The sequence below is a fragment of the Hakea prostrata genome, chromosome 7 (assembly GCF_041222555.1).
Source record: "Hakea prostrata isolate BN-2017 chromosome 7, UWA_Hpros_2, whole genome shotgun sequence".
Lineage (NCBI taxonomy): Eukaryota > Viridiplantae > Streptophyta > Magnoliopsida > Proteales > Proteaceae > Hakea > Hakea prostrata.
The window spans coordinates 69,453,960-69,589,011 of NC_142606.1; the positions used below are offsets into that span (position 1 = coordinate 69,453,960).

Here is a 135,052-nt window from a genome sequence, read left to right on the forward strand (position 1 = left end):
AAAGCTTTTTCGCTTCATCAATGTCACCATGCCTGATGAAACCATCAATCAGAGTGGTATATACAAATGCATCAGGCAGTATCTTTTGCTCAAGCATCTCTTCAAGCAGCTGTTTTGTAGCAGGAAACATCCCTTTCTTGCAAAGTCCATTCATAAGAACATTGTAAATAACTAAGTCAGGAAATACTCCCCTCTCAAGCATTTTTTCTCGAATCGTCAATGCCATATTAACTTCACCTGCCAAAACAAGCCCATGAACTAGACCACCATAAGTTACCAAGTCAGGCTTATGCCCTGCTTCCATCATTTCAATGATCAAGTTTAAGGCCTTGTCCACCTCCCCCTGCCTGCAATACCCATGCACGAGAGGAGTATAAGTATACTTATTTGGCATTAACCCCCTCTTCATTGCTTGCCTCAGAAGATCACTGGCCTCGTGAACCTTTCCCTCCTTACAAGAACCACAAATCATTGTATTGTACGTTATAATATCAGGTTCACAACCATTTCTGACCATCTTCTTAAAAGTCTCCATTGCTTGTAAGACGGTTCCATGCTTGCATTGAGCATCAATGATGTTATTGTAAATCTGTACATTGACACTCAATCCTCTTGTTTTTATTTCTGATAGAAGCTGATCAACTGCCTTGAAATTAAGTTGCTTGCACAGTCCAGCAATCAAAGCCCCGTAAGAAAACACCGTTGGCAAAAATCCTTTCATTTTCATTTCTCTGAAAACCTCGTGAGCACGCCTAACATCACCTTTCTTGCAGTACCCATCAATGAGGGTATTGTAGAAGACAACATTTGGAATACAACCAGTTCCCCACCTATCCTCAATCAACTTTCTTGCCTCTTCCACCTGTCCTTTCCTACACAAACCTTTCACCATAATACAAGTACTGTAGTTATCGGCAGAACAGTGTTCATCAGTGTTTCTCTGAAGCATTTCATCGTATATCTGACGAGCAATGTCAATTCGAGAGTGTTTCACGAGAATATTAAGCAAAGTATTACAGGCAAAAACATTGGGGTAGGAAAAGTGTCTCTTAACCAAAACATCGTAAAATTCAAGAGCTTTATCAACGAACCCTGAATCTGCATAAACTCTGATTAGGACGTTGAGAGTTTCATGGGTAGGCAACTGGTCTTCGTTTCTCATAGTTTCCAGTACGGTTTCGATCTCGGAAAACACTTTGGAATGAGCTAACACTCTTAGAAGAGAAGAATAACAGCGAGGGTCCGGCGAACTCCATGGTCTTCGAGAAACCCAATCAAAGAACTTCAGACCCAACTCGGCATTTCGAATTCGATCGAGAACTAAGGGAGCAGCATCAGAGACAAGAACGTCCTCTTCGGAGAATCGGGTTTCTAGGCTTTCGTCATATTGGTCTTGGGTTCTAAGGATTTCTGAGACATCGTCAACAAGCCTGTTGATCTGGGTTTCATAAAAAGAGCTCAGATGAGAACGTCTGGACTTGTGGGAAGGTTTGATACGAGAGAGAAGAGTTTTCGACATGAAAGAGGCTGAGAGTAGAGCAGATAAGAGGAAATGGTCTCTTCATTAGTGAGCTTCACTCGAAGGGGCCTCCTCCCAACTCCCAAGTGGTTAGGGATTGGATATTATGCGGCTAATGCCAGAATACCGATTTGAAACTTGAAAGAATGGAGGGAAACAGAAACCAAAATAGGGTTTAAGACTTTGAGGGAAGGACACTGGGAGAGGGAGAGGGAGAGGGAGAGGCAGCAACTTAGCTGGTTTAGCTGTCCAACTAAGGAGGTGATGACATTATAACGTTTATGGAAATAATAAACGATTGAAGGAAAAATTGTCTGCTAAGGCTGAGGCTTTGATGGAGCAAACATCGATTCCCTTCTGTTGTGCACCGTTCTGTATGGTTTTACCAAAAAAAAAAAAAAATTCTGTATTGTTTGGACACAATGGTATCATATATACCAAATAAAAAATTGAGAAAACAAAGAAATTAGAAGGCTATTTTGGACTAAATTAAGAATTAAACTTTTAATCTCAGCCTTTTATTTAGTATAAAGAATGCACATAAGAAGAATTTTTTTCCCCCTTTCATAATGTCATTTTTGCCTCTCCTCTATCCTCAATTAGGTTTCAATTTTCAACTAGAGTGGATTATCAACGAGTTGAGGAAATTTTTTAAGATGCTAAAATCAAGGGCCCAATTTATTGTTCATATGATAGAAACACATGATATTTTCCCTTTTTTTTCTTTTTTTTTTTTTTTGGGTACACTAAACGGGGTCAATGACCCAAGAAGAGCACTAAGAACGACAAGAAATATGATCCATGCCATGAGGATCTCCTCCAAATATGAGGGAGCATTCTGAATGAACATCGAAGAACACTCAGGACTAAGTGTCACTTTAGACATCCAATCGGCAATCTTATTTGTGTCACGTCCCATGTGACAACACCTAATGCAATCCAAACCATCAAACATCCAGACCAATCTCATCAATTAGCCTATTGAATCTACCCCGATCCACGAATCCGGGGTCCAAAAGATTCACAACTTTTAAGGAGTCCGACTCCAAATGAAGAGGTATGAAGCTCATTTCCTTAGCTACACACATGCCAACCCAAATAGCTCTTAACTCCAACTCAAGATAATTATCAAGAACCTCCCTCCGACTTGACAAACTTTGCCACTACCTCCCATTTCAATTTATTAGGGATCTATTGAACTGTAACCTACTCAAGATTGCATCCTATACCCAACCAAAAATAAATAGAGGTGCCATCACCCAAAATATAACTGTAGTTTGAAACAACCAACAAAGCCACCTTATAAACTGCTCTCCACAAAGGGGAATCCAAGGCCAAAACTGTAAAAACTCTCTTCCTTTTGAGGATCCATACTTAGCTTTAAGAACACACCCCCAAAACGAGTTTTGTTTTAAAAAAAAACCCAAGCCACCTTCCTCATGAAAGCATCATTTACTAGTGTCAGTTTTCTAAATCCTAATCCACCCTTCAACTTGGGTTGGCTAATCACATCCCAACTAACCAAGTGAGCCTTTTTAACATACCCATACTCTCCCCAAATAAAACCACGAATAACTCTCTCCCCTTCATTAAAATACCTCCAAGGATCAAACATGACTACATAGTGTAAAAAGGGATTAATCATCAAGATTGACCTGACTAATGCCACACACCCCACTAGAGAAAGGCAGCTAGTCTTCCAGCCTGTCAATCTCGCTTTCACCTTGGATACAATTGAAGCATAATCCCTCCTCTTAATTCTTCCACTCCATATAGGAACACCTTGATATTTTTCAATCTCCTTAGTCTGCACTCCTTTAATCTTCTTTATGACCTTATCCTCCTTCACCTCGCTGATACGAGGCTCAAGAATAATTATACAATCTGGCTTAAGATCAAACATATAGTGTTTTAAGGTGGTGTGAAAATTTTTACTTCTAGCACCCCTACAGTTCCAACAAAAACCTTCATGAAGAAAAAATGAGAGGAAGAAGTTTGACTCCATATCCACCCCTCCATCCTGCAACATAGCATGTCTTGTTAATTGTTCATTCGTAGTAGAATTTGGCATACACAATGTCAAGATGCCCCGATCAAGAGGATCATCCTAGGCCATAGGACAGGTTTGCATGCCATCGTGATTAAAAGCTTCTGGCCTTCCACCTAAACCCAAATCCAAATTGCGCCTCACATCTATCCAACGTCCTTGATCTGTAAGGGTGGGACCTTCTATGTGTGTCATGCTTACATCACCCCTCATATCTTCCCTAATTTGTTGCAAACCTTCAAGCAAATCATATGTAATTCTAATATTTACTTCCATGTTTTGCACCCTTTCCACTTCATTGTTGTCAATAAAGTTTTTCTCATGATCAACTAGTTCCTTATTAAGATCCATACGTGAGTTGACTCTCCTATTATGCCCCCCATTAAAAATTCAATTACATTTGTTGCCATACTTTCCTCATGATTGAAAACCGGATTTTGCACTACTATATTTAAATCCTCACATCGAGATCTGTGCTTCTTAAGGCCGTAAATCTAGATCCCATATTGATTACCTTCTTGGTCAGCATCCAATCTGCAATTTCCAAAGTTGGCACCATCCCTTCTACCGCTAGCAACCCCGCCACCACCAAGGTTCACAAGGTGCCGGTTATCCTTCTTACACTTTGGTTTGTGGGCTATCATCCAAGGTTCGTATGTATTTTCCAAAGCTGCACTCTGATTGGACCAAAATCACATGATCTTTAGCGTTAGCACTTGAGACTCCCCCTTCAACACCTGCAGCTTCACTTCTTATTGTCATACATTGCTCTCTATGATGCCCAAACCTTCCATAGGCAAAACACAAGAGACTAAGGGATTCATAATGTATTTGATACACCTTATTTTGCAGTAGAAACTGGGATAAAAGAGGTTTCAATAGATCAATCTCAATACAAAACCTCGCGAACTTCCCCTAAAGCACTCGCTCTGTATTGTAGTCCACCTTTAATACCCTTCCAACTCTACTTCCTAACTTCATCAAGAAGCAAGTGTTCAAGTATTCAATGGAGATCCCTAGGAAATGTACCCCATACCACAAGCTTTTCTCATATCAGCCATCTCAGGGTCAAAGTTTGGCTCCCACCTTCTTAGCGAAAGGTAGTGATCAACTATGATCCAAGGTCCTTCCCATCAACACTCGCTCAAAATCTTCATGAACTCTATTGGTGAAACCTAGAGGGGGGTGATTAGGTTGTACCACGTGGTTTATACCAAATTCTTGGTTTGATTGCAATTTCAAAATGAATTAACGATTTAGAATGAAATCTAATGAAAACAGCAATCACAACACAGAATTTATAGTGATTTGACTCTACAAGTCTACGTCCACTCCTCTCTTAGCCTCAAGAGAGTTTTCCACTAATGAATCTCTTTCAATACAATGGGTAGAGAGTCAAACCCTTACAATCTTTGTTATGGGGCAAGAGTACCTTTACAATCTTTGTTCACGGGCAAGAGTATCCAATACAACAAATTATAATCAACCTAGACTAGAATTAAATAACCAATTCAAAATACAAGAAGTGTTAGATATTACCTAACAAGGAGAGTGACACTTTACCCCTTGTGTGCGAGTGATGTAATGAATGAATCAAGAATAGCAAGCATCAATAGACTTCATTGGCTTTAAATAACTCCAAGCTTTGCTTCAGTAAACTTGCTTATTAACTTTGGAATATCCCTCAAAGTTAAATGGAGTTGGGAGGACAGTAATGATGCTAAAACACCAAAGATTTGATATTTCACTTGTGAGTGAGTATGTGCTTGATGGGGGAGACGAATAATTCTCAAATGAGGGTAGTTGGGCTTTTATAGACCTTAATTCAAAGCCCTCCCCCATTTCCCCAACGGATATAAAATCTCAGCGAGATTTTTCTCCAGATGGACGTCCGTCTGCCCAGACGGTCAGCCGTCTCAAAAGTATTTGTTGAAACACAGCTGTTGAGAATATTCATTTAAAACTAGCCGTTATAGTCAAATAAGGGCCAGACGGACGACCGTCTGCCAAACGAAAATTTCGTCTCGCCTTCTATTGTTCTAAGACACAGAATTGCCAAACTAGACGGTCGACCGTCTAAGCTCTGTTTTGCTGAACAGTTTTGGGGCTGGGACATGGCTTGGGTTTTTGGACTTTTTGGTCAACCCTAAGCATTGTATACCTTACTAACATATCTTAGGTCACTCTAGTAACATGAATTACATATAATGGATGCATTTACATGTATGTGTATGCGAGAGTGTCCTAAGCCCTAATTCAGCCTTAGTCTTGATCTTTGACTTGGTCTTTGACTTGATCTTGATCAACGGTCTTGATACTCATCTTGACTTTGGTTCTTTGTCTAAGATGATTTGAGTTGGTCTTGAGCTTGACTCTCCGTTAATTATTTTATCCAGTTATCTTGCATCGAGATTCACTGTAGTGATGAGCTGGACAAAACATATCTACATGAAATCATTAGTATAGTGTTTGTCATTATCAAAACTGATTGGAGACCGATGTGGTAAATGCTGACTTGGCATTTCCCAACAAACTCCATAGTGAGCAATGTAGAAAGCATATCCGATATCTATCATATCCATGGCCCCTCTTGGCCTCCAAAGAGAGTCTAGCCGTTTGGACAAAAGGGTGTAACTCACATTCTTCCCCACTAGCTTGATAATCAAGACTGCCTCCAGAGCCTTCTCAACCTATCCATTTCCTCCTTTGACAAAGGAACAGAGGGACAAAACTGGTTCTCCTCCTACCTTTCCTTCGTCAAAATCCTCTTCTAACGTATATTCTTCTAAAGAAACACCTTTGTACAACATACCATTACTTCCCACCTCCCCATCTCCTTCCAGGAGTCTATTGAGAAAATCCCTCTCTATACCATGCATAACAATATCTACATATGACCGATTCGGAGGAGAACCTTCTTCCACCTCGCATCCTCTTGTACCACCCCACTTCACTTTCTTGGTGCTTGGCTGTCGCTGGTCATCCTCCTCTGCAGAGATTTTAGGTTGTGCATCTTCTCCCCTACCAACATTCGCCATAGCTCTTCGCTGAGAGATTAAAAACACGCAATATTTCACTTGATGACTAAAACCATCATCAGTCTAATAGGGGAAAGTTTCCTCCTTGCTAGTAGGGGGTAAAGTGGAATTATTAAGATTCTCATTTCCCCTCTTCAAAGTGCCTTTATCCTTGGTCAGGAGATCTCAGACAACATTATCATTGCACAATAAATCTTCCATTATCTTCAAGAATAGAAGAATGGGAAACATGATTTTGCTGCCATTAAACTTATTTAAGGTGTAAGATAAGGTTGAATAGCCCTTTCTATTAGCCCTTTTGTTAAAACGATCTGAGTGGATCACGAAAATCTAAGGAAGGCTATTAAGAAAAAATAATTTGCATTTCCTCCTTATGATGCAAAAATCTTGGGGAATTGGAAGTTGTTTACAGAATCTTTAAAAAAAAATTGAAATCAACCTTGAGAGGTTGCTCAATTGGCAAAAGACCAAGCTCCAGTATGAGACCAAGAGTTCAAATACCCTTTAGGCCGGAAGCAAAACTCTACATACGCTTCCCAATTTCAAAAAGAGAGAAAATATTAGAGTTACCGATAAACAATCATTCCACCCAAAATTTATAGGGATAAATTTCCTCCTCACCAATATTTTATCTAAGACATTTATGCAATTCAGTCACCAGGACCTAAGAACTTCTGCAAGAGACGAACTCTATAGAATCTAGGTTTATGCTGTTGAGAGTGAAGTAATAGATTGACCCCTCTGGGAACGGAAGCTATTTTATCTCTCAATGGCTGCTTGTTCTTGGGTTCTTTAATTTTTTTCCACCGTATGGGAAAGCATGAGCAGACTTATTAAGAGCTTGAGATGTGGATAGAAGCTGCTATTTCTCCTCAAATATGAAATTATTCAGGTGAATTCAGTGAATAGTAAGTTCTTTTGTGAATTTGAAAACATTAAATGAAGTTTTGTAAAATAAAAAAAATACATATTTCCCTTCACCACCTCACCCCATGAGCAAAATGGTATTTCAAAGTTAAAGTTAACAGAAAACTAACTTAGATTTTTTGTAATATTTCAAGTTCACCAAATTGGGTAAACCAAATGGTCAATTAAAGTTCACAAAAAAGAGTTTGGGCTCAACTTAAGTGGGCACTGGACAAAATAAAACTCAAAATGATATCAAATGCTACTTGTGCAGCCATTTGACACATTGGGCACACTAGCATGACAAAGAAGATCCATATCCAACCATCAATGATCTACTTTAGTAACAAAGCAATAAAACAAAAATGAAAAACAAGAGTCTGGGTTGATCATTCTGATATGGATGACTCTCCCAAATGGTATTATATATTATCTCCAGCCCCTACATGTATAAAGATGCCCTTGCATAAAAAAAAACACCAAAAATGAAAAAACAGGAGAAAGCTCGCACAGACACTACTTATGATTTATGTGGTTCATTGAAAGGCTACAGTTAACCATCAAACCATGTGATTGTTTTCTTCATGAAAGAGAGGTTACCTCCATAGATGAGTCACATCCACGGCAAACCTATTTAATGGTTTTCACCATGAAAAAGATAAAATGCAATATAGCCCCAAGTTGATTTCTACCTCGTCAAATAAAAAAAATGGAATCAAATTTTCAAATCAGAAAATGACTTAAAAACACCATTGACCACCACTTAACACTAAGGATAGGCTGTTTCAAACATCTCAAGGTACCCTGCATAACATATTTTCCTTACTTTTTGCCATTCAGATGCACTAATAACCCCAAAACTACCCAGAGAGAATTCTGATTTATTAGAAATTAGACTTCACCGTACAAGAAACAAACCAGATTTTTATATCATTCCTACTGCAGAACAACTGAAACTTTGGTTTCAATTGCAGCATCTAACATTGAAAACTTTCGTGTCCTGTAATTCAGAAAACACTTGTTCCACAAGGGAAGAAAAAGATACAATTACCTTGCACCCTCTGTACAGAGTAAGATGACACATGAATAAACAGGCATAGTTCATAATACCAATGAAATCTGACGATGCACCTTCTATCATGTCAAGAGAACAAAACGAGCAAGAATGCAAACACCACATCCAACAGCCATGGAAATGGTATGTTTCATCCTCAGGAAATTTACAGAGCCTGTCGACTTGATGCACAGATTAGGAGTACATGTGTTGTAAAATTGTCAGTAATAGATGGCCAAAATAAATCTATATATAACTCGCATTTAATATTTCTATTCTTCACGATTCAGTGGGACAACTATTGGATAGCTGATGTCATAGATGAAATGGCACTGGATCTTTCTCTGCGTATCATCTTTTTCTTTTTTTTTTTTTTTTTGGGGGGGGGGGGGGGCCTAGAACTCTATTAACATTTATTTATATGATGACACTATGTAACAGAATAATTTACTTATGCAAGAAAATAATGGTGCTTGAAGCACTTTCAAAGAAGCCCTTTAACATGCTATTGGAGAAAAGATATTAAATAAATAAAAATAAATGTTAAAAAGGAAAGCTATAAATTACAGTTTTCTTTGAGAATTTTATCTCACTGTGACCGTTTTTGTGCAACTACAAGGCCAAATTATTCCTTCTGGACAAAGGAGAGAACAAGATCTGAATGTACAGAGAAAAGTTGTGTGTCCACAAAATGCTGCACCACAAAAATGGAGGGTGTGTGAACTAATAAATCAGTTATCATCCAACAACAAAGCAGTAAAAAGTAAATAAATAAATAACATGGATGCGATGGGGCTTCCAACAAAACATGAAATAAAAAAGAGAAGAACGTATCAAAGCAGAATCACATGTACGGTTCCTGCAATATAATGACTATGATCCTGTTTCACTTATGCACCTCATATAAAGATCTACAGCGAAACAGGAATCGTGCTTTTGTCCCTTCTACAGAGGATGATTTCTAACTTACTTCCGCTCATCTTCAAGAATTTAAATGTACTTGGAACAGATTTTGTTCGAGGAAAGGAACGATCAGAATGATGGAACTAGTGGAGAAGGAAATCGTCAAAGTACTATGTATTGGTTTATTTCGTATTCTTCTTCTAAGAGGAAAATCTTAAATCACTATTATTTTCATGCAGAGTGACCTCACTGCTCCACCATGGTAGGAGAATTCACAAGACCTCGCTAGATACCTCTCTTTTTCCATTCAGTGAGATGAGGCAAGAGAACGTGCTTAGCGCATAATGTCTCGAGTCTCATTCACGAGTTGTAACTTTGATGATTGGATTATTATTTGAACCTTCTAGCTTGAACTATGAATATGTCCAATTTACTAGACTTGTCTGAATCTTGAACTCTGAGCCTTAATGTATGACAGTATGATTTGTACAATAGGACATTTTAAAGTTTCACCTCAGCATATTGTGGTTTCCAACTTGGGTTCTGAAGCAGAACTCACATTTAGACTATTTTAAAAAATAAATCTGAGGTCAACATTGTGTTTAGAAGGGCTGAAATGGGCTGGACGGCAAATTTCAGCCCCAAATGACCCCTAACACTCCTCAAGTTGGAAAAAGATATTCTTCAAGCTTGGTGAGATATTGCTACGCAAGTCAATTAGTAGGATCTAAACTATTATGGTCAGTTGTGTTACTCACGATGTTTTCTGTGCATCTATTATTTCTAGAATTTCACCATTAAGTCTAAAGAATTTTGCAGCATTTCTGCATATCTTGACTATTTCTGCAGAAATGTTAAAATTCAATATGGTAGGAATAACAGCAAAAATAAAAATTTTAAATGCGTCAAAGAGCATACCTTCATAAATGACCGGTCACGGCTTGGGAATGAATCAATGAAACTATCTTTTAGAAGTAAAGATACCTAATGATGCAAAGCAAGAACTACAGTCAGATTCCTAGCAGAATCATACAGATAGCTATAAAAAGACAGAAAATTAAGTCTGCTTCCCCAATCTATTTAAATAAATATTATAATATATAAAATAACAGTTAAATAACAAATTGAAACAAATTTATTGAATTCTTTACTTCCATTACCAGCATGGGATTGTACTTTTGAAATTTTATCATGATTTAAGGAGCAATCTTGCTCTGTGTGCTCAATAAAGAAAAATTCATACAAGGAGGATTTTGGTTTCTATTCCAGCTTTTTTCCCTCTTTCAAATTTTCATTTTGGTGGAGTAGCATTCCCAACCAACTTCTTTGTGCAGAGCATGTGTACAACTACTAGGATTTACTCATGAATGCGAATCTATGGTACAGCATGTATCTCTAGTTAACTTTAGTTAGTATAGGTTATAATATTGCATGCCAATGCAGACATATCTTCAATTACAGTTGCTGTAACTGTGTAGTTTTCTCTCATTGTGATATTAGAGTTTTTAATGCTGTCAAGGTCATGTAATACTAAATTGACATCAGCTGAACTAGGAGCCAATAAACCAGGATCATGAAAGAACCAGCCTAGTTTGACTAGGTCGGTCCACATAAAGGTGATGTGAACAGGGAAGTGACCGAAACCCTAAAGTGGGCCCATCTACGGCTGGCCGAACCCAAAGAGGGTATTCTGATCAAAACTAGCCTTAAATAATTGCTGATTTTAAATTCCTGATTTTTCTTTCTATTTTTCAGCATGTGTCTATAGTTGATTAAGTTTTAATTTCAGCATGTGAGTCTTCAGATTTTAATTAGCATGTGTCAATTACAGTCCATTAGATCCTTTATTTGGTCAGTTGTGATTAATGTAATGGGATCCTAATCTATAAAGGAATCCCACTTAGGTTTAAAGTCTATTAGTAGGCTATAAATAGCCTACTTTTTCTTTGTAATGCTTCAAGTCTGATTATTGAATAAGAATGTTGAGTTTGAGGACCATGGTTCCTGTTTGAGGGGACCACGGCGGATTTTGAGTCAAGTTTTCTTCTTCAAAGATCAGCAACTCTGTCTAGCACTCTTCTTCAGAATTTCCAGCAAGTGTTCAACAAGTTCCAAGTACAGCAAGCCCTAACCCTTTTCCCTTCTCCCATACCATCACAAGGCTCCCCCACCCCTTTCCCTCCTAGTTGGATTCCATGTAGCCCCTAATCCCATCCCTACCCTTGGTTCCATCTAAAGCCTAAAACCCTAACACTTCTAAAATTCCTGTTCATCTTTTTCCTGTGCAATTCATCTTCAGCCTCCAGACCTAAACCCTAGTTCAACATAAACCTTCAACCACACCCCAAAGCCACTTAGAATTAGCATCTCTTACACCTACTCTACTCCCCCCTTCCAAATCCTAACCCTAGTTGACTGACTTCCCTAAAAGTCCCACTCCAAGAAGGAACTTCTCCAACTAAACCTAAACCCATTAGGTTCACATTTAAAATTACAAAATATCAACAGCAGCCCCATTCCTAACTAACCAAAACCAAAACCCTAGTTTCCAAACCCTAATTGTTAAATCCAGATCTGAAGTTAGTATTACACCAAGCTTTCAAGTTCAAAATCCTCTCCCCCTTTACCCTAAGCCTGGCTGAATCCTTCTAGATCCCTACCAAACCATTGTGAACTCTGAAACCCATCCTAAACATCCTGTAGTACTAGATTTCTTTGCCGGAAGATTCTGGGCAGCCCTTAATTTTAGGGAAATCATCACAGAACCCTAACCCTAAAATTGGGTGTCATATCACAAGGGTTACGCTTTGGCGGTATGGTTATAACCAGCAAGTGATGGGGAGTCCAGTCAAGATCAGTTGTGGACAAGTGTTTGAATAATGAATTTGAGGTCTCAGCAAAATAAGGGATTTTCTAGGCTCTGAAAACATGAAAAGATGAAATTCTAGGATTTTTGCCAAGTACATTACAATTAAATCCAAACATAGATGGTACAGGAAGAATGTCAATATAATATGTCTATATGGCGGGATAAAGAGTACTTTGGTTATTATGGAATCAACAAGTTAGGGGTAAATTTGGAAGTTTCAAGGCTTCTACTGGTTAGATGTGGTTAAGATTTTGATCGAAGGTCAAGGGGCTGGAGGGAGTAACATTTTGATGTCTGGATGAATAGGAGTTGCAAAATAATGAGGAAGAAACTTAGGGATGAAATTAAAAACTAAGGAATTTTCATAGTAAGATGGGCCAGCAGTATGGTTGTGTTTTGCTGGATGTTGGGGGTTGCTGTTGCTGATGATTGAATTCCAGTATGGAGATGTTAGAATGACCTGGCGTTTGTGCAAAACAAAAATCATAGAGGGAGATGCAGGGTTTAGGGGATTGAAGAATTAGAAAAACTGGGGACAAGAAGGATTCAACTTACAGTTAAGAACATGTTAAATGACGCACACATCTCGATAAAGTCCAGCAACAAGAAAGAGCTTCAACAAAATTTCAGGCAAGGCATACTAAGGGAAGCTTTGTGAGCTGGGGAGGTGACTACTTCGATAGGTAGCAATGATCAAAAGCATAAGAACTGCCTAGTGCGGTTGGTCAGCTGTGGTGCTCCTGCCCATGGTCATCGGTATGCCTTGACTTCAAGTCTCTTGGTTGTTTACTACCCTAGCTATATAGACAAAAGTGAGGTAGAAATGAAGATGCTAAGATGGATCAGTGGCAAACTAAGAAGGATAAGATAATGAATGGTCATATTAGAGCTGGTCTGGGAGTAGCTTCAATAAGTTATAAGCTACGAGAAAGTCGTTTGAGCTGGCATGGCCACGTTCAACAAAGGCCCGTAAATTCCCCCGTATGGAGAAGTGATATAATCAAGATTGAATGAATTAGAAAAGCTAGGAGTAGACCTAAGATAATTTTAAGAGAAGTGAGAAAGGATATGCATAGTTTAAGCCATGTATCTGGCATCACCTTAAACAAAGCTGAATGGAAGGCAGGAATCCATGTAGCCGACCCCATTTAGTTGGGACAAGGTCTTGTTTTCCGGGGGATGGTGGGAGTGAGAAGGAGAAAAAAATGAAATATTGTATTCAAAAAGTCAAAGGATGCTCCTTGGGAGCTGTTACATGTATATAACCTTATGTGGCTGTACAAAGGAAATATGAACTTAAACATCTCGTTAGGTTTCCAAAACTGAAATAAGGACTCGATCACTAGGACTTCTAAGACACAGTCAAGTTCTAACCAAATTAGAACTATGAAATAAAAGATTATATAAGAATTTAAATACTTAAACCTATGCTACAAGAGTTCTAGTGGTTTGATAAGTTTATTTTATGCATATTATTTTGAATAATTAATTAGTTACATTTTCATGTATTCACACTCGTTTTGTATCACTTTACCCTAATATCGCATGCAAATGAGCATAAGATGCATTCTTCCCAAATTTAAGTAATTTTAATAATTTATATTTATCCTGATAAACACTAATTCAAATTTATCTATGTTTGTTGAGAATCATTTTAGTACTTGAACTCCTTCAACAACAAGGGTTTGCTTGAGGCAATTAGTGGAGTGAAGGTTGATCAAAGAAGGAAAAAAGATAAAAAAGAATCCTATTCAGAGAAGTAAAAAGGAAGAATCCCGTTTTTGGGTGTGCTCTGTCCAGTTTCAATCAAGTCCTTCATCAAATGGTCATCCAGCGTCTGATCGAGCTGATTTTTGGAGGGGAGCTTCACGACTTCTTGATCTTTAAATCCAACGGTGAGATTGTGCATTTGAGGTCTCGAAATCAATGCGATTTGTACACCATCTAGACAAACGAATTTCTTGGTTGATTCAGATTAGGAACTCAGAGTTTGTTTCAAAATGTGTCAAAAATCATATCCCATGTAATCTAGGAAATCACTCTATAAAAGGGGAGCATACTCCAACAATAGAAAACGTTTTTGGAGCTTTGGAGAAGCGTGGAGGACGAAATTGAAGAGTTGCTGCTGGAGTGCTACTTTGGGGGTAAATTTTGAAGAGTTGTTGCTAGGAGTCTCTCTTCTTCTTCTCTCATAATGTTCTAAACTCTTATTGCTAAAGTGTAGATGGATCCTTACATGAATTAATTTATTGAGTTCTCTCTTTCATGCAATACAATCCTCTACTTTTCGCTTTCTTCAATTTTGTTCTTAATGTGTGAACGCTTAATGAACATTCATGAATTTCGTGGTATGTTTTCATATATGTGATAGTGGAGAATGCATACTAGACCAGGTTAGACGGTTTATTGGACATTGTTTAGGGATTTTGTGCTTCATGCAATGCATTGAATTGATCTTCTAAGTGTAACTAGTAGGGGGTTTAATGTGTTAGGGACCCTCAAGCATAACAGATGGGGTGATCTAATTTAGTAATTCTGTTGGCAAGGGTAGAAAGTAAATTGATTGTATGAATGGGAGGGATTGATAATTTATGACATGTTTGGTGAAATCGAAACTAGTATTTTTCGTTAATTGATTTGCTTAGTATTTTTGTTTATGATTTTGTTAGTATAATCAGTAGTTAATTCTCAGTTTTTATCACTAGATAATTATAAGTGTTTTTTAAGTTGGTACGTAATTTGACTCTTTTCGATCCTCATGCGATTGATATCCCTCTTACTCTATATTACTTGCGCGACATCGTGCACTTGTGAGTACAAACGCCACATGGCTGTGCTGGAACTTGGAAGGCTTCCTACACCTACTCGACAATTAATATTGCCGGTGTAGGGTCTCAATACATGAGGCATTTTCAAGCAGATGAAATTATGCAGTTCTTTAGTTATCCATGAGGAGTACTAACACTTTTAAACATCATATCTCATATTTAGGGTTCGTTTTTGCAGCAACTTCATTAATGAGAAGGAAGAAGGAGAATAGAATGGGAGAAAGGCGGAGAGAGTTTGCATGAACATCTCCTCCATAAAAAGCTTTATTTATGATCAAGTAAAACTATCTCAGTTTAGGCTTACTTTCCTAAACTGAGTTTCACCCAAAGGGGGGGGGGGGTATTGCATTGAATCTATCCAAAGGAAAGTAGATATTACACTATCCAATTAGAAGGAAACTATACCTAGCAATGAAGTTATACGTCAACCAAGCAACAAGGGGAGGGGGTAAAACAGTAAAAAAGACCTCCATCATTAGACAATTACCAGTGTGTGCATGATACAAGAGTACCAAACAGTACCTTGGTCCTGTACCAAGTACAATAGTTAACAAGTTTGTTATAAATTTTATTAACAAACTAGAGTCCTTATTAGAAAGATCGGATTCCTAATGAAATGGCTGTAGCAGTGGCTTGCTGGAAATGTCAGGCAATTTAGAGTCCAGAGATAGTTTAGAACTAACAGTTTATTATCCCATGGACATTTCCATTCTAATACTCCATCTGAAACGATTGGATAGATGAAAAGAACTGGAATTATTTTAAGAAAAGGTGACAGCTCTACCACTGAATTACAGAAGAATAATCTAGATCTCATGAAGTTCAATTCCCATCCTCAACCAACGATCAAAGCTTCCTTCTCACTCCCACTACTTTATAGTTGCTCCATTCTATCCTAATCTAATAAGAAATCTCAAAGTGGCTCTATTCATTATATTATATCCATATACCAATTCCATTAATTTATTTCCCCTTTGGTGACATTGACATAAGAGCATAATCTTCATGACATCCAGGCGAGCAAGGCATCTGGATGGCAAGGCAGCACCTAGGATACTGTGTAACAACTATGCATCACAGATATCAAGAGACTGAAGTTCAGATGTTTTCTTTCTATTTTTTACCCATGACCACTCCCTTTGATTGTGTAAATGGATTATCTTGGGTTAATTTAGGCTCTCTTTGGCATGGTTTACACTTATGTTTATGACCTATATATAAAAAATCAACTGTGATAATAAATGCACACTTATGTTTATGACCTGTATATAAATAATCAACTGTGATAGTAAATTATGGGTTACAAAGAATAGCCATATGGTTACTACTTACACCAAATACAATATACTATATAATGAAAAAAAGGTTTGGTATAGTTGGGTGAATAACATATATTTATTATTGGTTTTCGAGTTTGGATTGACTTCGGATTACCCTGTAAATGTATCATTACTTATGGTTTTGGGTTTATTGGTTTGCCTACTTTTGATCATGGTGCAAATTTCAGTCGAAACAGGCAAACACTGAAATTTCAGTTGAAACTTGGTACCCTTTTTCTTTTTTTTTTATTATTATTATTATTTTTTTAAAATTTTATTAATTTTTTTTTTTAAAGTTTCAACCCTAGGTTTCGGGCCTTATATGACCTTCATTTCATCTGAATTTTAGCCTCCTACCTATTTAAACCATAATAAACATAGTAGAACGAGTATTTTGCCAAAAAAACCTACTGGAAAATTATCATCAAGTATACTAAAAAATGACTGGTTCCGACAAGTACAAATTGTATGGCATACAATCATAGAATCATCAGCATACAAGAATTGTTTGATAGAATGGTTACATATACAACAAGCCAACAAAATACAATGACCAACTAGATCAAGTGATGGGGTCTCACATATATTAAGTTGAAGCCCATATATCATGTATAAATATGTATTTTGAAAAAATAGATAATTTAAAAAATAATTTTTAATATTAAAAAAAAAAAAAAAAAAAGCAAATTAAGAAATGAAAAGTTTAACAACAAACAATCATAAATCATAGTCCTAAACTAAACATATATTACTTCAAGGCAACAAAAGATCATTTAAGGCATGAACAAAACAAAAATAAATAAATAAATGGAAGTTTGGAACTGTTGGGTATGGCTCATGCTTTACATTCTATTGCCACAAGAATTTCTTTTGTAGTTATTGTGGCTTAAGAGGTGTTTGGAGGCAAAAGAGGTGTTTGAAGGCAAATGAGCTGTGGAAATTATGTGAAAATGGGATAGTAGTCAACAAAAACCAAGTTGGAGTGTCGAAACTTGCAAAATTTGGTTGAAACCTATGATTTCAACGAAATCTTGAAGGTTTCGTTTTGATTTCTAAAAATGCAGTGATTTCGGTTGAAAGTTCAACCGTTTCAATCCAAATTTATTCCATGGTTTTGATATCCCTAAATATTATAAAAAAGAAGACATGAGCAAGGTGGAGATCAAAAAGAGAGAAAAGTAAGGGATTGTTCTATCTTTTTAAATACAACCATAGGGTTTGTTCTAATTCTTTTAAATATAACCACCTTATTACCCCTACTAAAGTAGCAATCTTGAACATGTTCAATGAAGGTACCTACATAAACACAAATTAACAATTTTGGTGATAATATCAACCCTAGGTCAACTTAAGAATTTATGCTTAAGTCAAATTATTTTAATAAATCATATCAAACACATGTTTATGTTTATACGTCGAGTAATCATGTATAGAAATTGTACCAAAGAAAGCCTTAGTAATAGCTCAAGTGTCTCTTCTCTCTTTGCTCTTTATAAAGGGGCGTACCCAGTGCCAAAGCTCCCACACTGTGGGGTCTAGGGAAGGGACTTTCTAGGTAGCCTTACCCCTGCTTTGTAGAGAGGCTGATTCGAACCCGCGACCTCCAGCGACACTTCTCTTCTCTCTTTGCTCTTTATCGGGTAAGAAAATATCTGTTCACCTTCTCTTCTCTCCTTCGCAGCTGCAAATTTTCTCTTTCTTTCTTTTGTTATCCTCTCTTCCAATTTCCACTTATTTTTTCTCAGACTTCTGTGGACAAGCTAATGTAATCTGAAACTAAACAGAATTATTGCATTGCTAAGAGTAGAAATCATATCAACCTAAGGAGAGGATAGAGGACAAAGAGATGAGACTGATTTCCTACATATGAAGAAAAGAGTCAACCTGCAGAAGAAGAGAAAACAAGCAAGGTTTGGGACACAGTAGTCAAAGCATCTAGGCGAGCAAGGCATCCAAGGTCAAGAAAGAATCAAGTGATATCTGGACATCTAGACACCATCAAAGTGCCTGGACACTGCACTGAGCCTAGGCAACGCCTTGACAACTATGAAATCAACAATCAGACCAACTGAATGTGTATGGCATCTGCAATAAGAAGTTTCTCTTTGAAATAGTAGCTTAGAAATACAAATTAAATTGGATAACTCAATGGGTCAACTGATACATTCTCTCCCAAAAGCCGACCTTCACCAATGAGTTGTGTTGTCTCATCCCCATCATTGGTGCCTTGTTTGCCGTCTATTCCACCCTTCACTCAATGACACTGATCAATTAGTCACAAAGTGCGTCCATAACTTTCTATTTTTTAAATTATTTTAATATTAAAAAAATACTAATTAATATCTGTTTAATTTAAAAATAGGAGATTATTATTAGAAACATGCATGTAATTTTTGGAGCATATTGTGGAGCTTTTTAAGATACTTAGTGTGTATTTCTTATATCATGCCCTCTCTTTCAAAGATGTTAGACATAGCTTGGCAACACAGGAGGCCACTGACAGCTGATAGGAAAAAGACGGAGTGTAATTATGCCAAGAAACAAATATGAGAAGGTGGGGCCACTAGATTGAAGGTTCATATAGCTAGGGGAGATAAAAATGTCACAGGATACACCACGGTGCCCTCAGATATCAAGAAGGCAATGGCATAGTATTTGGCTAGTGGAAAACAAAAAAGGAAAGATAAGAGAACAAAGAGGGAGAGGTTCAAGGATGCTTGTCTAGATGACCTCCCATATCTAAGAGAGCAGGACTTTGATCCAGATGAGCCTAGAGAGTATGGAACCGACCCTGACCCAAAGGCAACACAAATGAGGAGAGCAATGATGATGAGTAGGGAGCAAGTGAGGATTGATGATATGAAGAGGCAACATAGGGCTATTGGTTGGAGGTCCTCTAGAGAGCCAATACGTATGGGAAGCACATGCAGCTCCCAAGTCCCTATAAAGAGTCAAGAGTGTGAGGGAGGAGATTCCTATCCCACGAGCCCCAACACGGGGTTGAGCTTCATCAACAACTGCTACGGATCCGGATCTTGAGATTCTTCATAATGATATGGCTCTATTTAGGAGGCCAGGGCAAAAGCAAAGAAAGTTCACGCACTTGTGGGGGAGTGTGAAGGAGAAAGTGGAGATGGCTTTTTCCAAATGGACTATGTACCATAGCATTCCAGCACATACAATCCAAGGCCCTACTATAAGGATATGATTAAGAAGATAGCCAAGGTTGGGAGTGGTGTACAGGGGCACACCCCACATGAGATATATAATGTGTATCTCCCTAGGCATAAACATGACTTCCATGAGTACACTGATGGATTGAAGCCTATATGGGCCCATTATAGAGTGACAGTTATGTGTGATGGTTGGACTAGTCCCACTAAACAGTCAATCATCAATTTCATGTTGAACTGTGATAGGGAACAATGTTCCTCAAGTCATTAAATGCATCCAGTGAGAAGAAGGATGCAAAATACATCTATAAATTGTTGAAGGAGGTTGAAGAGAAGAATGTGGTCCAAATTATGACTGATAATGGCTCCAACAACAAAAAGTTGGGTTGAAGATGATGGAGAACCCTAAGTATCAAAACATGCTTCTACTTCTAGTACTAATTTTGTTTTGAATACATATTACATATATACTTTATGACTTTATGTTGATGACTTGACGGTTCATTAAATCATTACTAAGTTGGACATTCTTATCTAGACAGATATAAGCTCTTTTGGACTCCATGTGCGGTTCACTGCATTGACCTTTTTTTTTTTTTTTTTTTTTTTTTTTCCTTTTTGGTAGAGTTCACTGCATTGACCTACCGCTAAAGGACATGGGTTACGTCAGGATTATGAAGAAGACCGTGGAGCAAGCCCAACAAGTTAGCACCTTCATTTATAACCACATCTACACACTAAATATGATGAGGGACTAGTGTCAAGGTGACTTAGTGAGGCCAAGCATAACCAGATTTGCTACCACTTGGATTGCACATCAGAGCTTTGAGAGTAAGACGATTGGCCTTAGGAGCATGTTTGCATCAGAGCAGTGCTTTAACTGGTAGGGTTCTTCAAATATAGGAGGAAAGAGAGCCCAATTGACTATAATCAGTGACACCTTCTAGAGTAATGTGAGGATTGTTGTGAAGATGTTTGAGCCTGTGGTGCATGTATTGAGGATGATAGATCACCAAAGAAGACCTATTCTACAACAAATATGGACCATAATAGAAAAGATGAAGGCACAGGTTGCTCGTGTCTACCCACGGGGCAACCAAAAACCTCCAAATCATCCAAACAAAATGGAAGAAGCAGCTGTACCATCCACTACATAAGGCTAGTGAGTTGTTAAGTGTAATAATCCATTTAATTTTCATTATACTATCACATCATTCCCTCTTATTTTTGCTTTTTGTTACACAACATACTATCTAAATCTCAAGTACCACTATAAAGATATGCTTGGGATGAGGCAAGATTTGATAGATGCTGTCCAAACTGTTTTGGAGAGGATGGAACTGGATCCATCTAAACAAGCAGACATCCTTATGAAGGTGAAATTGTGATTTGATATTCACAATTCATAGTTTTATATTAAGTTATTAAGTAATAACCGAGTTATTTTTTTTTACTTATATATAAAATTAAGGCATTTAGGGATGCTACTGGGAGTTTTGTTCATTCCGTCCCCATATCAGGATAGGAATCCTCCCCTAGGAGTAAGTTAATTCATTATATACTTAATTAATTACATTCTATCTTTATGTTAGTTACTTAGGTATTAAATGACTTGGAGTCTATGTTTATTGCAGCTAAATGGTGGTTGCAATTTATCCATGACTCATCCCACTTCGAATACAAATGCATATAGAGTTCTCTCACAAAGATGTTATGCTATGTGAGCGAAATTGGAGCACTTTCAGCCTCATCCATTCAAAGAGGCGCAACCAATTGGGTGTGAAGTGTCTAGAAGACCTTGTCTACACACACTATGATATGAGAGTGAGGGAGAATCATATTAAACAGGGAATGGACAGAGAGAGTAACATAATTGAGTTGGCTTACATCTTTGAGGTGGATGATGAGGACAACCCATTGGTTGATTAGATCAAGGACAACGGAGAGTCGTTGCTAGATGAGGAGGGAGGTCATCCCAGTAGACATATTGCAAACCAGATGGGGACTGATGTGGCTGACTTCTTGGCCAATGAGGGGTAGGCACATAAACAGCCCAACCATCCCTTCGTGCCACACCCTAGTGCATCCACCCAGAGTGTGGATTTGATGGTCTAGTCCAACATCGAGGATGATGCGACTCAAGCATCCCCCCATGATGATGATGATGTTGGACTTCATGATCAGGATTCGGTTGATCCTACAGAGAGACCACCACCACCACCACTAGTACTTAAGAGTCATGGATGGAGAGGACAACCACCAAGATTCACAGATGAGAGTCAGTTTACCCATGTGACACAGGATTCCAACCATGGTGGAGCTACATCTCCAGGTCGTACCTCAACATACAGTAGGAAGGGGAAGGGGAAACAACATGGATATGGCACGGAAGATGCATCCATCTCATATGGGTCTTACTGTCTAGTGACTTTGGTTGATAAGGGGAGCTTGGTGGGCTCTATGGGATCCATGAGCTTAGATGATTCCAAAACCACCACCTCTAAAGGATTAAGATGCTATGATTCCCAGTCACATGATACTGCTATTAATAGTGTTGGTTCTGCTTTTAGTTCCAATTATGGACTTTATGGTGTCCCTCCCGGATATCAGAGTCAAGACATTAGTGGGATAGGGACCTTATGCTTATGGTGTCCCTTCCAAGTACTAGGGTTCTTCTTCAAGGTCACAGAACTTTATGGAGCAAATCTTTGACAATCAGCCACAACCACCAGCCCCTTCATCTATGTTATCTTTTTTAGAGTTCCTCCCATTAGGTTATCTTGCCCACGTGGATGAGGCGACACATAGAGCTGCAGTTGTCGACTATCTCGACAACCACATGCATTATATGTCATGGGATATGTATTGTGCTTTGTATGGGGAGTAGATTTTACAGGCTCGGACACACATGTATTAGTCATTTAGTCTATTAGATTTAGTTATAGCATAGGCTCATAGCACAGTAGCACTTTTGTTCATTACTAGTGTCTATGTAATTGAAACTTGAAAGTTTGTAAATTGTTGTAACTTGTAGAGTATCATATTTTAAATTATGTATCTCGGTTCTCGTCATATGGTGGTATATACTTGAATGTAAACTTTTTAGTTGTTTCCTTGGTAAAATAGTAGTTTCATTGTATTTATTATACTTAAAATAAGAAAGCAGCAAGAATTCAGACCATTTTGAGTTCATATAAGGCCCGAAACTGAAGTTTGAAACTATAGAGGGGGGAAAATCCCAAATTTCAACCGGAATTTCAGCCTTTGCTTGGGTCGAAATCCTGGTTTCAACTGATATTTTTTCCTTGCTCGTCAACCCTTAATGTTGAGGTACTTCACTAGTTGAATTAGCATGACCAAGTTTGGAAACCCAAAACCCAAATAGAACAGATTCAAACTGGTTTTTGGCCCACGATGAGTTGGAGGTAATTTGTTTTTTTTTTTTCCTTAAATTTTCTAATCAGGAACAGACTAGTACTCTAAACTCTATCTACAGATAGTTCTACATTGTAATTAGGATTCTTTAGATATTTTTACTAATTAATTTAAGAATCAAGAAGTACACAAAACAAGTAATACAAGTTGACATCATATAATCAATATGTAGGGGCTTAACTACCACCAATGACAGTCTAAATATGGCAGAAGGACCAACTTTATGTCTCCAACAACAAGTCTTTGAATCCACTCTCATGTTGAATGGGTAAAAACTAAAAATTATCTTGGTTTTTCCCATTTAAAAATTTGAGTTTAAACTTATCCTCAGATTAATAGTTGGACAAGTACATTTTAGGAAAATAAATATCGTGTCAAAGCTAAAAAAACAAGACTAAAACCCTGATCCTTTCCCACAAAATAAGGAAGGAAGGAGACGAAAGGACAGGCAGTCATGTAAATCTTCTTTCCGCAAACCAACCTTGTCGTCATTGGACTGCACATTTGTAATTGTATGGGAGCGCAGGTTTGAGCAGAGCAAGTCCAGGTAAGATCTAAGCTCTGCTAAGAATCCTTTGGCAGCTTCAATCTATTAATAATTAGGATAAAGGTGTTAGCATGAAAGAAATAAAAGGAGAAAGAAAACAACTTGATTAGTACCAACTAAATAACATTTTAGATGCTTGCAAACTCAATCATGCTTTATTTGAAATCAAAGAATAAATTAAAAAGAATCTACGGAATAAGCAACACTGGTCTCCAGCATCACCTGTAGGAATTCATAGAAATGGAACTTGCCAAGAGATCAAGATGGTAAAAAAGAAGAGAGTAATAACAAGATTCTGGTCAACAAGGTCATGAGGGATAGATTCCATTTCCCTTGCCAATAATCATGATTGACACGATAAAAGTACTTAGCTTAAAGGCAAAGTCCTTAAACATAGGCAATGAATATTACACCAAGACATGTTGAGAAACCATATCATTTATCAAGTCATACAACAAATGTAGTACAATAGCAAGCAAAAAATAAAAAATACACTTTATCATGGTATGTTGATATACACTGTTGTCACCTTTACCTAAAAGTTTGACATTTCAGTGATAAACAGTTGTAACATGGTATCGAGCAATGAGGTCAGGTGTTCAATCCCAGTTAAGTACAACGGGGTTTTGTTATGAGTTGCTGTGGGCCCCTGGTCCATGTTGGATCACCAGGAGAGCCATGTATCTATGGAAATGGGATCTATTGTGTCAATATATATGCCTGGTGGTCCTCAACAGAGAATTTGAGCTTTTTGGGGTAGACAGGTGCAAAACATTCTACATAAATGTAATCACAAAAATCAAGTTATATAACCACAACCATTAACTAGTTGAGGTCAGCTGATAATCATGAGTGGAAAACGAGATTGGCATCTATCAGGCACAATGACTGACAAAAATCTAAATAAATCTTGCACAATATCCATTTGTTGTAGCTCTTTCCTTCTGTGAAACTGAAATCTAATTGAAGCCAAATAGCAATACTGTGGAAATACAACCACCACCTGATCTAGTTCTGGCTTTGAAAGGATCCAACTAGAAGCCAATATGCAAGACTTGGGATGAATTAGCAAGCTTGGTTAGGTCAAAACTAGGATTAAGATTGGCAAGACCTAGAGGTTTGATTGAAGGGTTAAGTCAAATGAGAGGAGGAAAGTCTATTAGTGAAGGTCTAGGGTTTCGTGGATGGTGGATTACTGTTGATTGAAGAGGTTTGGGTTTTCTGATTCTGAAAAAGAAATCTACAGGGAATCTAGGATTTCTAATGGTTCAATGAGGCTGCAAGTAAGATCGTGCTTCCCAATTGGAGATGAGATTGGATCCAAGACATAGAAGCGTGGTTGGTTTGCACTGGATGAATTTTTTTGTTCCAGGAAGAACCTGATGGAATATCTAGTATTTGAGTGGGTGACGAGGATTGCAAGTAGACCAAATTTCCTTGGGGAAGGAACATTCAATCAGAAAGTAGTCATTTTCTACAGAAGGAAAGGACAGTAGGTGATTTATGTAAAGGGAATGTGAAAATAAGAAGTGGAAGTTAGACACAGGGTTCTATTTGACAAGGCTCAAAACCAACAGAAACAGGAGATTTCAGTCTTGCATTTTTCCAAAATTTTTGGTATTTCCTATGGTCACTAAAACATAATAGGCTTTTTCTCCTTGATGCATCACTCTCTCCTTTTGGTGGTAGCAGATTAATTTACTTCACCCATGTTTGAACAAGCTGAAATGAAAGGGTTGTTTAGGGTGAAGGAAGAAAAAAGAAGTGATTTCTTTTTGTGAAAGAAAAGGTTGAAAGCAACAAAAATGGCAAAAAATGGGGGAAATCCCTGAAATTTCAACCAGCAGCACCTACGTCGCCCGAGACTTCGGACTTCTAAACAGGATTTTGCAGAACTCGGTCAAAACCAGGAAAAAAGTTATGCCTGGCTGGTTTCGTCCTGGCTGGGCAAAAAGATCAAAATTTCAATCGAAGTTTCAGAGGTTTCAACTGAAATTTGAATTATGGGTCTACCTGAAGATTTGGGTATGCCAGTACCTCTTCCCATGATCCTCTATTGTAACAATAAAGCAGCTATAAGCATTGCCCATAATAGAATGCAACATGACAGGCAAAAACATCTAGAGATTGACCGACATTTTATAAGGGCCTGTTTGGTTGTGTGAGTCCAGGGATTTCAAATCCCTAGACTCATGAATGGGCATTAAAACCCTGTTTGGTTGGAAAACATGAGCCCATTCAGAAATCTACCCATTTCAAAATTTAGGCTAAAATTGTGAATCAATCGAGTTCAACAATTAGGTGAAATGAGTGGGATGAGCATCATCTATAAATAGCCCTTGAATGAGCGCATTTCACATTTCGTTTTGACGGTGTCTCGACTCAAACGGCTTCCTCTTCCTTCTCGCTTCCCAGAACGAACCCGCTCGAACTCGAACGGCGTCCTCTTCTCTTCTCGCTTCCCAAACGAAGGTCTCCTCTCGCTTCCCAGAAGGAACAAATTCCTCTTCTCCACGAAGGTCCCCTTCTCCTCTCGCTTCCCAGAAGGAAAGAACAGTAGAGTGAACGAACTCTTTCAACAGCAGTCTTCATCTTACTCTACCAGCAAGATAGAGCAGAAAATCGTCTTCGTCTTACTTTACCAGCAAGATAGAGCAGAAATTGTCTTTGTCTTACTCGATCGCAAGAGACTAGAGAGATCTTTGTCTCACCCTTCGTATTCTCTCACTCTACCAGCAAGATAGAGCAGAAATCTCTCATCTCTGATCAGAGACTAGAGAGATCGAGACGAACACCTGGGTAACAGACTAACAGGGTAAGTGGGTATAGAATTTGTCTCTTTTTTCCTCAATTTATTAGCAGTACCCGATTTGAGTTGTTTTCTTTGTTTTATGAATCATACAAGTAGACGAGAGCAGTACCTGCGATTCTTTCCTGAGATACTCTCTTCCTCTGTTCCTCATAGTCTGAGTCCTGAGGTATAGCAGTCAGCAGCCAGCGAGCTGCCCTTTCGGCCTTTCCTGTGCTACTCTCTTTATTTATTTTATTTTATTTTTCAATTGAGTCAGTTTCTTTTTCTCTTGTTAATCTTGTGCTATCTAGAGTACGAAAGCTATTGTATGTTTGAAACATGAAGACTGCTAGTTGGTAGCTAGGGATTCTTACTTTTTGAATTCTTGGAATGAAAAGTTTTCCATTGAAGTGATTGCTATTACTTTACTCTCTTGAAAAGTTTTCCATTGTTTTGATTGCTATTGGGTGATGACTCGTTTGTTTCTTGCTTCATTTTAGTAATTGTTTTCTCATAGTTAATTAGCCGGTGTTAGATGAACTTGCTTGAGAAGGGAGGGACGTGGACAGAGGAGATAAGGGTGATGAAGATGGTTTCTGGGGGAGAGGGAAGGGCTCTTATGGTGGGTGTGAAAAGTCTGGAATGTGAGCTTTGGGATAAGATGATAACCAATAATTGGTTGCTGGAGAGAAAGTCTATGTTCATTGCTTGTGTTAAGTTTCACTTTGAGAAACTATTTAGGTCAGTGATCCATAAGTGAGAACATAGAGGCAGCTGTCAGATTTCTAGTTTTAGGAATGAGAACCCTACCCATTTGAATTAGGACTTCTTGAGAAGTATAAAGGATAGCAAAATGAATTTGGGCTCAATCAAATTCCAATCGGAGAGTACATATATCCTTTAAAATATAGTGGTGGGTAAGACTAGAACATCACATCGTACAGGAAAAAGGAAAAAAAGACTAGAACATCACAAAGAGAATTTATGAAAACAAGATAAGTCCTACCCTAGGTTTGGTATGCATTCTCCAAATAGATTAAAATTTTAGATGCATTTGACACTTTTTCTTTTGGGTAACATGTTAGACACCTTTTGAAGCAAGAAAATCAAGAATAAACATTTTTTTGAGAACGTATAGATCAAATCTAGCCTCAAATTTTTTGACTTTTTCCATGTAACAATTATATTTTTCTTAAAACAAAACTAGAGATAAATTTTTCTGATACTATGGTTACCCATCTAAATACCTTATCAATTTCCAGATTGGTCATCTAGTTGAACTCATTCAATAATGTCTTTATCTTCTTCTTTCATTCAATTGTCATTGTAACTTAGGAGTTTTAAACTTATTTTTCTCCACTCATCTTTGTCCATAGAAGAAAGCTTAAAACATCATTCACTAGAGTCAAGAGCATGGTTATCAAAGCGTCCGCCTAGGCGCGCCTAAGCAGCCGTCTAGGCGGCAAAGCGGTTTTTGAACCGCTTAAATTGTTGCCGCTTATCTAACGGGCTGATTTCTTGCCGCTTTTTTGCTTGGGCACTACTGTTTTGCCACCTTTTGCGCCATATTGCCACCTAGATGCTAAAGTAACCGTTTTTTTTACATTTTGTAATTTGTGCATATTATTATTATTTTTTTAAATCATAATTTATTCTACAATGCCGTATATAAATTTAAATATGTGAGCCATTTCAGAATCGAGGCCCAATTTGCAAATGAACTTCGAGGCCTAAAGTGCTTGTCGGCAACAGAATGTGAAGCATGAGCCATATTCAACATTGATAATCAATGAATCATTAAATAAACAATGACTTGGAAATCGGAATAATGAGATCTATTAATTTATCATGTCGGCACTGTTTGGTTAAAAAAAGGGGAAAATGGATAAATCAATTCTGATTACTGATGTATGCACAAGACTACAAGACATTTATTTGGCATTACACTATCATAGAGGTAAGTAAGAATGTAAAATTACTACTTTCATATTTATTTTTCACATTGATTACTAATATAGTACATACTACATAATTATTGTTATGAATCTTATGATGCTTGATGAGATGATATTATGTTTTTAATCTTTTTTTGGATAATTTTTCATAATTGTGATTCTTGAATGTTTTTTTATTTTTATGAATGTGATTGTTGAATGTTTGTTTAGGACTTTAGTTTATTATAAAAAATAGTTGTATTAAAAAGTAGTTTAAAAGTAGTTATATTAAAAATATTGACTAAACCGCTTTTGTCGCTTTATTGCCACCTAAGCGCCGCTTAGTTGCCTAAACGCCAAGACGGATCCCCAATCGCTTTGGTCGCTTTGCTGCTTTAATAACCTTGGTCAAGAGTGGTAGTCACTTCTTGTTCACGTTCCTTTGATGAGATAGAGAGAGAAGATTGAAGTCACCTCCTTGCTATATTTAATTAGAGAGGTAGGTCTCTCAAATTCGAAGTCTCAACTATTATTCTAATATGGTGAACATAATCATAGTTTAGAACATGGTTGAATCTGATGCAATAAGCCAATAATGCTCATGGGGTGCTTTTTAGTTTCTACTCTTCGAGTGGAACTATTTTTGTTTTATTATTCAATTAAATCTCGCATCTCCAGATTCATGTCATCCCTTGAGTTCTCTTTGTATTGTTGAATTGTTTTCTTAGTTTGCATCGTTCAACAACCTATTCCACAGAAACAATTGACCAGATCCCCTGTCCCTAGTTTCTTGCTACAAAGATGAGTGATGAGTCTCATTAGCAATAACATCTGACAATGGTGCCAGAGGCTCATCCATTATACAAGCTACAAAAGAAGCAGAACTTGCTGCATTATGAAGACTAAGGCCTTTCTAGGGTGAAGTGATCTAAGACTGTGGGAAGGGTGTCTAGCTCAAGTATGCTCTTCCCCTTGTACCCTTTCTTGGTTTTCTGATATTTCCTGATGTTATCTTATTATGATGGTGTTGTTTTTGAGAATTGAATTTATGCTCCAAACTAAAGATGTAATTGCAATCAACACCTGTGAACAAGAGGCATCCAAATGCTTGAGATGTGTGCAAGGTTGTAGAAGGGGATTTATTTTGTTTTTTCTTCACACAAATGAACCAAATTTCAGATGAATTGTGCTATCTTGTTTAATTTTTACTCTCAAGTATGCCTTTATGCCTTTTCAATTATTAGTGTTTTTTCACCTCCCAAATATCCATTTCATTGTCAGATATGTTGATTCCTTTGAAAGTTTGTGTCCTAACTCCTAATGATTGGCTTATCCTCTCCAAGTGTCTTGACACAGTTCCTTTATAGGTTTTCAACCTAATGGACAAGCTCCGATCTCATCCACAGATAAACCACCGAAGGGAGAAGAGTTCACCCCTCCAAGACGATTAAGGACCGATGAAATCCCTCAACTTGTTAATGATTTCAGAGTTGCAGCTAGGAATGCTATAGAAGCTGGTAAGTTCTCAAAATAAATATAGTTTCACCAAAATGTGGAAGTGTTTTTAAAACTTTAGAAAGTTGGAGCCTTAATGAGAAAGCTATTGGGTAAACCTAGGGAGCCAATTTCTTTCTGAAAAGAAGCATTGTATGATTCAGAAAAGGGATATTGGACTTTGAGAATCCTGCTATAAGTTGGTCAGTCTGCAGATTACAGTTGGTTAGTCTTAAAAAAAAAAAAAAAATTCTAGAATGAAAAGGTTTTCTTCCACAGAGTTGCATATATAAAGTAGGAAATATTAATGTGTCAATTCAGAACCTCCAAATCTGATATGTAATGCATCTGATGTTGTCCATGAGAAAGCTATGATGGTGTTGATTCGATTAAAATTTCCTTGGATTGCAGGTTTTGATGGTGTTGAAATCCATGGGGCTCATGGCTACTTGCTAGAGCAGTTCATGAAAGACCAAGTTAATGACCGAACAGATGAATATGGCGGATCCTTAGAAAATCGTTGCCGCTTCCCACTTGAAGTTTTTGAGGCTGTTGTCAATGAGATTGGAGCTGATAAAGTTGGTATTAGGCTCTCACCTTATGCTGAATATATGGAAGTTGGGGACTCAAACCCAGAAGCTCTTGGCATTTACATGGCTGAATCTCAATTCAGACTAAGAAACAGATTCGTGGAACTCAAATTGGACTGAATCCAGTTGATGGGTTGAACCAAGACTATTCCTCTAAGAACTAGATAATAAACTAACAACCAAAGTTGGAGAAACAAGACTACTCACTGTTCAGATTAAGTTGACAGCAGCTACTACTTTCACTTTCAAGATTTGAAGTTTAAACAGTTCTTACATGTTCGTGGATGGGCCATTGACCAGTTTCTATGAACAATAAGAAATTTAGCTAGATGCAAGTGATCATGTTTCTCAAAATTAATATATATTTACTTTTTTATACAACTGGATCAGTTACTGGGTAATTTGATTGATCAGGTTTACCCTTTACTTTTTCAAATTTGATACAATTTTCATAGTTTTAATTGAACTATTTATGACCTAATATAATATTTGGAAACAGAGAACTAAATCAACATCTTGAATCAAATGACGAAGACTGATGCAATTGATCATATTTCAGTTTTTCTTTTTTGGGTCATCAAACACCACTTTGAATCTAAACTCTCAACTCTCAATCCTTTTATCCTTATATAGAAGTACATTTTCTTATAAGGAAAGGATTTCAGAATTCATCGGATATTATTCTTGGTGGAGAAGACTTGAGGGCAACATATGTATAGCTAAGGCATTAACAATGACTGGATACTGATGCTTAGTTATTAGGACTTGGCATTGCAGATCCAAAGAAGGAATAATATTAGATTACAATTAGTTGACTAGGATTTATATTTGTGCACTGCATCGGTCTAAGTCAACTAATTTTGACGTCAAGTTCAACAAAAAGCAAGATAACCCCCTTGTAATCGGAAAAAAAAAAAAGGGTATTCTTGTCACAAAAATTATTAGTCTAATGGTTTCTGTTAAGCTTGTCCTTATTTAATAATTTCTTGAAACCACAGGGGAATGCAAAAGAAAACTTAAAGTGGACTAAAAGTGACTTAGACCAAACTTCATCCAGATGAAAATTATCCATTTTGAAATTCATGGACTCAGACAACCAAACAGTTTTTCAAGGTGAATCTACAGATTTCAAATCTACAGATTTAGGATAACCAAACAGTTTTTCTAGATGAATCCATAGATTTCATTCCACAGATTCAAGTAACCAAACAGTTTTCAGGATGAATCCAGAGATTTCATTTCACCAGATTCAAGTAACCAAACGATTAATTTTTTCATTCATGAGTCCATAGATTTGAAATCCATAGATTTGAAATCTCATTTCATTTCAAATGGCTGGATTCACACAACCAAACAGGCCCTAAAGAAATTGGAAAGCAGTGTAATCTGTATGTCATTTGTGAAGTTTGAAGATCAAGCAGTAGATGTCTTCACCAAAGGATTACCTAAACAAATGTCTAATCCTACATTGACCAAGTTGGGCATGTGTGAGATCCGCGTCCCAACTTAAGATGGAGTGTTATTTAGGTTATGTTGGGGAAACAATGTCCCTAAGTTCTGGTGCTAGCAAGAGCTAGCACTAGAAATATTGAGAGGGAGTTCCCCCCTACTATTTCACATAGGTTTCCCTAGATTAGTTGTTTTTGTTAGTACTTGACGTCTTATTCAGTTTAGGCTGTTTTCGTTTTCATTCTCGAATTTAAATTTCCTTTCCTACTCATAACAAGTTACTCAAAGACTGTACAGTATAAAAAAGCTATTGGGTGCTGTGAATAAAGCACAATTCTCTGAGTAACAATCACTCACCTTACAGCATAAACCAGACCTCAAAATCTATGAAAAGTGGCTCTTGTCAGACAAGGAGGGAAAAGGACAAAGCGTTCACTTTAAGGTTCAACTAACATCCCATGCATGGCAACCATATGGGTCAAACCAAAGCCCCCTTGTCCCGCACCTAATGAGCAAGGTATTTGAGAGTGGATGTAGTTTGATCATGAGGTGAACAAAAATAATCGTGGGGTTGGGGGGGGGGGGAGAGCCCCATTCCAAACCCGACCTATCATCACTCCCCTTGGAATAGAGGTCCAATTATGATTACCTCATTAAATCTTTTAAATGTTTCACATCTATGATTTAAATTGAGGGGAAACAAATTGCATGATGTCAGTTTGCAGACTCACTTCACACATCCTCTTACATTCCACCCATGGAACCACACCCTCTCCTATAAAATGCCTACCCATATCAACCAATTCATAACCTTGTCCTTCACTGGTGCAGAAATGCACTTTCATGTTGTCAAAAACCATCCCCATAAAATCAATTTTTTATGCTTATTGTACATGTGAACAAAAAAGACCATAAGTGAACTCCAAGCATTGACCAAGAGCCTACCTGGATTTCTGTGCACTCATAGACTGGTCTTTTTCTTGCTAGATAATGTTCTCCCACAAGTTTGGCATGATATGGCCTTAAAGATGAGATTAATTCCTTATGCTGGGGCAGTTGTGGTAACCTTGGTGATTGCACAACCTGTAATTACGCATTTGCAATTTAATCAAAATACTAGTAAAAGTTTTATCAAAAATATGGATTAAGGAAAGATAACAAAGATAATGACTCCAACTGTTACATCAACATATTGGAGCTCCTGCATATTTTCATGATCTGAACCACATTCTTCCCTCTGTAGGACTCAATATAGGGCTGTAACTTGACCAACAAGATCTTGTAGGATCTTCTACCATATGATCCCACTTAAAAAGAAACTATGACCTCATGAAGTTGATGGCAATTGACAAATGTTCATGACACTTATATTTTCCATTTCTGCTCCCCCAAATTAAGGAAGGTTATGATTAGTAACCACCTCATCACGGGCTCATGTTATGGGTTCAGACATTCAGTACTCAGTAGATAACTTGATATGCACAAAACCACTTCAACCTCCAGTCGGGTTTCAAAAAAAAATAATAATAATAAATTATATTCCATGAATTCATTCCGAATTTCACCCCAAAACCAAAAATTCCTTCTACCTTGAGAATCCACCAAACAATCTAGGCCTCATTTATATTTGGTTCATCTTATTTACAATGCTAAACATCATAATCGCCAAAGCACATATAGAAAAGAGTATAGAGGAAATAACTGGAGGTGATATGAAAATTGACAGATTTTCGTGTGTCAGTAATGAAGATAGTGAACATTAGTAGCAGAAAAAGATGAGTACCTGATTCTTATCAGCATCAACTACAATGACATTAGCCGACTTCGAATGTACTTCAGTAGTTTTGTTCTTAACACCAACCTACATAAAAGAGGTAAAGCTATTTGAGTAAATCAATTGGAAATAAACACTACAGTTCCAAACAAACACTACCAAAACACATCCCCCCCCCCCTCCCAAAGAGAGAGAGAGAGAGAGACCAATAAGTGGCAAAATGTTCTAATAGATGGCCCTGAGTTTGGAGCTTGGGCCTTCTTGCACTCATCTAATTCAGATGTTCCATAAATTAGTTCTGGTTTGCTAGAAAACCTTCAGTATTTTAAATTATTACTATTGATGAATAGCTTTCTTCAATAGGATTTTTAAGACATACACTACAATGTAACCAACAAGTCCTGAGAATAAATGGGGCATAGTGAGAAATATCTTACTTTATTATTGTTTGTGGCAAATTAAAGCTCTACCTGACAGCATCTTCATATTGAAGAGATCATAAATGTATCAAGGATTCAAACATTAGACTTGGAGATATGACTTTTCTCACCGACAGCCCAGACCATTCTGGATCAAATGATACAAATACCGCTGGTCTAGTTCAGCCCCCCGACTAGTGCCACAAGATGGCTGCTAACTTAGGATCTTTTTTGAGCCTTCCTGAAATGCCCCTCATTGGTAACATCAGCACTGCCCCTCTTGAAATCATTATTCTCTGATGAATGGGTGAATGCCATATATCTCTCATAGAAGTGTGGATTTATCCTCTTGAAGTCACCAGCATTATCATTTACTTTTGCTTCAAGGCTTGCCCTTCCACTTAACAAGGAAGGTATGATAACCAGGTCCCTTTCCAGTAGTCTTATGCATGTCATCCAATACTTCTTCAACGGACTCTTTGTCAGGAGGCATGAGTTATGGTAGTCAAAGCATTTGCTCTGAATCCCTTCATCCGAATGATTCCCTGGGTAAAGATAGAGGTCTGCCACATTGAATATGTTGGTGATGCCCTTCTCTGGAAGTAGCTCCAAAAAGTAAGCGTTAGGACCAATTTGCTTGAGGACTTTAGAGGATCCTATCTTTTGGGGGCGTAGCTTGGCGTTGACACCTGGTTGGAGTCATTCTGGGTGCACACTGAACGTGAACATGTCTCCAAGATAAAATTCAAAGGGCCTCCTATGCCTGCTAGTGTTGTCTTTGTAGAGCTCTGTGTTGGGGGCTATTCTTCTTCTCACGTCCGCATGGACTTCGGTGATATGCCCAAAATTCATCAGCCTCAATGCTAACTCTGGCCTTGGCTGGTAGCGATGCTAAGTCGATGGCTCTCCAAGGCTGGATGCCAAGTAAGGCCCAAAGGGAGTGATGAAACCCAAAGTCTGGGTTAGACCTTCCAGGACCCTCTTTAACTAGAAGTAGCAAGTAGATGGTTTATCAAAGAATTAAGATTTGTTTAAGGGATCATTTGGGTATGTTTTGAGAGGCTAAGAAACCTATAGGTGATTTTGGGTTTACTTTGAGTTGGATAAAAGTTACTAGATAGCCTATGGGATGGTTCATGAGAAGAAATATATTGTATAACTAGGATGCTCTAGGGTTAAAGGGAACATAGTGGGAGATCTCGCGATATCTCGGCGAGATATCTCATTTTTTCACTTTGGCGAGACGAGATGGAGGTCGAGAGCAGAGAGTTGGGTTATCTCACTCGAGATCTCGCCATATCTCGCTATATCTAGCCATATCTCGCCCTTAATCTCGACTGGAATTTTGCCTTTTTTTGTGGATTTTGGCTGAATTTTCACTTGCAACTACTCTTAGCACATCTACAACAAGGAAGATCAATCATTCTCTACTTGTCTTATGAATTTATGATTCAATGACTTATATAGAACTTCTAATGGTTGTATAATTATTTTATTCTTGAAAATTGAGATTGTGATATTCATATGGATGGAATTTTGATAACATTAAGTTAGTTGATGCATTTGATATACTTGCTTTTCATTTATATGCCTTAAAGGTTCTATATTACATGTTGTATAACATTGCATTCCCTAATCCTACTACATTTCGGTTTCACACTATGAATAGACTTAGAAATCATATAGTGGGTTGTTTCTGACAAATCCAAGGCCACCAACATGTTCAAAAGGCCTTAAATCAACTAAATACCAAGTTTCAACCCAATTGGGACCCTAAAACCCACCGAGATGGGCCACCGAGTTGACGCCAAAAAATTGTATATCTCGACCGAGATCTCACCAAGATGATCGAGATCTCTCTTTTTCAAGGTGGCGAGATCTCTCGAGAGAGCAAGATCTTCTACCATGGAAGGGAAAAGGGAGGGAATATCCTATGGTTAACAAAATTGGTATGGCCAGGGATTGAAATGTTAAGTGTTAGAGCTAATGAAAGATAATATGATGTAACACAATAGTGGGAGTCCATGGTTTCCTCATTGGTTTGGGTCTTTGGTGTTAGTAGTTTCCTTATTGGGACTATGGACATTAGTGTCCTAGTCTAAGTGAGTATCCTACTAAGATTTAGGTTCAATTAGGTAAGTGTTAAGAGTTATATTTGAGTTTCCTTCTGTAATCCTATTTCAATTTATTATAAATATGTGTTTGCTAGTAGAGTAGAATACACAGATTTTATCACCCAACCCTAATCTCCAATTATTCTCACTTCTTCTCCCTCGATCTCTCCTTCTGCTTCTCTCTATCACCCAACCCTCATCTCCAATTATTCTCTCTTCTTCTCCCTCGATCTCTCTTTCTACTTCTCTCTATCGCCTAACCCTAATCTCCAATTATTCTCTTCTTCTCCCTCGATCTCTCTTTCTGCTTCTATCTACCTAGTGCTTGTTATAGATCTTGGGATTGTTCACATGGTATCAAAGCCATAATCTATTGCCGGACTAAGAGCTGTTTAGGTTGCCAGTTTGAAGAACAAGAACCTAGTTCAATGAAGAAGTTGAACTGGAGTTCAAATAAAGATTTATTTTTAGTTTCTGTCAAGTTTCTTTGTTTAATTCAACTTTAAATAAAAAAAAAAGGGAGTCATGGGTGTTAGATATTTTCCTGCTCGGAGGAAGAAATCATCTTTGAAGGCATCAATGCTCTTCGGTTAGGGTTTCAGATTCTCACTCATCTTTTTAAGACTCAGTCCCAAGCAGAAAAGTTTGGGTTCAACTTCCATTTCTTCTCCCAAGGAGGACAGGAGGACAAGGAGGAGCAGAAGAAGTACTAGTAGCAGAAGAAGAAGAGAAAAGAGTCATAGAAGTGAATATCTGTAGCTCTGTCATTGCCCTTTGTTTCTTGAACTTCCTCATAGCTGTCTCTCTTTTTTTGCCTAAGATCACATGGAGGCGAAGCAAATCAAGGTTGGTCAATGGGAAGTAGCTATTCAATTGTGGTGATAATTCTCGTGTTGCCAGTCTTGCTGTCTGATCGGAGATTTCTCTCCAAAGTGCAAGCAATGAATTTCAATGGTAGCCATAGTTCTGGTGTCGATCTTCTCTGTAGGACTCTTTTTTGTTTTCTTTTGAATCTATTGAGTGTGGATGAATCAAGACAGTTGATCATGTTCAAGTGGTCATCTATAAAGAAGCAGTAACTCAATAGTGTGATCCACGATTTTAGGTGCTTGCAGTTTTAAAACTGCTGGTTCAATTGGTTATTTGTTGAGATTTGGTTCAGGTTTTGGTTCAGATCCTGGTTTAGTTTTGGGTTCAATTCCTGGTTCATTTTCTGGCTCCATTCTAGATTATATGTTCTGGATCTGTTCCTGATTATGGTTTCTGATTCAGTTTCTTGATTCTTAGACTTGCTTTATTTTGTGTTTCCGTTATTGTCTGGTTCAATATTTAATTAGGATTGGTTCCCACTTTGTTTCCTTAAATCTAGCCTTAATTCTCCTTCCAAGTTTACTCTTTGACTTTTGTTTGTGTTTCCTTTTTTGGGATTTCTCATGCAATTCTTGTTTCAGTTTTGTGATACATAAAGATTTGCAATTCCTTTCCTTCAATCCTTTATTTACCAATGACCCCTTGAAAAAAATTTCTGGTTTATTACAATGTTGCCATTATTGTTTAATTTGATGGACATCACATCCGTTTGGGATTTTATTTGTCATTGTGTAAGGATGATTGAAGACACATTGGGATTTTATTTAAGAGATCATTTGTTATGAAATTTGTTGGGATATCCGTCATTTGAGGTGATTATTAGCTGCTTTTGATCATGTTTAATGATACACACGAGGGGGATATTGAAGATGTCGACTGCAATAAACATCTTCTGGAGTTTAATGGACTCAAAAGTGAGTCTGATTGTTGGAGGGCCTTCCCAGAGATAGGCTTTTGTGCTCGTTGGAAGTACACTTTTATGGAATTTTCGTATAGCCATGGAGTTGCACTTTCATGAGATTTTTTGTGCGTGCATTAGAGCTGTAATTTTATGGACTTCTATGTGGCCATCAGGGTACTACATTTGGTGGAGTGGCATTGCATATTGCATTTTGAGACCTTCATTGGGAAGGGTGTTCGATTTTTTTGTTGGTTACAATGAAGACATGGATTCCCAATAGTTAATTGGGATGCTGATTTGAGTTTGTTGGTGTTTGATTGCTGCATGATTCAAGACTAGTGCTGCTTTTCAAGTTTATTGTTATTTGACCAAGCTGGAGCTTTCTTTGAGTATATTCCAGCTTGAGGAGGAGTTTTAGAGATAACAAGAGATAATATGATGTAACATAGGAGTCGTCCCCCTAATGTGGTTTCCTTATTAGTTTGGGTCTTGGGTGTTATTGGTTTCCTTATTGGGTCCTTATTGGGTCCATGGTCATTAGTGTCCTAGCCTGAGTGAGTTACTACTAAAATTTAGGTTTAATTAGGTATAGGTAGGTGTTAAGAGTAATATTTGAATTTTCTTTTGTAAACCTATTTCAGTTTATTATACATATAGGCTTGTTGGTATAGTAGAATGCATCAACTATATCACCAAACCCTTTCTCCAATTATTCTCTCTTCTTCTCCCTCAATCTCTCTTTCTTCTTTTCTCTACCTAGTACTTGTTACAGATCTTGGGATTGTTTACACTAAGAAAATCAAGGAAGGAAAAGTAAAGGGATAGAGAAAAGGATATGGGAAAAGGAAATTAGGATTAAGACAATGTGCAATGGGAAAGGAAGGGTTAGGAGTTTCAACAAACCTAAATGTGAAGGATTTAGGAGGTATACAATTAAGGGAAAAAGAAGAGGAAGCTTGCAGTTGGAAGGGAAGGGGTACATGAGTCTTGTGGCAAAGGGGGAGGGGTTCTAGGATTTCTCAAGATCCATGATCTTTCTTCTTCTTCTTTCTTTTCTTTATTTTCTTTCTTTCATTTCTTTTTTTCATCCTTCTTTTCTCTTTCTTTTCTATTTCAGTTCTGCTGCAAGATTAAAAGAAAACAGAAAAGGGGAAGGGAGGGGCTGCTGCAAGGAAAGGAAGAGGAGGGGGGTTTTCTTGCTGCTGCAGCCAGAAGGTGCTGCGATGGTAAGGGAGGGGTTAGGGGCGGGCTGCGAGGGGGGAGGGATGGGGGTTGTTATACGATAGAAGGGAGGGGCTGGGGAGGGGTTCTTGGCTGCTGAACTTATTAGATGGAGTGAAGGTGCTGTGATTGCTAAGCTACTGCTGGACTTAAAGAACTCTGGCGGAATTGACTGAGAAGATCTTCGTAAATCCGCCGTGGCCCTCCCAGAAAGACCATGACCTTGTTTGCCTCCAAACAGAATTTTTATTCAATAATTCATCTTACCCAATAATTGGGGAAGGGGTGGGCTTTTATAACCTTAAAGCTTAAGCAATTTGACTAAGACTCAAACAGGGAACCTTATCCATAAAGGACTCTACTGATTAGTGACATCAGAACTCAACTAATTAATAAAAGGACTCTTACAGAAACCCTAATTGGACTCTTACATAAGACATCTTGAAGGAATCAAATTATCACTAACTCTGAGAAGGAGGTTGGACCCTAACTCAGAGTTTTACATAGACTAGGACTAGCACTCAGTCATAACTCATTACTCACAAAATACTAACCCAAATGAAAAAATATATAGTTCCCTGACCCTAGGATCGAGTAGGTTCCAACCCTTCTTGAGCCCCAAAAGGGATGGAAAAATGACCAAAATATTGGGCCAAAGGTCTAGGTTTTGGGCACAATTAAAGAGGGGGGGGTTCAGCTTTGTTCATGTCAGGGAGTCCTCCCTGTAGTTCTGTTCATAGAACTGTTGTATGCAAACTCTGCTATATCAAGGATGGTTGACCAAGTCCTCTCCTAATCCCCTTCTAGGCTCTGTAATGGATTTCCCAGGGATCTGTTAACTACATGTCTGTCTGTCCAACTGAGGATGAAAAGCTGATCAAAATAGTAGCTTGGTCTTGGTAAGTAACCAAAGAATCTTCCAAAAGTAGCTCATGAATTTAACATCCAAATATGATACTATAGTGTTGGGCAGCCCACGAATCTGTACAATCTCGCTAAAGAAAATCTTAGCAATATGTTTAGCATCATATGTTTTCTAACAGGGGATAAAGTGGGCCATTCTTAGTGAATCTATCAACTACCAACAAAATAGAATTGAAATTTGCTTGGGTAAGGAGGAGCCTAAAACAACATCAATACTTACAATCTTTCCAGGGTTGGTGGGGTATGGGAAGGGAGAATATAATCCTGTGTTCTGGAGTCCTCCCTTGGCTAGACACCCTGCATCTGTTGATGATCATCCCCACATCTTTCTCCATTGCTGGCCAATGGTACATATCCATAACTAGGGCTGTGGTTTTGTTTACTGCGAAATGTCCACCTAGGCCCCCTCCATGTAGTTCTCATTTGTGTTTTCATTACCTGCTGCTATTATTCTAAATCACATCATGAGGCTCTTACTCTAGGTGGAAGGCAACTATGGACATTGAAATGGACGCCTTATTATAATGTAAAACATGGTCTCTAGAAGACTTGCCTCCTGGAAAGGATGGTTTTTGTTGTCATTGGATTTACACTATTATCTCCTAGATGGGTCAGTAGAGTGCCTTAAAGCACGATTGGTTGCTAAAGGCTATACACAGAACCTTCTCTCAAGTGGCCCAGCTGAATCTTGTTTGTATTTACTAGTTCTGTAGCTGTCAATCTTTATTCACCTCATATTAGTTGGATGGGAAGAATGCATTTCTCCATAGTGATCTTCAGGAAAAAGTGTATGTGGAGTGACCCCCTGGGTGTGTTGCTCAAGGGGAAGTGTTTGAAAAAGTCTGCAAGCTTCACAATGCTATTTTACGCAGAAATAGTCACTTGAGCTAGGTTTGATAAGTTTTGTTCCATTGTTACTCTGGATTTTCACAACGCCACTTTGACCATTCTTTGTTCAACGTCAGGGTCCTAAAGCGATGGTCCTTACAGCGTATCTAGATGATACTATCATATCCAGCAATGACTCTACTGGAATAGCTGAAGTTAAAACCTACCTTCAAAAGCACTTCCAAATGAAGGACTTGGGTTTTCTAGGAACTGAAGAACTGCAGAGCAACAAGGGGACTAAATTGTCCCAAAAAAGTATGTTCTTGATTAGTTGACTGATACAGGGTTTCTTGCATCTAAACCTGTGGATACTCCAATAGATTCTCATCAGAAGCTTGGCTCCACTGACAGTGAAGATTTTGATGATCCCCATTGGTACAGGCGCCTTGTAGGCAAGCTGATTTATCTTAATGTGACAAGACCAAACATGTCCTATGCTATTGGCATTGTAAACCAGTTCATGCATTCTCCCAAGGAAATGCATTGGGAAGTGGTTTGTCACAGTTTGGGATATCTTAAGGGAGCTCCTGGTGGGATTCAGCTACCATCCTCATCACAATATTGTAAACCAGTTCATGCATTCTCCCAAGGAAATGCATTGGGAGGTGGTTTGTCGCAGTTTGGGATATCTTAAGGGAGCTCCTGGTGGGATTCAGCTACCATCCTCATCCCAATATTGATACTACTGGTTTTGCTGATGCTAATTGAATAGGACCATGGGGATTGACGGTCAACTACTGGAGATTGCACTTTTGTAGGTGGAAATTTCGTCACCTGGCGTAGTAAAAAGCAGTCATCAATTGCAAGGTCAAGTGTTGAAGCTGAATATGAATATAAAGTCATGGCTCAAGCTCAAACCACTGATGAAATTATGTGGGTCTAGTCAATTCTTCTTGAGTTAGGATTGCCAGTCGCTCAACCCATTAAGTTGTTTTGTGACAATCACGCCGTGACTTGTATTACTAATAATTCTATCTTCCATGAGTACACTAAACACATTGAGGTTGATTGCCACTTTTTTACAGATGCTGCTCTCAAGAAGGAAAAAAAAGTTGGCACTCTGTTGGTATTTACCGCAGAGCAGCTTGGTGAAATCATCACCACGCCCTTATTTGGACCTTCCTTCAAGGATGGATGTTGCCAGCTGGGCATGGGTGATTTGTATGCTCTAGCTTGAGGGGGAGTGTTGATAATCATGCTACATAAGGGTACATGACCAAGTACCGTGGGGTACACTTGGTCCTGTACACATATTTGTTGCAGTTACTAGTCTGGCCCTTTCCCTTTAGCTAGGTTGCTCATACCTAGGATAGTCTCTATTTTAGAACAGTTTCCCCTTTTAGGACAGCATTTACTTTCTATTTATGTGTAAACCAGTTTAGGAAAGATATCTCAGACTATCTTTGAGTGACATACTATAGGGATAAGTGGGTGAGCGGGAGAAAGCAGATCTCCCTCTCCTTTCCATTCTCTCTCAGTCCTCTCTTCTCTTCCCTTCAATTCTGGTTTTCTAAACTGCCGCAAAGTTACAACAATGATTCATCATGATAAAATGTACAATAAAAATATTCAGGATCAGGATTGGTCCAGAATGATTCATCCCCCAAAGAGAAGATCAATCAGCACTAGTTGGATCCTTGATTCCAATTCCTCAATCCATACATCCTGCAAGATCAACCACAAATTGACCAGGAAGAGGAGGGCTGCAGATTGAAAAGACCAGTTCGAAAGCTGGCTTGTTTTCTTTGGGCCCCAGAAATTATTTAAAAAATTCGGAAGGTTCCAACATCAAATAGGTTTTAACCAGATCAAGTGTTTTCCAGCCAAAATGTAGAGAGTCAGTCATCCAATGAGGTAGCACATTCTGGTTCTCAAAGATAAACTTGAGCCTAACGAAATTCAAGGTCATTTTTTGCTTAATTTTTAGTATTTATAAATGAAGAGACTACTTGAATATCACTTATTGAGACTTCACATCTAAACCAATAAAATATTTCCAATCAAAAACTAATTTCACTGCCACCAAATAAAGCATTTCATTAATATAACACAAGATATAAATCTTAATCTTAGTTTGCGACAGAAGGCAAGACAGCATAGCATAAGCATGCCACAACCTAGGATGGGTTGTAAAGATGTACCAACACAAGGCCCAACCAAGGTCTAATATGTTAGCCACAAATTTTTGAAGAATTTATTTGTATTTGGGAATCAGGCATATGTAGTGCACACTTAAAATAGCCGACTTTCAAATAATGAGGAATTACTCCCTTCTTATCCAGAATCATATTAGACTGCATAATTATAAGAACTATCTTGAAAAAACTTCCAACCCATTTGACATAGCCACATGTGTATCATTATAGGCAGCAAAAATAGAAAGGCAAAGTGAAACTTACTACATATGGAACCGGTGCATCCAAAAAGTCAAGCATGTCATTTGGTAAAACCTGGAAGTTCAGCTACAAAGTTAATAAACATCATTCCATGACATTATCAAAGATATTGAAAGATAAAACAACCCCCCCACCCAAAAAAAAAAGAGAGTAGGAAATAATTGTTCAGGAGAAAAACATTTTATAAATTCCATAGTAAATGGGATGCATACCGGCACTAGAAGGCTCTGCCAGTGGTAAGGCCGGATTAGTGGGATAATTGACAAAACTAGTGCAGACAGGATTCCCTGTAAGTAAAATACATTATATGGCAGTGAATTTTGTACAGCACATACCAATATGGAGACAGACAGCAAGTGCTTCGAAATAAATATTGATAACAGTGCTGCTCAGAAGAGCATATACATCGAAACATGAAAAAAAACAACTCGTACTCACGACAGGAGATGAACATTGAGGAGTGAAATTTAAAATAAGATTAACATATCTTGGGAGACCATGGACTGCCATGCAGAGGGGTAGCTACAGTCCTAACTAGTTAAGAAACTATTAGGCGTGCTAAGGATGATTTTTCATCCTTATCTCTAGTTGTCCCTAATCTGAATTATTTCCATATAATCTCCTCCTTCAATTTTATTACTTTCCTAGTTTGGCTTGATTGATTTCTCCATTGTAATTTGAAATCTTTGCTGTACCTTTATTTTATTGTTGATAGTTGCTCTTAACCATGGTTCTAATTTCAATCGAAATAGTCGAAATTTCAGTTTTCATCAAAACCGAAACAACCTGCAAGATTTTGGATAAATGCAATGTTTCAATTGGCACTTCCGAAATTCCGACCAAAACTGGGCGAAACCAAAGTTCGACCAGTTTCGGTCCATTATTCCTTGTAAAATCCTCTACATTGGCCAAAACCTGCAAATATCACAGGTTTTGATCTTTCTGCCCTTGTTCACGGCTTAGGTTTTGACTTATATTTGCTGATTTCTCTTGCATTTGGTGATTCCTACCCCATTTTCCCCTTATTTCCACTACTCCTCTACCTTCAATAGAATGTGAAGCATGAGCCATACCCAACAGTTCCAAACTTTGCATTTTTTATTTGTTCATGCTTTAAATGATCCTGTATTGCTTCGAAATTAATATATGTTTAGTTTAGGACTATGATCTATGGTTGTTGTTAAACTTATTTTTTAAATATTGCTACTATTTTCTAATTTTCTGATTTAAAATTTATTTTCTAAATTATGTAAATACATATGTATACATGATGTATAGGCTCGAACTTAATATATGTGAGATACCATCACTTGATCTAGTTGGTCATTGTATTTTGTTGATTTATTGCATATGTAACCGTTCTACCAAACAATCATGCATGTTGATGATTTTATGCCAGTATGGAATACAGTTTGCGCCTATCCGAACTATAGTCATTTGTTAGTATACTTGAATGATATCTTCTTAGTGGCTTTTCTGGCAAACTACCATTTCCATTGTGTTTGTAATGCTTTAAAAATGTAGGAGGCAAGAAATCAGATGAAATGGAGGCCATATAAGCCCCAAAACCTAGAGTCAAAACCTTGCTCAAAAAGCAACAAGTTTAGACTGAAATTTCAGTCAAAACCTTGAATTTCGATTTTTTGCCAGATTAAAACCGGCTTCGAAACCAAAGCCTCGATCCTAGACCTAACAACATGGGATGGATGCTGTCTATTTATTTAGAATTCTCTCATATGAAAATCAACCAACTATTTTTCCTAATGAGGTTCCTCTTGTTAGAAACCATGAGGAATGTCCAAGAAGATGGCTCAACATTGATGTATCTCACCAGCAAATATGTGAAGAATCTGATGGCCGAAAACTAACACCAACACACCACAGGATTGATGTATCAGGAGTTCATAATATGAGTATCCCCAGAAATGCTATCCCAAGACAAAAAAAAGCTTGGATGACCTCTAAAGTCAAGGCAAATGTATATTTAGAAGAAAAATGCATGAGCATCTGAAAGTGCATGATATAAGATCCAATATAATCGTGCATATACAAAGGGGCATCCAAAACATTTATTGTCACCACGTGATGCTGGAGCATCCCAAGCATCAAAAGGTGTTCAAATATTTTCTGAATATATTCGCATTCACCTCCATCTGGGTTAGTTTTTAAAGGGTCAAAAGCTGTCTGATTGTTATGATTTAGGAGCTGTCACGAAACTTTCTTTCCAACAAGAACAAATTCTTGCAAATTGGAGCTGTTTCAGGAAAGACATAGCCATGCTATTTCATAAGGAGTTTTCACATGACTTTGGGGGCATTTTGGGTTTTCGACTCATAGATTAGGACAGTTTTGTACTCGTTACGGCTGGCTATGTTATTTCTGGTAATTTTACATCATAATATTAATAAGTATCTTATTGTACACCTTGGTTAGGCATTCTCACTTCTCATTCACATCCTCCTCCTCTTTTTGTGTTGTTTATGCATTGTCTTTTAATCTGGTTTCTGTTACATGACCTTAATTATCTATATTTGGGACTTCTCAGAGGTTTCTTCTTGAGGTGGTTTGCAGCAGCCTATGCTACCCAAGACGTTTTCTAATTCTGTTTTAATTCTTACTCTTATCCTATTGATGATAGGATTCTTATTGTAAGGCCGTAGAGCCCTCTACTGAAGCCCCATGATGGGAGGAATAAACATCTTATGCTATTTCCAGATAGTTTCTGTTCTCAGCTTCTGTTTATGTTTCCTGCCTTGCTGCTCTAGTGTTTGCAGTTCAGACCTATCATGGTTGGTACATAAGTCCAACCATGGGATCCTAGGTGTTTTAAGTCCTACGTGGTTGAATACTGTTGGTGTTTCAAGTCCACGATCCTTTGGGTTGTAGACTTGAAGCCACATGATGGGAGGACTAAACATCTTATGCTATTTCCAGATAGTTTCTGTTCTTGGCTCCTGTTTATGTTTACTGCCTCGCTTGCTCTAGTGTTTACATTTCAGACCTATCATGGTTGGTACGTAAGTCCAACCGTGAGGAGTTTAAGTCAAGGTTGTCAAAGTGACCAAAGTAATGGAAGGCTTCCAAGGCACTAAAGCGACAAAGCGCTAATAAAGCGATGACTAAGCAGTCAAAGCATTCTAGTGTTAATTTTTTTATATTTGATCCAAATATCAAAAGTTACATAAAATTCCTAGCATTCAAGTATGAAACATTTTGCAAACTTAATGAAAAGTTCATTCATATAATCAGTATATAAGATTGGAAAATATAACATAGTCATTAACTTCAAATATAACAACAACAAAGTCACATATCAAACTTCAAAGTTCAATAACCAAATTATTAAAACAACTAAACAACCCTAAGTCAGACAAAATAACTTAGGCATTATGCATTCAACTTCCAATTGATAACTAAGAAAAGTAACATTAAAAAAAACCAATATCAGAATCTCAGAGAAGAAATGCTATTTCAGAATCACAAAGATGTGATATTAAGTTTATTGTTGGTAACCAAAGACACAATATACTGATATTGGGATTACCATAGAAGTATTATTTCAGAATCTCAAAGAAGAAAACAGAAGAAAAAAATAATAATAATAATAATAATAATTTAAAAAGTGCCAATAAAGCGGTGGCTGGGTGACCAAAGCACCTGCTCGGATGCTTAAGTGATGCTTTAACCGACAAAGCAACCACTTTGTTGACTTCAAAAAAAGTGATGGTCATTTTGACTGGGCAGGGACTGCCTGGACGCTTAAGCGACGCCTTGACAACTATGGTTTAACTCCTACGTGGTTGAATTCTGTTGGTGTACACAATCCTTTGGGTTGTGGATTAGCCTGCCATTATCATCTCACTTCCTCAATTGAAGCATATCAGTTCTATCAAGTTAGCATCAACAACAAATCTCTGCGCCCCCCCCCCAATTCTTTCCCCTTCCTTATAATTCTCTTGAAACCAAGAAGCTCCATCAAACCTTAATCCCCCATTCACCCATATCTCCTGAACATCTATTTTATCCCAATTTTCATCCACAGCAGGTCCTCATCAACCTTAACACTAAGCCTATTTGCAGCCACTTTCACCCTTTGAACACCCAAAAATGGTGCCCCTCTCCCTCTTGGATCGAATTTCAAGATTCTCACCCCAGTAACCTAGATCTACGCTTTTCCAACCACTAGATCCCTCTCTAACATTAGGACCATAATCCCACCCATATCTCCTGAACTATCCATCTGTTTTGTCCCAATTTTCATCCACAGCATGTCCCTATCAACCCAAACACTCAACCTAATTGCAGCCACTTTCACCCTTTGAATACCCTAAAACAGTGCCTCTCCTTCTTGGATCAAATTTCAAGATTCTCTACCCAGTAACCTAGATCTACCCTTATCCAACACCCGGATGCCTCTCGAACTTCAGGTTTCATCCCAACCTATCCCCAAGATCTCTACCCACACGCACGACGATGTTACCCTACTCTCTCTAGAAAAGCTATTCTGTGGAGATGATTATTGCATTAGTTCTATATTGGAAACTGTTATGTTTTTTACCCGAATTCATGTACCCGATTTGAAAGATGGACCCGCACCCACATTTTGGCAAGCGACCTGAAAGACCCATTTGTGGAGATTTGTAGTGGAAGGGGGTGCAGGGGCAGACCCACCGCTGATCTCAATCTATGGAGGGGGTGTAGGGGCAGAGCCACCGCGGGGGATGCGGTACAACCCAACTTGATGGGTCGACCCGTTTACCCAATTGGAGTCTATATATATGTATCTTATGTTCGCTATCACATTATTGAGAGATTTGGAATTTTCAATTAGGGTTCTGGGTGAGAGTTCTTGTAACACCGTTATTGGCAATTGGTTGTGAGATCTCCTATTTTTCTTATACATAGTGGAAAACTCTTTTTCTTTACCCGTGGACATAGCGTACCACATCGGTGTGTAAACCACATTAAATATTTGTGTGGTTTCGCTTTTGTTTCTTTTTGTTTCTTTTTAGATTTGCTATTTTTTTGTGTTTGTTTTAACAAATTGGTATTAGAGCTTTTGGTTGTATTCGATCTATACATCCATGGCTTCTACATCAACAAAATACGATATTGAAAAATTCGACAGGAGCATCATTTTTAGTTTATGGCAAGTTCGGATGCTAGCGGTTCTTACTCAGCAAGGAGTAAAGAAGACCATACTTGGGAAGACAAAACATGAGGCTATGTCTGAAGAAATTGGAATGATATGGATGATCGAGCCCTCACCGCAATTCAGTCATGCCTATCGAACGAAGTTCTACGAGAAGTTCTCTTGAAAAAGACAACAGTAGAATTATGGTCGGCATTGGAAAGTTTGTACCTCACGAAATCCCTCACTAGAGGTTAAAGTAGCAATTATATATTTTACATATGGGTGAAGGTATTTCTCTCAAATCTCATATTAATACTTTAACTCTATCATTACTAATGTGCAAAAGATAGATGTTAAAATTGAGGATGAAGATTTAACCCTATTATTGTTATGTTCACTACCTCCGCCATACAAGCACTTTAAAGACACCATGATCTATGGTAGAGAGACAATCTCCGTTGTAGATGTCAAAACGGATCTTTTGAGTAAACAGAAAATTGATGATGAATTGACATCAACCAAATCTGAGGATGTTGGTTTGACAGTTAGGGGTAGAACTAGTGAGAGGAATTCGGACAATGACAAGAAGAAGTCTAGGCCAAAATCAAAGAACAAAAGCTTGACTTGTAATTAATACAAGAAAAAGGGGCATATCAAATCTAAATGCTATATGCTCTAGAACAAACAGAAAGCAAGTGGTGGTGCGTGCCAACCAACCAAAGAAAGAAACCTCTACAGAGGCTAATGTAGCTAAAATGGGAGTGATTATGAGATGCTACTAGTGTCTAATGACAGAATTAGATCACAAGAAGAATCACAAGAAACCTCTATAGAGGCTAGTGTTGCTAAAGATGGGAGTGATTCTAGGATGCTACTGGTGTCCAATGACATAGTTAGATCACAAGAAGAATGGATCCTTGATTCTGTGTGTTCCCACCATATGTGCCTTAACCGTAAGTGGTTATCTACTTACGAATCTTTTCATAATGGAGTTGTGTTAATGAAGAATAATTCTCTTTGTAATATAGTTGGGAAGGAAAATATCATAATTAGGATGCATAATGGTATTAACAGAACTCTAACTCATATCTGACATGTTCTTGAGTTGAAGAAAAATCTCATCAATTTAGGCACCTTTGATACAAATGGGTGCAAATACATACTTGAAAGTGGAATCATGAAGGCTAGTAAGGGTGCCCTCTTATTAATGAAAGGAACGCATGTTAGTAATTTGTATGTCTTGCTAGGTACTATAGTCATTGGATCCATTGTAGCAGCTTCATCATTTTTTATTCAGATACTACAAAATTATGGCAAATGAGACTAGGCCATCTGAGTGAAAGAAGGATGGTAGCATTGAGCAAAAGAGGTCTTTTGTGTGGTTAGAGTACAGGAAAGATGAAGTTCTGTGAGCATTGTGTGTTCGAAAAGCAGAAGAGAGTTAGCTTCAGTATTGCTATTCACAAGACCAAAGGAACTCTGGACTATATTCATTTAGATTTATGGGGGCCATCCAAGGTTCCTTCAAAGGGAGCTAGTGTCAAGTATTTACTTCCAGGAAGGTCTAGGTCTACTTCTTGAAGCAAAAAAAAATGAATTATTTGTTACCTTAAAGCAATGGAAGATTTTGATTGAGAAGTAGACTAGAAGCAAATTAAAAGATTGAAAACAGACAATGGCCTAGAATTCTGTGATGGAGACTTCAATAAGTTCTACAGAATGAGGGAATTGCAAAATATCATATAGTTGTGAAGACACCTCAGTGGAATGGAGTTGCTAAGCGTATGAACAGAACCTTGTTAGAAAAGGCAAGGTGCATGTTATCAAATGCAAGATTGGGCTGGGCAGAAGCAGTAAACATAGCAGCATGTTGGTGAATAGGTCTCCCTACACAGCTATTGAGTGCAAAACTCCAGAAGAGGTATGGTCAAGTAAATCTGCTGATTACAGTAATTTAGAAGTATTTGGATGTCTTGCTTATGCACATGTGAATGATGCAAAGTTGGAACCTAGGCCTAAAAAGTGTATTTTTCTTGGATATGGATCTAGAGTTAAGGGATTCAGGTTATGGTGTCCTGATTCACATAATCCTAAATCTATTATTAGCAGAGATATAACTTTTGATGAGTCTGCTATGTTGAATCCTATAAAAGAAACCCATATTCACAATGATGAAAGTCGAAAAAATTCTGAGGAGAAGGTGGATGATCCATCTTCAAAGAAAGCACAATCAACTTCAGTTCAGTCGCCCACTCTTACTGAAGAAAAAGGTGCTCCAATGAATCAGGAAGAAAAGGAGTACAACATTGCCAAAAATAGGCCAAAAGAGAAATATTAGGCCACCACAAAAAAATGGGCATATGCTGAAATTGTTGTTTATGCATTGTTTGTTGCAAATACAATTGATAACAGTGAACCTGCAACATATTCTAAAGCTATTTCTTCAGTTAACTCTTCAAAGTGATTGTTAGCCATGAAAGAGGAGGTTGAGTCTCTTCTTAAAAATCATACATGGGAGTTTGTCAAGCCGCCTAGAGGAAAGAATATTGGTGGTTGCAAATGGGTCTACAAGAATAAAGAATCCACCATAGGTGATGGAGATGCTAGATAAAAGGCACGATTGGTTGCAAAAGGTTATAGTCAGGTACAAGGTGTTGACTTTAATGATGTCTTTTCACCTGTTGTTAAGCATAGTTCCATTCGTGTTTTGCTTGCTTTTGTTCCTATGCATAATTTAGAGTTAGAGAAACTTGATGTGAAAACTGCATTCTTGCATGGTGAACTAGAAGAACAGATTTATATGCATCAACCTAAGGCCTAAGGGTTCTATTATAAAAGGAAAGGAGGATTGCATTTGCTTGTTGAAAGAGTCCCTATATGGTTTGAAACAGTCTCCTAAACAGTGGTATAAGAGGTTTGATTATGTCATGACTACTTTGAGTTACAGTAGGTGCAAGTATGATTGTTGTGTATACTTTAGAGACTTATTGATGGTTCATTCATATATTTGCAATTATATGTTGATCGTTGTTAAAGATATAGATGATATCATTAGGTTGAAGCAACAATTAAGCACTGAATTTGAGATGAAAGACTTGGGGGCAGCCAAAAAGATTCTTGGTATGGAAATCAAAAGGGATAGAAAGGAAGAGAAACTATCACTATCTAAACAAAATATATGGAGAAGGTGTTAGAGCGCTTTGGCATGAAAGGTGCAAAACCTGTTAGTACTCCAATTGCATCTCTACATTTTAGGCTTTCAGCTGCTCTATCATTCTCAGACAGATGAAGAGGTGAATTATATGTCACATATTTCATACTCTAGTGCAGTTGGTTCCATTACGTATGCTATAGTGTGCACTTGACCTAACATTTCCCAAGCAGTTAGTGTGGTGACTGGATACTTATCATATCCAAGTAAAAGTCATTTGGAAGCAATGAAATGGATACTTAGGTATCTAAAGGAGACCTTTGGTGTGTGTTAGGAGTTTGGAGGAATGGTGACAAGTTGACAGTTATGTTGAATCATATTATGTAGGTGATCTTGACAAAAGAAGGTCACTCATAGGGTATGTGTTTACTTTGGGAGGTTGTGTAATCAGTTGGAAGGCTACCTTACAGGCTACAATTGCATTATCTACTACAAAAGCAGAGTATATGGCGGTGACTGAAGCAGTTAAAGAAGCTATTTGGCTTAGAGGCTTGTTTGGAGAACTCAGCATACTTAAGGAGGTGATTGTTGTCCATTGTGATAGCCAGAGTGTTATTCACTTGACTAGAGATCAAATGCATCATGAGAGGACGAAGCACATTGATGTTTGGTATCATTATATCAAAGTAGTAGTTGATGAAGGCAATATCCAGATATTGAAGATTGGTACTGAAGACAATCTAGCTGATATGTTGACAAAGCCATTATGTATTAGCAAGTTCAAGCATTGTTTGGGACTTATTGGAGTTGGTCGCATTAGAGCTTAGCCTATAAAGGGGCTTTTGGAGAAGATGAAGATCATTTCACTTTGTGGGAAAATTCAAGTCAAGTTAGAGGTTTGTTATGTTTTGACCTAAATTCTTGTACCCGATTTGGAAGATGGACCCGCACCCACATATTTTGGTGGGTGACCTGAATGACCTGTTTTGCGGAGATCTGTGGTGGAAACAAAAGATAGGCCCAAGCCCGGAGCCCACCACTGATCTGGGTCTGTGGAGGGGTGTAAGGGTAGGTACGGTATACAGCCCGACCTAATGGGTCGGACCCAATTGGAGTTTGTATATATGTATCTCATGTTCGCCTACCATATTATTGAGAGATTTTGGATTTTTTATTAGGGTTTTGGGTGAGACTTCTTATAACGTTGTTCTTAGTATTGGTTGTGAGATCTCTTTCTGTTTTTCTTCTACATAATGGAAAAACTCTTCTTCACCCGTGGACATAGCATACCACATCGGTGTATGAACCACGTTAAGTTTCTGTGTGTTTTCGTTTTTGTTTCTTTTTCAATTCATTATTTCGTGGTGTTTGTTTTAAAAAAAAAACCCATCTTTTTTCCTCATCCCTAATGCACCCTTCCAATCCCATCCCAAATAGATGATACAAGACCTCATTTGAGATCTCCTTAATTTTAGGCCTATCTATACCTAATCGAGTTCCAATAAACTCTATTCTTCGCATCCCATATGGGTTGGTTCTGAAATAAGGTATTGGAATTCGTCCTCAATTATTAGAGCTACATCTACCTAACACTTATCATGGCTGTAGGGTAACTCTACATGTAGAACCTCAACTTTAATAATATTTTCAATTCAAGGCACTTGTCTAGTTACATAATGTACTCAATTTTAGCATCTGTGCAAGATATCATAACTCTATGTTGCTTCTTTATGATGTTTTTGGCTCCGAAAGTATTCTTCCATGTATATCTTGACCATTTTCAAGCATATATACACTGTTTGATACATACATTCAATATGGCACAATTTATTCCATATGCCTCTTGAACATCTAATCCATATGATACTTGATACAGATATTGCTACAGTGCTAACATTAGATATGTTTATCCCCAAAAAAATTATGTAATAATAATTAAAAAAAGAAGAAGAAGAGAACTTGGATATGCCAATAAGTATGTGCCAGGATATGTCTATAATTATGTGAAGGGTTGCAAGAAAAAAGAAATTCTAGAGCTTCCAAGTTATCACACTACGGAATAAGAATGAGCAGATCTCAAGAAGCTAAGGATAATCCTACCTAAATAAAAGATCTAATGACCAAAAGAAATGGACCATGTTACTGAAGCAGCAAGAAATATTTCTTAATCCTCCATTTGATTAGGGGTGCAAATTTGGCCCTAGTAGCCCTAACCCGCCCTAAGCCCAAACAAGGCCTAGGCTCATAGGACAAGGCCAAAATATTCTAGCCTTGAATTAGGGCCAAGGGCAGGCTTCGGGTTACTGTTTCTCCCATTCTGGCCATGATTTTTGTCCTTGATTTTGTCCCTGATTTTAGCCCTGATCCTGACCCTAACTTGCATCCTAATATTGATCTTCATACTAACCTTGATCCAAGCCCTGATTTTTTCCCAAGTCATTCTAATCTAATGAGTCCACTTAGTTTTGTATTATTTTTTTATTTCTATTGGTGTTGTCATTTAGTAAAAAAAAATTATTATTTTTTAATATGTTACGATAAAAACAGACTACGTCACTTGTTACATCCTACATCCTTATTAAATAAATTTAAGTAAATAATTGTAGACTTACTTAGAATCAAAACTCTGACCCAATTTAACTAGGTTGTTTTAGAATCAAAATTCTAATTAAACTGGAGTACATTTTAAAGGCCATAGACTTAGGGTCACAAATCATTACTCTTAACCTAGGGCATTCTAAGATCAAAATTCCAACTAAACTATTCTAGGTGATTTTTTTATGGTCATTACACAAAACAAGTTTAACTGAGCGTAAATATGTGTACTAGCCCTCATACTACAAATAATAATTAAAAACCAATTCAAGTCATTCTCGCAACTAAGCATAATTTTTATAAATCGACAATCCTAATTTGGAACATCTGAGTAAAATTTCAAAATAAAAGCTTCTTAAGGAAATTTTGAATGACATTCCATAGATTAATTGTTTTATATGACATAATGTATTAAAAAAATATTTCTAACCATATCAACTGTTGATAAAAGATGACGCCTCGGCCTCTAATGATGTGAAGTATCTAATATCTATTGTATACCTTTTTCATTAATGAATCAATTAAATGAAAACATGCAAAGAGATTGACAAATAAATCATTGCTAGAATGTAATTCGTATTTTTTTATAAGAATCTTATTTTTCAATCCGAAATTGGCCAAAATTATTGGAATTATTCGAAAAAAATCAATTTGGAAGAATAAATTATACTAATCTATGTTAAAGTGTTATTTATACTTCTATTTTCTTCTCGATGAAAACAATTGGGTTTTAATTAACAAGGTATAATAGAAACTTTACATCATTGGACTGGTTTTTGCCTTTTAAAAGGTATTATGTTGATAAGGACTATTAGGGGTGCAAATGATATTTTGATTTGTTTTATGATGACATTACCATTAGAAGACAAATCACGAAGTGCCACAGATAATTTGTCTATATATATAAAACTCCCTTTTGCACTCCTTTAAAAAAAAATAATGTATTGATCAGGCATATTTTAAAATTAGATTACTGAACACATCAAAGTGTATTTATATATATTTTGATTTGTTTTATGATGACATTAACTATACAATACGTTTATAACAGACCAATATTTTTATATATTAGATGGTTCAACATGAACAGCAAATTAGATTCAAAATTAACAAGAAGTTAGATTATGCACATCAATTATATATGTATCTTATCAGGGATAGGGACACAGACAGGATTAGGGCTAATCAAGGCTAGGGATAAGGACAGGGTCAGGGCCAACGAAGGACAGGGCCAATTAGGGACACAAATAGGGTTAGGGCCAATCAGAAACGAGGTTAGGGTCAAGGCCAATCAGAGACAACGTCAAGGTCAAGGCCAATCAGAGACAAGGTCAAGGTCTAGGCCAACCCGCCCCAACCCAGCCCAATTAGGGACAATTAGGGAGGGAATGGGCTTGACTTGGCCCTGTAGGGGTTAGGGCTAGGGACAAGAATTTAAGGCCCTAAATTAGGGTCAAAGCAGGAATGGGCTTAGTTAAAAACATATAAGGCTGGGATTGGAATTTGAAAAGCCTGTTGCAGCCCTACATTTGATTAGCATCACAATTATTCTCTTTCTTATGGAAGACCCAAGTACTAAACCAAAATTCAAAAAAAAAAAAAAGGTACTTTTAAGCTCAACAAAAACCAAAGAAAATTAATTTCATGTTCTAAAAAGCGAGCAGTTTAAAACAATAAAAAGTAAAGCAGAGAACTACAGAGAACAGGCATCTTTAAAATAGCACTTAATTAGTATAACAACTTGATCTTGTGTAATATCACCGTACCAAATTAGAACAGACAACCACAATTTGCTTTTCCAAAAGCGCTCCTGTGAAAATTGCTAACACCTGAAATGTGCAAATGGAATCAAAACATCATTGATGGCTAAATCATTGACATAAATATCTTAAACATTCAAGTAAATAATAATAATAATAAATAAAATAAAATAAAATAAAAAGAAGTTTAGACTTGACAATACAAAAAGAAAACAAGACTTATTTTATCTCCAAAACAAGTCACCTGAAAAAACAATCATTTTTAAATTCCGCATAGAGTCGTAAGTGTAAATTTTCAGATTATTCCTAACAATCCAACATTGGACCTTATATTTTCCTGTCCAGGTAATATATATTTATAAGGACACTAGTGGAGAAACTCTGACTACAACAGAAACACAGTGAATAAAAGCTTACCAGAATAACAGGATAAGTGGTAAACATTAATCTGGATCAAAGATTTGCATTAAATTCCAATGGATTAATACAGACACAGGAACAGAATCTCAAAATTGAACTTGTTCTGAGGGTTTGATCCAGATTTACAGGAACATCCTAGTTGAGATGGGACTTCTAAATTTTAAAACCAAGAATCAATATCAGTACTGAATGGTTCCTGATTTCAGGTCAGCAATATGCTTACTCAGATATGTAAACAACAGTTTATAGAATTTACAATAGAAACTGAAATACAATTTAAGAGATGATAGCAAAGAAAATTCCACTACAAGAAACAGGAAATCAAAAAAAAAATCTAGAAATCCAATAATCCTACTGACAGTAGGAATCTAATGATCTGCATTTCAGAATCAAATTCAAAACCAGAGATAGGTTCATGCTAGGATCCGCAATGCAATCCCCCAGTTTACAACACCTTGTTTCGGATATCCATGGCCCACTTTGAATGATACAATAAACTCCAATAATAGCAATAGCAGCAGTATTGTAATTTTAGAGTAATCTCAACCTGCTTCGATAGAGCACAAGAAGGCTAGGACTGAATAAGGTATTCAAATTGAGAGGGGGATATGCCTTGGAATTTAGGCAAGAGGGATAACACAGGAAAATAAGAATAATAGGACATGCAAACAAATAAAAGGATGATTGGTAAATACAGAAACCGATCCCATTCATTAACCTCATATCAGGAGCCGCAACCAGTGGTAATTCCTTTCAAATTTCAGTTCAATACTCTGGGTCATATGGGGCTCAAACAGGCTGAAACCCTCTGGTTAAATTTCTAACTCAAAGACCATGGAATCCAACTGAAGGGAATTGAAAAGAATCCCTAAGTAACAAGTAGAAAACTCTTAAATTGGAAGTATTGTAGGTTTGTAGCAAACCAGCAATTGAAACTCATGCAGCAAAAGGAACTTTCAGGCATGAGGTCCTATGATTCATGTTGCATATGGAAGTACTGCCTTCTACCGATGAAATATTCCAATGACAACACTTCACAACTAATACAAAGGGAGGAAGTCAGAGGACAAAATGCAGCATGGATGAGGGGGGAGAAAACTAAGCAAATTAGATCAGGCCCCCAACCTAAGTGAATATTTGGTCACTCATAACAGGAATCATAGAAAAGGGAAGGGAGGAGAAGAAGTGAAAAAGATGGGGAAATGCTGTACAGACCGCCAGCTAGCCGGCGCGGCCATGCAGGCAAAATGTTTGGTGGACAAGAGCATATCAGCAAGGCCCCAGCCCACTCAACAATGAGGCAGATCCAGCACCTAAGTGGGCCCTTGTCCATTAGGAACAAGCCTAGAATTGGATCTATCGGCCCAAGCCCTCTACTTCCATCACAAATCTCTAGAATCAGGTCATTTGGTCGCCCACCAAAATATGTCAATGCACAGGTCCATCTTCGAAGTCGGATACAAGAATTCAGGTCAAACATAACAATAAAAACAAAAAAAAAAAGAAAGGAAAAGAAAAAAAGTAATTAGTTTGTTGAGAATTGTAGCAGAATTGGTGCACAAGTTGCACAAGTTTATATTTTGGATGAGTTTCTATTCTGGAGATGCTACCTTGGTGCACAAGTTTTGAAGCTGCAACCTAGAGTTTCCTTTTTGGAACTTTCTATTTTCTTTTTGTTTCTATTTTTCTTAATGCTTGGTCTTTTTGTTTCTATTTTTCTTAATGCTTGGTCGACAAGTAATCTCTCCCTAGGCCAATTTCCTTTTTAGTAGATTTGGGAGATTCTATGCAATATGTAATTTTCTTTTTGTTGTAACTCAGTTTAGGAAACTTTCCTAAACTAAGACTTGATTTTACATTATAAATAAAGTACCAAGGGAGAGCCAACATACACATACAAGCTCTCTCCCTCTTCTCTTCTTCTCCTTCTTTTTCAGTCTTCTTCTATTCTCTTCTTCTATCTGGATTTTCTTTCAGGGCAGGTTTAATCAGCCTAGGAACTGCTTCTTCTTTGTCAATATTCTCTCTTTTTTCTCTTCTTTCTACCTGGTGCACAGCCACCCCTAGCGGCATTAATGATATACTAAATCATTCTTCACAATTCATGAAGTGATCTATGTACCTGCTATTACCACTACTGCAGAAATACAAAAATTAGTGAATTTTTTTTCCGACACAAGAGGATCTGTTAACCTGCTATAGCTATTCGCCAGCCAAAACATCTATTTTGCTTCCAATTGACTCTTTTTTACTTCTCTGGACTGCATCTAATGCTTAGACAAAATTTGTTTCATGTGACTCCTTTAACTGCTACCGCTCTTCAATTGGTATTATGTTCTGAAAAATACAGCTGATGTTGTACTTTATTTTAGTGCAAGATATACTACTGGTTCCCCTGTTTTATTGAATTTTTCTATTCTGAAAAATTCTGTTGATGTTGTATTGAATTCTACTGCAAGTTATACCATTGCTGCCCCAGTTTGGTCGAACTTCTCTGCCCTGACAAAATCTATTGATGCCATATTGCCTTACTAATGCTTCAAACACTGGTTGTGAGTACTAAAATCATTTGAAATTTTCCTTTTTCTTTCTTTTCATTTCTTTTCTTTTCATTGCTTTTCTTCTTCTTCTTCTTCTTCTTCTTTCTCTTTTTTTTTGGGGGGAATAACATGAATACTCTATTTACCAAAATCAACCTCAATTATGTTGTTCTTCAGGTAGATGAAATATTATAAGGATCATTAGTTCTGGAGCCCTATTTACCAGAATCAACATCAATCTCTATTCTTTTGGTAAAATAAGGGGGGTTGCTTTGTGATTGCTATCACTCGGATCTTCTTGTGGACTACAGTGCTAATAGAGCATAGATTACTTGATGTCCTATATCACTAGATAAACAGGACCTTGTCTGACTACTGCTAAAATATTGGTGCTGGTGGTTCAGTAATTTTCTCTGAGTTAATTTTCTATCTTTTTTGGGATGTCTAGGATGCATTTTCTGCCTTAACATTGGTTGCTGCTTCCCTTAGTGCTACATGGTTTACTACTGTTATGAATACTACTTTTGCTACTGTAATGGTTGGAACATGCTGGAAGATCTTGTAAGATATCTCGGTTTTTTCATAAACCTAGACAAGATAGAGATCGAATTCTGCGAATGGGATATCTCACTCAATATCTCGCCATATCTCACTGGAACTCTCAATTTTTGCCCCATTTTTTGTTGATTTCAACTAAATTTTCACTTGCAACTACTCTTAGCACATCTACAACATCAAAGGGAGCTCAATCATTCTCTGCTTGTCTTATGAACTTATGTGTTAATGACTTGTATAGAACTTTTAATGGTTTGCTTTTCATTTATGTGCCTTAAAGGTTTTATATTACATGTTAAATAACCTTGCATTCCCTAATCCTACAGCATTTCAGTTTCACAGTATGGATAAACTTAGAAATCATACATATGGTTGGTTTCTCATAAATCCAAGGCCATCAATGTGTTTAAAAGGCCTTAAATAGGCTAAATACCAAGTTTTAGCCCAACTGGGACCCTAAAGCCCACCAAGATGAGTCACCAAGTTGACGCCAAGAAAATGGTATATCACGACCGAGATCTCGCCATCTTGGTCAAGATCTAGGTTTTTCAGGGTGGCGAGATCTCACTCGAGAGAGAGATCTACTACCATGGGTTGGAAATTCTTGTACTTGGTTTCATCACATAACACAGTTCCTCAATACCGACTTTGAGATGCTGGGCAATTGATTGTCATTATTAGTCCACATGTAATGCAACAATGAGGGGGAGATCAAAGACTCTTTCTATATCTACTCAGGATTTGTTGAAAAATGTTATTGGTGAAGATCTTTGTCCACCTAAAATGGTATTCTACAACAACACCTACCTACCTACTTAGTCTGTAGTGATCTATACTACCTTTACCTATCTACTTGGTCTGTAGTAACCTATGCTAACTTTAAATATCTTCTTAGTCAATAGTAATGTATGCTACATTTACCTACCCACTTGGTCTGTAATAACTTATAATAATTTTATCTACCTACTTGGTACATAGTAACCCATACTACCTTACCTACTTGGTCTACAGTAACCCATACTTCTTTTTACCTACCTACTTAGTCCACAGTAACCAATATTGCCTTTTACGTACCCATACCTTTGCCTATATTTGCCTTCTTGCAAGAGGTTATGTGTGGACATTGGAGCTACAATTTTTATCTATTAGTGTTTAGTGTGGAGGTCCCCCCCCCCCCAAAAAAAAAAAAAAAAACTGGCATTATTTAGATAGTGATTTAATGCTACTATACTTCGGGATTGCTGACTGTTCAAGCTGAAGTTTTTTCACTTTATATAAACAGTATATACTCCAGCTTGAGGGGGAGTGCTGAAAATTGCAGTAGCCTTGGTGCACAAGTTTTTATTTTGGAGAAATTTCTATTATGGGGAAGCCGCCTTGGTGCACAAGTTTTGGAGCTACAGCCTGGAGTTTCCTTTTTGGATATTTTAAATTTTCCTTTTGTTTCTATTTTATTTACTTTCTATTTTGGTTACTTTCTATTATAGTTTCCTTTTTAGTAGATTTGGGAGATTCTATGCAATATATAATTTTCTTTTTGTATAACTTAGTTTAGGAAACTTTCCTAAACTAGGAGTTGATTTTACATTATAAATAAAGTACTAGGGTAGAACCAACATACGCATATAAGCCCTCTCCCTCTTCTCCTTCTTCTCCTTCTTCTCCTCCTCCTTCAGTCTTCTTCTATTCTTCTTCTTTTTTCTGAATTTCCTTTCAATCCCTAGGCTGATTACAGGTGCTGAAATTCTAACAGTTTACAATTTATTTATTTTTGGGTAGTAATAAGAAAAACAGAAACAATTTAAATACACCAGTGTCGCAGATGATAAGAAAATGTGAAACAACGTCATACATACTGCAGGAACACCCGCAAGAATGAACTTCATTTTACCCATGGCAGCTAGTGTTAAATTTTCATTGCAACCAGTGGAAAGAACACTACGAAAAAGTCAAAAACAGAGAGAATCAATGCCAATTTTTCAAACTCAGCTTTGCTAAAAATTATAAATTCTAACATAGAGAAGGATATGTCACATACAATTTAAATAGAATGGGTTGAAGTGGAGCGGTGCAACTGGGGTGAACTGTATCAGTCTGCTCCTTAAAAGTAAAATCATATAGGAAAGTAATATGACTGGTCATGATATATGGGGCAAAACGTTCAGTAGTGACGCACCATATAGAAATGTTCAGCATAATAATCATGTTGGGATGGATGCATGGCAAAACTAGGAAAAATTACTTCTTCTTTCTTTCTTTCTTTTTTTTTTTTTTTTTTTTTGGGGGTTGGGGGAGAGGGGGGTGTTGTAAACTAGGAATGATCAACTTTGACCAAATTCTGTAGTGGCTCCTCCACAATAAGCTTGTCAAAGTCATTTGAGGTGGCATGGCGATATGCAAGGAACTAAAAGAAGCAGGCAGACCTAAAATGACCTTATGAGATGTCATGAGGAACAACATGCATAACTTAGGCCTTAATCAGCTATGACACTATGACGTTGAGTAGAGCTGACTGGAAGACAAGGATCCATGTAGCCAGTAGTAACAGTTGTTATTTATATCATTTTTTTTTTTTAATATAAAGATCAATTGTACTATCACTATAGCAACATTTTCAAACTTCTTTGAATCTCAATTACACTAACACTCATACATTATCAAGCCGCAAGGAGCCACATATGCAAGCAACAGTCCAAACTGATAGAGCAGTTGCTTCCTCCTCAGCCAACAGCGAATTGTGTGCCTGGCAAACCCAAAACTTGTAAGATGCAGATGAAATACAATTTGCCAGGATGCAAATAAAATGTCTTAAAAAAAAAAAAACTCTGAATTGATAAAAATCAATAGTACAAATGAAAATTAGCGCATTTACTCCTACAAAGTTATTACTGCAATCTACCTCTGCTAATTCTAGACTTTTACTGCATGATCTTATATCAATGGTTGAGCTGCCATGGAGGAGTGTTTCAGCAGGCCTGTGAAACTCCACTGAAGGCAAATGCTCCAAGGGCTGAAATGTAACAGTTGTACCTCTTGCAGGACAGCGTAACCGGTAATATTCACAAATTATTTGTAAGGAGCCATAATTGTTTGCCTGAAAATAGAATTAATTAAAGTGTGATCAACAAGAGTCCAAGACTAGCATGCCAAGCAGAAATATATTGCATTTTAACTAATAAAATCAGAAAACCTTAGAACCTTAGCCCATTCAAGAATGTCATTGTGATCACTGTGATCGTCCTGGCCTGAAGAAGAGGCCTCCTCCATTTCAGCTTCATCCCCATCACTCCTAAAATTCCTGTCTTCACATGGTGAACCTTGGAAACTGCAAAACAAATGGAATTGCATATGCTACAGGTTTTCTATTGAAAAATAACAGAATCCACATTGGAATAAATCCAATTATCGCTCCTCCACTATACTAGAATTGTGCCCCCCCCCCCCCCCCCCAAAAAAAAAAATTGTAATACATAATCTGCATTCAAACTCATTGTTTCCGCAATACCAGAAAACAGTGACAATATACCTGATAGAAGATTCCGAGCTTTCATATTGACAATATCTCAGGAGTGGCAGAACAGCCTCTGGTAAGCGTCTTTCAATTGGTTGTTTGTTTGTTGCAAGTTCATCAACAGTGATTCCCTGTACATCAGAGATCCGTGTCTCCCCCTTAGGAGTAAGCATCCCTGTTTCGGAATTATTTGGAGAAACCACACTGTTATGGATTCTTTCGCTTAATAAATCAAAGTCACCCTCAAGCATTTGATTCTCCAACTGACTAGCATCCTCTGCAATTTTTCTAGGAGTAGAACCTTCTGTACTTATCTCAGAAACTTCCATGGATCCATTTGGAACATATTCTGCCAAAATATCTTTAGGTTTTTCTTCTAGTTCTTCTTCAGTGTTAAGTCCCTCCACCATATCCAAATCCAGCATACCCATGCCTTTTGTCAACCGCTCCAACCTTTCTTCAGTGAAAATGCTAACAGAAACCAGAAAAACAAGATCCCAGAATAAGTAAGATTTGAAAATATAAAACAATTAAGTGGAGTGAATAGACAAAATTACTGATAATTCAAACAACACATGGAGCATAAAAATCCATCCAAGCAGAAGCAAGAACTCTACCAAATATGTAGATACAAATGCCTAAAAACATCCCTTTTCTCAACTATAGAAACAAGTATTCGAGAACAAAGAATGATGACATGATTTTTGCTGTAGCTTTTGAAACCTAATAAAACGAAAGAGAAGCACCACAGAATAGAAGATATTACAAAATAAAGATTAAGAAAACATTCAAGTGGGCAGCTGTATGGACCTTCACTGTTCCATCTACATGCAAGAACAAGGTGATAAAAGGCCACCATCATCTTCAGAAACACTTCACCTTGAATGTTGTCTGCCCAAACATCTAAATACAGACCTTACAAGTATAGAGTCGCATGCCAAAACATTAACCAAAGGCAGCACGGGACTCTAGGTTTCAATTCATAAAGAGGAAAAGACCATCTCAAGAAATTATAGGACTTCCACAAGGTGGAGGACTTTCCTAAGGCTAAAAGAAAATCCAGGCATGAATCACATGACCTTATGAGAGATAAGTCCCTTCCTGTTGCTTTGCACAGGCTTTCTTTGTAAAGCATTCACATTGGAAAATGGCTGTAATTATTCAACCTTTTCTGTCTTCAATAAAAATTTCTCAATTTATCAGTTTTAGAGAGAGAAAGAGATGGAGAAAAGGGGGGAGGGGAGCAAGAGGAAAATTCCTTCATTAAGTGAAGAAATATTCACAAGCAGCTCAGGGTTCAGCCATGTTGAAGAATGTGCAGAAAGGCCTATGCCTTGGTGCGCAAGCTTCTAGAAGAGGGTCTTTCCTCTTCTAGATATGTGCATTACTTTCTAATTTTGGTGTAGGAGTCTTGGTGAACAAGGTTTGGGTTTTCTGGAAGTCTTACTATTTTTCTATTAGTTACTAATTCTAGAACTTTCCCTTTTTGTTGTTTCTATTTTGGACAGATCTTAGGATTGCTAGTATTTTATGTCCACAGATTGCAATTTCTTATTAACTTTTTGGAGGACAAGTTACTTGTCTCTCAAGTTGTAAAGTTTAAGCTATAAATAAAGGCTGCCTGCAATTCTAGTGCTCTTGCCAGAATTGCAGGCTTTTGTGGTTCCTATCAGCTTCTTCTCTTTTCTTCTTCTCAGTTCTTGTTGCTGCACTGTTTTGGCTCATTAAGCTTTATTTTCTAACATGGCACCAGGGCTTTATTGATTTAAAACAGTGTAGTACCATTCCTTCTTCTGAAGTTCATGTGTATTCAGTTTCCCTTGGTGCGCAGCCACCGAATGTTGTACCTAATGTGTCATTAGATCAGGTAATTATATGAACTGTTCTATTCTACCTATTATCCTATTTTTAAAAGTCCCAAAACATTGATCATAATTCTGCACTTTGAAGTTTTTTTTTTTTTTTTTTTTTTTGGGGTTGGGGGGGGGGGGCTATTTCTCTCTCCATTTGGCTTTGCAGAGATTCTGTACCTTGCAGAAACTCTTCTTTCTCCATTCGGCTGCTGCTTGCAGAAATTTTTGCTATTTTTCTCTTCTTCTGGTTCTGGGATATTGGTTCGAACCTCTACTCTATTGATTGTGATATCTACTACAAGATATAATGTCTTCAATTACTAGTGATTCGACTACAAGTATTGTCGAATCCAAAGGATCACGAGTTGATCCAGTGACTGTTCAGATTGCCTCCATCAAACTCAAAGGTGGCTCTAATTATTCACTCTGGTCACCAGTCATTCATGTTTACGCAAGAGGTAAACTTAAATTTATTGAGTCCGAACCTCAGGCTGAGACTGACAAATCATATCCTAGACTCCAAGTTGGACCCAAGATGATGCAATCTTCAAAATTTGAATGTGGAATTGCATGAACTGATACTGCAGCCAATGTTATGTTTCACAAAACTGCCAAAGGAAAATGGGATGATTTGCAAGGAACCTATTCCCATGCTAAAAATATGACTCCGATTTATGGTATCTATGAAAATTTATTTCAATTTCAACAAGCTGACAAATCTCTGCAGGATTATTACTACTCTTTTAAAGGCATGATGGAGGAATGGAATGTTTTCAACCTCTCACTACAAACATAGAGAAACTTAAGGTATAACCAAAATGAATTTTTTGTATCTAAGTTTCTTACAAGACTGAACCCTGAACTGAAATCTGTGAAAGGACATCTTCTTGTTGGAGAACATGTCCCCAACCTTAGTGAAGTATATGCTAGACTTCACCGAATTGCCTTGCCTGAAGATGGTTCTTCTGGAAATAGCTCTAAAGGAGAGACTATTGCCTTACTACATCTCGTAGAAGAGGACGTGGTCATGGTACATATCGCCGAATTTCGGTGATGTCAATAACTGGCGACTCGAAATGGTGCCCGAAACCGATATCTGCAGATGTCGCCGAATTATCGGCAATATCTCGCCTTTTCTCACCTAACCGGCGATATCTAGCCAAGAATAGCAAATTTTCACGATCACATGACCTGGACAGAAAGGATTATGGCGACGGCGCCCTCCATCTCCGGCGGTTGACCAGTAATGGAAGTGAACCCCCACGTCACTTGACTAGAGATGTAGGAACCACGGAAGCCAAAATCTCCTATTTACTCCACGATTTCAACCATGGAAGCTGTAATCTCGCCGGAACTGCTGCTGCTGCTACCAGGAATTTCAGTAGAGCTGGTGGTGATAGGGTTGTCTTCGCCTTTGAAAATAGAAGACACGCCGGAGCCAATCGAAGTTAGTTCCGATTCCTCGTCTGCTCTAAGAGATCTTAGCTTCAGGATCCAGTTGCATCGAAACCCTGCGTCTAAACTCTGTTTCGTCTAAACTCAAAACCCTGCGTCGAAACCCTCTGCGAACACAGTAGAACTGTAGACGTTTGTAGAAGAAGAAGTAAAGTTGGGTGGGGACTGGGGAAGTGAAAATTAAATACAGAAAAATGAGACACGTGTGTGAGGAAGGGATAATGACATTGACAATTTGACACACACATGACACACCCATTCCTTGATTTCTTCTTGTGAACGATACCTCAAATTACTGAATTTAAGTAATGTTATGGGCCCCGCTGAAACATATTTATATAATTATACATGTCATATCTCGCCGAAGTATCGACAAGATATCTCCATATCGCCCGGTTCGCTGCCCAGCGAACCAGCGATATGGGGCGAAACATTGTTCCATGACTGAAACCAACAAGGTTCAGATTTTTTGCTTCAAAACTGTAACTCTATAACCCTAATTTGAACCCTATCCATCCACCCTGCAAACCCTAAAACCCCTAAACAGACTAGAATCCCTTAGGTCCAGGGTTTGTAAACCTAGTTTGTCTGCTGATCATCAAGGATCTTGGTTCATTGACACTCATCCCAGTGAGGCTGCATCAATCAGAATCTATATTTAGTTGTATCTGTGATACAGATAGCACTAAAATATTCCAGAGCTACTCTTCAATCACAGTGACATTACCTCTTAACCTAATAACATTCAACATGGTTACTCCTGTCCATTTTAAGCAATAAATATTGGACACCACGATCTTTTCAAGCAAACCAGACAAAAGGGGATGCAATGAGAAGTAATTTTATATGCTATTCAAAATCCAAGCACGAAAGATGACTTCAGCCTCTGCAAAGACGATGCTCAGGAATAGAGGTTTTTCCAACAGCTATGTACACAGATAGACTATCATTTCATCCATATACAAAAACGTGTCCAGAATTGAATACCTTCAATTTGAAAATTTGCAAATTCCCCATCAAATTTATTTTAACCAAAAACACAGAAAGACCAGGACAATAAGACACTAGACAAATATAAAACTAAATTGGTCAATTGGTATTCGAAGCAATATCAGTTGATTCTTCAGGAAACAAAAAGCACACCTATTCAATACGGCAAAATGCAACTCAAAGAATGGAAGCCTTGAGAGAATGCAATAGCACCGGGGAGTAGTTAAGATGTGACGACTAAAAGATTTTGAGAATGTCTGCTTCTCCGATATCATGGAAATGAGTCCCGAAGGTTGATGTACAGCTTCTTCAACTAATACACAGCATCCATATAATGTTGAATCATCTGCCACCTGGAAGGAAAGACATGTTTAAATTTGAATTCTTTATCATAAAAAAATAGCAGTGAAGACAAAAAAAAAATAGCACTGATATCTCTCCCTGCCTCTTTTATGTATTTTAGTTTTGGTATTTTTGGCCCTATATAAGGCTGCCTTGTATCTACCCAAAAGCAATACAATACAGCATCTCTTCTGGCTGCTGCTTCTCCTCTTCTTCTCTCCCTCTCTTCCTCTTCCTATTTCTATTCTCTGCTATTTGTTAGGGGTAATCTGGACCTTTCACTTATTTAAGTGATTTATGGTTGAACCGGTTGGTTCATGTCTTTGTATATGAGTCTTTGGCTTTGGTTCATTTCATATATGCAAAACGGGTTTCTGGTTTTGGGGTTCTGCGGTTTTCTGCTCGTTCATGGCTGCAGTTCCATCTTCCTCCAGCTACGGTGATGGCTTCCTGAAGGATCTTTGATGCTTTCAGAAGGGGCTTTTGATCAGCTCGAAGAGAGGAACACTCGGTGGGAGTTTGAGCTTCAATGGTTGCCTGAAATAGGTTATCTCTGTATCTTTCTTTCTTCCCAAAAGTCTGTAACCTTGTCAAGATCACAGTGAATTGAATTCTATCTTGAATCCCGGAGACGTAGGCTTGCAAGAGCCGAACTCCGTCAACAATACTTGTGTTATTGCTTGCTTAAATTAGGTTTCATATAGGCTAGAGCACGGTTACGATCACACTATTCAATTGACATTGTATTAGCTTGATACTGGTCAACCCCTAAGCTGATTCTTGTTTTCCAACGTTCTTTTCCTTCCCTTTCTTTTGCTGGTCAAACCGAGGTTTTTATCTACCTACCCACAAGGCACGATTTCAGCAGAAGGGGTGATTTTCACTCCCAGACCCTTGTCTGTGACTTCTTGTGTGTGCACGATGATGTAAATCTCACTCTCAACAATTAAAGCAGAATTTTCTGTGATTATTAGTGGAGTATCTGATGATGCCGATTGACAGATCATGCTACAGATTTCAGTAGGAGATTGGTTTTTGGTGGTTGCTTGACTTGTGTCAGTAGTTTCGGCTGTTTTCAAGAACAGGTATTCAAGATCTAATTCTGATTTTTCTGCTAATGCTTGTTACCACATGTTGAAGTATTATTTCCTTTTTGATATACTGGGAGATGTGGAAAAGAGTTCGGTTGTCATGGAAGATGTATCCTCCTCTTCTGTGAGAATTATTGACTAGAAACTTGATGGAGTTAGTAATTGTCAACAGTGGTGTAAGATTGTGAAACTTACACTCACTGGTAGGGATCAGCAGACCCACCTGACAGATCCACCTAAGAGTGATTATGCATGGATAATGGATTACAGTTGATGCCCATACTCTTGAACAAATGTTAGATTCTATAGAAAATCATGTAGCTGATTAAATGACCCAAATTGATACAGTTAAAGAATTATGGGCCTAGTCTAGGCGTAACAACTTATCCCAAATCGATGAGTTGCCCCATTACCCAATACTCTGCTGATTATAAACAAACATATGAAGATTTGAATTCCTTGCTACCCATTACATCTAATGTGAAAAAGATGCGACCACAAAGAGAGCATTGGCAGTTATGGGTTCTCTTGGTGGACTTGGAATGGAGTATGACTTCATTAAATCTCAGATTTTGGGAGCAGAAACTATTGCATCCCTCACCGATACTTTTGTTTGTGTTCTCCATGTTGCACAAGAAAATTCTCAGGATATACCATCCACTAACACTTCAGCTCTTTTATCACAGACAGTGAATAATAACACCAACCATGGGAGTGGTAGAAGTCATGGTGGTAATTTTGATCGTGGGGTGGCCATGGGACAGGGAAAGGACGGAATCAGCAGCAAACAACTTCACAGTTTACTATTTCTGATGGTCAGGCGGCAGCCCGTGTGTGTCATTATTGTGGTAAGCCAGGCCATGTTCAGAAGTTCTGATATGAGTTACAGTGGGAACCTGGGCAGCAGCAATGCCAATTGACTAATTGAGTAAATAGTAATGACACTCCACCACAGTCTAAAACTTCTGAGTGGAAGACGATAAACACAACAGAGGAAGAATTTGCTCAGCACAATCAGTTTTAGATTTCAGAGCCTACTGCTTCCACTTCTAATCTGTTCAGTCGGGTAATGTGACTGTTTGTCTCTCTGTGACAGCATCACTTCCTGTCCCCAGGTCATAGAATCCAAGGCCTCTAATCATATGTCTGGAGTACCAGGCATTTTCTCATCCTTGTTCCCATCTACTTCCAGTGTTACATTAGCCAATGGGTATCCAGTGAAAGTTAAGGCACCAGCACAATGCAACCAAACCAAACCAAACCAAACCTTGCCCTAACATTAATTCTTTACCACCCTAATTTTCTGTTTAATCTCACATTCTCATGTTTGTAAGTAAGCTTACTGTTGAATGGTCTGAGAAATCCTGACTTGTGTCAGAGTGAACCAATCAACTCTCTACAAGTACAATCCCCCACCCCAGCCAACTGCCAACCCAAATCCCCAATTGCAGACCTCTCGTTCCCTCCCATCTTCTTCCCTATGGCAGCAGCACCCCTTCCCCAATTAAAACCCTAGAAAACCCTCACCCCTTTCCCCTCTCACCCTACCCCTAGGGTTAATTCTCTACCGCCCTAATTTTCTGTTTAATCTCATGTTTGTAAGTAAGCTTACTGTTGAACGGTCTGAGAAATCCTGACTTTTGTCAGAGTGAACCAGTCCACTCTCTACAAGTACAATCCCCCACCCCATTGCCAACCCAAATCCCCAATTGCAGACTTCTCTTTCCCTCCCTTCTTCTTCCCTATGGCAGCAGCACCCCTTCCTAAAATCCTAGAAAACCCTCACCCTTTCCCCTCACCCTACCCCTAGGATTGCACCTCCTCTTTCTTCTCTTATCTCTAAAACCCTAACCAGCCCATTCTATGAAGTTGCAGAATTTTCCTGCACTTCATCTTCTTCCTTGGAACCCTAAAATTCTAAACCTATTAGAAACCCAATATCTCCTCAACCCCTAAGTTCCCTAACCCAAAGCCTAAACCCTTTTAGGACTAGCATCCCCACCCCCAACCCTACCTTCGATCAAAACCCTAACCCCAACTAAGAGTCCTAAACACATGAGGAGACCTAATTCTAATTGGAAAAATTCTGCAATTGCAGATTGTTATTTTAAAAAAAAATAAAAAGAATATTATCTCAAGTTTTCAGACCTAATCCTATCCTAAACATAACCCTAGACCTACCCACTCCCATATTTAAAGAGTTAGAATCCCAATCAGTCCTGGCAGCAGGGTTCTTTAAATGATTTGAGCGCAATTTAACTGCTGTCCCCTGAGATTTCAACCCAAAACAGCAAGGGTTTAAAACCCAGCAGGCCGCTGGTTCATTTAGAGAAGTCCAGAAGACTGGCCCAGACCCTGGGTTACATCATCAAGCCATTAACCTATGTGTAAGAAATAGACAAGCTCCTATCCATAAACCATGGAAAGGACCATTGCATAGGCCAAGGCCAGGACAGAGCTAACAAATCCATTGCATAGACCCAATGACTTACAAATAACTGCTGCTAGGAGCACCAAAAAGAAAACGAAGAAGAAGAAAACACAAATACAAAATACACATCACCAAGGTTCCTTCTAAACTTACATTGACTTTAATGGAACAAAGAAACCTAACCAAATAAAGCACCTTCAAGGATTGAGAAGTTTTAACTGATAACAGAACTAAAACAAAACCCCCTGCTTAAAGCTACAGGTAGGCAGCTCCTGCATCCCATCTCTCAAGATAACCCCTTTAACAGCCAACATATCTCTACCTCTGTCATGCACCTTCCTTCAATTTCCTTTCCTTTCCCTATTCTCTGTTTTCTTTTTCCTGAAAAGTGGATGGCTACCAGTCCTCACCGAAGTTAGCACTCCACCTCAGTCCGTATACCTCTCTACTTATTGTGGCTGCACACAGAAGCCATTGAGCATTTTGATGCAGATACACTGTCTTGGATGTTTGGACTAATTCAAACCCAACTGGGTTCCAAGATGAGATGATCCAGATCCAGATCCAGAACGTCATCTGACTGTCTACTTTATTCTATTTAGTTTTAAAAATTGGCTGCCTAGGATATTTGGTTCTCCTGATTTGAGTTAGAATCCCAGTCAAACAATTAGTTTTATTGAAGGAGTCTTCTTGTTCTCTTTATATATGATGCAATCTCTTCAAACACAGATTGAATAAAATGAATTGAGTATAGGTGTGTGCAAACCCCCCCCCCCCAAAAACAAAAAAAAAAAAAAAAAAACCCTCTTCCGCCTCTCATGCATTCTTCTCCTCCCTGCAACAATGAATTTTTCTTTCAGGTTTTCGCTTTCCCCTAGCCTGCCAGCCATCATATTGTTTCTTGACTTATGATTGTAAACAGCTTCTAACTTTTAGCTGAATAAATAATCTATAGCATAGACAAGCATTGCATATTTACATTGAACTGTTAAACTGGCATACTCAAGAAAATCAACAAAATCATTCATAGAGTAAAAAAAAAGGGACAGAAGATGAAACGAATATATAAAGGAAGGTCTAGTGCCAATTGAAATAATACCTGCAAACGAAATACAAAGGACAGATCACTTTGCTTAAGGTGTTCCTGCAAATTAAAAAATGAACATTGCTATAAGTTTCTTCAAGTTAAAGATAAAAATATATCATGCATAGTCTGTGTTGAGAGGCCACTAAACAATCTGGGCTATTTGAGCCACAGAGGGCATCTTTTGTCAGACAACCCAATGGATGAGAATGGACAAACTTGGATTAGTTACCAGAAAAGTTCCAGGTTCCATCTCCCTGTATGGCCCCCACCATGCTAGGACTTTTATCCCTGTATTTTCCAGTCTAAGTGAAGTTACCTTAAATATATTGAGTTGAAATATCAACCTACTCCCGTATATTGATATCCCATGTAGAAGAAGTTGATCCAGTTGAAAGTCAACCAACTAAGATGATGATGAGGACAGCATGTGCAAAAAATTTGAATGTCAAAGGAGCTAATACATGGAATTTACTAAAAACATGTTGATAGACCAATGAACATGGGATCATGTGCACAAGTCTTCCCCATATAGGGTAATCTGAAAATAATTTTGGTTCTTCACGCAGTTAGTTCGCAAAAAAATGCAATGATTCACCATTGCCAATCTAAATATTGAAGTCCAAAGACTAGTTAAATGGTGAAGGCCTACAAGATAATAAGAAACAAAAAAAAAATCCCCCATTTAAGAACCAGAACTATCTGAAGTGATAAATGTTATAGCAATAAACAGAAAAACTGTCAAACCAAAGTAAGTACAAAGCAGTAAAAACATCATCTTCTAAATTTAGGAGAGAACGGTATAGTATTTACCTGCCCAATTAGTATCTCATTCAACTCACTCATTGAAGGAGTTCTTTCAACAGCACGAACCTAAATAATGGAGTTGACATAATAAAGAGAAGTAGCACATTTAGAAAATCTTGAAAAACAGAAGTGATGTAATAGACAACAATATGATGACATAGCAGCATCTAAGATTTATATGCCCCTAGCTTCCTGATGGAAATTATAGATCCAACTATCAAAATAAAGCATAATACAGGACTGCGTAGGTGGGGTTATTAGTTTCAGTTCCCTATTTATTTGTCATAATTTCGTGTGTTTGCTCACCAGTATCTAATTTGATTTACAATTAGTTTTACTTGGTTTCACTGAGGTGCAGCAGATTAATAGGGAACAAAGGGGGCACTTAAGTGAAAAATCTACCCGCAAACACAGAGTGGAACCTCAAACGTTTCAGTCTAGTGGTTCAAGAAGCAAAGTTTAAGGTGAGGCTACATGAAAACTGTACCATCCAATCAATTCTGAATGTTATGATTGTTAGACTGGACAGTTCAATGACATACAATTGTTTTGGCCTTGAAGAGCTATGACATATAACAGGGTCTCGGCTGGCTAGCAGTTGGCAGTCCAGTTACCTAGTTCTGCAGCCCCATGCAAACACAGGAAGGGCCAATCCAGGGGATTAAAGGGCCTGATCAAGTTCTTTTAAGATAACAAGTTTATTCATCTAGGGGGACATTCACTCTTGAAGCTAACTGTTCTTCTCACTTGAGATCACAAATGAATTTTATTATTTATCATGACAAAGGAATAGACAGAGCCATAACACAGGAATGAAATCATACATAGAGGTGCCTTAAGTTTTTCAACAACCATCGAATTTGCCAAGACAAGGCTCAAAATTGTAAAATTTACACGGTACCTCTGTGCCTCCTGGGAAGCAGAATGACAGAAGATCCTTATACTTTAGTGGTAGTTGTTTTTCCGGAGGGTATACAAATAAAACCTGAAAGGTACAAAGAAGATGAGTGCTTGATGTCTAGTTCAAAATAAAACCAATACATGCAAATAAGTATCATCGCAGGGGACACAACCTGAGGTTCAAAGTTCGGTTCAACACGAGCTAGATTACAGCCATTCAGAGAACCTCTTGATTTGCTAGAATTTTCAGACTTTCTGGCCAAAATCTGCTGTTGCAGTGCCTGAACATCTGAGTTAGGATGAAGACCAACAACAACCATGCTCTCAAACAGCCTGGATGGCTCTTTCACAGGTCTCTGATCCTACAATACATTATTTTGACATTAACTGTGAATCTACAAAGAAAAAAGCTTAATATTCCATTTCATTAGGATACATAACTCACTAGCTTAGTAATAAAACTTATGGCAGCATCACATCATTCTTATGGAGCGACAGTTTCAGGTTTAACAGCAGTACTTTCTTAGAGATCAACCCACTACAGCACCTATATGGATGGACAATGCTTTTAGAGGCTATCAGATTGCTAGAGTCCATTAGTTTGATGAGGAGCACTGCACATAATGCAGCTCAGTTGTTTTTCTTATTGATTATGGCCTTATAGGTTTTCTATTTGGATAAATTTGTCTTTTTCAATTGGGGTTTATTTGATGCATTTGGGTTCTTATTTGCATTATTTAATGCGAAATGGGCTTTGGGTCGATCCATGGGTTGTTTCACCTGAGTGTATTTTTGTGGATTTCCATTTTTACCTTTAATATTAGGATATTAGTACGAAGACTATTTTGAGTCATCTGTGTGAACGGGCCCCCCTTCCCCCCACACCTTTTCCAGTACAACAATTAGCTGCTGCCCCCTTTATTATTTGATTTTTTTTCTGTACAACAGCCCATGCTGCAAATTTTTTTCTTTCTTCTTTCTTTATTATTCTCACAGCAGAAACAACCCCCACCTTTATTTCTATCCCTGTTATTTAAATTATTAGCCAACCAACCTTTGTTTGCGGCCCTTCCTAGCAATCAGTAGGTATTATTATTAACCTGATTTTTTTACACCTATACCTGATCTGTTTGTTTACCAGTATTGCTGCTCCTTTTCCAAAATATTTATACCATTAAACTCCTTTTATTATTGTACTGTTGCATCTGTGGTAGGATTTTCTACTGTTACAATACTCATTAGTTGTATTCATAGGATCTTCTGGACTAGACAAGCAGCTACTCTTGGAACTTTTGATAAACTCACACTCAACTAGGTGTCAGTTGCCATGATCCCCACCCCATGTGTCCCCAGAAAATTTTAGCTAAGTCTTGAATATTAGCTAGGCTATTATTGAATATTACTCTATTTGTTTTGTCCAGGTTGCATGTTGATCTTTTATTCTTCTCATTAAGACTCATTCCCACCTAAAGTACGCCTAACCAGCCCTTGTAGGATCCCTAGTCCCTAGGGTTCCCTCTACATCACATAAATTTTCAATGTACAAATTATAAACTAGTTCAATGATATAGATCAACAAACACAAAAGTCAAAAGCTTTATAAAAATAGACAAGAAAAGTTAAAAATGTGACAACAATCAATCCATTCTATTCCTACTCATATTAGAGTTCAAGATTAAATGAACAAATAGAATGGAAATGCCATACCAACAATTGAAGATGAAAACTTGCCCATTGACGCTTTTGACTAGTTAGAATTTCAGGATTGTAATTTCTTTTTTTCACCTCTGGAGGAGATGAGAAGCCTTTAAAGGCTTTTACAACTTGCCGCTGTAGTCTTCTAATTTGGCTACTGCTATCATCTTTAGATGAAACTACCATAGACGGGGGTGTCGAATTGACTGCAGCCGCAACGGCTCTAGCAACATCAGTTGTCTGCATGAAAAAAGAAGCACTCCATCCAGGGCTACCAGAATTTTGGGAGTTACCATTACTCATTATGATAAGATGTTTGTTGCTGCAATTTCAAGCACTGACATGATTTAGCAATCCATGGAGTTTGAAATACACAAAGCTGTCTCAGAAAAGATATTTCCACTGGACTACAAAAATCAAAGAAATCTAAGCTAATACATCTCCAAAGGAAATCAACAGGTAGCACTCAGGAAAATAAATTTATATCAAGTCAGAGACCATTATGCCAGACAATTCAATCGGTCCCAAAAGTACATCTACGTTAAAGGACAAAATAGTTAGGAAATAACCATCAAGAATTAGTGCCAGGTCCCAATGCTCGATGGGATTAGGTCCTTAGTTTGAGTTGGATTTGCAGTTCCAAATCCTTATTTGATTCAGTTCTGTAATCCAGGTTTATTCTACTTGTAATTTCTTTTGGTAAACCATTCTACTTGTAATTTCACTCACAAACAAAGCATTAGAGAAACTGGAAACTGATTGGTAGGCAAGAACTCATGTAGCTAACCCCATTTAGTTGGGACAAGGCTTGATGATGATGATGATGATGATGATGAGGGACTGAAGACTCATGACTTTCACTGTGAAGCTCCAACATTTTTAGTGGCTTCTCCGATCTCTTGCTTTCTTTTGCTTTCCCTATTTTACATGGTACCAGAGCCAATACATTAGAAGGTGTCTTAAGGAGTCTCCATGGAGGGTCACCTCTTCAAAACCATCTTCTCTTTCATGGTAAGTCAATGCCACAGCCTTACTGGTGGTTCTTTCTTTTCCCAGTTAGGGTGCAGCAACCCATTGCTGCCACTGTTGGTGGAAATTGGTGTATCGACTGAAGAAGAAGACCTAAATCTTCTGTGTGCAAGCTTTAAGGCAGCTGTATATCCCTGTTTTGAGGAAACTTTCAGAACTACCGTTGATTCAAGTTTTAGATCAAATTTAGGTTATTTTCTGATTTGTTTGAGAGATGCTACTTCAAGTTTCTCTCTATTTTTTGGTGATGCTGTCTTTTTAGGGATACATAAGCTGTGGTTGGGGTTTCTCTGATGTCCTTGAACTCTTGAAGTATGTTAGTCAATTTCCCTTGAATTTGATTCCTCTTGTTTAGAAACAGGTTCTGGTTTAGTCTTTTGAAACGAACTCTTCTGGTTCCTTTCTGGGTTTGGGATAATAACTTTCTGTTGTCTGTTTTGGGAATTTTCCATTTTCTGTATGAAGACAGTAGATGTGGAATTAGTTCTGTTTGAGGATAAGTCTACTGGTCCTTAATGTTGTTAGCTTTGGGAAGATACTTGTTCTCTGATTTCTGCTTGAAAGTTGCAGTTGTACCGTTCTTTGGGGGTCTGGTTTGTCTCAGTTTTAGAGGCAAGTTCTGCAGTTTCTGGATTTGACATTTCGCTGTTTAGAAGCTAGACTACTTTCCTATTTTCTAGGATTACTTTTGCTTATTTTATATGGGAGAAACTGCACCTAACAACAGCTCCATGACTGAAATCATCATCTCATCTTCCCATCGTTTAACTGAAAAGAAGTTGGCAGGTGCCTCAACTTTCATCAGTGGAGGGCTATTGTATAAATGGTTCTTACTGGACGTGCACAGCTAGCTCATTGGAGTAAAGCAGCTCCTAAAGATGATTATTGATATGCATATCCTTGGACAGATGTTTAATCCTATGGCTGACCATATTGTGGACCATGCAACTCACCTGCACATGGTAAAAGACTTGTGAAAGTACCTAAATATAGTCTTTTAAAGTGCCTAAACATAACATATTCTGGTCAAAATGACCTATCCAGAATTTATGAGTTATCACACGGGTTTATCAGGTTGATAGAAACAGTATAGCTCTAACTCAATGCTTTGCAGATTTTAAGAGAATGTATGAAGAATTAAACTCTATCTACACATTTCCTATGATGCAAGAAGAATGCAACAACAAAGAGAACAACTAGCTGCAATGAGCTTTTTAGTAGGCCTTGTAAGGAGTTTGACTCCATTCGAGCACAAACTCTTGGTAACGATGAAGTTCCAAGTCTTAACTGACAGTTTTTCAAGAGAACTTCGTGTAGCAAGAGAAAAAGGGGCCACAGGAACAGTAGGAAAGATAAATAGATCCATTGAACTTTCAAACTTATCAAAAACGAAAACTCACTGAGCCATCCAGACCAGCAGGCAAGTGTTTGTCTGGAGGGTCCAACAAGGACAAAGCATAGGTAGATATCCATAGACAACATATTCCATGGATGAACATCTAATAAGCTCCAACAAATCAATGGCCCTGGCTCCTATTGACAGTGAAACTTTTCAGACATAAACCAAGCATTATAAGGACGGTACACAATCTCCACCTGTCAGACCTACAATGCTCCATCAAACTCCAACACTGCATAACCAAACTTAACTGCACAAAGTCTTGACAATCTTCAAGGCTTCAAGCTCCATTGAAAAGGGACTGAACAAAAGACCTGCAATCTCATATAATTTCTTCATCTCCACTTAACCAAAAAAGGATCTTCCTATCTCCCTTGCTCTGCAATTTTTACTCCTAGCAACTGAATTGATTTTTGTTACTTACACGAACAAATATTACCAACTTAAATTCATCTAACTCTCAGTCGATTCATGTGAGGTTTATTAGAGACGTCGTCCAAGTCACAAAAATCAGAAATGAGTAATATCTTCAATTTTGCCCTCTCTCGTAACAAAACCAATCATCAAACCATCCAAAACCAAAGTTTCATCAACTTCTCAGCTCTTAACCATGACAAACTTGGAATACAAAGACTTCATCACTGGAGAAGCAAAATCCGAATGTTATGCAACAATAAAGTATTTCTTAAATCTAACTCCAAAAAGGTCTTCTTCAGTCGAAAGAAAGAAGAAGAAAAACAACTAAACGCATACTAACGCTTTCAGCAGAAAGATGACACACAATAGGGGGAAAATTAAAGCTAAAACTGGAACTCTGGCAATCAAGACAATAACCACATCATCCAAGCATTACACGGATGGTACATAAACTCCACCTGTCAGACCCACAATGCTCCATCAAACTCCAATACTGCATGACCAAACTTAACTGCGCAAAGTCTTAACAATCTTCAAGCTGCACTGAGAGGGATTGAACAAAAGACCTGCAATCCCATATAATCTCTTCATTTCCACTTTACTAAAAGAGGATCTTCCTACCTCCCTTACACTGCACTTTTCACTCCTATCAACTGAATTATTAATAGTTACTTACACAAGCAAATATTACTGACATAACTTCATCTAACTCTCATCGATTCATGTGAGGTTTATTAGAGACGTCGTCCAAGTCACACATAAGAAATGAGAAATGTCTTCAATTTCACTCTGTCTCGTGACAAAACCAGTCATCGAACCATCCAAAACCAAAATTTTATCAACTTCCCAACCGTGACAAATTCAGAATACAAAGACTACATCACTGGAGAAGCAAAATCCGAATGTTATGCTACAATAAACTACAAACTTGTTGGTATTTCTTAAATCTAACTCCAAAAAGATCTTCTTCAGTCGAAAGAAAGAAAAAAAACAATTAAACGTGTACTAACCTTTCAGCAGAAAGATGACACACAATAGGGGGGGAAATTAAAGCTAAAACTGGAACTCTGGCAATCAAGACAATAATCACATCATCCAAGCATTACACGGATGGTACATAAACTCCAACTGTCAGACCCACAATGCTCCATCAAACTCCAATACTGCATGACCAAACTAAACTGCGCAAAGTCTTGACAATCTTCAAGCTCCATTGAAAGAAATTGAACAGAAGACCTGCAATCCCATATAATTTCTTCATCTCCACTTTACTAAAAGAGGATTTTCCTACCTCCCTTACACTGCAGTTTTCACTCCTATCAACTGAATTAGTAATAGTTACTTACACGAGCAAATATTACCGACATAACTTCAACTAACTCTCATCGATTCATGTGAGGTTTATTAGAGACGTCGTCCAAGTCACACACATCAGAAATGAGAAATGTCTTCAATTTCACCCTGTCTCATAACAAAACCAGTCATCGAACCATCCAAAACCAAAATTTTATCAACTTCTCAACTCACAACCGTGACAAACTCGCAATACAAAGACTTCATCATCGGAGAAGCAAAATCCGGACGTTACGGAACAATAAACTACAAAACTTGTTGGTGTCACTTAAATCTAACTCCAAAAAGGTCTTTTTCGGTGAGAAAAACAACTAAACGCGTACTAAAGCTTCCAGCAGAAAGATGACACACAGTAGAAATTAAATCTAAAACTGGAATTCTAAAAAGCACTCACCTTCCGTAGAAGCAATAATCAGAGTAAGAGCGAAGGCCAGAGAGAGCAACCAGAGTGAATCAAGCTCGAGCTCAGACGATGATGACGGTCATGGCGGGCGAAGCGTTCGTTTTGCAAGTGAAGAACCGAATCAGAGATAGAAGGAGACAGCGAATATGCTAAGAAGAGATTAAAGAGACTAACCCTTCAGTTAAAAAGCCAAAATAAAAAATTAAATTAAATATAGAAAACATTTATGAGTTGAAATTGGTAACAAGCATGAAGAAGAGTCGTTTACCAGGTAACAACTCACGCCAACTCTTTTGATTTGGGGATTCAAGGAAGTAGATGTTGACACAGATGATAAGTGTAACCGTTTCGTCTGCTTCGTTTCAGAGCATCCGAAGCCGTTACATGTTTTTCTCTCCGTTTTCTTTCTGTCCCCGTTAGCATCGCCGTCATGTTTTCACTGTTACAGTTCCTTACTGGAAGGAAGGGGTAGACCGTAGACCAAAGCATGGATTTCACAAAGGGTAACATCGTCTTACCACAAAAGAAAGAAGGGTAACTTCGTCAAAAAATGTTTCCTGCCACGTGTACGAAGTGGGGACGATAATTATGATCGCCCACATGAGGGCTTCTTTTGGTTTTACCTGTATCGGCCGATACCGATACTGATTCTATTGCTTGTATCGTACGATTTGCCCTTTACATCTTTAATAAATAATTAGTAAGAAATTTGTTTTCGCTTTCCCAGACAGATTTGCCTTTAGCAATAAATGGTCCACATATATGTAATTGATCAATATTGACTAACGAAATTTAATTTCTTTGTCTAACTTCTTTTAGTCAAAAAGGGGAGATTTGGAGAGGAGAGTGTTCATTTGTTTAGTTTTGTCATCGTGAAAAATAGGTTGTTTGGTTTAAAATTTTCAATTGGTTGGTAGTCACAGGAAGAAAGCGCATCAACCACATAAAAGAGTTTGGATTTTACGTTTGGATTTCATGCCCGTCAGGGTAGAGATATTTACGGATTTACCCCTCCAGTTTTTCTTTTTCTTTTTTTATTTATTTATTTAAAAATATATATAAGAAGCACTCCTCTTGGGTAATAATAAAATAGATTAGAGATAGAATCTTTAGTGGGTTCTCATTCATATTATATGATGAATAAGTGTTAAAGGCTACATATTATATTATTGGAGGATATAAATGCACAGCCATGAAATGAAGAAAACCAATGATGATGTTTCTCTGCAATCACTTGTCTTTGTATATCATCCATATATTATTGTATGTGCACATCTCTCTAGGGATACCTTCCTGACTGCCATAACTAAAGCATGTTTCCTTTAAGAGTCTCCCTTGTTCAGTAATTGAACAACCCACAAATTCTATCTGGTTGTACTACTTGCCTGAGTGCCAAATGAAGCTCCACTTGTTTCCACACTCTTTACAAGCCTGTACAATTCACGTGATATGTGCATTTCATAACCATAAATCAACCTAAAGAACCTAGCCGCTGATCTCCATGCGAACCCACAATATCAATACTAACTTGGTTTGTGCCATTCATATCCGTCATCAATCTAAAGAACCTAACCGTTAATCTCCATATAAACTCACAATATCAATACTAACAGAAGAAAATCTCATTCAATCCATCACTTCCACCGAGTCCAAAACGCCAAAAAATACCTAAGAACACCTAATCATGTACAAAACACCTTCACATAAAATTCAATAGAAACAACTTGTATGACAGAGATCCAATAAGATATGTATATATGTATTATACTAGTATATAAAAGTACATACTTTGGTTTGTGGCAAATATTTTATTGGACAAAATATCTTATTTGTCCCCTATAAAGACTATGCACATATCAATTATAACTATATAATTTTATTTGTTTCTCAGGACAAAATTGTCCATTAATTTTTTTAGCTTAAGAGTAAGTTCAAAAACAAAAAGTTAAAATGATAATAATATTATAAATAATATTTTTTATGAATGTCCATTACCCACCTCCCAAAGAGACCATACCAAAATATGTAACTTCCAAATGAAGATCTCAGCCATTTTAGCGTGCAATCTTGGATATTCGCATTCCCATATTAACCGAAGATCTTACCAATCCATCATTCCATATCAAGATCATCTTATTGTGTGCGATAATCATATATTGTATTTCTTTATTGATTCTGATATTTTCATATCAGAGAAGATGCTAGTTCCATTATAAGTATGTAATGAATAATTAAGTAAAAAAGTTGAACTAATCTTGTCATAATTTTATTATTTGTATTTAATATATCTTATTTATTTTATAACCAATAGGGTTAAAAGTCAACGTAGTCGAAGATGGTTGGTGCCATAGGATATGATGACTCTAGTAGGGAAGGATACCGAACCAAGACTGTGAGATGCATGAGGAGAAGTATATGAACCTAAGATGACGTGACTAATTAGTTGATTTGCACTGGCCTAGGAATAATCCTGACACGCACCAGTACTTATACCAATGGTGGTGCTCGCGATGACCTAAACCCCAACCATGGTGATAGACCAAGAGGGATGCCTTGGGCCCTTGATCCTTACCCGAAATCTCAAGACCAGTAACCAACCAATGAGAGATCACAGTGACGATATTTTCCCAGAGGAGGCTGGTGTTCCATCTTACTACATGTCTGCGATTAGAGACTAGCATTCATTAGAGGATAGTTGCATTCTTGTATTCTGTCTCATATCATATTGTATCATGTAATGGAATGATTTGGATTGTAATTGGTTATTTGCTTGTGAACTACTAGCTGAGTTTTTTTGAGCTCACCCTTCGGGGACAATATTGTTTTAGATGACTTTGCAGGTGAATAAGAGATCCTGAGCTCCGGTTTGAAGATCCTTCCTATATATCATATAGTTGAGAAAGTAATGAGAATTGATGGTAGCTCGTAGTACGATCCATGTATCGGTATGGAGCACTATTATAGCTTTGATTAATAACGATAGAAGACGCCTAATACGCCGATGGGACTACGAGCTAGAAATCAATCATAAGTAGCAAGAGTACAAGCCATTGGAGAAGAAGAGAAGGCAAAACAAGAACAAAGCAAAAGACTATAATACCTAAGAATGTTTTGATCTTTCTTTATTCTTTTCTGTTGTATATGTTAGATTTGATATTACTTCCACACTTTGATTATTTAACATCACTTTCACCCTCTGATTATGGTTTTGAGATCCTTTTGGGATCCTTAACATTTGATTTTATTCTTTATTAATATTAATATTTTGATTTACTCTTGCTCATGATTGGACTATTGTGTGCATTGATTGGATGATGTCTGAAACCTAACATTTGGGGCTATGGATCACACCTCTAGGTATTCAAGTAAATGGGTACTGGCTAGAGGGATGTGACAACAATAGACTTGGCTACAAAACCAATGACATTAAGAGGAAGAACTTCAAGTTGTATCCAAATCAGGAAGGGGTAGTTCATTGAATCTCCAACTAGAAGTACAACAAGTGTAAGATGTTTAGACAACCAGAAACAGATGACCAAAAAAATGATAAAGTGGAAAGATGTTGAGGAAAATAAAGAAAGAATATCAAAAACTGATGTTTTTTTTGGGGCTTATATGGTGCCTGGAATAGAGACGTATTTGGTTTTAAATCCAAAGTTGGAAGTTAAACTATGTATCTGCACAACCTCAATCAATAGTTTGTTACCCTTTCCCATTATCCATCTTGAAGGGGCTTCTTAGTCATGAGTTGGTTGAGTTAAGTGGCTATGCTTGTCATCTTCGCATTTAGGTTCTTTGTTAACTCAAGACTGATGCAATGGAATTTTAGATAAAAGGGTGAAAGCCATAACAACAACTATGATTTTCTCATGTGGGCTACTTCATCAACCATAAAGTCACGTAGTGGGCTCCTCAACTTTGGAGTTGTTAGATCTTGCCCTCAGTAGATTTAGTAATTCTAGAGGAATGTGGTCTTCCAGTACTAAAGAGAAGTTACACTAGGTCTTGTTGCTTAAGGGAACCTAATGTAAATATATTGCCTTGGACACACTCGAATTTAGATCGGTTTCTAGACATAAATGAACTGGGGACTAGATGTTAGGAATTTGTGTTATTTGAGGAAGTGATGTCATTGAGTTTATATTTTATTATGAGGATGCCATATCTCTGTGCTTTAAACCAATATGAGTGACAAAGGGCTTCTTTATATTAATTAAAATATTGAGATCTAAAATTGCATTAAGTGAAATTCTGAAAACAATCACAACCTCGGGTCATGTGATCAAACAAATGATAACAAAACTAGAAATCCTTACCCAAATGTTGAGAAGCCAAAATAACCAATCAACAGATATAATCAGAGTACTTCTTTGGGTACTTCCCTTGCCCTAGTCTAACTATGTCAATGTACTACCTTAAACCTTGAGGCCAATTAAAATACCAATCATTGTTTACAAAGTAAATTTGCCTTTTAAAAAAATGAACGGAGAAAAGGCCATTATGCTTCAACGGGTGTATTAAACCTTGAGAAGTTTAAGTTTACTTTTCATCAAATACTCACAGTAAAATATACTTTTGCGTCCATTTTCCTCATATAGCATGTAAAAACAATCGGTGAAAAAGATAGGGAAACGGAAACCACAAAATTAGATGAAATAGACTAGCAATCATATCAACACTGCCATGATCAAATACGAAAAGCATATAAAAACAAAACTATATAACCAATAAAGCTGAGGTGAATAATGGGTCAAAGAAAATAATTGCAAATGCAAAATATATAAAAGTACAAAACCAATCACAAAAGATTAGAGAAAAATGGAAAACTATTTTGTTATTGACATCCATGGAGTATTGTTCTTTTTAGTGAATAGAAAAAGAGAAGAAGATAGAAGTAGAGACTACTTGGTGACTCATTCAACTAGACATGTGTCTGAGAGAGAAGAGAGGAACCAAACACAAATAGAGAGGTGGATATAAGGAGTTAATCATTTGGAGGAGAAATAAGAGGCAAGGGTGAATAGTTAAGTAAGGCCATTACTAAGTGATATTTTTTGTTAAATTTGGGGTTTTAGGTTTTGAAGAGAAGCAAAGTTGCAATGATGAATGTCGCAATGGTGTAACTTCTGTTAGAGTGGGATGAGAAAAACATGGAAAGAGGAAACTGGTAAATGGTGGGAAAACCAAAATGCAGAAGACTAATGGAGAAAAAGTCGGAAGAATTTGTACTTGAAAAATGAGATTTTGTTTTTGGTATTGGTAAATGATACATATTTCCGAAACAAAGAAGAAAACTAAAACATGAGATAAAAATAAGATTAATTGAATCAAATATTAATTCACTCAATTGATGGTTAACTTTAATGAAAATATTTTCATTATTTATTCCTAAAATTTAGTTACAATTTCTAATGCATTTTATTTTATTTTTTTGAATTTACTATTCTAATATGGTTTATGTTAATAATTGATTCTTAAATTTTAGCTACTTCCAAAAAATTTTATAGTTTATAAAATAGATAAGATATATTAAATACAAAGAAGAAATTGTTGTAAATATGTTTAAAACTTATTAAAGTTATTTTATATAAATATTTGATTATATGGTTTATATATAGTAAGGGCCCATGTATTATTAATTTGTGCAACACGAACCGAGCCTGAATCCTGTTGTGACCCTGCTATGGTTATATAGATATGTATTAATATTAATAAATCTATATGACTTGGGACTTGGGACTTGGGACGTGGGACGTGGGCTTTGGTCCGGAAGGCACATTTTGTCATGGGCCCTATTCTAGAAAGCCCACTACTGGGTGAATACGTGGAGATGCCATTTGAGTAGCACTCTCCTGTAGGGAGATCAGCTAGAGGTACCTTCCTGAAAAGAGTTGAGTTGAAAGGTATCCTCACAGCCTTACCCTTTCACCCACAACCTTTAGGGCTCTATATAAACTCATTTTCGTGCTCATTCTTGATATAGAATTCCTCCTCCTCTTTCTCTCTCTCTCTCTCTCCCTGTTATTCTGTTAAGCAATGAACATAACCTAATTATACCTTGAGTAAACCTTTCTGGGGTGCAACCTTAAAGGTTTGGGCTGACTGATCTTGGGGTGAAGACACTTTTAGAACCCGTATTGCACAAATCGGGGTGTTTAAATACCTTAAAGAAAGTATTTCATGTACATTTCAGCTCTAAAGAAGTATTGTGATTACAACAACAGTTCTAGTGTGTGTGCAGATTCCTCAATCGTTTACAATAGAAATTAAGACAAATCAGTTCAATTATTCTACTGAGTTATTCATTACATATTTATAATGGAATTAGCATCTTCTCTAATAAGGAAACATTAAAGTATACCAAATAAATACAATACATGATCTCACGCACAATAAAATGATCTTGATATGGAATGATGGATTGCTAAGATCTTCAATTACTATGAGAATGTGAATTGCTAAGATCGCATGCTGAAATGATTGAGATCTACATTTGGAAATTACATATTTTGGTATGATCTCTTCGAAGGTAATGGACATTCATAAATAAATATTATTTATAACACTTCCCCTTGGATATCCATCAATGGATAATGGCTGCGGAAAAAATACTAAAAAAAAAAACATAGGGGAAAAAAAATATTAAAAAAAAAAAAATAAATATATATATATATATATATATATATATATATATACACACACACACACACACACACATTTAAATAATAAGTATTGGTAGTTGCTTTATTAAAAATATAATTAGGAAAACCCAATGGGACAAAACATTGGTGAAGGGAAAAAGAGTGCAGTACGTGGTTAACTCCCCTTGATGATAACATCATTGAGTATCTTAAATACGTACATTCCAATATCATATACCAGCTTTCTTAAAATTTGAAGTAAGCAATGTCTCAGTAAATAAATCTGTCAAATTATCACTTAAACAAATTCAATGAACATCGATTTCACAATTTTGTTAAATATCATGAGTGAAGAAGAATTTTGGTGAAATATGTTTCGTTCTATTTCCTTTGATGTATCATCTTTTCAATTAAATTATGCATGCAACATTATCTCCATATAATATTAATGAAACATTTTTTTTCTAGTAGAACACCGTTTGCTTCCTAAATGTGTTGTATCATTAATCTTAACCAAATATATTATCGACTTCTTTTATGAATCACTATTATCTTTGTATGATTTGAAGAAGTGATAGCTATAGTTTGTTTTGTTGAACGCCATAAAGTAACTAACCTTCACTTTTAATAAATATTAGTCTGTTTGAGATATAGTTTTATGTAGATCAGATAAATATCCTACATCTGCATAACAAGTAAGTTGATGTCCACATTCATAAAATAACATCATGTCAATAATTCCTCAAATCTACTGATATATATGTTTAATAATATTTCAGTGTCTTCATATTAGAGAATAAATAAATCTTGCTAATACACTTATAGAAAATTCTATATTAGATTGTATATTATTAGCAAGATACATGATACCCTGAATGCATTGAGATATGGTACTTCAGGATCAAGAAATTATTCATTATTTTTTTAGGGTCAAAATGAATATTTATTTATGTCAAGCGATCTCACAACCATCGGTGTACTCAATGGATGTGTTTTATTCATTAAAATCGCTTCAAAACTGTGATGTGTTTTATTCATATAAAATCGCTTCAAAATTTTCTCAATAGAAGTTGATTGATGGACAAATATTATATCCATCACAATGATCAATTTGCAAGCTTAGACAAAACTTTGTCTTTCCAACATCTTTCATTTCAACTTTCTTCAAATAATATATTACTTTTGGAAGGTCTTCAAAAGTATTAATGATATTATTATATACATTTATCATAACAAGTTAGATCCATATCCTTTAATAAATGAACAATAATAGATCATTTGTATACTCCTCATTAGTAAATATTCACTAAGGATATTATATCATATATGCCCTGATTATCTTTAAAGTCATATTGAACAAACTTCATAAGAATTTTTATGTGCTTCAAGCATTTTGAATCCTTTAGAGATTTTCATATAGATTTCACACTTGAGTGAGCCTTATAAATAGCCCATAATAATATCCATTAGACGCATGTCAAAATTTTCATGTACTGCCATACTAGTAAGATATCTGAAGGAGATTCCATCTACTACATGAGAACATGTTTTTATATAATCAATACCAGGCCTTTGCGAAAATTCTTGTGCCATAATTCATGCTTTATATATCACAATTTTATTATTTTTCTCATTTCATTTTCGCACGAAAATTCATTTGTACCCCCACTGGCTTTATACCTTAAGATGTTTGGACTACAGGTCCAAAAACTTTACTTTTTCAAGTGAATTCAGTTATGCTTAAATTATGTCTTTATATTTTGGCCAATCATTTCTTTATTTACATTCATCAACAAATTTATGTTCAAGATCCTCGTCTTGTTGCATTATTTCAACATTAATATAATATGCAAAAATGTTGTCAACAACTTTATCTTTTTTGTTCTATATTTTCGTACAATGACATATGTCTGTGAATTTTTAAAAGTAACCGCAAGCGCACGGTATCGTGTAGCTAACGGGTCGATCTCAGGGAGATATGCCACTTAGAATTTGAACTTCTTAATAGTAATGCGAGAGTGGAATGATTCAATTTTTTTGTTAACTAATTAACTAAACTAAACGATCCTAATCTATATATCTAATGCAATCGAATTGAAACGAACAATAAATTAAACACAATCAATGCATAAATAAAAGACAGGAAAATGCAGATGCAACACCACCCGTCACCGGACCGTAGGCTTGCTCCGGTTATGTGGTCCGAGATTATGAATGAATAGGCGAAAGTAAATAACGAAAGTAAATAACAAAGCAATAAATAAAGCAATAAAAGGAAAAGGAAATAACTAAAATGCGATGCAACACCACCGTCACCGACGGAGGCACGCCGTAGGCTTGCTCCGGTTATGTGGTCCGAGATTATGAATGAATAGGCGAGAACAATAAATAATGCTGAAAGTAAATCCTAAATTAAGAATATAGAGGGGTAGATAGAAGCGGGAATGGAGGGAGGAGAGAAGATTAATAAAGAAGGTTACTTACTTGCGAATTGAACAAACGATTCGAATCTCAACCAACCCTAACAACCAGATCTAGATCTAGAATAATCTAAATCTGCAATTGCTAGACCCAGAGAAAACGAATCTAAAAAATTGAATCTTGAACTTGAAGCTTGAACTTGAATTGCATTACATAAAAAGATTAAACCTAAACATTGAATCTAGAAATTTAAATCTCACTAATGCAAGCAAAGAAAACTAGAGAAAACATAAATAAACCGAAGAGAGAAGAAAGAATGCTTCTACTAAGCTCTAAGACACGTTCTCCTTTGATGGAGTAGGCTCTCCTTTATAGAGTTTACATGAGATATGAAGCACGGCTGAATTTGAATAAAACTCGGGGTTTCTATCCGACTCATCCAATTAGGGTTTTGACGTACTAATCGTGCCGACTAAAGAGATCAGATGCATAATCCCACCGTTGGATTTGAGGTTTAAGTAGTCGTGAAGCTCTCCTCCAAAAATCAGCACGATCGGACATCGGATGACCGTCGATGAAGGGTTTGATCGAAACTGGACAGAGGCATTCAAAAACGGGATTTTTGCTTCATCCTTATCCGAAAATAATTCTTTTTCCTCTTTTTCTTTCTTTAATCAAATCCCAAATAGAAAATAAGATATTGAGGTATGCAAGGACTCTTTTCCATCTGGACTCTCTCAATAATATCTTTGTAGATTTGATTTAAAATCTCAGCCGTAGATCAAATTTGCCTTCTTTATCTCTTCAATATTTGGTTGGCCGTAATCACACATCTCTAGCCCATCATGCCCAGATCAGGCCCATTTTCGCATTTGAGAATTTGAATGGACTTCTTGACGTGTAAAATAGCATGATTCAAGCCCAAAACTCCAAATATTTGCTTAAGTCTTGAAAAGTCCTAAAATCTGCAAAACCAACATAAAACCCAAGGTAACTCCATTCTAAATGTATAAAATGCATGCTTTATGCCCTAAGATTTCACACATAAATGTGTTCATCAACATAACTAATCGAAATCTATTCATTATTTTCAGGTACTTGAACATTTTCTGAGGTTTTATAAAAAATGATGTCTTCATAATTTTTATAATCAATTGTCTCCATATTATGATCATTTTCTCTTTTCATTTTTTCAGGATTTTATCATTAGAATTAATTAGCATTTCACGTTTTAAACATGGTTTAACCCAAATTGGAGCATTTGCAACTGGCATATGAGATTTAATAACTCTTAACAGGTCAACAAATCTGACAGTTGATTCCTAATACTTTATAAATACACTACTCAATGCGAATATCTAAATAAGATAATAATAATGCATTTAAATCAATTTATTTTTTCAACTATTTATTCTCTTCTCCTCATGTTGAGAAAATTAATTCATCAAAATGATAATTAGCAAGTTTTGCTTTAAATAAATCTCAAATCTTTAGCAATATATTGAATTATATAAGGAGATTTATATACAACATATATTCCCAACTTTATTTGAGAATTCATCTTTGTGTGTTGTGGTGGACTAATTGAAACATAAATTGCACATCCAAAAATTATAAGATAAGAAATATTTGGCTTCTGATTTTAAGCCAATTATAATGGGGGAGAATTTATGACAACTTATTGGCTTGATGTGTACAAGTAATGTTGCATTTAAAATAGCATATCCCCATGTCGACATGAGATTTTGTTCTTATAATGATTTAACTATTAATTGGAGATGTTTAACCATTTTAGATATAAAACGAGCAACAGGCTATTCAATTGTAATCTCAGTTGTTATAAAGGAATCATAAAGCTTGAAATGTAAATTCGACAGCATTATCAAGATAAATTGTCTTTATCTTATAATATAAAAATTGTGCTCAATCTAATTATTTGAGCAAACAATAGTACAAATATCAAACTGTAAGTTCATAATGAACATAATGTGACCATTTTATAGACATATCTACTAAAATCATATATTATCTAAATAGTCCACATGATGTGTGAATGGACCCATATATTTCATCATGTATACGTTTGAAAAAATGCAGAATGTTCAATCTCAACTTTAGATGGTGAATATCTAATAATATATTTCCCTTGAGAACAAGCAGCACAAGAAAATTCACTTAATTAAATAAACATCTAATTCTTCAATAGATGACAAATGAATTTTTAATAATTTTTTTACATCATAATTTATCTGGGATGGTCCCACCGGTCATGCCAAATAATAAAACTATAGTAATTAATGTTCTTTTGATTTACCCAAGCATGTGTTTCAACCATGTGAATATATATTCTCTTTTTACCATCATTTGTAGTCTCAATGTGATAATCATTTTAGCAAATAACTTCGACACTTAATAAGTTTATTTGAGACTTACTACAAAATAATGCATTATCTATAGTCAATTTGATCTTTCAGATAATAATAAATTAGCTCTTCCAGAGCCTTTAATCAATGTTGTACTATCAATTATTGTATGAACATTGGCTTCTGCATCATCAAATAATATAAATATATATTTTTTATTTCTTAGTATAATATGCATGGTAGCACATTAGAGAATATTCACATTCTTCATCAAAATGAAATAAAATACATCAAAAGATATATTAAAAAGTCAATAAAAAAAAATTAGAAGGAAAAAAAGATTAAATTTAAGATAAAAAATGAGATTTGAGGGGAAAATAATTATAACCTAAAATAATATCAAATTTATTTTTATTTGAATTCCACTAACATAACAATATCTTCAATTGTTTTCTTCAAATGAGTTTGCAACATCAGAGGGGTACTTGGCCAAATTTAACTTCTTTTACATTTTTTAACAATATCATCCTCAAATTGTTGTCTTCAAATTAATGCCGAAGGGGGGGAACCAAGACCCCCGGGGAGTCTTTTGCTTTACTAACCCATCATTGGCAGATGTGTAGTATCTATAAGGCCATCAAAATCATCTTTATAGACAAAATTTGCTTCCAGTATCATTATTTTGAAAAATTCAATTTATTTCCACATTATTCTAATTACTTTAATTAAAGCTTAATGAAATATTATGAAGTACGACAAATACTTGTCTAATGACTTTCATACCACATCAATAACAAATTCTTTACTCATTAAACAATTATATTAAGAATCATTATTATTCTTTTATTTATTTTCATTATAAAAATGGTAATTGTTTTATCTTTTGCCTCGTCCACATCCACAATTATAACCACGATTATAATTTTGCTTTATTTCAGACATATCATGAATTACTATATTCATTTTAGAGAATGGATGAGCTTCATAAGTTTTTATTAATAATTCATAATTTTGCTCAATTACAATGAGGCATGAGCAACTCAAAAAATATTTTAAAATATTTTCATGATATTGCTATTGTATTAGCACATGTGAAGCATGAAAAGTTGAAAAAGAATTTTCTTTTTAGTAAGTCTTCATCAATAATATTTTATCATCATAATTTCAATTGATAACTAATTTTAAAAACCTGAGAATTATACTTATTTATAGTTTTAAATCTTGCAACTTTATTAATATAATTTCAATTGATAACTAGTTTTAAAAGCTGCAGAATTGTACTTATTTACAATTTCAAATCTTGTAAATTCATGTGCATTTGCAGAACTGTATTCATTTACAATTTCAAATCTTACAACTTTATATGCATCTGTAGAACTGTTTCATTTATAGTTTTAAATCTTACAACTTCAGGTACATTTGCAAAACTGTATTCATTTATAGATTCAAATCTTTCAACTTTATGTGCATTTGCAAAACTGTATTCATTTATAGTTTTAAATCTTGCAACTTCAAATGCATCAAACACTATTTGTTATGCAAAACTAGCAACCAATATATACAATAAATAAAATCATTATGTTGAGATTGGTTAATGATAAACCATACTTGTTAAGGAAACTTAATATCTTATAATTTGTTTAATTTTTAGATTCAATAAATCACATACTTTAATCACAATGCACTTACGAGTGAGTTCACGCTTCCCAAAAAGTTCTATTAACATGTTGGTTCAAAGTTAAAAACAACTCTAAGAGGTATGGTGTTGAAAAGAGAACAAACAACCAACTTGGCAGTATGTAGGTTGCCTAGGGCAACTAGAGCAATCAACCCAATCATGAATCTGCCAAAGCTTGGGTGGGTCGCCCGAGGCAACCAAAGCTCTGTGTATGGACAGATTTGGCTCAGATCGACAAGAAACTTCTTGTTTGGGTTCTAGACTACTCCAAAATTATTTAGAAAATTCTGAAATCATACTAGAACATGATCTATGATAGTTTAAAGATCAAACAAAGCAAAAATAATGAAAACCTAATGAATTCTATATTAGGTATTCTTCTAAATCTTCCCGCGAGATTCATGAATAAGTTGGAATGAATGGAGATTCACTCTCTAGCAAAGAGGATAGAATTACGTCATTACAACAAGTAGAAACCTTCTTCTAGGTCTTGATAGTAGGAGGATTCAATCAAAAGAAGAGAACTAGCACGAAGAAGATGAATATTAACCTTTTAGAAAGCGAAACGACGATCAGAAACCTTGACAAACACTTTCCACACCTTCCTTCACCTTGGAGAGGATTCTCTTGAGGAGCTCTAACATTCTCTGACGGCTTTAGAACGTAATTACATGTTTTAGAACGAAAAATCATTATATAGGGCTTCGAAAACATAAATTTTCCAAAATGCCCTTTTCCCTCGAAACTGGGTGGGTCACTTGGGGCGACCAGAGTAAGCAACCCACCCCTAGTACTTTTGTTCCAAGAGTGAATTGAGGGCCCAAATGCCCTAGCACATTCTTGGGTCTTATTCTATGTTGTCTTTCGTACCCTGTCATCAACCTAGAGAACTTGACTGTTAATCTCTGCAAGAACCCACAAGATCAATACCAATGGAATGAAATCTCCTTGATCCATCACTTCCACCAGTCTGGAACGCCCAAAAAACCTAGGAACACCTAACCTCGTATAAAACACATTCACACAAAATATTGTGAAAACAATTTGTACAACATCGATCAAATAAAAACAAAATAATAAAAAATGAAGCCTAGCCGAATTCAAAACGACCATTGTTTTCAATGAACAAGACCGACCATCACTTTCTAACACTCAATAACCAACCGTTCCTTTTTTGTCAAAAGATTTTCGTTCGATTGTCTCTCCATGATCTTAAAACTAAATCGTCCCTCCCTTCTTTTTTTTTCTTTTCCTTCTTTCTCCATTCACTAATTTTAACACAGATATGAATAATCACAAGAAAAAAAGGATAAATTTTTTGTCAATCTCTAAACTAGGGAATCGTACCTTTGATCAATCTGTCGAAGCCTTCTATGTTCTCCTAGCATTGATCATCTCCTATCTTCGCACACTTCTGGCGACAATCTACCAAACCTAGCTCTAATACGACTTGTTGGGAATATAGATGCACCACGGACGAAGAAGAGCTAATACACACGAGGAATTAAACGTGGTTCGTCAAAAATCTCACCAGCTTCCGCTTTACATGCGCCAACTGTGACTGACAATCCGGCACTAGCCTTGTCTGTGCCACACTTGACCATTGTGTCATTACCACCTTTGGGTTCTTCTACTAGTCTGAGTATGCATGTTGGCTCTACCCATCCTATGCAAACATGTTCCAAAACCAGTGTTACTTGTCCATAGACACGTTTAAACCTTGTTGCCACTAGTATATTTTACCAAAGCTCTTCAAACTCCTCAATGGAGGGCAGCCATGTTAGATGAAATTAATGCTCTCCTTTGTAATGGAACATGGGATTTTGTTCCTTCTTGCTCGTCTTAAAATGTTTGGGTTGCAATGGGTTTTTCGCATTAAGCAACGATCGGATGATTCCATCGAGTGCTATAAAGCTAGCTTAGTGGCAAAGGGGTTTCATCAACATCCTTGATTTGAGTTTCATGACACATTTAGTCTAGTTGTTAAGCATACTACTATCTGAGTTGTTCTTTCATTAGCGATTATCAATAAGTGGCCTATTCGCCAACTTGACGTATCTAATGCCTTTTTACATGGTGATCTTAATGAGGATGTTTATATGAGTCAACCACCTGGGTTTGTTGATCCACGCTTTCTTGATCATGTGTGTCATCTGTGTAAATCCCTCTATGGTCTCAAGCAAGCACCACGGGCTTGGTTTCAGAAATTAAGTTCATTTGTGCTTTCCCATGGCTTTGTAGGCTACAAGGCCGGCACCTCTTTATTCATTTATCGCTCGTCAAGTGTAGTTATCTACTTTCTTATATATGTGGATGACATACTGGTTACAGCCAACAATTTACCCGCCATTTCTTGTCTTATCAAGGTTCATTATTTTCTTGGCATGGAAATTACACACTTCTCTGATGGGTTATTTTTTACTCAACAAAAGTATATTTTGGATCTTCTTCATCATGCTCAAATGCACATTGCCAAACCAGTTCCTACACCGATGGCTTTTGGCAAACCCCTATTGGCTTCGATGGCACCTGCTCTTCTAGATGCTACTAAATATCGTCATACCGTTGGCGCCCTTCAATACTTGACCAACACTCGTCCCAACATTAGTTTTGCAAAGTGGCGCAATTTATGCACTCCCCATCTAATGTTCACTAGAGCTGTGAAACGCATTTTGCGATATCTCTGTGGCACCCCCTCTCATGGTTTGTTCTTTGGGCACCAATCTCAACCTACTCTTATTGCATACTCCGATACGGATGGGCGGGCTGCCCCGATGGCCGACATTCGACGACCGGTTATTCCATTTTTCTTGGCTAGCATCCTATTTCATGGAGTTCTAAGAAGCAACCTACCATATCTCGTTCTTCCACGGAGGCGGAATACCGTGTGGATTGCTACAGCTACTAGTGAGGTTCTTTGGTTGCGCTCCCTTCTATGTGAGCTTGGGATCTTCTTATCGGCCTCTCCTCTCTTGTGGTGTGATAATCTTGATGCAACCTATATGACGGCCAATCCGGTTTTTCATTTTGTTCATGAGTTGGTTGTCTCCACACAACAATAGGTTTAATTGTTACATCTCTACAATTGGTTAGATCTCGGATATCTTCACTAAAGGACTGCCCAAGCGACAGTTTATAACTCTTTGGGACAAGCTTCGGGTCATGGACTCCTTTCGTTTGAGGGGGCATGAAAGGGAGTGACAACTGTATAGGATAGGACAACTGTACTTATATTTGTCTTCTTCTATAAATAGGTTGTAATGAGTCATTCATTTATTATTGAAACTAATTCTTACAACAATACATCCCTTTTCTTTGATTGGAAGGTGATCCGAACTCCTATTTGAGAGGGACACTAAGAGTGCTTACACGGCGTGGGAGAAGAAAACAGATGATCAGTTCCTACCAACCGAACAGATAGGACTAAATGAGTGAATCGGGTAAGAAACCAATAGAAAGAAAGAGAAGCAATTGGTGGGGGTAATGGATCATCTGATCCACCAACTTGATTACGTGGTTTGGGTCCCATCTGACTCGAGAGTGGGACCCAGGCCAGGTTTAGAAAATCAGACCCTATCTATCTGTTTGGTGAAGAGCAATCTAAAATGTATCAATCATAAAAACCACGAAAAGTAAAAAGTTTAACGGATTTATTATTATAAAAACCACGTTCTTGCTTATATCCTAGAGAGTCAAACAACAAACACCAAGTTAAATGAGGGGGTAGGTGGCAATGTTTTTACCATTTCATTTGCAAGCCATTTAGATGATGAAGTAGTGTCATGGATTCCTCTTTTTCTTTTCTTGCTTGCACAAGCAATTAGGCAACTTTTCTATTTTTGTTTTTACATAATTTATAAGCAACTTTTTTCTCTTTTCTTCTTCTTCTTTTTTGAAGTTGAGCCGGATAGCTTGCGCGTACCTTGATTACATCCTCAGGGGAAGAGACGCTATCTGCAAGGATCAAACCCACAACCTCTCTATTGAAAAGTATGGATCTCTACCACTCTACCAATCTTGCATTGACAATTCTTAAGCAACTTTACTATTGCTAACCCTACAGACAGCTCTAGCAGCCATGGAAATCATATAAATGATTTTTTGATTACAATAGAATATCAACTTAAGCATGACGGCTCTAGTTGCCTGATGAATTTCTTTTCTTCTTCCTTTTAAACTTTAGTTTATTCTCTTTGGTTGCTTCTTGGCTTTGGTGACTCTATAGTATTTCTGCTGTCTTGAAGAATTCTATATATCCTAGTTGAAATCCTCAAAGTGTCTAGTGTGTTGTAGACTTGGACGGCTATTTGATAGCTAAATCAAATATTAAAAATAAACAATTGTCTTAAAAAGGGTCAAAATTTAACGAAAGTTGACAGCAAAACTTTGAATCCATTCTCTAATCATGAAAACAACTAAGATAAAGAAAACAATACAAAAATGGAGATTAGAAATAGAAAATATTATCTCTATCCGAAAATCCTTGAATCGTACTCAAGGATTGAATGAGACGAAGTGTTTGACCTTCACACCAGCTTGCTTGTTATGGATTATTCTCTAATTTGATTCTTTACTCATGGGTCTTTTTTTTTTTTAATCAACAGTGAACAAAATATGTATATACAACAACTATAAGTTAGAAAAGACTAACTCAGCTGATGCCATAAATTTGGCCTTGGGCTTTCAAATTATACTTCAAAAATTTATCTCTAGCAACTTTAATGGAGCATAGATGCTATAGAATATGAACCAGATGCATTGACCAGTTTGATCCACACAACCACCGAAAGCAGGCACTCCATAAGGTAAAAAGAAACGAGTTTGGAACCTCTACCATCAACCATCCACAAGATTTATGGAATCTCCTGCACTTTGCTAAATAGTATTAATGATATGATTAACAATCATTCTTTTTTGTAGTGAAGTAGGGATAATTATGAACACAACACCATCATCATCATCAACTCTCTTCTCCCTTCTTTGAGTAATAATCCTATCTTAAGTCCATTTAGCCCAACTCAAGCCCATCACCTTATGCTGGACTGAGATATGCTAATGCAGGCCCAACTCTACAGGGCTCAGCCCAACCCATCCCGGCCCAGCCTTAATTGATGTTGACTGGCTTGACTCTTTTGCCATAGCAACTAGACTTATAAACGGATTGGATTCGGCTCAGATACACTAGTCTCCGAATCCGAATCCGCCAGAAATTTAGAGAAGGCATCCGAATTTGAATCCGGAACTTTATCGGATATCCAATAATAATCTGATCCAATAAACTATCCGATTATTGATTGGTGATCGTCATTTTTTTTATTTTCTATTTTCAATTTCCAATTATTTGATTACTGGTTTTCGAATCCGATTATTAACCCCTTTTCTAGATAAAAATATTTAATACTTTACTCTAAGATAAGTCATTACGGTCGAATCCGATTGTCATCCCTTTTTGAAAAAGACCGAATATCCACCGATAAGCAATTATCCGAATCCAAATCTAAATCCGAATGCTTTGCTGATGGATACAGATTTTTTTTGGTAAGAAAATTTTCAGATATGGACACCCTTAAACAAATACAAATATGAATGTGAATTCGGAGGCGGATTTCTGCTATCCATTTACAGGTCTAATAGCAACCCTTTGCAATTGAAAAAGAAAAAGAAAAAAGAGAGATATACGTGAGGGTATTGGTCTATATCATACTTAATGGGGTTAAAAAAAAAATTGGCCAATCAATATTTTTAATTACTTTCATTTAATAAATAGTATATGTGCCTGATAAGATAATTTCATAATATTTGATGGTAAAATCCTGAAATGGGATAAGCAACCACGTTTTCAGATCAAGCCATGCTTTTCCATGGAGTTGGTCAAGGATGGATGCCCTTTTTTTCAAATGGTCAATCTATTATTAATGGAGAACTCTGACTTTGAATTTCATTTGATTAAATAGTTGAAAATAATACTTTACATGTTTTAGTTGTTTAAATTTATAAATCATATGTTAAATTTAAAAGTGAAAGGATGATGGAGACAAGTCAGACAACTATCTGCAATGTCAATTGAACAATTACAATCCAATAAATGGAGGAAAAAATTTTTGGGGGGCGGTGGTGGTCTAATAATACGGGCCACCCCCCCAAAAAAAAAAAGAGGGGGGGTGCCTCTCTCTTTTGCGCATGAAAAATATACTCCCCACCTCCAAAAAAAAAAAACAACTTATAAAAAAAAAAAAAAAAAAAAAAAAAAAAAAAAAAAAAAAAATTTAAACTTTTAATCCAGAGGTTTTTAATAAAAAAAAAAAAAGAAAAAGATAAAAAAGAAAAAAAAAAAAAAAAAAATAAATAATATATTATTTTATATTTATTATGGATGTCCATTACCCCAAAGAGATTGTACTTCCAATTGAAGATCTCAATTACCTCAGGATGCAATATTGGTGAAGATCACAACCATCTCATTACACAATATTGGCAGTCAATATTTCCATTCTATGCACCTTCAATCTTGGGCGCAATCTATGTTTCCATATCAAGAATATCTTATTGTGTGCAAGAATCATATATTGTATTTCCATATCGAGTAGATGCTCCTTCTACTATAAATATGTAATGCACTCAATTGAATGAATCGGTTCGATTGAACTCATCTTGTCTTTCTTCTTTGTATCTAATATATTTTCTCTTTATTTTATAACACGTTATCGGCACGATTCCGCTCGAAGAACGAATCCGCTCGAAGTATTGCGTTTTGAGAAGAAAGACAATGAGACTATGTATCATTATGTTTTCTATTCCAAAGTGAAAAGAATGATCAACCTCCTCGCACGTTTTTGTAAACAATGGAGTTTACCTTGTCCATCTTGAAATGTAAGTGCATCATGATAAAAAGGTATGTGTTTTATTGAATCTAAGAATCAATCAAATAATAAGATATTATGTTGCTTTAACGATTGTGGTTTTATTTATTGTATATAGTGGTTGCTAGCTTTGCACCACAAATATTGTTCAATGCACCTGAAGTTGCAAGATTTGAAATTGTAAATGAATACGAGTTCTGAGATGCACGAGCGGGGATGCACAGAAGTTGCAAGATTTGAAAGCTGTAAATAAGTACGATTCTGAGATGCACTTGAAGTTGCAAGATTTGAAAGCGTAAATGAATACGTTCTGAGATGCACATGAAGTTGCAAGATTTGAAAGCGTAATGAAATGAATACGTTAAATGCACATGAAGTTGCAAGATTTGAAAGCGTAAATGAATACGATTCTGAGATGCACATGAAGTTGCAAGATTTGAAAGCGTAAATAAATACGCCTCGAGATGCACATGAAATTGCAAGATTTGAAGCGTAAATAAATACGCAAGATGTAGTTTTTGAAATTAATTCTCTTTTGAAATTATAAAGAGAAAATATTATTCATGAAAATATCGACAAATTTTCAAGTTTCAGATTTGTTGTTACAATAGTAATATTGTAAAAGGAGTTTTAAGAAATACTCTGAATGATATCATGCCTATTTGTGGGTGAGTAAAATAATGGACTATTAATGAAAAGTCATGAAGCTCGTCTTATTGGTTCCTGTTCCATTCCCTGAAGTGAATGCAACAATTCATGATATGCCTGAAAGAAGGCAAAATTAAAATTATGGTCATGACTGTGGAAGAGGATGAGGCAAAAGGCGGAATAATTACCGTCATTATTATGGAAGTAAATAAGAGAATAATAAGGATTCTCAATATAACAATTCAAGAAGTGAAGATAATATTTTTTACCAATTTGGTATGAAAGCTATTAGACATGTATCTATCATACTCCACAATATTTAATTAAGCTTTGTCAAGCCTTAATTAAAGAAATAAAAATAATGTGGAGATAAATTAGATTTTCCAAAATCATGATACTTGAGCAATTTTTGCCTACAAAAGGAATGATTTTGATGGCCTCACATGTACTACATATCTAGATGCTGCAAACTTCTTTGAAGATAATAGTTGAAGATTTGATTATGTAATTCTTTTCTCTTCAAATCTCATCTCATATGTTAGTTTATCTTAAATTTAATCTTTTTCTTCTACAAATTTTTTTATTGACTTTCTATATATCTTTTAATATATTTTGTTTCATTTTGATGAAGAATGTGAATATTCTCTTATATCTTTGTGACGCATATTATCTTGAGAGAAAAATATACATATTTCTCTTATTTGATGATACGGAAGCCAATGTTCATATAAAATCGGTAGTACAACATTGATTGGAAGCTCCGGAAGAGCTAATCTATTATTATCGGGAGATAAAATTGGTTATAAATAATTCATTATTTTGTAGTAAGTCTCAAAGAAACTTATTAAGTTTCAAAGCTATTTGCCAAAATTATTATCGATTGAGACTACAAATAATGGTATAAGTAAATATCTATACAAAGTTATTAGATATTTCTCCCAATTTGTACTCACGAATATCGCATGGTTGAAACACATGCTTGGGTAAATCAAATGAACATTGATTCCAATAATTTTATTATTTGGCATGACCGGTTGGACCATACCGGATCAAGTATGATGCGAAAAATTATTGAAAATTCAATTGTCATCCATTGAAGAACGAAGATTCTTCAATTAAGTGAATTTTCTTGTATTGTTTGTTCTCAAGAAATATTTATTATTAATATTCACCAGCTAAAGTTGAGATTGAACATTCTACGTTTTTGAAGCGTATAGAGGGTGAAATGTATGGGCCCATTCACCCATCATGTGGACCATTCAAATAATATATGATTTTAATAGATGCATCTATAAAGTGGTCACATGTATGTTCATTATGAACTCGCAATTTGGTGTTTGCGAGATTGTTTGCTCAAATAATGAGATTAAGAGCATAATTTATGAATTATAAGATAAAGACAGTTTGTCTTGATAATCGGTGAATTTACATCTCGGGCTTTATGATTATTATATAACACGAGATCACGGTTGAATAGCTTGTTGTTTATGTTTATATCCAAAATGGTTTAGCAAAATATATTAAATGTCTCAATTAATAGCTAAACCATGTTATGAGAACAAAGCATCAGGCCCAAAGGTTGTCATAAATTCTCCCTATTACAATTGGCTTATGGTGAAGCCAAATATTTCTCATCTTAAAATTTTTGGATGTCGGCTTATGTTCTAATTACTCCACCGACAAAGATGAGTTCCCAAATAAAGTTGGGAATATATGTTGGATATAAATCTCCTTATATAATGCAATATATTGCCAATGATAGGAGATTTATTTAATGAATTAGTTTTTCCAACATGAGGGGAGAGAATAACAGTTGGAAAAAGAGATTGATTGTATGCATTATCATTATCTCATAGATCCTGAGAAACCGTGAACTTGAAGTTCAAAGGATAATGCAATAAATATTATAAATCAAGGATTGACGAAGAGTTACTAAATCTCATATTCCATGAAATGCTCCAATTAGAATTGATGTCCAGGGACAATCTATCGATCAAATGAAATTAAACACGTTTAAAATGTGGAAGATCAATCGGTTCCAAGGATAAAATCCTAGAAAAGGAAAGGATCAAATGATCAAGATGGTCATAATATGGAGACAATTGATTATGAAGATCTGAAGATATAACTTTCTATAAAACGAAGAGGTTGGTGCACGAAAATAATGAAGAGATCTCGATTAGTTATGTCATTGGGGAAAAAGATGGAACCGAAAAGATAAAGTTGTGACAAATTTTTATTGTTGAAATAATATATCAAGGCGAGGATCTTGAACATAAATTTGTTGATGAATATAAATTAAGAAATGATTGGCCAAAATGTAAAGACGCAATTCAAGCGAATTGAATTGCTTGCAAAATAAAGTTTTTGGACATGTAGTCCAACATCGAAGGTATAAAGCTGGGGTACAATTGAGTTTTTCGAAAAATGAAATGAGAAAAAGAATGAAATCGTGATATATAAATCATGAATTATGGACAAGAATTTTGAGATGTGGCATTGATTACATGGAAACATGTTCTCTTGTGGTGGATGCAATCACCTTGGATATCTTATTAATCGCAGATATGAAAATTTTGACATGCGTCTAATGGATATTATTAAAGCCTATTTATATGGCTCACTCGAGTGTAAAAATATATATATATGAAAATCCTTGAAGGATTCAAATGATTGAAGCATATAAAAATTCTAGGAAGTTTGCTCAATAAGGCTTCAAAGATTATCAAGGCATATATGGTAATCTCCTTAGTGTATATTTACTAAATGAAAAGCATAAAAATGATCCAATTTATTATTGTGCCTTTATTAAAGGATATGGATCTAATTTTAGTAAGTATATATGATGATGATTTAAATATCATGAAACTCTGAAGAGTTTTCAAAAGCAATAGATTATTTTAAGAAAGTTGAAATGAAAATCTTGGAAAGACAATGATTTGTCTTGATTTGTAAATTGAGCATTTGCGAATGAAATATTTGTTCATCAATCAACTTATATAGAGAATATTTTGAAGAGATTTTATCTAGATAAAATACATCCATTGAGTACCCCAATGGTTGTGAGATCGCTCAATATATAGAAAGATTCATTTCGACCCCAAGAAAGCGATGAAGAATTTCTTGGTCTGAAGTACCATATCTTAGTGCTATTGGGGCATTAATGTATCTTGCTGATAATACACAATCGGATGTAGCATTTTCTATAAGTGTATTAACAAGATTTATTTATTCTCCAATACGAAGACACTGAAATGTTATAAAACATATATTTCAGTATATTCGAGAAATTATTGACATGATATTAATTTTATGAATGTGGATATCAACTTACTAATTTTGCAAATGCAGGATATTTATCTGATCTACATAAAACTAGATCTCAAACATGCTATTTATTTTCAAGTGAATGTTAGCTATTTTATATTTGGTTAAGATCAATGATACAACACATTCATGAAGCATGCAATCTTCTACTAGAAGAAGGGAATTTCAACAATATTATATGAAGATTATCTGCATGCAAAGCTCAATTGAAGGGATGATACATCAAAGAAGATAGAACGAAGCATATTTCACGAAATTCTTCTTCACTCTTGATTTTCAATGAAATGGTGAAATATATGTTCATTGAATTCGTTCAAGTGATAACTTGACAGGTTTATTTATTGAGGCGTTGCCTACTTCAAATGTTGAGAAGTTGGTATATGATAATGGAATGTACGTATTCAAAGATACTCAATGATGTTATCATCGGGGGAGTAAAATACGTCTGCACTCTTTTTCCCTTAACCAAGGTTTTGTCCCTTGGGTTTTCTGGTAAGGTTTTTAATGAGGCAGCTACTAATACGTATTATTTAGATATGTATACTCTTTTTCCTTCACTAAGATTTTTTCCCACAGGGGGTTTTTCTTAGTAAGGTTTTAACGAGGTACATTATCTATTGATGGACATCAAGGGGAGTGTTATAAATAATATTTATTATGGATGTCCATTACCCCAAAGAGATTGTACTTCCAATTGAAGATCTCAATTACCTCAGGATGCAATATTGGTGAAGATCACAACCATCTCATTACACAATATTGGCAGTCAATATTTCCATTCTATGCACCTTCAATCTTGGGCGACAATCTATGTTTCCATATCAAGAATATCTTATTGTGTGCAAGAATCATATATTGTATTTCCATATCAGAGTAGATGCTCCTTCTACTATAAATATGTAATGCACTCAACTGAATGAATCAGTTCTGATTGAACTCATCTTGTCTTTCTTCTTTGTATCTAATATATTTTCTCTTTATTTTATAACATCTTTTAAATTTTGGGAGGGGTTGGGGTTCCCCCCCGGGGGGGGGGGGGGGGGGGGGGGGGGGGGGGGGGGGGGGGGGGGGGGGTGCGGGGGCGGGGGGCGGCCGCGCCCCCCCCCCAAGAATTTTTTTTTTTTTTTATTTTTTTTTTATAATCCCCAATCTCACACTTCCGCTCCTCCGGATCGGAAGCTGCAACCCTCCACGGATCGAAGCTTGAGGCGGAGAGGCTTGCTTGAGTAGTCTCTACGCCTCCCCTGTTCCTTTCCGTCTCCGTCACCGTCTCTGGTTTCCTTCTCCTCTTCCGCGGCTCTCTCTCCCGTCTCTTCTCTCTGGTTTTCTCTCACCTCCTCCAGTTTTCTCTCTTCCTTCATCTCTGTTCTCTCTCCCGTTTCTCTCTACCATCCTCTCTCCCGGCATCTCTGTTCTCTCTCCCGTTTCTCTCTCCCGCCCTTTCCGTTCTCTCTCCCGTTTCTCACCTCCTCTGTTTCTTTTGTTTCTCTCTCCTATCCTCTCTGTTTCTCTCTCTCCCGTTTTCTAGTTCTATTTGTTTCTCCTCCCGCGTGTTCTTCCACCCCGTCCCTCCGGCCTTCCCTGCTTCTCTTTTCCGTCCTCTTTCTCGTCTCCGTCTCCCTCTTTCCAGCCTCCGTTTCACTTTCTCCGTTAATAATCAGATTTAGGGTTTCCCCTTAGATTTGCGGTTGAAGTACTCTTATTTATTTATTTATTTATTTATTTTTCACATAACAACTCCTTTGCTTGCAGAGTTTCCTTGGTGCACACCGCAGAACAACTCCAGCTTTGGGTACAAGTTCTTCTGCGTCGAGCTTGATAGGTACGCCTATACGGCAGAGCGGGATGGTAGGTCCGATCTGCATTTTCGCTGCAACCATCTCTACAACTGTAGTAGTTTTGTGTCCGCCCTTAAGGCGTGTTGTTTGTCCCCCCTATGTGGGTGTTTTATGTCTGTCCCCCTATGTGGGTGTTAGTGCTTTATTGGTGTTTCTGTTCTAAGGGTTTTGTGGACATGATCTATTGTGGGCTTGACCCAACCCTTACCCTGGTTGACCCTGTCTATTGCATGTACGACAGTTTGGTCCTTGTCCGCTCCTTGGTTCGTTTCGAATCTTGTGTTCTCATGTAGTTATGTTTGTACTTCTTTTAGTTATATGAATGAAGTGTTGTTTACCAAAAAAAAAAAAAAAACTATTTTAATAAGATTGTAGGGATTGCTCAAAAAATAATGTTAAATTCTAATTTCTAATTATCATTTGATGTACACATACTAACCTAGTTAGATTGGCATTTATCAATATCATATTCAAATATACATTCATTTGACAGTTTGCAAATCCTTTAATAGTGGTTTAGCAAAAAAATTCCTTTAATAGTGATAAACATTTTTCCTATATAGTATGTAATGCGTCCAAAATCCTGTTCACCCTTAGATCACTGATGAATGACCTGCAAAACAATCGTTAGATGTGATCCGACCGTGGGGGTCGGGAGGCCACCTCCGAAGGCTAAGTCAGTTGATGAACTGATCACAAAGGCTTTGCCTAATTGCAAAGCTAAAGTGATGAATGACCTGCAAAACAATCGTTAGATGTGATCCGACCGTGGGGGTCGGGAGGCCACCTCCGAAGGCTAAGTCAGTTGATGAACTGATCACAAAGGCTTTGCCTAATTGCAAAGCTAAAGTTTGAATACGGATACTGGGAATACGATTTAGTTACCTTCTTTGTACGTAAGTTATGACTTATATAGTTTTTACCTTTTGATCTTGTCCGTTGAACTCGTTCGAGCCTTCTTTCTGGTAGCCGTCGGATCTTTAAGGTTAGACCCGATCGTGGGGTGATGGACAACTTCCCTTAATGACACGATCCTTTGCTTCAGGTGCGGCGGTTACCCCAGTTTGCACGATCGTCCGCTTCCACAAGCGCTAATAATCGCATCTTGGTGGGTTATCCATTCTGAGATTCCTGGGGGTGTGCTTGCCTTCTGAACGTGCAAGGTTTCTTCCTTAGCACGCTACCCTCAAACCCGATTCATTCGAACCTAAAACGGTCAGATCGTTCCTGACCGGGACCGAGGGTGAACTCGGTTTCTTCATATTTTTCCCGTATAAGAATGTAATATGTATTACACCACCTAACAAAGACTGTTTTGGGTCAAAATAATATTGGAGGATCAGGTGTTTGTATAAGTGGCTAAAATGTAAAAGGCAGGCTGTTAGCAGCTCTTTCAAATGGTGTCTATTTCATCACTAGTGGTTGAATCTCTAGTTCTTAGATCAAGTTTAGAGTTTACGAGAAACAAAGATAGTGTAATCTTGAAGCGAAAGAGACCGTTAGGAGTTGCTAAATTCTACAAATGTGCTTGTTATCTTCAATAACATGACTAGTCTTCTCAGTGAGTATATGGCTTCTACAATTATGTATTGCAAATATTTATGTATGCATGAGTTCTTTGCAATAAATTTTCATTTACCAAACTTTATGTAAGTATGGAGCGAAACTTGTGAGACACAATCCCATAAATTCCATGTACGAAGATCAAAACATATTTATTATGAAGAAACTCAAGATTTAAATTTCAAAGCCCTTCAAACTTATGCGGCTTAATCGTTCTGTCAGTGTATACTATTTACGAATCCTCTGTTAACACAGTTCCAACAACTTCAGCAGCATGTTCATGATTTCATCGCTTGCCTAAGGCACAACTTGTTTGCTAGATCTAAAAATGGGGTGGAAAAAAGTTTAGAAAAATTATTTTTTTTCATAAAATTTTAAAATATGATTTATTATTTTGTTCACTGGAGTGAGAAAATTGTCAAACACCCTTTTTTAAGTTAAGAAAATTTATTTATTGAGGTGGCATACTAACTTTTTCACCATATCCCTTTTCAAAACTTTACAACATAGTTGAAATATGTGTCAATTCACATTTTAAACTTTTTTACAAAATTCTTTATTTTCTCTACTTTTTCACCTCATTATATATAGGCCTTACATAGTTACACGTTTATTTTTCTTACTCTTTTCACTACATCTTTACAAAACAAATGTTGCCTAATGTTTAGAGGGTCGAACCACCAATTGGTTCTAAGTTTTGACTCCAGGAATTTTAAACTCAAAACTGTTATCGCAGACATGATTGAATTGAGAAAATACCAAAGTAAATGGTTTGATGATGGAGTTCGAACCTAAGATCTATGTCTCCGGTACTCAGGTACGAGTTCAATCTAATATGGGGATATTTTGAAATACTTACAAATCAAAGAGAAAATCATACAACAAAAGAGTAATCAAACTAGAACCAGATAGCTCCTCCATCGGCCATGAGTGCACACCAAGTCGGATAAAGCTCCATGTTGCAGCGGCAAATCACCTCTCAAGAACAAGATTGCAATGTTTGAAAAACCGAAGAACAGAGGAGAACCGAAAGCTCTCATGCGAGACCCAAAACCCCTAAATCTGATTTTCGCATCTCACACATCTGAACCAACCAGCACATAACTTATGTACATGATGAACCAAACCGGTTCAATACAAATGACTCCACCCGAACCAAACCGGTTCAATACAGATTAACCCTTACAAAAACCGTGTGTGTTGACTCTCCAAGACTTCAGGCGGCTATTGGCTTCTTCGAATCCTCCCGTGCATTTCCACGTGGTCGTCGGGAGTTGAACTCAGTTTTTCTAATATTTTTAACCACGTGGAAATTGCTCTCTCGATGTCGCTATCGATACTCCAAGATCCACTCTTGCTGTTCTCCACTCCATTCTATTTAGTTTATTAGTTTAAAATGCATTTCCTCTTAGGATTTAAATCTGCTTGACTCTTTTGAGCACTGAAGCTTTCCGTCTCTGTTCCTCCCGTTCGTCTCTGCAGCGTCTTTCCCGACTCAAACGCCACCAAGAAAAAAGAGAATGGCAGAATCGTCGACATCGCAGGAGATTACACTCTTCACACCTTACAAGATGGGGAAGTTCGATCTCTCGCACAGGTTAAAAGTCGCCTCAAACTTCTCTTCTCCCTATTGCCTTATCAAACTTATTCTCTCATCTCTTCAGATCGAGAGCTTAGTAGTTAGAATTTATTAGGGTTTGACGGTTTTCAGTGAAATTTTGCCCTTTCTGGTCGATGCATTCGAAGTGTAAGTAAGTAAGTTTTGTTCGATCTGCAGGATAGTGCTTGCGCCGATGACACGATGTAGGGCTTTGAATGGGATTCCACAGCCCGCCAATGTTGAATATTACAAGCAGAGATCAACTCCTGGAGGATTCCTCATCACCGAAGGCACCGCCATCTCACCTACCGCAGCCGGGTAATTTCTTGTCTTTGAGTTCACAGAATATAAAACTAATGAAATTGATTCGTTCGTTGAATCATGAAATTTACATCAGTAACTTGAAAGAGCTTTTTTGTGTCTGTGTCGTGACTCATGATAGGTTCCCACACGTTCCTGGGATCTACACGGATGAGCAAATTGAAGCATGGAAGAAAGTCGTCGATGCCGTTCACGCCGAAGGCTCTCTGATATTCTGTCAACTCTGGCATGTCGGCCGATCATCTCATCAAGGTATCTACTTTTCTCTAAAGGTGAAAGTGTTTGTGTTTATTTAGACTGAAATAGATTAAAGGTTTGATTCAATTCGTTCCATCAGTTTCAATATACACCTTCTCTCCACTAACCATCGAATGCTTTTTTACTTTTTCTGAAAGTAATGGTGGTGGATCGGATCATCATGATTCATGGAATGTGATTTCCTTTTTCGCTTTTTTTCTTGTCTCAGTGTATCAACCAGGGGGGACCGCTTCTCCAATATCTTCGACTAGCAAACCCATCTCAGACAGGTGGAGAATTCTATTACCTGATGGAAGCCATGGAAAGTACCCAACCCCACATCGTCTATCCACCGATGAAATCCCAGAAATAGTTGAAGATTATCGTCAATGCGCCATTAATGCCATCCGAGCTGGTTTTGACGGAGTTGAGATTCACGGCGCCCATGGCTACCTCATCGACCAATTCCTCAAAGATGGTATCAACGATCGCACCGACCAATACGGTGGCTCGATCGGCAACCGTTGCAGTTTCTTAATGCAGGTGGTTCAAGCCATCGTTTCAGCCTTTGGAGCAGACAGGGTGGCGTTTCGAATGTCTCCGGCGATTGACCACATGGACGCCATGGATTCCGATCCTCTAAGCTTAGGACTAGCCGTGATTGAGAGGCTTAACCTTCTACAACAAATGATGGGCAAGAAGCTTGCTTACCTGCACATCACACAACCACGATACACGGCTTATGGGCAGACAGAATCAGGGAGACATGGAAGCGCAGAAGAGGAAGCAACCATGATGAGAGCTTGGAGGAATGCCTACAATGGCACCTTCATGTGTAGTGGTGGATACACAAGGGAGCTTGGGATGGAAGCGGTGAGACAAGGAGATGCCGATTTGGTTTCCTATGGTAGACTCTTCATTTCTAACCCGGATCTTGTGAATCGGTTCCGAGTGAATGCACCTCTGACTCGGTACATTAGGGCTACCTTTTATACGTATGATCCTGTTGTTGGCTACACTGACTACCCATTCCTCAACCAACAAAAGTCTCGCTCACGCCTGTAACTTGTAGTTAGTATTTTTTTTAATCTTATGTTTGCCCTTTATTTATGGCGAGTATTGAAAATCTGAAAATAAAATAGAATGATGTTTCCTTTGAAATGGTTTTGGACTAAACTTCTCCCATTAATGATAAGGTCTCTTGTGAATCACACCTTGGTTGGTCTTATTTTATTATGTCCGGGAGGACTCTTCACCGTCCTCCTCACCGTTGTCCATGGTAAAAAATTCGAGGAAAACTCAACTTTTGACAATATTTTGGGGGAGATTTTGTATTTAAGCTAATTATAGTATAAATAGCACATTAATTATATTTTGCTAAAAAGATCAATGGAGATATATCAAAAGTACATTATAAATTTAACTACTTAAGCACATAATATTCAATATATAATTTCTAACTTCAAAATAGTTGACAATAAAAAGAAAATACAACTTAGTGCTAGGAGGAGTGTCAAGAATAGATTCATTCCGTGAGCTGAGTAGTACTATGCATGTAACATCCTCTCCTTCAACCAATAAACATAGACATTACATGACATTTTATGCCTATGATTGTCAAGGTAATCGACAACTGTAACTTTATAAGTCTGGTCATCAACATGCTTAAGATTACCAGCCTAAAGGAATACGTACTTTGGATCGGGAAATCCTGATGGAGGGGGTATTTATCATGGTATTTGGGAAAAATATGAAATAAACAAAAAAATTAAAAATTGGGATAGCTACAAAATTTACCGAAAAATTCTCAAGTTTTCACGAAATTTCCCAAGTTTCCCACATTGGGAATTTTTTCTCATGAACCAGCTGGTCCAACTGGGTTGAACCAACTTTCGAGGTTTCGACAAGTTTAGACAAAACTTTGATAGTTTCAATCGAAACTGAGGATTTTTTTCTCGGTCTTCATGAGTTTCATTTTGCATTTTCCAAAATGCAAAATTTCAACCGAAATTTCACACATTTTGATCGAATTTTGTACCATGGCGTTGTCCAATGTGAATTCAGGATATATGTAATTTTGATTCTACATGTTTCTCATGATTTAAATTGACTGGATGAACAAAAAGATTACGTGGTGGTGTATCTGATAAATATAAATAAAGAGGACAAAAGAGATCTTAAAAAGTGGTCGTCCCCTTCAATGCAGCTTCATTCATAGCATTTTCATCAGACTGTAGCCAAGGCATCGCTCCTGTAACCCATAAGCTACACCACCACATAATCTTTTAAAGACCAGCATAAAAGCAAAAAAAAGGAACTTGTGAGTATTGTAGCAGGAACAGGGGTGAACCCACAAGCAAGATGAAGTATGTAAGCCATTATTCAAACTTTCCGTATTCTATTTTAGAAGTAAGATTATATACCAAAGAACTAATAAATAATATTGAAAGATTCCAATCTAAAGATCCTCTATATGATTGTGTAAAGAACTAATAAATAATATTGAAAGATTCCAATCTAAAGATCCTCTATATGATTGTGTAAAGAACTAATAAATAATATTGAAAGGTTCCAATCTAAAGACCCTCTATATGACGGTGCACCAGAGTTCTGGGGACAAGCAGAGGGACTTGTGAACCAGAATGGGGATCGATTTGCAACAAAGTCTGTATAACAAGATAATCATGTACAAGGTGTGGTCACTACCACATGTTGCTAGCAAGTCCCTAAAACAACCAAGATATCAAAGTAAACCAGAAAAACACTTTGCCAAAACGATTCATCATCAGAGAGGAAATTTTTCAGAAGCCAAAGTTATCCAAGCCATGCAAGTCGTCTTCGAATGGATCAAAATCCTTGACCTTCACATCAGCATCTTCTCCCCACTGAATGCTGTTGTCGATCTCTGACAACACATACTGTATACTGCAGAGATGACAAGTCACAAGATGAGAACACAAGTATAATTTGTACAAAGCACGTATGTAAGTATCTCTAATCAGAACCATGAAGGGGAAGGAAATGGTTGAAAAAACTTTTAAATTGTTAGTCAATAAATTTAACAGAGATTAGACTAGGGGCCCCGCCCCCCCCCCCCCCCCCCCCCCCCCCCCCCCCCCCCCCCCCCCCCCCCCCCCCCCCCCCCCCCACCAAAAATCAACTCCAATTGGTACTTACATATAAAATAAACAGAATCCCTCATACAGTTCAAAGATGCAATGTTAATATTATGCAAACATCTTCATTTATAAGTAAACCTTGTCTACATGGAAAGAGAGGGTATTAGATGTTTAGCAGGTAAAACAGGAAGTCACAAAACGCACGAGGTTTTTTGGTATTTTAGTTTTATTAGGAAAAGAGACTACACCAGAGTATTAGTAATGATGTTTAAAAAGACAAAAGAGAAGTGGAAGAATGAATCAATGATAAACAGATATATGAAAAGCTGTCATATAAGGCTAAAAGGGGTACTTCAGAAGAACGTCTAATGTATGACACTAGGGAGAGAAATAATCTGTTTTTTCTAGCAAGAGCATAGTTGGTAACTTTGGGTACCAGGAACAACTGCATGTTTCATCTATGGGAAATGTGTTTTTTTCAATTATACATTTGGATACGTGTATTAATACGGTGACTAATACACGTACTTGCTAACCATTAAGCAAGACAAACCACGTAAATTTGTGTGTTCCTAGTGGTAGAGCTGGTGGTATTATGTTATGTTGGGACTCTTCTGTTATTGTTAATGTGATCTGAAAAGTCTACTTCGTTTCCTTGCTCTGCAGATTTCCAATTACATTCCTGTTCAAGAATCTTTCAGGATATCATGGAAGCTTGGTTCAAGGGTCCAGAAAGCTTCAAATTTAAACCCTTGAATTTTTCTTCCCAACTGGCTTTTGATGTGTTAAGAGTTATGCTGTTGTGATCCGAAGCAGTGAATTTTGAAGAAACTGCATGTATTTCAGAGAAGATATTTAACCATTCGACATTAGTTAAAAATCTGTCCAATCAAGCTCTCCCACCTTGAGCCCAAAGCCCATAAGCCTTTAGGGTAAGATCTGCAACCCCTGTGATGCAATTTCAGACTGGTCCCACAGGATTTGGTCCAAGAATGAGTTGGATTTAAGTAAGTATTTTATTTCAATTTTAGTTTCAGTCTTCTATTTGTTTTAGTATTCCTACGTGAGGTTTTAGACTTTCTTTAAGATTTTGTTCTGGTTTTGAAGAGTTTATTTGTTATCAAGCGATTTCCTTCCCCCTGTTCCACATCCCCCATCTCCCCCTCCCCCTTCCTCTAAGCCTCCCTCCATTACAGCCCACCACTGCAGCCCTATACCGTGCCTGCATCACCTGACCTTTTTATTCCAACAAATATCAAATCAAACAATAGGGATTAATAAGGGGACAAAATTTCTGCAACTCTACTGTGAACCAGTTTTTGGTCCAACCACTCATATGGTTCAGTTTTATTCTGGGATCAACAATAAGAGCGATTAAACATATAGAAAGTATTATATGTTTTTATTAATAGAAAACCCAAGACAAGGTTTATCAAATTTGTGGAACCATTGGAAAGAGTTTAGGCATGCAAATTCTAGGATTCCTGCAAAACAAGAAACTTGTGCTTCTACACTACTCAACTTTTAGGTATCCCATATGCAGCAGGTTTTCTGTTATGTTTATGGGTCCTTTTTCTTTACTACTTTATGGTAATAAACTAATAGTTAGTGGGAAATTGGATAAAAAATGTTCCGGGTCCTTTTTCTACACTACTTTAAGGCAACAGACTAATAGTTAGTGGGAAATTGGACTAAAAAAATGTTCCAGTTCAGTTAAAAAAAAATGTATATATATTTATATGTATGTTCCTAGTCAGTATATCATTACCTGTTGCATCCTGCAATTGAGAGTTTCCAATAGAGTTTATTTAGTGTTTATTTTTCTCACATGTATATATATTTATATGTATGTTCCTACTCAGTATATCATTACCTGTTGCATCCTGCAATTGAGAGTTTCCAATAGAGTTTATTTACTGTTTATTTTTCTCACATGTCATCATTGGCTCCATTCATTATTGGATTGTAAGAGCAGACCTCGGCACATGGTAAGCTTGATCCATTGCAAGCTAGTGGTCATAGGCTCACGTTAGGAAACAGCCTCTCTGCGAAGACCCTATCTAGACCCTGTGATCCCTCCCTTCTCTTCATCCACTTTGTTTCTAACCACTAGCAGAATGATGCAGCTTAAGGAATAAATTCTATCAGCGGTGGTTCTTATCTCTCGAGCTCTCTTTCTCCATGTTTCTAATATTAACATGGAATCAGAACTGGGGTACTAAGGAACCTTCAAACCTTTTTACTGCAGTCTGTACCTCTCCTATTTTGCACTACAAGCTGCTGGCGTCTTCTGGAATCTGGCTTAAGGGTCTTCTATAGAGTTTTTGTTGATCGTGGACAGGACCCTATGCTAATTTCTGACTTCTGGATGTGAGACTGGTTCATACAATGCAATGAAACCAAGTCTCCTAATTTTGGTTGAAATTTACTGGAATTTGTGGAGAGTTTCTTCTGTCCATGTATGTTTGCTGAGTTGCAGACCCATTTGGATATTGGTTTATGAAACCCTATTTGGATCAGCCTTGTTTGGTAAAGACTGCATTTTCTATTTGGATCAGACCTAGTTTGTTGAATCAGATCTAGCTGTTGTAGGCTGTTTTTCTGAAATCCTTCACTGGCATTAGTTCTGGACTGCCCTCTTTACCTGTTTAACTAGGAAAGGTTTCTATTGATGCTGCTACTCTGTTCTTTGAAGATTTTTACTGTCCAAGGTCTGATTGTTAGTTTTGGTGAATTGACAGTGCTACTATGAGAGTATATTTTACTTTAAGACTCTTCAGAATTCTACTGTGGAAACTTGTTTTGCTGCTGCCGTAGCGATTCAGACATAGTTCTCTTGTAAAAATCTGCTCTGAAGACATTTGTATTGCTGTCACGATGTTGCAGACTTAATTTTCTTGCGACTCTGTGTTTTTGGCTGCTTGAAAAGAGTGAACACTTGTTGATTGCTGCCTTGTGTTTTTATTACTGCTCACCAGTTTCAGATTGGACCGCGTTATTATTTTCCTAAACAGAAGTGTTAGCTTACCATGTCTACCTCTGAACCTATATTTGAACCTAAACTCAGTATTACTGAAATTATGTACCCAATTGATAACTCACTGTAAAAGAGTTTCAGGTGCTTCTCGCTTCAAGAAATGAAAAAATTGATTGAAAAACATTTGATAAAACTGTTTTGTTCCTAGAGATTTTTACAATAAAAATTGAAATTTATGCAGCTTTCTGCTTTAGAAAACACTTTTGACGCAACAACAATTTGCTATTGTGTCTGTTTCTTGAAGCAAAAGTTGGGCACAAAAAATCGAAAAGTGGTGGTTATCAAAAGAAAGAGTAGATCCTATATCATACTCTTCAATCACAGTTTCAACTAAAAAACACAAGGCACGGGAATTGATTCATTAGGGTTGTCATCTTCGAGTTTAAGTGAATAGTTTCAGAGAGAGGAATTCATAGAATTTGGCATGATAAACATAAAAAATAATAAATTTAAAAAAATTTTAAAAAAATAAAAAAAAGACCATGCTAAAACCCTCTTATATTGTGATAAAAGTGATAAAACTCTTCCATTAATTGCTTCTTCAACTCGAATGATAAAGATCGTTCAATTTTTCATCTGCTCCATCTACGGTGACCAAGGTTCCTCTCCATCTTCTCTATCCCCAGTTACTGTGATAAAACACTTGTTGATATTCATTTTGCTTCCATAAGCAAGTTTTACTGAACACCTACAAAGGCGTTTTTGCTTCCAGAAACACTCAAAACTACTTCCAGTGTTTCTCGAAGTAGAAGCACTAGGTGGCTTATCAAACCAATCCTGTGTATTCTACATCTCACCGTCAAACTGAACAAAACTAGAAGAAGACTATCAATTTCCACCAGTAGAAGATGGTTAGGACTATGTTGCCAAGCCGTGGTGATGTAGAATTGGCAGCAGATACAAAAGAGAGAAAAGCCCAAAGCTCAAGCCCATTAAAGCTTAAGGACATGACCCAAAATAGCCCATGGCTTGCATGGGCTAGGACTATTGGAGTGGGTTAAAATGAGCCCATGGTTTCATGGGCTTGGATCACTTTAGTGGAAGAAGAATATCAGCCCACTATTTTGAACTAAGCCCAAGTCTAGCTTTGAAAAGTCAACAAAAGGAGCTAGTAGATGGTGTTGGTTAGTGGTGGGGTATAGTTGGTGGATATTTCCATTATTGTTTTGACTAGTGGTGTTGGATAGTAGTTGGATGTTTCCATTAATGTTTGTAGTAGGTTGTGTTAGCTAGTGGTTGGATGTTACCATTAATGTTTTTGTCTCTTTAGAATGCTATATAAAGAGACTTATGTAAATGGTGAAAAAACAACTTGTAAAATGAAATCAAATTGCTTGCTAGCATCCCTCCTCTTGGAGAACCCTTGTGTTTGATCAAGGTAGATTGGTGTTCGATTCAATCGATCCACCTTGCGGTGAGAAGCCCGGGTGTTACATGTTACTTTGTTGTCCTTATTGTTCTCTTAATTCTCTTATATTGTTCCATCCATTCTTCTTTATAGCATACTGCTGTTTTGAAGACCTAGTTAGTCCTTGTTCTTAAACCAATATCCTTGTTCTACCACTTCGGTTTTCAGCCTTCCATTATATCTGAATTTTATCTACCTTAAGTCCATCAAATTTGCAATTGTCTCCCTGTGAAAAGGTCCTATTTGGCTACTGTTTTGATCATTCAAATACAGTACTGCATTACGTGGGCAACAAGACCATCTCACTATGTTAATTGGAAACTGGACCTGGAAAACTATTGATGCCAAGATTTTAGGACAAAATGATCCACCTCATGGAGAAAAATATTTGCTAACTTACAAGGGCAAACCCAAGATTCAACATTTGTGTGTGTGTGTGTGTGTGTGTTTTTTTTTTTTTTTGGGGGGGGGGGCGCAAAATGACAAGAGTCCAGATCACCTCTCTGTCAAGAGAGCACTAACGTTTTTTCACCACACGTACCCTATAGAGCCCATGTGAAACACATTGTGGGTCCCACTTCTTATTTTATCGTATCCAGACGTGGACCCACACATATTAGAAATATAAGTAAATTATTTAAAATGACATTTTTACCCTTACAAATTATAGGTAAATCAAAGCATGAGGATCGCTAACAAAAATATATCTTACAGAATCAACATAACCAAAAGAAAACACATAATTTCAACAATAAAGGCTAAATGCAAACCAAATCATCATGGTAGTTAGTTATCTTATAAATTACAGAGATTTCATTCACAATATTAAATCAAATAAAAAGACTAACAAAAAAATAAGAAAGAGAGACAACATGTAATCAAATAAAAATTGAGGGAGAAAGAAAGAAGAAAGAGAAAGGGAATATTGGATTGCGGAGAAGATATAGGAATAAACTCCAACATTTAGCTTTTCCAAAATTTTCCCAAGCCATATAAGGTTTGAGGAAAGAGGAGAGAAGAAATAGGAAAGGAAAGAGGAGAGAATAAATAGGAACCGAAAGAGGAGAGAATTGGGAGAAATTTTAGGCATTAAGAGTTAGTTTCTAATTGGGATTTAACTATCTCTTCTTTAAAAATAGGATTTTTAATTATAACTGTTGAATAATTACGGAGAATAACATTTATACCCGTTATCTTTATCTTAACTTTTTTTGGCCCCCAACCCCTATAAAGGTCAACCCCTGTTGACTTAGTCAAACATTGACACAATGAATGTATTAGGGGTTATTTAAATATTTAGTAATTTGAATAAAACAATCTTCCTCACATCAATGAGATGTCACAAAAGTTTTATGGGGTTGATAGGAAAGTCAGACCTTTGACCCAATAATTTGCTGACTTTAAAAAAAAAATGTATGAGGAGTTAAATGCTACATTACCAATTATTTCTAAGGTGGTTGAGATACAAAACTAGAGGGAACAATTAGCTGTTACAAGATTTTTGGCTTAGGTCACAAACTCTTGGGGGAGATAAGGTATCATTGTTGTCTAAAACTTATCCCCAAGTACTTCAAGTGTGCGGAGAGAATTCACATGAGTCCAACTCCACCAATAATTCAGCTCTTGCATCATTTACTCCAAACTTTGGCTTTGATGGTGGGTCTCGTTATGGAATTACTCGTGGCGTGGGGGTGGAGGATCAAAAAAAAAACCCCAATACACACAAGGAAATAACTGGGATACATAGATACTTCAGGATATGTCAAAACTTGCTACCTAGACATTTAGGTCATATATGGAGATTTTGTTGGAAGCTTCATGGAAAGCCACCTTAGGTTGCAACAATGTATCATTGAAGGGCCCTCCTAGTGCCATTCCACAATTAGATGGAAAGACCAAAAAAATGTCTGACAAAAAATATATTCAATTTACCCATTTACAGGCACTTCAGTCTCAGTCTCAGCCTCCCACTGCCACATTTATTCAAATAAGTAATGTTACAACTTGTGTTTCTATCTCTCGTCCCTGGATCGCCGATTAACACCAAGAAATCACAAACAAAAATTTAAACAAATCAAAGGAACACAAAGATTTAACATGGTTCACACACAAACACAATGTGCTATGTCCACAAGCTAAGAACTTCAAATTTGTCGGAAGAAGATTACCATGGAGATCTCTCAACCAATCACAAAATAGTGTTCATAAACTCACTCAACACCCTAAGGCGAAAATCTTAAGTCTCACAATGACTTTATAAGTGAACATAAAGTACATATTTATAGAGTTTACTCTCACCCCCCCCCCCCCCATACTATCCCTATCATCTGTTATGTACTTACCTAGGTTTCCCTTTGATTTGTTAAATGTTCATAAATTTACCACTACTTACAACTATTATGTCACTTTCCTCGTTACTATTTGTTTTAAGATCTTACAACGAAGAGGATGCTGGATTGGGGTCATGAGTCGAGAGGGTTGTACTTGCTTGAGGACACTTCCTCAAATGCATGCTCAAGTACGTCCATCCCCCATTAAATACACTACCACTTAGGCAATCCTTCTTTGGGTAGTTAAGAAAATTTAGATAATCTTTTCTTAATACATGTACTTTACCTTGTGAGTCTTGTCAGTTTGGGAAATTTCATCATGTAAGCTATCCTCTCGGATCAAAGAACGATCTGACCAACCCTATTCCCTTGTTCATTCTGATGTGTGGGAACCCTATCTTGCTACTTCTACTTAAAAATTTTGCTATTTTTACTTTTGTGGATGATTATTCCAAAGTTACTTAGACCTTGATGTCCATTGCCCTTTGAAAGGGTACTTGGAGTTATGTCCACTACTCCAATTCTAACCTTGTTTCTTATATTGGTATCGCACTTTTCATACTTGCTTATCTACCATTGAGACTCACCCTCTTCTAAAGTATGTGTCTAAAGTTTTGTTTAGTCTTGGGTGGACCACAACGATGACTGAGGAGTTGGCTGCCTTACATGCAAATCACACTTCGAAACTTGTTCCCTTGCCCTTGGGAAACTGCCATTGGATGTCACAATCCTGATGGTATTCTTACTAGATTGAACACTAGACTTGGAAAGGATATGCTCAGTTATATAATGTGGACTATCTGGATAACTCTTCTCCCATGATGGAGCACAACTCCATCCGGATTGGGATATCTTTAAGTAGGCCCTTGTTTCAGGTCAATGTGAAGATTGCCTACTCAATGGAGATCTCCATGAGGAAGTTTATACCGAGCAGCCCCCTGACATTGTTGCTTAGGGGGAGAATGGATTACTATGTCATCTAAAGAAATCATTATGTGGGCTGAAATGATCACCACGTGCATGATTTAGTCAGTTTACTCCTGTTGTCGCCAACTTTGGTTCGACTCATAGTGAAAGTGATCACTCAATGTTTTTTCCACCAATCCAATATAGTGAAGATACTTCTTATTGTGTATGTGTACGATATTATAATTACCAAAAGATGATTCAGCTTGCATTGAAGGATTGAAGACGTATTCATAGAAACAGCTCAAACCAGTGACTTGGGGATACTGGAGTATTTCCTGGTAGCAGTTGCTCAATCCAGGAAAGGAACTTTTTTATCACAACCTCAATATGTGATCAATTTACCATTGAAAATAGGGTTGCTTGTTCGAAGCCTTTTGATACACCAATAAATCCAAATATAAAAATTATGCCTGAAGATGCAGTAGCTAGTGATGATTTAAAGAAATATATAAGGCCAATAGGAGAAATTAAAGTATTTGTTAGTGACTCGACCTGACAAAGCCTGTTAAATCAATAATTGTCTAACCCATGGACTACGCATTGGGATGTAGTTGTAAACATATTAATGTATCTTAAGAGTGCTCCAGGTGGTGGACTTCTCTACATAGACCATGTTCACAGGAGATTTGAAAGGTTTCCAAATGCAATTAGGCTGGTTCACCAATTGATAGAAGATCTAACACCGGATCTTGCACCTTGGTTAGAGGAAATCTTGTTCCCTGGAAAAGTAAGTAGACAATAGTTGCTTAATCCAGTGTAGAGCATAGTTGTCAAGGCGTCGCCTAGAGCCATTGGCGTCTTGGCGGAAACATAGGGCTTGAGGCGAAGGCCGCCTCAGGAGAAGTCAATAAGGCAGCCGCCTCAGACTATGAGGCGTCTTCGAGTCGTCGCCTCGGACGCCTCGGACACAATATATCACTAGGCGACCGCCTTATTGGGTGTTAAAAATTGTAAATTTATTTTATTCTAAATCAAAGGCCAAATACGATTTGAAAAGTAGATTCCAATCGGAAAGAATCTAATGGGTGAATGGTTATATAGGTATTATTGTAACATTAAATTATTAATAAAAAAAATCAAAAAACGAGATGAAATCCATTCGAGAGTCAATCGAACCCTAACCTTACCTCTTCTCTGAGTTCTCTCTGCCTCTCCCTCTGCTACTCTCTTCGTCTGCGACTCCGACACCGACCATCAGTGACACCGGCGACAGCCAGCGACAACATCTCTAGAGTCTGGACTCGATTTTTGTTTTTGCATCAACCAAAATTCCACCGTATCAATTGAAGGCTTGCAGCGGCCAACCTCAAGAGCAGCAGCGTGCGAGTGTGCAACTCTCTTTCTTCTTCTTTCTTCTGTTTTTTTTCCCCTAAATCGATTTTGTTCACCGTGCGAGGTGCGACTCATTGTTGCCGTGTTGCGGTTGTAGGCTTGCAGCGAGTGAGCGACCAAGTTGCAACGGCTTCCAGTAACTTTGGTCACCATCTCAGGCGACGGTATGTCGCCAGATTTTTTTCTTCTTTCTTTCTTTCTTTATTTCTGCAATGTAGCTATGTTATATACTTATGTCATCGGTAACTCTCTGTTTTTCTTTTGTTGTTTGATTTTTTCTGATAGTTGATAGTTCAGCAACTTGGTACTTCGGGTCCAGCCGATGAATTCTTTACTTGCATAAGTTCAGCACCTGAATTCTTTTGTTGTTAGATTTTTTATCGTATCTTGATTCTTGTTAATGATAGTATGATACTTGGAATTTATTTAGGACTTACTATGTGTGGTTTGTAGTATGTTGGATGACTTGAGGTAGGCTAAATGGCTAGAATTTATTTATGATGTACTATGTGTGGTTTGTAGTATGTTGGATGACTTGAGGTAGGCTAAATGGCTAATATTAGTCTTTTTATTATATATAAGATAGGTTTATAATGAATTAGTGTATGAGATGTACACTAAAAAGTAAAAATTTCACTTAAAACGCCTCGACCGCCTAAAAAGCGCCTCGGAGGGCGCCTCATCGACTCATCGCCCCAACTAGCTAAAACCGCCTCGCATTGCCTCGTCGCCATGACAACTATGGTGTAGAGCCAAAGTATCAAGGCATAGCACTTATAACTTGTGAGTTGACGTGGATTAGGCAGTTCTTGAGGGAGGTTGGCTTTGGTCATAAGTCACCTACGTCTCTGTGGTGCGATAATCACCGCCACTATTCACACAGCTGTCAAATCCTGTCTTTCACAAGTGCAAGAAGCATATTGAAGTAGAATGCCACTTTGTTCCTGAGAAGCTGCAACAATGATTGATCTCCACTTGTCATGTTCAAACCGAAGAACAGCTCGCTGAGTTATTTACAAAATCTTTTAGTGGCTAAAAGAGTGCACTATATTTATAACAAGTTGGGAATGTTCCATGCTTATTCTCCAACTTGAAAGGAAATTTTAAGGGCAATTGAAGACCAAAATGGTTCTTGGCTGGTGTTTGGTTCCTTACTAGACTCCCTTTTTGGAGTTTTACTTTATTTGTAACAAGGAAGAAAATTTGACCGAAACAGGAATTTCGACCTTGCAAAAAGCCGAAATTTCGATGCTTCGGTCAAAACTTCGGTCAAAACTGGACTTTTTCTGGAAATTGGAACTTCAATTTCAAGCCTCATATGGACTCAAAATGATTTGGGTTCTTGCATACTACCTATTTCAAGCATAACAAACACAATGTAACTAGTATTTTGCTAAAAAAAACCATTGAAAATTTATCATTCAAGTATACTAACAAATGATTGGTTCCGACAAGTGCAAATTGTATTGTATACAGGCATAAAATCATCAGCATACATGAATTGTTTGCTATAATGGTTACATATACAAGTCAACAAAATAAAATGACTGACTAGATCAAGTGATGGTGTCTCACATATATTAAGTTGAAGCTTATATATCATATATACATAGGAAGTGTTTGGAGGCAAAAGATGAGCAAAAGAGGTGCTTGAAGGCAAAGGAGTTGTGAAAATTAGGTGAAAATGGAATAAAAATCAATAAAAACCGAGGAAAAACAAGTTGGAATGTTGAAATTGTCGAAATTTTGGTTGAAACCTCCGAAATGGTTGAAATCCCCGAAATTTCGATCGAAATTTGACACTTTTCCAAAATAATTAGACTTTCGTTTCATTTTTTAAAAATGCAAACATTTTGACCAAAATTGCGAAATTTTGGTCGAATTTTCTTCTATGATCTGTAATTCCTTATTCTACAAATAAGGCAACAGATTATTAGAATTCCTCCCAACGAGAGAAAGGTCTCTCAAATTATTCTCTCCATTTCTCTTCTTCTTCTCTCTCAAGCTGTCTTTCTCTTAGTCTTGTGCTCTCTTTTCCTCTATGTTTCTGATTATTAATACTAATCATAATCTTTCTTTGATATTTTAACCATACATACTCACTCTATTTGCCTCTATCCTACACCAGTTTCAGCCCCATCAGAAAGACTGGCTGCTAGTTCTGATCATATTTAATTTAAGCCCATATCATCAGTTTCTGGTTCAGTGCAATCCTGGTTTCATACATTTGTTACTGCTTGTCCCACCTCATCACAGATCCATCTACATGATCTCTATTCAACAACTTTTGCTCCCTACGATCCGAAGATACCTACCTCTTGTTTCATTACAAAATGCATTTCTTCTGGTAACCATACAGGGATACAAATATTAAAAAGCAAACAAAAAGCACGTAGAGAAGAGGGTACCTGCTTTCTTTTCTCAGGTCAAGAGGCACAAAGCTAACCATGCTATATTCGTCAACCTGACAACATACAAAGAAAAAAATGATAATCTTCTTGGGAACTTTGAAATATGTCCCTAAAATATGGAAACTACTGATCACTCATCATCTACCAAGCAAGCTAACAACTATTATGGCAACGGCACACGCTTAGTCTATGTTCTCCTCAAAAACTTACCAATTCAATCAAAGCCTTATTTAGCTTTTCAAACTGAGGAGGCATTTGTTTATTCAGCAATGACAGCAAAAAACGTGGTTCTGGATTTAGGAAGCTACAAGCGGTATCAATAAGAATGATTAGTGTACCAACCATGGCAGTCATGCAGGAACCAAATGTCAGAATGCAAGAAAGACTCACTCTTCAATATCCTTCTTTTTTGTAACAAGGTCCATTTTAGTGAGGATATTGACATGAGGCAATTCTAGCTGAACCATCGCTGAAAGTGATGCCATACATCCACTAATGAATTTGGTCACGTCCGTCATGAACTGTCACATGAGAAAAGTTAAAACCTACAGATATCAAAGACATCAGAAGTATTGAGGGAGGAGCAGTTAATGAATCTGCAAAAGCAAAAGATAATACAAACCTGAGAATCAAGACAGTATACAACACAAACGTTGAAGTTCTTTCGTCTCAAATGCTCCACAAAGTTACGGAACACGGGAACATGTGAAAAGAGTTCTATCTGACCTGTAAACACTCAAAGAAAACTGTAAGAGTATGTTCAATTCAGCATTACTTCAATCCCACCAAGAAAAGAAAAGGTTCAGCTGTAAATGGTATTTCTTAGAGCAGTTGCTATATTTATTGCTCATTGATGTCTGTAGGGGGTTATATGTCCTTTACCTAATTGGGAAATTATGTGTAAAAGGTACTTACTGCAATTTGCAGAAATCATCTTTAAAAATGTACCTGCTGGCTCACAGTTTGGATTGATTCTGATGCAAAATAACTAGACTGGTTAGACCAGCATGCTAGGTTTTGGAGGCCCAAACCCAAAAAGAACCAGTCTCATGGGTTCTGGTCCACCAAAAGTTGTATTAATAAATTAATTTTCTTAGAATTTTATTCTTAATCTTTATTTGATTTGGTTTCCTGCATAAGACTAAGTTAAACTTTGTTTTTGAGCATAATTAAAATAGGATTTGTGTTTTAACCCTTTAAATACATGCTTATAATCCATCCATGAACAGAGTGAACCAAATGGCAGCAGAGTATTCTCCTTGACTTGGGCATGTGTGGGTTGGGATTTTCTTTCCCCTCTTCCCACTTTTGCTCACTGTCAAACCCACCATAATAGACCCTTTCTCAGCTCTGCAATAAGTTCTTTCAATAACGGTAAATCAGTTTCCTCTCCTTCCCCTCTCACTTCTTCCTTGTCGCCTTGTTTTCTCATAGGGATCATTGTTCTTCCAATCTCTGGTTTATTCATGTTGTATCAGAGCATCAGTGATCATTGACAGCAATCTCTTCCACTGCTGGAGAATCTCTTAGTTTATTTCTTTTGGTTACCAGTAGTCACTCTGCTCCCTGTTTTACCGGATCTAAATTCTTGTTCAGCACAATATGAGAACTACAATCTTGTTATCCTGTTTGATGATCGCTTCTACCTGAATCAACAGTGCAGGCCTGCGGCTGTTAACATCATCTTTTTTCTATAGTAACCTGCTATGATAGGATCAGATAACAAGTTTTTATACCTCTGTGTTCCAGCCAATAGGTAACATGTGTCTCTTATCTTATTTTTTTAACTTATCAGATTTGCAGAGTAAGTGTAGATCAGGTAGTAACTGCCTTGAAAGAAGTGTTTGACTGATCTGTTACACTAAAACCCATAACCTGTCCCTAACATGGCCATTCACCTAAACATCTAAAGCCCATATTCTGTCCCCAGAAAGTGGCAAACAACCTAAAATGTAAAACAGCCTTGACAGAGATTTTTTGCAGATTTAGTGGGACCCAAGTCACTGCCTTGTTAGGAGAACATCTACTTATAAAAAATTAAAAAGAATAGTATCTGTCTTGTTTTGCCCAACCAAAATAGTGCCTTTATGCTGTGAGTTCCTGGTGGCCATTTCAAGGCAAGTAACTGAAATTTTTCACTAAACACCACATTCTAATATTACTAAAATTATCTAAGTTTCAAGGAAAAAGTGCTGCCAATCCCTTAATTTACCTTCCATTTTCTCTAGGCCTTGCTGTAATCACCAAAATTTTGAGCAAGTCTTTTTTTAATTATGATAGCTACCATCATTTAAACATTATATTTCATGATAGATTTAGTTTCTAAGTAATTAACAACTTAGGCCATGCTTGGTAACATTCTGTAGAATGTCTTTCCCGACTCTTTTATTCTGCAAGAAAGTAAAATGCTTATTTTACATTTCACAATTACAATGTCACTGAGCCGGCTTAGGGGTAAGGGTCATCAACAATCCCAAGGACCAATTAGTTTTGGATACATGAACCCAAACTGAACCATTAAATCATATTTCTAATTTATCTGGGTATAATTAACAATCTTACAGTGAAAGACTAGTAAAATCATGATCCAGGTATCTAAAATAATCCTAAATCAAAACAATTACAGTGTTCCCAATCTGAGAATCATCTCCTCCAAAGCACATCGTGCACTCTTTACACAATACATATACATGGTTCTTGTTCTACTACATCTACAAGGTTAATAACTGTGGAAAGCTTAGGCTCTCTTGATATGATTTTTCTTTTTGTGTTTTACTTATTTATTACAACAAAAATTTATTGAAAAACACTTTAGTCAGAACATAAAAGTCATTTCATAACCAATAGACACAATATAGAGTATAAAAAGAAAAACTAACTATTTGGTACATACAACTGTAAAAATTTCTAAATGATGGGTGAAAACATTCTTGCTTAACTCATCTTCTTCCAACTTCATTGTTCATTGAAGGGAAAACTGAACACAACACACAAACCTACAATCAGTATAAGAGACCTCCAATGCATACTGATTCACCTAATCCCCTCCCCAGTCCCTACCTTTCTCCAAGCCTTCATCCCTCCCTCAATCCAAGTTCCCTCTACCCCAATGCCTCCTCTGCCTAGACTAAACTTGCTGGAGAAAACATCCGCTAGCTTTCAAAATCCTAACATCTTCATCAGAAGATGGTGATGTTGCCAAGAATTTATGGACCTAATTAGATAAACCAGGGCACTCAGAGTTGGTATAGAAAGTTAAAATCTTGTGACACTAAGAACGAAATTCAGATCAGCATTTCTCAAATCTTCAGTGGACTGGCTTAAAGCCTTCTTAGATTCTAGACTCTGTCGGATCAGATCAAGATCTAAAGAATTCCTAGAGTTCACCTGCTTAAAGCCTTCTTAGATTCTTGACTCAGTCGCAGATCAAGATCTAAAGAATTCCTAGAGTTCCACCGTTTTCTCGACTCTTCCTAAATAACAAGTCTAAACATTCACACCTTAGTACTGAGACAAAACTCAGCAGATCTTTTCCAACAACTATCTATTGCTCTTCAGATCCACTTACTTTCCTTTGACCTAGCCAAGAGTAAATTGCTCCTAAATATAGAGGAGTACACACATTATACATCAGGAGAATCTTGCTGAAACATCGTCAATAATCTTCATCACCTCTCTCATATGATCTCTTCTTCCACAGGAAGACCTCTTCAAACATTGCATTCTCGCATTGCTAATATGTGAATCAGCAAAGGGGGATGGAATTATGGATGAGATGAGAAATCTAGCATTTACACTTTTGCCTTCATATTTTATCAGTTAAACCCACATGTGTTTTAAACTCGGCGTAAAAATAGCGAAAAGCAATTTCCAGTGAAAAATAAAAAACAGCTCTCTACCTGCTTTTCGTAATTGTAATTTTTTGGGCCTTTTATAAACAAAAATAGGTTCCATAAATGGTGCCAAACACAAACAGAAACCAATTTTTCGGTAAAAATCAAAAAGAAAATTCATTATAAAGAGAACCTTAGTGAGTGGGAGGAAACCGAACATAAAGTACCCAATACCCATAAGCAGACAAGGCATCCAAATTCCTTGGTTGCCGTGGGAGCAACAGGCACTTTGCCGCCCTGTTGGTGTCACATTGCTTTTTGGACACCCTCCAGTGCCATGGTCCCCTTGTCTCCTGGATAATTAAGCTTACAGTATGTGTTGCGCCCAAATAATCGAATGCAAGTCCTCGAGCATATCTGGCTGGACGCTAGTCCTCAGCTTAGTCTAGTTGAACTCAAATCCTCATTTACGTTTGGTTTTCGGTTGAGCCCGCCAATCTGATATTGGTCAGGCTACCGTTCGGGACTGAGCTATTATTCTTGGTGCAAAATGGCAAAACACTATGAATGATGGTTAACATATAAACGCTATTATCCTTCAGCACCGCCAAACAAGTAGAGAAAGAAATGAGAGAAAATCATCCCTGAGTTGTCCATTTTGCAACAACAACAACAATCATAGACTTATCCCAACTTATTGGGGTCAGCTACATGATTCCTATAAGTTCCATTTCACTAACAATCCTAACTAACATGCTTGATCCATAACCAAGCTAAAAATTTGCTATTCTGTTGGGGTATCATTTGACTAGGTCCTAACTCAGTACCATACCTGGGCAGTCAAAAACCAGGTAGTCATCTTCCATGTAGTTCTCCAGTTCTTCTTCAAACCAGTCATCCATACGTTGTTCAAAGAATCTGATGGTAGTGGTTAAAGGCCAAAGCAATTGACACAAGGGAGTCAAAAGATTAAATTTCGTTATAGAGATCAAGCCTTGTTGCCGAGTTAACAGCAAACGTATATAACATTGTGCCCGCAAGCAGTACCTACAGTGTAGATGATCAAGATGAGAATAATACAAAATCACTGAGGTTGTTCTTGAAGAACATCAAAAATTGGCCCCAGCATACAGGCCTAAAATAAATAAATAAAAAATTAAAAAACAGAAAAACTGCATCTGATAACAGTAAAAGGATACTCCATGCAGTAAATAAGGGCACCGTTTGGACCAAGACTAAGTTCTTCCATAACTTCATCCACAGAAATGAGTTCCCTTATATCTGCCAGAAAATATTACTTCATCATACTGAAACTGAAGGATGATACAACTTGGATGTAAAAACTATTAACAACACAAACTGCTCAATTACCCGTGGCTACAGGATAGTCAAAATGGTCTGCTGCTGGATCAAGGTTCACAACATGGATAGTCCGTCCAATAGTTCCGCAATGTTCGTACAAGCTAGAACAGTAAGTTGACTGATTGAACAGGTTCAAATGAACAAATAATCTCATCAATACAAATATGCCAACTAACACACACATAGATATCTCATTTTTATCAAGTACGAGTTCGTGAATCCAAAACGAAAAGGCGCTGTTCAAAGCAAGAAAGAAAAAAATTCAAGTGTAGAATAAAGAACAACTGCTGCAAACAAATCACCTTTCCACTGCCCGCAGGACCAATAACAAGCTGTGCATAACCCATGATAGTTATCCGAACTGCTTCACTGATTCAATATAGAGGTATTGGGAAGAATTGAAAAATCAAAGTATCCCTAGAACAGCAACTGCTGCGTATCCAATACACCAAACACCAGCTGCAAATAATAAATCTTGATGCAGCTTTACTCGAACACCTGCGGCGACTGAAATCATAAGGTAACGGAACTGGAAAATAAAGAGACAAAGTCTAGGGTTCCAAAAATCCAAGTCCAAGTGAACTACTTCAGTCTCAAGTACCTGAAGGCAATTTTCACAACTCAACCAGGGGTTCTGGGTTTACGAGTTTATGGCTCAATCGAGTTCTCTTCTCCTGTCTGTCGAAGGATTTTCTATTTTCCTATCCTCCCAGCCTCTGTGAGTGAAGGTCGCACGGTTCTTATACCTCCGGTGAGAAAATCGTCACTGTAATGGTATTTATTTGCGCCGCTCCATTCGACTTTCACAGAGGTAACCGTAACTCCGACGTTGTTGTGAGTTTCGGTCACTCCCGCGAGGGGTAGAGCCCTTATGCTATGTTGTTCTTAATTTTTTATTTTTTTATTTTAAAAAAGAGTTTTTTACATGTGGATAGACCATGAATTAATGTTGAGTCCCGGGCGGCGAGCGAACAAAAGAACAACCGACCAAAGAGCAGGCAAAAACGTGGTATAATGAAGAAACGTCCCAAAAAATGAAGGCAAACGTGAGATGGGGATCCGGTCCCCCACGCGTGGAAGGCCGCGCTGGCCCGTCCTTGTGTCGGTTTGTCCTGTTCCCACGCCCTTAATGCAATATATTACGTATAGATTGCTTAATTATATGGTTAAAAAATATAAAATTAAAAAAAAATTATAATAACACAATGTATTAAATAACTTGAAGGGCATTTTGGATTCTCAACGTTTGAAATTTGAATATACTTAACGGGGACTAATGGTGTTAGTCTTGTTAAAACCCACACGTAATATATTGCACTAAAGGCATCATATACTCAACGTTTGTTAAGACCCACACGTAACATCATCCTTACTGCAAAGAGCCTAGGATCACAACAATTTGTTTTGCTGATGATTTGATTGTATTTGGAAAGGGTACCCAAGCAAATGCCATTGCTTTGCATGAGTCCCTTGAACAATTCAGGGCGTTGTCCGGCCTCTCAATAAATTGTGGTAAATCCGCTTTGTTCTTTGGGAATTGCCCCATTGATATCAGGACAACTTTCACCAATACCTTGGACATACCAGAAACAAACCTTCCAATCAAATATTTGGGCATCCCTCTAGGCTCCAAATCTCTGCGAGCTATTGATTATGATGTTCTACTTGACAAGATTGAAACCAGAATACATTATTGGAGCTCAAGAGCTCTCTCTTATGCTGGACGATTGACATTGATAAAATCTGTTCTTATGGGCATCATTTCGTATTGGATAAATATCCTGTTAGTGTCTTGGATAAGATTGAGATGCGAATGGCAAGATTTCTCTGGAATGGTAATGCACACACAAATAAATACAAGGTGGCTTGAGCTAATGTTTGCTTGCCATATGATGAGGGAGGGCTTGGCATAAGGCGTTTGAGGGAAATGAATGTTGTTGGTCTAATGAAACACCTATGGAAGCTTGCCTGTGAGGAACCTTCATGTTGGGAGAATTTTATTAGAATTCGGTGGTTGGGAAATCACTCGATTTGGTCTCTACTTAAACCTAACCGGTGTTCGTTATCTCTCAGTCATATTCTAGACACCAATAAATCAACAGCTAGTCTCATTTGATGCCTCATCAAGGATGGGAAGACCACAAACGTATGGGACGATCCCTAGTTAAAAGGAGGGGTTTTGCAAAAAGAGGGCATGATGATTGCTGAAGCACTTGGTAACCATACGTTTGACAAGGTGCACAAGCTTTTGTTAAATTCAGCTTCATGGCAATTAACAACGTCTGACCCATATATATTGGAGCAGTGGGATGAAATGAACTATACCCACATTTATTCTCGCCTTCCCTGTGATTCAGTTGTTTGGATGCCTAGCACAAATGGTATTTTTTCTTTTCGAATTGCATGGGATAGCCTAGGTAAGAGGTCAGATAAAGTTGTTTGGTCGGTGGTGGTCTGGGCAAAGCGAAATCACCCTCATTTTGCATTTATCACTTGGCTTGCATGTAGACCTATAAATGGATAGCCGAAATTCGCCTCCGAATTCGCATTCATATTCGTTTAAGGTTATCCGTATCCGAAAATTTTCTTACCGGAAAATATCTGTATCCGTCCGCTAAGCAACTGGATTCGGATTCGGATAATTGATTATCGGATCGGATAATATCCTTTTTATTCGAATAGAGTAAAGTATTTAACATTTTTTCTTTAAAAATAGATGATAATCGGATTCGGATACCGGTAATCGGATTCGGAGAGCGATATTCGGTAATCATAAATTATAAATTTATAATAAAAAATGTAAAAAAGTGACAATTATCAATCAATAATCGGATATTTTATCGGATCGGATTATTATCGGATATCCGATAAAGTTTCGGATTCGGATGCCTTCTCTAAATTTTTGCCGGATTCAGATTCGGATTCGGATAGCGGATTTGCTAATCGGATTCGGATACTGGTGGATCCGAGCCGAATCCGGTCCGTTTACAGGCCTACTTGCATGTCTAGAACGCCTCTCAACAAGAAGCCAGTTGCATAATTGGGGCGTAGTGACAGAGACAACTTGTGTGCTTTGTAATAGATGCAAAGAGAACTTAGATCGTAACTTCTTCTATTGTACCTACTCTAGTGAAATATGGTGTCATATCTTAGAGCTAAATGGGTATACCAGGCTGCCATTGGTTTCTTGGAAGGATGAACTCATATGGATCTCCACACATTTTGCAGGTCCGACAGCAAGAGCTGCAGTCCGTTGTTTCTCTATGACAGCAACTATATATAGAATTTGGGAGGAAAGGAACAGTCGAATATTCAGTGGTACTACTACAGAAGCTTAGGTGGTATTGGGAAAAATTAAGAAGGATACCCGCCTGTGATTCTCACACCCTCCACTCAAACTTACTGACACTTAAGAAGATAGGAATTTTTTTGCTCGATGGCACATTGGAGTGATTTTTCAACTTCCAAAGGCAGTTTGTCAAAGATGGCCCAAGCTAGAAGGTAATTGGGTGGCTATAAATTGTGATGGTTCTAGTCGAGAAGACATTGGTGGGTACGGAGCTATTGCTCGAAATCGTCATGGTAAGGTTATTTTTGCTTTGGCAAGTGGTATAATGAGAAAAATATTACTTGGTTGGAATTATATGCGATCAAGCGTGGCATGGAGACTACTCGTGAAATGGGTCTGACAATGATAGAAATTCGATTCGATTCCATGGTGGCCATCCAATCTATTCAGGGACATTTTTCTACATCTTGGAGGGTTATTGATTTGATCATGGAGATTAGGGAGCTAAGGGGTGGTTTTTTGATATGTAATTTTGTTCATCATGTTCGGGAGATTAACGTTTATGCGGACTTCCTGGTAGGTTTCCTTAATACCTCCCAAGAAATCCATCTAGCTGCAAATGCTCTTCCGTTAGCTCTTTCTGCTTTTGTTCGGGATGATACTAACAATAAGAAATTATTCAGAATGTAATTTTCTTTCTTTTTTTCTCTTTATTTAATCAAAGCTCCCTTACACAAGATTCTATGTACAATTCCTCTCCGAAGTCAAAGTATCTTGCATCGTATATCCTTCACTCCCACCTCTTTCGAAGGTTATCCCTAGTAATTTGGGTGTCAATTGCAATAGGTCAAGAATTAAATCCAGTGGCCATGGTTTATGAGGTGAAAGTAGGAATATCACAATTTGATCCCAGTTTGTCCAGATAGAGTCAATTCGAATGTCATATCTTTGGGCCATGTTTATCCTTTGAATAAGTCCTTTCACGATATCCATAAATGGCTCAAACCCCGCATGGGATCCACTCTTGCGATATAGCATTGGTCCATGTTTTGTGATTCCGTGACAACATCCCACTTCCTGGTTTGTATGATGCATAGCTCTTGCACGGAATAGCGTTGTAAGTTTAGACAAATGTAGTGCTTGGAGGATGGAACAGGGATTGAGAATATTAGACATAGTCACTCTGTATGGAACATCATAATGTCCAGGTGGTTTCAGATCTAAATCTTTTTACACCATAGGTTTATAAAGTCCAAAACCCGTGTATGGTGAGGTTGATCATTCATAAAAATAACATCAATGTGTATCTACCAAATGCTATAACAAGTAATCATAAAAATAACATCATTGTGTATCTGCCAAATGCTATAACAAGTGATTATTAAGATTGAAAATGTCCATCGTAATGTTGGTTTGTTGAGGTGGGAGTTATAGAGCAAATCAAGACAGAAATAAAAAATATTTGAGAAAAGTATAATTTTAAATCCTAATCCTAATCATCCTACTATCAAGATCCTTCTCGTTCATTCACAAGTGAATAAAAGGTGCCAATTTGATTCACTGTTTCCATCACAAAACACCCAAAGATCGAAATTTGTATTCCAATTGGAGAGAATTGCCTTAACTAGAATGCTTGCATTTAGAAGACGCCAAATTTTTTTTTTAATTTTAGGTGAATGTGAAGTTTCGAAAAACAACCACCAACTTTTAAATAAATTAAATTAAAGGGGGGAGTGGTAAGAGTAACAAACAGTAATTCCTGATAAGCCAATTCAGCAATAAGCCTAGATGCAGAATGAAAACTTAACCTCCAAGAGTCTAGATCATAGCTTAACACAATACTGTTGATAGCAAAAGATATCATTGGGGTAAAAGTGAGTGAGATTTTGGAAGCAAAACGTCTTATATTCCTTACTACCTCAGCCATAGTAGCCCCTCTAAAGATGAAGTGCAGATTGAACTCTCCTACCGAGTGGTTATTGGTATCTTTTTACCCAAGGGAAACCATAAGGAGGTGTCTTCCCCATTGCCCACTTACTCAAACACCATCTTAGCCAGCATAGGAATCACTTTGTGCAAACTATTCCAAACAATGGAACCGGACTTGGAACGCAACTTGGGATCAAAGAAAGAGGTATTGTAGAAGT

General features: G+C 37.0%; 5 protein-coding genes across 6 annotated transcripts in view; 2 read left to right on the plus strand and 3 right to left on the minus strand.

Annotated features, from left to right (window-relative positions):
• The window catches only part of LOC149011875 (Pentatricopeptide repeat (PPR) superfamily protein), a 9,965-nt gene extending 8,446 nt beyond the window's left edge, over positions 1–1,519 (minus strand). Inside the window, exon 1 of the mRNA XM_089163810.1 lies at positions 1–1,519. This exon is cut by the window's left edge and continues 1,184 nt beyond it. Coding sequence (XP_089019936.1) covers positions 1–1,519 — 1,519 coding nt within the window.
• A 7,480-nt stretch (positions 1,520–8,999) lies between these two features.
• Positions 9,000–80,734, minus strand: LOC149011876 (DENN (AEX-3) domain-containing protein). Of its 2 annotated transcripts, none has more exons than XM_089163086.1 (20): positions 80,587–80,734; positions 80,310–80,467; positions 75,730–76,039; positions 74,196–74,384; positions 74,024–74,107; positions 73,129–73,188; positions 72,331–72,375; positions 67,521–67,720; positions 63,085–63,540; positions 62,757–62,883; positions 62,458–62,652; positions 62,212–62,301; positions 56,050–56,112; positions 43,616–43,690; positions 43,407–43,457; positions 33,680–33,757; positions 32,842–32,979; positions 23,573–23,680; positions 10,386–10,451; positions 9,000–9,258 (listed from the first exon to the last, which is right to left on the minus strand). In XM_089163086.1, exons 3-20 carry the CDS (start codon positions 76,018–76,020, stop codon positions 9,190–9,192), a joined length of 2,385 nt encoding a protein of 794 aa, XP_089019212.1. In that variant the 5' UTR covers positions 76,021–76,039; positions 80,310–80,467; positions 80,587–80,734; the 3' UTR covers positions 9,000–9,189. The 2 variants fall into 2 exon arrangements, with proteins under 2 accessions (XP_089019212.1, XP_089019213.1); XM_089163087.1 differs by having other exon boundaries at positions 80,310–80,493.
• On the plus strand, positions 26,965–30,567 carry LOC149011877 (putative 12-oxophytodienoate reductase-like protein 2A). Its single transcript, XM_089160809.1, has 3 exons — positions 26,965–27,073; positions 29,731–29,880; positions 30,269–30,567. Exons 1-3 carry the CDS (start codon positions 26,965–26,967, stop codon positions 30,565–30,567), a joined length of 558 nt encoding a protein of 185 aa, XP_089016935.1.
• Positions 80,735–109,057: 28,323 nt separating the features above from the next.
• Positions 109,058–110,985, plus strand: LOC149011878 (12-oxophytodienoate reductase 3-like). The gene is made up of 4 exons (XM_089162039.1): positions 109,058–109,254; positions 109,435–109,575; positions 109,700–109,830; positions 110,045–110,985. Exons 1-4 carry the CDS (start codon positions 109,178–109,180, stop codon positions 110,878–110,880), a joined length of 1,185 nt encoding a protein of 394 aa, XP_089018165.1. The 5' UTR covers positions 109,058–109,177; the 3' UTR covers positions 110,881–110,985.
• A 1,144-nt stretch (positions 110,986–112,129) lies between these two features.
• LOC149011879 (P-loop containing nucleoside triphosphate hydrolases superfamily protein) lies at positions 112,130–130,476 on the minus strand. Its single transcript, XM_089161573.1, has 10 exons — positions 130,218–130,476; positions 129,919–130,114; positions 129,626–129,734; positions 129,454–129,535; positions 129,087–129,172; positions 125,044–125,147; positions 124,812–124,942; positions 124,632–124,725; positions 124,419–124,474; positions 112,130–112,740 (listed from the first exon to the last, which is right to left on the minus strand). Exons 2-10 carry the CDS (start codon positions 129,961–129,963, stop codon positions 112,617–112,619), a joined length of 831 nt encoding a protein of 276 aa, XP_089017699.1. The 5' UTR covers positions 129,964–130,114; positions 130,218–130,476; the 3' UTR covers positions 112,130–112,616.
• Positions 130,477–135,052: the final 4,576 nt, after the last annotated feature.

Bases quoted from the DNA above. Each gene is read 5' to 3' on its own strand.
- LOC149011877 (XM_089160809.1), top strand. From the start codon at position 26,965: ATGAACTTGCTTGAGAAGGGAGGGACGTGGACAGAGGAGATAAGGGTG. The intron at 27,074-29,730 runs GTGAGCTTTGGG...GTTCCTTTATAG, and splicing joins GGGTGTGAAAAGTCTGGAAT to GTTTTCAACCTAATGGACAA. The intron at 29,881-30,268 runs GTAAGTTCTCAA...CTTGGATTGCAG, and splicing joins TAGGAATGCTATAGAAGCTG to GTTTTGATGGTGTTGAAATC.
- LOC149011876 (XM_089163086.1), bottom strand. From the start codon at position 76,020: ATGAGTAATGGTAACTCCCAAAATTCTGGTAGCCCTGGATGGAGTGCT. The intron at 62,884-63,084 runs GTATATTGTCAC...TTTGTTTTGCAG, and splicing joins AGCTCGGAATCTTCTATCAG to TTTCCAAGGTTCACCATGTG. The intron at 43,691-56,049 runs GTACGGTGATAT...TTTTACTTACAG, and splicing joins TGGTTGTCTGTTCTAATTTG to GGAATCCTGTCTGCACTAGT.
- LOC149011878 (XM_089162039.1), top strand. From the start codon at position 109,178: ATGGCAGAATCGTCGACATCGCAGGAGATTACACTCTTCACACCTTAC. The intron at 109,255-109,434 runs GTTAAAAGTCGC...TTCGATCTGCAG, and splicing joins AAGTTCGATCTCTCGCACAG to GATAGTGCTTGCGCCGATGA. The intron at 109,831-110,044 runs GTATCTACTTTT...TTCTTGTCTCAG, and splicing joins CGGCCGATCATCTCATCAAG to TGTATCAACCAGGGGGGACC.
- LOC149011879 (XM_089161573.1), bottom strand. From the start codon at position 129,963: ATGGGTTATGCACAGCTTGTTATTGGTCCTGCGGGCAGTGGAAAG. The intron at 129,735-129,918 runs GTGATTTGTTTG...CTGTTCAATCAG, and splicing joins GTCCTGCGGGCAGTGGAAAG to TCAACTTACTGTTCTAGCTT. The intron at 129,536-129,625 runs GTAATTGAGCAG...ATTTTCTGGCAG, and splicing joins TGACTATCCTGTAGCCACGG to ATATAAGGGAACTCATTTCT.